This window comes from Cherax quadricarinatus, chromosome 21, assembly GCF_038502225.1.
Source record: "Cherax quadricarinatus isolate ZL_2023a chromosome 21, ASM3850222v1, whole genome shotgun sequence".
Lineage (NCBI taxonomy): Eukaryota > Metazoa > Arthropoda > Malacostraca > Decapoda > Parastacidae > Cherax > Cherax quadricarinatus.
In genome coordinates, this window is record NC_091312.1 from 24,792,882 (window position 1) to 24,937,060 (window position 144,179).

Consider the following 144,179-nt stretch of genomic DNA (forward strand, 5'->3'; position numbering starts at 1 on the left):
AAACAACAGGGCGATGGTGGACACACTGGCTGAGGTGGCAAGAAGAGCTCACTCGAGCAGAGCAAAGTTACTGGTAATGGGCGATATCAACCACAGGGAGATCGACTGGGAAAACCTGGAGCCACATGGGGGTCCCGAAACATGGAGAGCCAAGATGATCGATGTGGTATTTGAAAACCTCATGCATCAACATGTCAGGGACACTACCAGAGAGAGAGGGGAGGATGAGCCAGCAAGACTGGATCTTGTGTTCACCCTGAGCAGTTCGGACATTGAGGACATCACTTACGAGAGGCCCCTTGGAGCTAGCGATCACGTGGTTCTGAGTTTTGATTACATAGTAGAGTTACAAGTGGAGAAGGAAACAGGAACTAAATGGGAAAAGCCAAACTACAAAAGGGGGGACTACACAGGTATGAGGAACTTCCTGCAGGAGGTTCAGTGGGACAGAGACCTGGTAGGAAAATCAGTGAACAAGATGATGGAATATGTAGCAACAAAGTGCAAGGAGGCAGAGGAAAGGTTTGTTCCCAAGGGAAACAGAAATAATAGGAAGACCAAAGCGAGTCCTTGGTTTACCCGAAGGTGTAGGGAGGCAAAAACTAAGTGCACCAGAGAATGGAAAAGGTACAAGAGGCAAAGGACCCAGGAAAATAAGGAGATTAGTAGAAGAGCCAGAAACGAGTATGCACAGATAAGGAGGGAGGCCCAGCGACAGTACGAAAATGACATAGCATCGAAAGTCAAGTCTGACCCGAAACTGCTGTATAGCCACATTAGGAGGAAGACAACAGTCAAAGACCAGGTGATGAGGCTGAGGAAAGAAGGTGGAGAACTCACAAGAAACGATCAAGAGGTATGTGAGGAGCTCAACATGAGATTTAAGGAAGTATTTACAGTGGAGACAGGAAGGCCGCTCGGGGGACAGACCAGATGGGGACACCAGCAAGGAATATACCAACAAGTGTTGGATGACATACATACAGATAAGTAGGAGGTGAAGAAACTGCTAAGGGACATCGATACCTCAAAGGCAATGGGACCGGACAACATCTCCCCGTGGGTCCTTAGAGAGGGAGCGGATATGTTGTGTGTGCCACTTACCACAATCTTCAACACGTCCCTGGAAACTGGGCAACTACCTGAGGTATGGAAGACGGCAAATGTAGTTCCCGTTTTTAAAAAAGGAGACAGAAAAGAGGCACTAAACTATAGACCTGTGTCACTGACGTGTATAGTATGCAAAGTTATGGAGAAGATTATCAGGAGGAGAGTGGTGGAGCACCTGGAACGGAACAAGAGTATAAACGCCAACCAGCATGGATTCATGGAAGGAAAATCCTGAGTCACAAACCTTCTGGAGTTTTATGATAAAGTAACAGAAGTAAGACACGAGAGAGAGGGGTGGGTTGATTGCATCTTCTTGGACTGCAAGAAGGCCTTTGACACAATTCCTCACAAGAGATTAGTGCAGAAGCTAGAGGATCAGGCTCATATAACAGGAAGGGCACTGCAATGGATCAGAGAATACCTGACAGGGAGGCAACATCGAGTCATGGTACGTAATGATGTATCACAATGGGCACCTGTGACGAGCGAGGTCCCACAGGGGTCGGTCCTAGGTCCAGTGCTATTTCTGGTATATGTGAACGACATGATGGAAGGGTTAGACTCAGAAGTGTCTCTGTTCGCAGACGATGTGAAGTTAATGAGAATTAAATCAGATGAGGACCGGGCAGGACTTCAAAGAGACCTGGACAGACTGGACACCTGATCCAGCAACTGGCTTCTCGAATTTAATCCCGCCAAATGCAAAGTCATGAAGACAGGGAAAGGGCAAAGAAGACTGCAGACAGAGTATAGGCTAGGTGACCAAAGACTGAAAACCTCGCTCAAGGAGAAATATCTTGGAGTGAGTATAACACCGAGCATGTCTCCGGAAGCACACATCAACCAGGTAATTGCTGCAGCATATGGGCGCCTGGCAAACCTGAGAACAGCGTTCCGATACCTTAATAAGGAATCATTCAAGACACTGTACACCGTGTACGTCAGGCCAATACTGGAGTATGCAGCACCTGTTTGGAACCCGCACTTGATAAAGCACTTCAAGAAACTAGAGAAAGTGCAAAGGTTTGCGACGAGGTTAGTTCCAGAGCTAAGGGGAATGTCTTATGAAGAAAGGTTAAGTGAAATCGGCCTGACGACACTAGAGGACAGGAGGGTCAGGGGAGACATGATAACGACATATAAAATGCTGCGCGGAATAGACAAGGTGGACAAAGACAAGATGTTCCAGTGAGGGGACACAGAAACAAGGGGTCACAGTTGGAAGTTGAAGACACAGATGAGTCAGAGAGATATTAGGAAGTATTTCTTCAGTCATAGAGTTGTCAGGAAGTGGAATAGCCTAGAAAGTGATGTAGTGGAGGCAGGAACCATACATAGTTTTAAGACGAGGTATGATAAAGCTCATGGAGCGGGGAGAGGACCCAGTAGCAACCGGTGAAGAGGCGGGGCCAGGAGCTAGGACTCGACCCCTGCAACCACAAATAGGCGAATACAAATAGGTGAGTACACACACACACACACCGATCACAACTTAGAAACCTTTTCCACTAGCGGAAATCTTGCAAACACGACAATGGACAAGCTTTTTTTCCATTGCACTCACTGAATCCTGAAACATACCTAAATGCTAAACATCCACTGTGAAAAAATAGTGAAATTCTAAGCGCTTTCCTGGTTTCTCACATTATCAACGAATTTGATAATGTGAGAAATCTCGAAAGCGCATGGAATTTCACTATTTTTTTCACAATGTTTGTTTTGCTTATTGTGATATCACCTGTTTACTATGATCTTATTGCATACAAGAATGTGAATGACCACATACTTGCACAGGAATTCACGACTCACATCGGCCAAGACAACTACTATACTTACACCCTCCAAAAGTGGGATATTCTTGGCTGAGTATCGTTCCTTGTCCTTTTTAGGGTTGTGCAGCGTGTTTCTAGCAATTTTTAAAAACGTCAATAATGCCTGTTTTGGATACTTTACATTATCCAAAAAGAAGACAATTTCAAGACGGAGCTGAGATGTGCATTGAGTCCAGATATTCTGCCAATATTTTTGCAACTTGTCAGACAAAAGAATTGTCAAATTTCGCATTGTTCTTATTTATTAAATTTAAACAATTTGTTTCAGCTTTTGCTGTTGTAACTGAACAAAGAAAATATACAAATTTTAATTAAACTTGTTCAAAAAAGTTTATTAAATTTTTAATCTTCAATTGAGCAACCAAATTTCTAAAATTTTACATAATATAGCGAATTTCACTTCTCATTCCCCACATCTTTGGCTATATTTAAATAATAATTTGTTCGCCTATGATCTAGATGTCCATTTATGTGTACAAGTTTTCTTTAAAAAGTTTCAGTGCCTCTATAACAATGTCCCTCGAAAGTCAAACAGGTCACAACTATGGGAATAAATAGCTCTTGATAAACATTGACATTCTCAGGTCCGCTAAAAAGAAGTATGCCTGTGAAAAACAAAGATATGCATCAACAGTGACCATACTTACAAAGAAATCTATAGAAATGTATTATGCTAACAAGTTCACTCAAAACCATTCTCTAACATGCCATTATTATCTAAAATAAAGAAAAAAATATATAAACGAATATATGCATTTGTTATCAGACAAAATATTCGTACATCGTCAGTTTGGCTTTAGGCTAGGGAGAAGTACTAATGATGCTAGCATAATGATAATGAACTCTGTTTATTCAGCTCTAGAAAATAATAAATATCCACTGGGCCTTATTATTGATTTAAGAGAAACTTTTAGCATGCATATATATGTCGTGCCGAATAGGCAGAACTTGCGATCTTGGCTTAAACAGCAACGCTCATCTTGCCATATAGGACAAGCGAAAATTTGTGTATGCAATAATTTCGCCAAAATCATTTTGAACCTAACAAAAAAAATATATTTCACTGTGTTTGTTTAGTATTAAATTACTGTAAACAAATCTAAAATACATTTAGTTGGGTTAGGCTAAAATAAATTGTTCATGATATAACAAGGTTAGGTAAGTTTTCTAAGATTCTTTTGGAGCAAAATTAAAATTTTTTACATTAACATTAATGAAAAAAATATATATTTAAACGTATAAGAGAAAATTTTAGAAAGGACTTAATTATAAATGAGTTCTTGCTAATTGACCAGTTTTACATATTCGGCACGACACACACACACACACACACACATACATACATACATACATACATATATATATATATATATATATATATATATATATATATATATATATATATATATATATATATATATATATATATATATATATATATAAAAGTAGGTCTTAGTCAGGGATGTGTATTGTCACCAGGGTTGTTTAATATATTTATAGATGGGGTTGTAAAAGAAGTAAATGCTAGGGTGTTCGGGAGAGGGGTGGGGTTAAATTTTGGGGAAACAAATACAAAATGGGAATTGACACAGTTACTTTTTGCTGATGATACTGTGCTTATGGGAGATTCTAAAGAAAAATTGCAAAGGTTAGTGGATGAGTTTGGGAGTGTGTGTAAAGGTAGAAAGCTGAAAGTGAACATAGAAAAGAGTAAGGTGATGAGGGTATCAAATGATTTAGATAAAGAAAAACTGGATATCATATTGGGGAGGAGGAGTATGGAAGAAGTGAATGTTTTCAGATACTTGGCAGTTGACGTGTCGGCAGATGGATTTATGAAGGATGAGGTTAATCATAGAATTGATGAGGGAAAAAAAGGTGAGTGGTGCGTTGAGGTATATGTGGAGACAAAAAACGTTATCTATGGAGGGAATGTATGAAAGTATAGTAGTACTAACACTCTTATATGGGTGTGAAGCTTGGGTTGTGAATGCAGCAGCGAGGAGGCGGTTGGAGGCAGTGGAGATGTCCTGTCTAAGGGCAATGTGTGGTGTAAATATTATGCAGAAAGTTCGGAGTGTAGAAATTAGGAGAGGGTGTGGAGTTAATAAAAGTATTATTCAGAGGGCTGACGAGGGGTTGTTGAGAATGGATGAAAGTAGAATGACATGGAGAGCATATAAATCTCATCCCCTGCATGCAGGGGATGAGATTTATACGTTCATCCCCTGCATGCAGTGGATGAGATGAAAAGCTGTGAGCCTTCTCCCTGAAAGCTGGCTGCCTTGGATTAACGTCTAGCGCAAGCTGGACGCCAAGGTATTGTCCAGTGTGGTGAGAATGGTAAAGCACTGCGTACCTTGTTTCAAGGTTCGTAGGCTCGAGTCTCCTTCGGCCAGAGATCACTGTTTGCGTATATTTCGCCTGCTCTTGCGAATTCCTTGCATATATATATATATATATATATATATATATATATATATATATATATATATATATATATATATATATATATATATATATATATATATATATATATATATATATATATATATATATATATATATATATATATATATATATATATATATATATATATATAATATATATGTCGTGCCGAATATGTAAAACTGGTCAATTAGCAAGAACTCATTTAAAATTAAGTCCTTTCTGAAATTTTCTCTTATACGCTTAAAGATATATTTTTTTCATTAATGTTCATGTAAAATTTTTTAATTTTGCACCAAAAGAAACTTAGAAAACTTACCTAACCTTATTATAACAAGAGCAATTTATTTTAGCCTAACCCAACTAAATATATTTTAAATACGTTTACAGTAATTTAATACTAAACAAACACAATCAAATATATTTTTTTCGTTAGGTTCAGAATGATTTTGGCGAAATTATTGCATACACAAATTTTCACATGTCTTATATGGCAAGATGAGCGTTGCTATTTAAGCCAAGATCGCAAGTTCTGCCTATTCGGCACGATATATATATGTATGTATATATATATATATATATATATATATATATATATATATATATATATATATATATATATATATATATATATATATATATATATATATATATACACACGCGTATATAAGACAGGGCCACCTCTTGAAATTCTGAGAGGCTAAACTAGCTATACATGACAATGACCGTCGACAGTGTTCAGAGGCCGCCATGACAGCAGTGGCCAGCACCATCCCACAAAAATCCGGTTTCTATGGTATTTTTAAAGTTTTAGCAAAAATGTTTCATCAGTAAATGTTCTGAACTATGCATGTGAGTCTATCTACATTTAAACAATTTCATCCCCTACACACACACACGCACACACACACACAAAAAATTTGGTTGTCCAATATGTTTCTTATCGTATTTTTTTAAATAGTCGCGATGGATAAATTTGTACTTTAAGAACAGACATGAAACTTGAAAAAAGTGCAAGAAATTAAAAAAAAATAATGAAATTAGCGACATCTAGCGAGACATCCCTGAAATCCCATAGCACAATGTATCCATATTTTTTCAAGGTGCCTTGTTGTTGGTGGAGGTCGCTTCACTCAAGGAAGTGGAGCCATGAATATCACAATTATCGTATTTTTTAAACCTCAGGTATTTCATATTCATTGTTACTGCTCGTGGAGCAAAGATGTGATATATTATTTACAAGAGAGTGTATAAAGCAGACAGTATTATGGCAGACGCCTTCGATCAAGCAAATTATATGTACGTTCAATTAAGATATAGATTTGTAACATTGCACTCTTCCTCAACGTAATTAATTGAAATTGAGGTTGAAACACATAATTTATTAAATGATTATTACAAGTAAATCAGAATTATTAAAAATCATTTATGGGACTGAATAGATATACACAGCCTGTTTATTTTATTAACTTTCAAAATACGTACATCTCTTTACAAATGGGAAGAAAAGATGTGATCAGGATCTTGTAGCTTTATACAAAACGGGTTTTTATACACAAACTGTACATGGGATGATCACAAATTTCTCCCCCATAGTTATACACTATAAGATTATAAAATCACAAGTGTCTGTAAGCACTAGCCAAAATAACGAGGACAAAGGTAGCACCAACTGTATAAGGCTTTCTCCAAAGAAGCAGCTAATCTACAGGTTGCTTGTGCTTCACCCACAATGATTCACTGGGCCAGAGTCCTCTACCCGACGTAATGTCTAATTTTATCGATGTATATATGATTTACCGCAGGTATAGGAAAGTTTCCGGGCCTCCAAAACCAAACCTTCCCGGACCGTACTTAGTTTCCAGGTCATTTTCCTGCGTAAGATTCAAAAAACTTCCGAGACTCGGACGCCACTGTTCTCTATACAGTTACTGACCTGCTGATCAATTCGGTGTAAATCACTTGACGACAGCTCTCAAACTAGCTGACAAACAATAAATTATTGATTTTGGATTTTGATTTATTTCCCGAGAAGTGGATACAACCTAAAGATGGCTTTACTTCTCACTGATCAGTACTGCGGCCCCGAGTTTCAGATAGATGCATTTTGTTTTTCCTTAGCCTGAGGGAACTGATGCAGCAAACACACAGACTCTGAAGTACACAGAGGCCGAGGATCCTCCTTGTGGCTACAAAGTATTTACTGGGCATTATCATTATCCTTGAGAATATTAGGCCTCTGCTGCTCATTAATAATTCACAACCATGACACTGTTGACACTATACTAATCTGTGCAACACAAACACTGGAAGTAAAGATCAAAACTTTTTTTGATAATCAAATGTAAACTATGTTCCACAAATCTGATGTAAGACTATAATTTATCCCTCATTAAAAATGTTTTGAATAGGACCCGACTACTTAAAACTTAAGGTCATAAAATAACAATTATTCCAATAAAAACCGCTTAAATGTATCATAATAATACAACATATATTGTACTCATGTTTGCAGAATTGCAAAAGGCTGCAAACACAACTCTTAGGCTACCGCTATTTTTATAGTAATTTTATTTGAAAAACTCTAAATCCAGAAATGTCATAAGTAACTTTCCTGACAAGCAAAGTGAATAAAGAGCACAGACATATCAATGTTGTACACATCACGATTATACAATAGCCAAGTGGAACAATATGCTAACAATATGCTAACAACGTTGCTATCTTCACATCAGCCAATAATAAAAGAGAGCATTGGTACAATGCACGCCCTCGCCCCTTGACCTAATTTCCTAAAATTGACCCGGATCACTAGAATATGGGGAGTATGCCAGGTAATAATTCTAGTTTGGTCACCTGATGTTTCCAGAAACTATGGCCAATTGTGGAGCTAATGGGAAAGCTGATATTTTATAAAATGACTTCACGTCTGCAACAGTTGTTAAAAGATGATAGATCTGCCTGTGGATTAAGTTGTATCTCGCGTATATATTACCCCAGATCTTACCACAGTAGTATAGGAAGCGCAGTTTGTGAATAGGCGTGAGAGGCACACATCGATTAGTCATTGTCTGTTAGTAATGCATTTTAATTGGGGAATCCCAATTTTTTGTAGATGTCACATGCTGCAAGTACACGATATGTATCCTTAGTAGTATGTAAAAGTTGAGCAATCATGAGACAAGCTCGAAACCCAGTAGGACAGTGGTCTGAACATCTTACTAACACTGAATTGGTATAATTCCCACATACATAATCCAAGACAATTTGATCTTCACTGCTAACGTTTACTCGCAACCATTTCGTAGTTCTAGGGAAATTATCATTAAATTCAATCAAAATAATAGGTATGATTAAGTCTTAGAGATACAATGCAGTACAAGACAAATTACTCTACAAAGATATTAACTTCTCCCTGATGGGGTGCAGCACCGCCCATGTTGACTCACTGGGGCAGCATGCTCGCTGGTACGAGCAGGCAGGACTTACCCAGTGGGGGAGGCGGCTCACCAATAATTGTGGTGAAAGATATGTTTAATCGAGGGAACTGTGATGAGTCAGTATTTTGTGTTAGACTTTCTTAGGGTAAGGTTACGTCCGACCAGGAAGATTACAATTCATCCACTGAGCTGCTACAGCACAATGAGTTCCTATTTACTGTATTATAAATCATTTAGCAATACATTCAAAGTGCGTTGCACATTGCTGTCATAGATTCTAGAACCGGTTAGTACAGTACTCATGAAGATAAACCTGGTCAAGCTCTTGCTGCATGTTCAGTTCTTTGCAGCAAGCAATGTGTTCAAAGTAATATAAAACTTGCCTAAATCGCATAACTGACATTATTATTATTCATTTATCGTTCAAAGAAGGCCTCAAATGTTGGTTTATTTGCTCGCAAGGCAGCGTGTACAGTCTCTTATTAATTGGTCATTGGGAGTCACACTTTCACCACATTTTAAAAGTAAGACTCAAAATTTATTCAAGATTTTGGTATATGTGCTTCCCGAGTCACCAATGCAGGTGGACTATCCAGCTGCTCCTATCTGGGTGGAGGCTGGAGCCCATGGCCGGTGTCAGCCAGGGCGCGGGCCGCCAATTGTTCAATCTCCTGCAGCAGCTGTTCCGTCTCCATGTCAGTGTGATGCCAAGTCTCGTCATCCATGCCGCCCCTCAAGCTCAAGGTAGAGGCGCGGAAATCCCACTCGAGGCTGTTTGGAGTGGAGGAGCAGGACCGGGGCACCCAGCTACTTGATTCAGCTGTCTGTGATGCTTCCTCCTCCCCGAGGGAATCTCGGCTCTCCCGCGCCAGACCTGTTGCGAAGAAATATTAAATAATAAAAATAATAATAATAACAATAAAAAACATTATTTTTAGTAAACATGGGAAATGTTGCTAGCTCGACCGCTAGCGCACTCAGCTCACACACTGAGGTCCGGGGTTCGAATCTCCTCCGGTACGGCTGGAAAACATTAGGGACGTGTTTCCATAAGACACCTGCTGTCCCTGTCCCTGTTCACCCACCAGTTTAAAATAGGTACCTAGGTGTTAGTCGACTGGTGTGGGTCGCATCCTGGGACAAAACTGACCTAATTTGCCCGAAATGCTCAGCATAACAAGCGGCTTTCTATATAGTAGTATGTAATTGATGTCAACTAGGCCTGCATACCATGTACTTGTAGTAAATAAAGATATTATTATTATCATTATTATTATTATATTTTTTGAAAAGCATTGTCACACCGGCGAGGGAGAGAGACGTTGACAATATGGCGATGTAGTACTGGTTGTGCAATCATGTGTAATTGAGCGTCTACGATTCCAAAATAGTGTGGGGAGGCCTCACTAATGGATCAAGTCGTCTATAATCCTCGTGTATTGGAGTACTGATAAATTTGCCCTTGAACCAGTCACAATAAGACTGCATAAGGGATTTCAATGAGATGCGGCGTCATTACAGCACACCCAGGAACGTACGCCATTGTTACCAGCAACTAGACTACTGACTGGCCAGTTTAGATTCTATTTGTTAGATAATAATTTGTACAACTGATGAATGCGGTAGGAATGATAGAAATAATCATTATAAATAATGGTCCAACTATCCAATTCTAACACCAGTCTAGATTATATGTACGTAGAGTCCACAACTCTTTAATTTACCCGAGTTACTGGTTTGAGTAAATATTAATAATTTAATATTAGATCACGCTTGGTGTGATTGTGGTTGAGAAGTGAGCAACGAAGGAGTAGCAGTGCTGCGACCTACTGCTTTGGTGCAAAAGATGGCTCTGTGTTTCTGGTGGGTTTATTAATTGGGCATAATAATAGAACAACATACTGTGTATGAAGTATGAGATTTTGGCATCAATTATCATGTTAATATTAAAATCATCAATTATTATGGATTATTTTTGTTATTAATTATTTATTAAAGATTCGCCGGTATTCTCCCGGCCCGGGCCTTTTCCAAGTGGTGGCCCGGCCTTGGCTCCCTATCTAGGGAGTGTCTGAGACCTAAGTCTCCCATGAGAGGGGGCACAAGTACCCCCTCATCTTTGGGACCAATTGTACCCAGGCCCAGTTTCTCGTAAGGAGAAGCTAGGCCTCTCTGGTCTTCCATCCCCGCCCCAAGGAGGCTAATGGGAATGACAGTCTTGTGAGCTGCAAGCTCGGGCTCAGGCACATACCCTACCCTAGAAGGGCTGGGCATGGTGTCGATGATTATTTTTGCTATTTTATTGATCATGAGTAACTGCATATTTTATTAATATATTCCCTTGCCAATGCTTCATATAGTTACTTTGCAAATCTGAATGCGCTTGTTTCTAAAAAAAAAAAAACTGCTAAATTTAATTTTTTTTATAATTAAATTTTTATATTTAAAAATCAATGCTCAAATCCCTTCCTAGAAACACTTGCGTCCCTTAGCTAGGTTGTTACAATGTCCTCACTGACCAGCTTCTGGTTCCCACTCGAGGTCCAGAGAGTTGGTTGGGGGAGAGTCAGGCTCAGTGAGGGAGGGCAGGGAGCCAGGCACTCCGTGAACACCCCACCACCGGAGCTCCTCGCTGCTCACTGGCGCCACTCTGCAAACACAAATAAGCTGTTACACTGTAAACACAAATCTGAAACTGCAAGCACAAGTCTTACACTGTAAACACAAATATTACACATTAAACACAAATATTACACTATAAACACAAATTTGCTGTGATGTCGCCACAGCTCAGCTATTATTCAGTAAATACAGATCAGCGGTAGTTTGTTAAAAAACAGATCAACTGTTGTTCAGTAAACGCAACTCAGATATATTCCTTTTACCATTTAATGACACTCCCACACTTCCCACAAGCTCTTTAATACTTCATTGGAAAAGATTAATTTAAATATAACACAGCAAAAATGAAGATGTTAAGCATCTTCATAAAGTATACAAGCCCAAAGTGACTTTGGGCTTTGTATACTCTATTCCTTGTAAAAGCTGTGATAGCTTCTATCCTGGACAAACTGGGAAGTTACTAGAGTCCAGAGTTAACGTAAATATGGAGTAACTACTGGCCATGTAGCTAGTGATCTGTTTATTCATTTGAGGGATACTGCTCATCGTACAGATTAGATTAATTATAAACAATTCCCTGTATCTCTATTGTCCAATTAAATATTGTTGAATAATTTTTTATCAGCATGATGCAGAACACATTTAAAAGTTGAGTTCTGGTATCTATAAACTTGACAGTTTTAAAAGCAAGAACATAGCATATCCGCGAAGGGACTTATATATTGCTGACTGATAAGGTGGAGCAGTGGTAGACGGAGTCACCAGTGGAGAAGTTCACTAATGGAAGTAGGTCGTGCCTGTACGTTAAGCAAACTACGGAAAATTCACTGCATCAAGATCCCAAGATGTTGATGTGTCTGACAGAGCTGGAATAAATGTTTTAGAAACCTGGCAAACTGGTAAACAAGACACTTGTGCAGTACAAGATGGAGAAACGTTTCCAAATTAAAGACACCTAAATGCTGCACAAGTGCCTTATTTATCAACTTGTCAGTTTACTAAACCATTTATTTAAACTCTGTCAGACACTACAAGCTCTTGGGAACTTGATGCAGGGAAACCATACCACGGGCGGGATTTGAACCCGCGGTCAGAGAGTCTCAAAACTCCAGACCGTCGCGTTCAAATCCCGCCCGTGGTATGGTTTGTTTGCAATCGTGCCATTACGATTTCGTTAGTCTTGATGCAGGGAATTCTTCATAACTTGCCTAACCTATAGGCACGACCCTCTTCAACTAGTGTGTTTCTCCACTGGCGTCACCGCCTACCACTGATCCATCTCATCTCTCTGAAGTATATAAACTCCATCTCCGCGAATATGCAACACTTTAATCACGATTGATGCACCGAACACATCGACTCCAGGCTGAGGGACTAATTACCTCTCACTCCTCATCTTCCACCGTTTCTCTTTATTGGACTGAAGGAGCTACTGAATGGTGAAACGCTTCCAGAATCATGATACTCAAGTGTTGCACAAGTGTCTAATTTATCAGCTTCTCGGTTTACTATACCATTTATTCATAACGTCAACTTGCTCACACCTCAACAACATATCAAGCCACACCACTACTTGCCTCCATCATTCCGGTCTAAGACTCTCATATAAGCCAAATTTTATCATCTTATTGATCTCCCTCCAAAACTTTTTCTTATTCCTCAGTAAAATTTACTGACAGAGCCACACTTGTACTCAAACTGGCTCTTCTCAGTATTCCTTCACTACACTTTAAACCTCACATTTTCTCTCCATATACTCTGCCCTCCATACATCATTTCCACAGTGTAAACAACATGTTAATTTTATCTTCCTTACTGCCTTACCTTATCACTGCATCATTCCTCTTCCCACCTGCACCCACTTTCCTATACCCAAAAACTTATACTATGCATTCCAGCACCGCATTACGGGAAGACCCCTGGTTGTCTTCAAGAGGGAGCTGGACAGATACCTAAAGACGGTGCCAGATCAGCCGGGCTGTGGTTCGTAAGTTGGATTGCGTGCGGCCAGCAGTAACAGCCTCGTTGATCAGGCCCTGATCCACCGGGAGGCCTGGTCGTGGACCGGGCCGCGGGGGCGTTGATCCCCGGAATGCCCTCCAGGTAGACCGCATTCTTAAGTTTACGCTCATACTTCTTCCACCTTCCTCATTACTTGTACTATCTCTAGCCAACCTTTCTCCTAATGCTTGCTAATATCTTTCTCTGTCTCCTTCTTTAGCTCAATAACTTTCATTTTTTTTATCCACTTCTGTTGTCATTGTCCTTGTATTCCACCTACCTCTTACTCTCAATGTAGTTACAACTAAGTAATGATCTGCCATATCTGTCGTTCCTTTAACAATATGCACACCCATTAGTCTTCTCAACAACCTTCAAACTACTAAAACAGTCTATCAAACTACTGTCATAGTATCCTATGTCATATACTTGTTCATCCTCTTTATTCATGGAATAGGTATTACCTATTGCCAAACCTCTTTCTATACATATTTCAATTAAAGGTTTTCCAGTATCATTTACCTTCAGTACTTCGAAATCGCCTACTTACGCTGTCTACAACAGCCTCTCTTACTTTATCGTTTAGGTTACCCACAATATTCTCTACATAGTTGAAATCTAATGGCTATAATCATAACCATAATTTTTAAAGGGGTGGCATCAGTCAGATGACCAAAAGCTCCAGATGCGGGTCATCATATGACTAAGACCCGCGTCAGGAAACACTTGTCCTGTTCCTGGCAAACTTTACCTAACCTCTACATGGCTGAAAATTCCCTGAACATTCTCGTAACATCTCACTAAATATCCCTCGCCCTCTCTCTCTCTCTTCAACACTCCTCTCTCTCCTAAGGTGCATAAATGCTTACTGTAATCCACTTATCACTTCACACCTTCATTCTAATCTCCGTAATTCTTAAATTTAAACGTTTAATATCCTTTCTTTTCTTTCCGTAGCTGATCATTTAATATTATTACTGTTATTCCTTCTGTGGAAAATATTGTATATATTTTCCAGAAATACAGTAGTTATATCTAAATAGATGGCCATACTGTATTTAATAAAAATTGTTATAAAAAATGGGAAACTGCGCCTGCGCAGAGGAGACTCGCCATTGTTTTTTGAATTGAGTAACAAACGTTAGTGAATATTGGGAAAAATTTTCGTGCTCTACAGGTAAAATTGGGCTGACGCCTCTCAAATAGGATCCGAAATTGTTGGATGTGCATTCCTGCATAACTTGAGATATCAGGCGACTGGACAAGACAGCTCCAGGAACCTCAGATAAGTCTTTTAATGTTTAACTCTGACCAGTGTTATTTTCATGTATAGACAGTGAGGTTTTCTGAGTATGATACACCTTAATCTCCAGTCAAATTGGTGAGTGATATTAAGATATATTCTCCTTCTGTTACATAAATTGTATATATATATATATATATATATATATATATATATATATATATATATATATATATATATATAATCAATTATTAATTTTAATATACAGTCCACAAAGTTATATATTTACCAGAATTCCTGGTGATACATATTTCATTTGTAATTAATAGGTCTAGAGCAACTTGTGGATAAGACAGTTGTAGGTATCGAAGGGGGACATTTTTGTGACCTAGGTGTCCCAAATTCCTACTTGTCTATGTAACTGATAAATAATAATTATCTTTGTTATCATTTACTGTTATGTACATAATGAGTTACATTCAGATAAATGTAATTTTCCACATTTAATTTAACCATTGGTCCTTCTTGAACTGATAAATAATAATTATCTTTGTTATCATTTACTGTTATGTACATAATGAGTTACATTCAGATAAATGTAATTTTCCACATTTAATTTAACCATTGGTCCTTCTTGAACTGGAGGTAATTAGTGAAATCATTTAGTTAATTACTTAATAATTATATGTGAAATAACAGGAGGTGGATGTTAAGTTCACAAATTTACTTAATGTGTAGTGGATTATAATTATTACAATATTAATTTGGATAAGCCAAGACAAGTGTGACTAAAGATTATATTAATGTGTATAGTATTAAGTTTGCTATGCCAAATTCTCGCAAGGATTTATATTAATTTGTATAATATTAATTTTGATAAGCCAAGTCTGGCTAAAGGTTTGTATTAATGAACATCTAAAATTTATATTTTAATTTTCTTACATGTGTAATTACTAAGCTCAAGTGTAGCTAACTTTATTAATGTGTATTTAAAATTTATATTATAATTTTCTTACATGTGTAATTACTAAGCTCAAGTGTAGCTAACATTATTAATGTGTATTTAAAATTTATATTACAATTTTCTTACATGAAATTGCAAAGCTCAAGTGTAGCTAGGATTTATTCAAAGGTAAGTTGTACTATTTACCTTTATAAAGTGCATAATTTAGTACTTAACCAGTGTTATTAATTAAGTTGAATTTAATACATTGCATCATGGCTGAAAATGAGGAAATTAATATAGAAGACAAACATATGGAATATAGAGCAAAGAAAGCATCACTGCAAGCTAGAAAGGGTCATGTAACCAAGGCATATAATAAATGTTTAGAATTAATGAATCAAGAAACTGTGAATACTGATGATTTAAAATTGTATTTAGATGCTTTGGGGAATAGATATGATTCATACAAATTATATTACAACAAATATGAAGGAGATTTGTTAGTAAACTGTGTAGATGAGACTGAAGTAGATCTCATGATTAATCAGTATTATGAATTAAAGGAAAAGATTCTTTCTTGTAAAAGTCAGGCCTTGAATAAATTAAAATGTGTAAACCAGACAGTTAATCAGTCTGCTCCAACAAATAAGATGTCTATGCCAAAACTCCCAGAATTATGTTTACCTGTATTTAATCCTGGAGAAAATTGGGAGGAGTTTTGGTCAATTTTTAAAGCAGCTGTGCATGTCAGGAGTGACCTAGCCTGAGTAACTAAATTATTTTACCTCAAAGGACAGGTAAGAGGAGATGCTCACATACTCATACAAGCCTTTCCCAATGTAGATGACTCTTACAAGGAAGCAGTTGACTTGTTGAAGGTCACTTATGGTAATATAGAACAAAGTAGGTTGGATCTAATGAATATCATTGTTAATTTAAAATCTCCAGATCACACTTACAAAGGTTTACAGCAGTTTAGAGTTAAACTCTCAAAACTTTAAGTAATAAATATAATCTGAAGGAATCAGACTGGTTATTGAGTGCCATGGTACAAAATAAATTAAGCTGTAAAACACTTGAATGGCTCTCGAACAAGTATCACAAGGGTTATTTTGGTCTGGAGGAAATAAGACTAGGTCTACAAGAATTAATTGTGCAGTTGCAGACCAGCCAACTAACTCATTTTAAAGATGCAACACATAATAACTCTGAGGTATCTGTCAAGTTTCACAAAGGTAAAAATGATCACAATGTTAATAATCAAAATTCATTTCCTAAAAAGAGTTGCATAGGTGCATATCAAGTAGCAGGAATCAGAAATAATGATTCTCCACAAGGTAAGAAGAATAAGTACCCTCCTCAGGGTAGCCCAGTTAATAAGAAACCAGTCAAAGAAAAGAGAGATTGTCTTTTCTGCAAGGGTACTCATTTTTCTAAGAATTGCGATGCATACAATTCATGGAATGATCAAGTTGAAAGATTGGAGGAACTTGACAGATGTATCAGGTGATTAGGCAATCACAATGTAAAGGATTGTCATGCCAAATTAAACAACTGTTATCAATGTCACAAAGGAAGACACCATATAGTCATGTGTAAGGGTCTATATGACAATGTTGATAATAATGATAATGTTGACAATCCTGACACAACAGTAGCTAATGTAAAAATTGCTGCTAATGTTAATAATGATGGTTTTGCTGAAGTAGCCTTACCTGTGTTACAGGTAAAAATTGATGATAAAAGGCATAAAAAAATGTAAATGCATTATTGGACCTGGGATCCCAGCATACTTTCATAAAACGTAAATGTCTTGATGGTATGAAAGTACAGATGGGAGATCCCACAACTTTAAAATTATCTGCTTTTCTCTCGGATAAAAGGTCTCAATTGTATGACACTGTTTATGTAACTGTCAGGTTGGGCAATGAGAAAAAATGTGTTAATGCAGTAGTTGTAGATAAACTTCCAGAGAAAATATCTACAGTAGGACTTAGTAAAGCTACAGACTCTCACATAATGTAAATTTAGCACCTTCTGGTGTAAGTGATGATTCTGTAGGCCCAATAAATATTTTGATAGGTAGTGACTACTATGCCTCCTTTGTAAAGGGTATGGTAAAGAAATGTGGTGTCACCCTTTTGAAGACTGCAGGAGGCCATGTAATGTATGGTAGGATTCCTCGTAATAATAATTCATGACTAGAGGAAACTACAAATACCATAACTGTGTGTCTTACTCATGAAATCGTACCCCAGTATAATTCTTCCATAAAGGATGGTGTTGAGCCAGTGCATAAATTGTGGGAATTAGACAGCATTGGAATAAATGTAAATGAAGAAAGTCCAGACGATTCTTTTACCCAGGAACAGTACCTGAGAGATGTAAAATTTGAATCTGGACAATACTGGGTACGACTTCCGTGAAACTGAACCATCCAGAATTGCCCACTAATTACAGAATGGCATATGGACAGTTAAAGGCTCAGCTCCGCGAACTGAGTAAGACACCAGAATTGTTAACTGCCTATAATGATATAATTGCTGAGCAGTTAATTAATAAATTTATAGAAGAGGTACCTCCTGAGCAAGCCAAAATTTATGGTCACTATTTGCCACATCACGGAGTGAAGAAGGATTCTAAGACCACTCCTCTCAGGATTGTTTTTAATTGTAGTGCCAGGAGTAACAAAAATGTACCTAGTTTAAATGACTGTTTGATGACAGGTCCGTCGTTGACGGAAAAATTAGGAGATATCTTATTAAATTTCAGGATGAAGAATTATGCCTTTACGGCTGACATAAGTAAAGCTTTCCTAAGAGTGTGTTTACAAGAGGCTGACTGGGATTGTACCCGCTTCTTATGGCCTGAGAATCCTAGTGACCCACTTAGCCCTCTGAAAACCTTTCGCTTTAGGAGCGTATTATTTGGTGCTACATCCAGCCCGTTCCTACTTCAAGCGACGATAAATGCACACCTTAAACGTATGGGAAGTCCATTGAGTAAAGTAATGAGCAAACAATTTTATGTGGACAATTTCCTGGGTGTGACGTCAACTGAAGAGGAACTGTTAATGACTTATGGAGAGGCTAATAAAATAATGCAAAGTGCAAATATGCCTCTGAGGGAATGGAATAGTAATTCATCCAAATTAAAGGACAAAATAAGTAAAGATTTCCCTGGAGATGAAGTGTAAAAATGTAGTAATGTATTGGGTTTAACTTGGCATACTGAGAGAGATTTGTTAATGTTAAAACCCAATAATTACAGTATGCCCAATAAATTAACTAAGAGAGTTTTGCTTGCTGAAGTTTCCAAATGTTTTGATCCACTAGGTTTAGTGTTACCCCTTACTATAAGAGGGAAATCATTAATACAGGAAGCATGGAAACTTAAATGTGCTTGGGATTTAATTCTACCTGAGGAATTCATTAACAGATTCAAATTCAAATTCAAAGTTTATTCTCTATAAGGATTACAATGCTGAGTTTACAGAATTTGGTTATTGTGTGGTTTACATGTAGTAAAATAATGATTACAGAGTGTACCACTAGAACACCTAGCATGGCTAGGCATTTCGGGCAGACTTAGTTTAAATCTTAATTTTAAAATATTACAAATTATGAGGTAAGTTGGTATTATGGCTAAGTGACTAAATACTAGTTTGTGAGTTTAACAATGTGAATGCTTTTGTTTTGGCACAGTACATAGTTTCAGTATTGGAGTATCACAGGATTCATTATTTTAAGATTGAGATTAATATTTCTGTTTATGGTCAAATGGGTGAGTGAGTGTGTGTGAACCACAAGGTGGTATTCGTGTAGTTAGTTGACGGGGTGTATCAGGGAGATAAGATGTTTTCTAATGGTAATTTTGAAGGTGATGAATGTGTCTGCAGTTCTAGAGTTCTCAGGTAGGGTGTTCCAGATTTTAGGGCCTTTGACATACATTGAATTTTTGTAAACGTTTAGTCGGACACAGGGAATGTCGTAGAGATGTTTGTGTCTGGTGTTATGCCTGTGGGTTCTGTCACAACTATCAAGAAAGCGTTTTAGGTCAAGGTTGATATTGGAGTTTAAGGTCCTGTAGATGTAGATTGCACAGTAGTAAGTGTGGATGTACTGAAGAGGGAGTAAGTTTAGATCTATGAAGAGTGGGGGGGGTGTGTTGCCAGGGATGGGATTTAGTGATTATTCTTATGGCAGCTTTTTGTTGGGTTATTATTGGCCTTAGGTGTGTTGCAGTTGAACCCCAAGCACAAATAGCATAGGTGAGGTATGGATAAATAAGTGAATGGTATAGTGTGAGAAGGGCAGGCACGTAGTGTCGTATCTTGGAGAGGATCCCAACCGTTTTGGATACTTTTTTGGTTATGTGTTGGATATGGGTGCTGAAATTCAGGTTGTTGTCAAGGTATAGGCCTAGGAATTTGCCCTCATTATGTCTGGTAATTAGTGTTGTCGATCTTAATGTTAATTTGTGCATCTCCTGCTCCGCTACCAAACATAATATAGTAGGTTTTGTCAGTGTTAAGCGTAAGTTTATTGGCTGTCATCCAAGTCGATATTTTGATCAGCTCCTCGTTAACAATGGTGCTGAGGGTGGCAAGATTAGGGTGAGAGATGACATAAGTCGTGTCGTCAGCAAAGAGAATGGGTTTCAGGTGTTGGGATACGTTTGGAAGATCGTTGATGTATATGAGGAAGAGCAGGGGACCAAAGACACTTCCCTGCGGAACTCCAGTATCAAATGGCCGTGTTGTTGATGCTGTGTCTTTAATGGTGACATACTGATACCTATTAGTAAGGTAAGATTTGAAATAAGCAAGCGCATGGCCTCTTATACCGTAACGGTCAAGTTTGTGGAGTAGGATGTCATGGCCTATTGTGTCAAAAGCTTTTCTTAGGTCAATAAAAATTCCTAGTGGATATTCCTTATTTTCCAATGCTGTGTAAAGCAGATTTTTATGATTGCATCATTAGTGCTTTTATTTTTCCTGAATCCAAATTGGCAGGGGCTGAGTATGTTTTGTGCCGTTATAAATGAATATAGTCTCCTGTGCACGAGTTTCTCAAAGATTTTGGATAGCAATGGTAAGTTTGATATTGGCCTATAGTTGTTTAAGTCTGTAGGGTCACCACCTTTATGTATTGGTGTAACCCTTGCCATCTTGAGTAGTTTTGGGAAGGTGCTAGTTTCTAGTGACTTGTTAAAAAGTAATGAAATAGCATGCGAAAGGACATGGGCCGCTCGCTTGTACAGTAATGGTGGGACATGAGACAGATTCCCTGAGTTATTTTTAAGTGACTTTATAATCTCGGTGACTTCCGTGGGCTCAGTTGGTGCAAAATAGAAGGAATTTGGGAAATTCCCATCTAGGTAGTCCCCGGCATGGGCATTGGTATGTGGGATTTTATTGGCGAGATTAGATCCTATGGTTGAGAAGTCGTTTATCTTGTTAGCTGTGTCAGTGGGATGTAGTGGTGTTTCATTAGGTTTAGTTAGGACAATATTCTTGGTTTTTTTCAGTTTGTGGGTCCCTAGAATCTGAGAGAGTGTTTTCCAGGTCTTTTTTATATCTCCTCTAGTGTCTGTGAATCTACTGGAGTAGTATAGTTGTTTGGCTTTTTTTATTACTTTGGTGAGAACTGATGAATAGTGTTTAAGAATATCTTTGTGTATTAAGCCCTGTCTATATTGCTTTTCATATTGGTGTTTCTTGCCAATGGATTTCAGAATGGTGCTGGTTAGCCATGGGCAACCAAGCCATTTGTTTGTGATCTGTTTCGTTTTTATAGGACAATGTTTGTTGTATAGTCTAAGTAATTTGTTAAGAAAAATGTCTGTCCAGTCATCAATACCATTGGCCTTGGAGAATTCTGTAGGCCAGTCAACAGTCTCTAGGTCAGCTGTGAACTTCCTTATTGAGGCCTCATCATGGAGTCTAAATGAGACTTTGTTGTATTCAAGTGGTGGTTTACTAATGTTTGTCAGGAGGAAGGTAGGGTAGTGGTCTGTAGTGCTGTGATTATCCCTGATTTAAGGGGGGCTAGTATATTGGTCCATATGTGGTCTATTATGGTTGCACTTCTCTCAGTGAGCCTGGTTGGTTTAGTTATTGTTGGTATGAGAAGTGTGTTGTTCATATTGTTGATGAAATCAGTTACAGGCTGATCATCTTGTATGCCAAGGTTGATGTTGAGATGGGATGAATTAATTGGTGATTATGAAAAAATTCCAATGTTGGAGTTCCCACGCCAGGTGGCCAATCCAAATGGGAAAAATGTACTCCACATTTTTTGTGATGCTTCAAAATTGGCATATGGAGCAGTTGCTTACCTTCAATATAATAGTATTATTTCTCTTATGTCTAAGGCTAAAGTGTCTCCAATTAAATCACGTACCTTGCCTCAGTTGGAATTAGCAGCCATTTATGTAGGTGTCAAATTAGCTAATTATATAAGAAATAAGTTGCAGGAGATAAATATTAGCGACACTGTAATTTGGTCTGATAATGAGGTATCCTTACAATGGATTTGTAATGGAAACAGTAAAATTGCGTACGTACAAAACAGAGTCGCTGAAATTAATCAGATGCAAGAGAAGTATAATAGTTTGGGTCAGCATATGTTAACATTTAATCATATACCTGGTGAGGAAAATCCAGCTGATTTCTTGTCTTGAGGTTTACCTTATGCTAAATTTGTAAATGCTGTATCATGGTTTAAAGGACCGAGCTGGTTGGTAAATAAAGCTAATTGGCCTGTACAAAAGGCGTACATTGCTCCTGTTGAAATTACTGTGACCACCGTTCCAACAGTTTGTCCTTCTTTAGCCATTGATATAAATAGGTATTCTACTTTACCCAAACTAATCAATGTAACTAAGTTGGTGTTTAAATTTCTAAACAAGATGAATATCTCATATAAGTTTTCACATCCTCTTGAATATTGGATAAAGAGGGTACAAGAGGAAATCTATGGAAATGAGATTAAACTGATGATGGAAAGAAAAATTGTGAAAGATTCCATAATAGAAAAATTGGGGCTGTATTTAGAGAACAATGTAATTAGGTGCAGAGGTAGGTTACAAAATGCTGAATTGGATGATTATGCTAAACACCCTATCTTACTGCCCAAAACTCATCATCTAACAAATTTAATTGTTCTAAATGCCCATAAAAATGTAATGCATGGTGGGGTACAAGATACCTTAAATTGTATTAGGGAAACTTTCTGGATTCCACAAGGACAGCAAAGTGTAAAAAGGGTGATTAAATCTTGTGTAATATGTTGCAGTGTGGATGCCAGATCCTATATGTACCCAGATCCTTCACCATTGTCAAATGAGCAATTTGAGTCGTTTAGCAACGAACTCCGCCCGGCCGCAGTGTGGAAAATATGGTATATATTTTCCAGAAATACAGTATTGGGCCCCTACTTAAACAAGATGGGTCCTACACAGATGACAGCAAGGGAATGAGTGAGCTACTCAAGTCCCAATATGACTCAGTTTTTAGCAAGCCGCTAACCAGACTGAGAGTCGAAGATCAAAATGAATTTTTTATGAGAGAGCCACAGAATTTGGTTAACACAAGCCTATCTGATGTTATCCTGACGCCAAATGACTTCGAACAGGCGATAAATGACATGCCCATGCACTCTGCCCCAGGGCCAGACTCATGGAACTCCGTGTTCATCAAGAACTGCAAGAATCCCCTATCACGAGCCTTTACCATCCTATGGAGAGGGAGCATGGACACGGGGGTCGTCCCACAGTTACTAAAAACAACAGACATAGCCCCACTCCACAAAGGGGGCAGTAAAGCAACAGCAAAGAACTACAGACCAATAGCACTAACATCCCATATCATAAAAATCTTTGAAAGGGTCCTAAGAAGCAAGATCACCACCCATCTAGAAACTCATCAGTTACACAACCCAGGGCAACATGGGTTTAGAACAGGTCGCTCCTGTCTGTCTCAACTATTGGATCACTACGACAAGGTCCTAGATGCACTAGAAGACAAAAAGAATGCAGATGTAATATATATAGACTTTGCAAAAGCCTTCGACAAGTGTGACCATGGCGTAATAGCGCACAAAATGCGTGCTAAAGGAATAACAGGAAAAGTCGGTCGATGGATCTATAATTTCCTCACTAACAGAACACAGAGAGTAGTAGTCAACAGAGTTAAGTCCAAGGCAGCTACGGTGAAAAGCTCTGTTCCACAAGGCACAGTACTCGCTCCCATCTTGTTCCTCATCCTCATATCTGACATAGACAAGGATGTCAGCCACAGCACTGTGTCTTCCTTTGCAGATGACACCCGAATCTGCATGACAGTGTCTTCCATTGCAGACACTGCAAGGCTCCAGGCGGACATCAACCAAATCTTTCATTGGGCTCCAGAAAACAATATGAAGTTCAACGATGAGAAATTTCAATTACTCAGATATGGTAAACACGAGGAAATTAAATCTTCATCAGAGTACAAAACAAATTCTGGCCACAAAATAGAGCGAAACACCAACGTCAAAGACCTGGGAGTGATCATGTCGGAGGATCTCACCTTCAAGGACCATAACATTGTATCAATCGCATCTGCTAGAAAAATGACAGGATGGATAATGAGAACCTTCAAAACTAGGGAGGCCAAGCCCATGATGACACTCTTCAGGTCACTTGTTCTATCTAGGCTGGAATATTGCTGCACACTAACAGCACCTTTCAAGGCAGGTGAAATTGCTGACCTAGAAAATGTACAGAGAACCTTCACGGTGCGCATAACGGAGGTAAAACACCTCAATTACTGGGAGCGCTTGAGGTTCCTAAACCTGTATTCCCTGGAACGCAGGCGGGAGAGATACATGATTATATACACCTGGAAAATCCTAGAGGGACTAGTACCGAACTTGCACACGAAAATCACTCACTACGAAAGCAAAAGACTTGGCAGACGATGCAACATCCCCCCAATGAAAAGCAGGAGTGTCACTAGCACGTTAAGAGACCATACAATAAGTGTCAGGGGCCCGAGACTGTTCAACTGCCTCCCAGCATACATAAGGGGGATTACCAACAGACCCCTGGCAGTCTTCAAGCTAGCATTGGACAAGCACCTAAAGTCGGTTCCTGACCAGCCGGGCTGTGGCTCGTACGTTGGTTTGCGTGCAGCCAGCAGTAACAGCCTGGTTGATCAGGCTCTGATCCACCAGGAGGCCTGGTCACAGACCGGGCCGCGGGGGCGTTGACCCCCGGAACTCTCTCCAGGTAAACTCCAGGTAGTTATATGTAAATAGATGGCCATACTGTATTTAATAAAAATTTTTATAAAAAATGGGAAACTGCACCTGTGCAGAGGAGACTCGCCATTGTTTTTTGAATTGAGTAACAAACGTTAGTGAATATTGGGAAGAATTTTCGTGCTCTACAGGTAAAATTGGGCTGACACCTCTCAAATAGGAGCCGAAATTGTTGGATGTGCATTCCTGCATAACTTGAGATATCAGGCGACTGGACAAGACAGCTCCAGGAACCTCAGATAAGTCTGTTAATGTTTAACTCTGGCCAGTGTTATTTTCATGCATAGACAGTGAGGTTTTCTGAGTATGATACACCTTAATCTCCAGTCAAATTGGTGAGTGATATTAAGATATATTCTCCTTCTGTTATGTAAATTGTATATATATATATATATATATATATAATCAATTATTAATTTTAATATACAGTCCACAAAGTTATATATTTACCAGAATTCCTGGTGATACATATTTCATTTGTAATTAATAGGTCTAGAGCAACTTGTGGATAAGACAGTTGTAGGTATCGAAGGGGGACATTTTTGCGACCTAGGTGTCCCAAATTCCTACTTGTCTATGTAACTGATAAATAATAATTATCTTTGTTATCATTTACTGTTATGTACATAATGAGTTACATTCAGATAAATGTAATTTTCCACACCTTCCTTAGCTCTGGATCTCCAAAATACATTCGATTTAACTCTATTTACTCTTTCCCATCAACATTCCTCCATCTCTTTTAGCAATAAATGTCAATGCAATACCTAATATACAGCATTACCTCTGCGGTGTTATACTACTGATGGTCCAGCAATTACCAGGGCGAAATAAAAAAAAAAACTAAAATATTGAGTATAGAATATGGAAAAAGGGGTTGAGAATTAAATTCCAACACGAACATACTTAACTTCCTGGAAAAAATATAGTATAGGGTTTTGCCGCTGCCATGACAAGCACTGCTAGAATTTTTAGCTAGGTTTAGATGTACCTCTAGCTATGTTTAGCTCTACCTCTAGCTATGTTTTGCTCTACCTCTAGCTATGTTTGGCTCTACCTGTAGCTAGTTTTACGTCTTCCTCTGCCAGGTTTTTGTCTCTCAAATCAAGTATTTGTCCCTTGATAGGAGGAAAGGTTTGGTCTCCCCTCTAGTCAGGTTCTGGTGGTCTAACTAGAATTAGCTCTACCTCTAGTCATTTGATCCTCTCTGTGGCAAGACTTGGTTCTCCCTCTAGCCAGGCTTGATCCTCACTCTGGCTGTACTTGGCCCTATCTTAAACCAGACGCTGGTTTCTTTCTAGGCAAATTTTGATTATCCTTTAGTCACGCTTGGTTGTTCTCAGGCACGGGACAACATAATGTACAGTAATGACGACGATTAATTTCAATGTCTCCGGTTAGGCTGGTATGGGAATCGAGTTGAGATGTTAGTTGAGGAGGGGAGTGGGGGAGCGGGGTCGTGAGGCTGATGAGGGCAGGCGGTCGTGAAGTTGAGGAGAGGAGTGGATCGTGAAGCTGACGAGGAGGGGGGCGTGAGATTGTGAAATTTACAAAGTTTTAAGATCAAAAGGTCATGTAGTGCTAGAGGCTCACAGATACAACACACTACATTCACAGAACTCAAAACACGAATATACTAACACTACGAGTCCTTAGGACAAGAAAGAAAATATGTTTAAAAATGCGCTAGCCACTAAAAAGCTTGATAAAATCAACCGTATGAAAAGATTATCCTTTTGAAATGTCAGTGGTCTCTAAGGACACCTCAGTGGTTCTGAAACCCAGACCTAAACTGGTAAGGGCAGAACCTATAAAATATTATTTACATATGTATCACTATCAGCTGCATACGTAGATAAATGGATCAGAGAACCGACAAGTTGATAAATTAGACACATGTGCAATACTTGGGTATCTTTACTGAGGAAACGTTTTGCAACACAGTGGCTTCATCAGTTCAATACAAAAAAGAATGGTGAAGGTCAGAAAGAGTTTGAGGTAATCGGTCCCTCAACCTGGAATCGGTGTAATCAGTACATCAATAAAAACTTACGCTGTTTTCTGTTTTTCACCCAAGATGCGGTGCTGAAAGTTTGAAAGCAATCAGAAGAAGCTCTCTCTAGATACAGCATGGAAATCCTACAGAAAGGAAAACGAAAAAAAAAATCGAGAACCACTATAGGTATCCCTCTCGGTGATACTCATAGTACTGGATGGATTATTATTATTATAATCAAAAAGAAGCGCTAAGCCACAAGGGCTATACAGCATTACTGGATGGAGCAACCTTTCCATCACTAATGAGCCAAAAATTTATCTAACATTTTTGTCAATACCACAAAAATGTAGCCAGCCAGCTACCGGACTGTTTAAAGAATCACCATCTGCCAGGGTCAGTCACAGTAAACTAGGTGACTAACCAATGTCAACTGCGGCTATTGCTACACTCCATGTTCATGCAGAGATCAAGGCAAGTCGCTTTTGCTGAAGAATGAGGAGAGGGATAAGGTTCCTCGCTAATTCTTGACAAAAAAAAAAATATATAGCTAAAGAAAAATGTGAAATTTCCTTCAGAATGTAGCCTAAAGGTTTTTCCAATCCATCACAAAATTCCAGCGCTTTCAACAATACAAACAACAGTACCACTAGGTGCATAACTACTTAAGTTATAACTTTTCCATCCACACTTCTGATATCGGAATGATCCGTTCTTCTTCATCTGAGGCGAGAATCAACCATAACACTGAAACTCATATGAACGTGGGGATCAAAACAATGATCCCATTCATATTCTTGGGAAATAGCTATTCTGGCTGAAATAGGATGCTAGGCTCAGAGGGACGTTGCTAATTTCTGGGGGACGTATCTAGGCTCAAGAGGACTACTTACCTGACGGAGGGGTGGATGGTTGGCGGGTCACTGGTGTCTTGCTGCTCCAGGTGAGGTGTTAGCTCTACCTCATCGTCCGCCTGATGATGGAGAACTCACAGATTATTATTAGATGTAATTTTCTTAAGAGAAAGCGGTGACAGTAAGTTAAAGTTACTGGTGAGGGTGAGTCTGTCCTGTAGCCGGAAATGTTAAATGTAACATAATGAGGCAGCTTTGCAAAGTCAACATATCGTGAGACACTGATCAATTTACAAGCTGATACATCCACATTTTTTATGCTCCGTGACATATTTAAAAATAATAAAGCTCCAATAAACAGTGGCATAACTTAATAGGGATAAAATCATTCAGTAATCATGATTAACTTAGTCTAAAAAGCTATCACTAGCGGATATGTAGAAATTAACTAATTTATCTAAAAATATATATTTACATAAATATAAATTCTGAAATGACCGACTAAGGAGAGGCTAAGAGTAAAATCTAACTTCAAAAATCGTAAAATATATTTTGAAACAATTCAGAATTTAGATTGAACATTCCAACTAGAGGACAGCGTGACCTGTGGTACTGCATGAAGTACAAGCAAACGTGTGAGAAATATGCATACTTGACTAATATGGAGAACATTACCTAAATCTTAGGCGATAGATACAGAAAGACCCAAGGCTGCCGTGCAAGCAGGGTGTGTATACCTGGGGTGTGAGGTTGTAGTACTGTGCTTGGCAGGGTGGCAGCCCTACCAGGAGGGGTGAGTGAGGCGGTGAAGCTGGCAAAGGAGTGTTAGGTGCTGAGTCTGCCGGTAGGGGCGTGCTAGATCGTGAACTTGTTTGGAGATTTGGACTAGGTGATGACCCTGTCAGCAGAGGCGGGCTAGGTGATGACCCTGTCAGCAGAGGAGGGCTAGGTGATGACCCTGTCAGCAGAGGCGGGCTAGGTGATGACCCTGTCAGCAGAGGCGGGCTAGGTGATGACCCTGTCAGCAGAGGTAGATTAGGCAGTAGCGCTGTTAACAGAGGCAGGCTAGATGATGACCCTGTTATCTGAGGTGGGATAGGTGGTGACCCTTTCAGCTGTGGGACAGGTAGTGACCCTGTCAGCTGAGGTGGGCTAGGTGATGGCTCTGCCAGTTGAGGTGGTGACCCTGCCAGCAGGGGTGGAGGATCACTGGGTGGGAAGAGAAGAGGGCTAAAGGTGTACCCTGATGACAGAGTCACCCCGGGCGGTGTGAGTGACAGCAGAGGCACGTCCTCCTCACACAGTTGCTGGTGCTGAACTCCTGCAGGATCACCACCAGGCAACAGATCCTCGCTCATGCACAGAGATTCATCAGAGCTGATCAAGCAAAATGATATTACTCATTGGAAAGCCCTGGTAAACATTCTAAACGGCAAGTTTGCCAGAAAATACACACCTAAGATTAGGATACTAGCAGGTCAGTGGAGTCTTTAATTTGTAATCTTAATAATCTGGTTAAAATTTTGGGTCATTAAAATTATATCAATTTAGGAAATAAAATCAGAATGGCCGAAAAACATTGTTTTTAATGGTTGTTGCCGGTATCGTTTGCGATATAATTCAGCATATATAAATTTTATGTATGTAGCAATTTTTAAAGCAAGTTTAAAATCATAAATTAGTGAATCGTTCTCATATTGCATGTTCAGCTGTTTGGGAAGCAATTATCCTTCCTTAGTTGAAAAAAGTCTACATTTTTCTAAGATGGGCTTCTCATTTGCTCAAATTCCAGATAATTTACATGTATCGTGCTGGTTAAGCTTGCGTGCATCATTCAACACACATGCAAGAACTACTGTAGGTAAATTTTTGAAATTAATTATGTAAATAGTGAAGTATCTAGACGTTGCTGCAAGAGAGAATAAGATAAACCATACCACGGCCGGGATTGAACCCGCGGTCAGTCTCAAAACTCCAGACCGTCGCGTTAGCCACTGGACCAGCTAGCCACAATAAGATTCGTCCAACTAGGTATATTTCTACACCATAGGAAGGTTAGCATAGGCACCACTGTGACCACAAATGCAAGTTTTTACAGACGAATCTCCAGCTAGCGTGTCCGTGACGAACTCTAGCTCAAGTCCCCTCAATGCCGTCAACATGACTCACTGACTCTCTGACCGCGGGTTCAATCCCGCCCGTGGTATGGTTTGTTTGCAATCGTGTCATTACGATTTCGTGAGTCAGAATAAGATAAACATTAACTGAATTTTTCTAATATCTATCTATACATATATATATGTATATGTATAGATAGATGGATAGATATATAATGCGGTATTTAATCCAAATTAATTTAATAATAAAAATAAAAGATGAAAGAGCCTAGCATGTCCATTTTTTGGGGTCAGTAAAAACACTAAGTTATGCATGGAAACAGCAATGTTTTCTGCTATATAAAGACGAAGTGTCTTCTTAGGTACTTATCTTTATATATAAAAGAAGACAATTCTTTAGATGTAAAGTAAAAGGACACAAGTGCAACTAATGTCACATTAGTTGCACTTGTGTCCTTTTACTTTACATATTGTCGGTAATTCTTCCAACATATATACCATTATTTAGATAGCAGAGCACGTTGATGCCCTTGATGGATAACACAAGTGATTTCAAGAAGTGCCTTTATAGCCACTCATCTTCATGCACTATCTAGGGAGGTTCCTTGACACTGGTGAAGAGTTCTTTATCCAAGGAATTAGAGCTGCCCTTCCCTTCCTTGGATCAAACTTGACTTCATCCTATTCCCCAGGGGCCGTGTAATCCCTACAGCCTCTGTGCTTCCTCGTATATCTAATAATAACATAGACAATAACAGACAAACTTAACTTTGGCTCATGCACAAGAGTAATGAAGCGAACATCAAGAATATATACACTGTGAAGTAAGTATCTTAGTGTATACACAACGAGAGGTGTGTGTGTTTCTCGCAGTGTACATATATCGTGATATGTATCTGAGGGTATATAAAACGAGTTTACTTGATCTTTATATTAGGTCATAAAGTATTCCTGAATGGAAGTGTACATGTGAAATTCACCCTCATGTAGTCGATAGGTTTCAAACCTAATGAAGCAGATAACCAAGTGAATATCTAAATTTAAAACAAAATTGTAGAAAGAAAATTTAATATTATTTACTGAGTAAACTAAATCAGTGTATTTATATTTATTTTGAAAATTTTAATGTATACTGAATACACACATGTAAAACTTTGAGAATAAAGATGTAAATGTACGTGAATCTGAAATAGCCATAATGAATACTTGTATCTTTTTCGAGACGTGTAGAAGGCTCGAACTCTGTAAATATAATCGCAAGCCAGACAGGCAGCCTATCACTACATGATCATCTAATAATGAGTCTTGTAACATAAGCACAATCTGCGACTCATTGCAAGTTTTTGCATAAATCACTTCCCCTCCTCCCCCCCCTCTCTCAAACACGCACACACACACACACACACACACACACACACACACACACACACACACACACACCGTGAGAAAAGCTAGCGAAGTAGGCAGGAATAATAGAGAAGGCACTACAATGGATCGAGGAATACCTAACCAGAAGGAAACACCGAGTGACCGAGCTGTCGGAGTGGGTACTAGGAACGGTGCTATTTTTTTTTTTGTATACGTGAGCTACATTATGGAAGGGATACAGTCAGAAGTATTTCTGTTCTCAAATGAAGTAAAACTAATGAGTATAATACAGACAGGTGAAGACCAGGAAAGACTACAAATGGACCTGGACAGGCTGCAGGTCTGGTCTGACAAGTTTCTACTGGAATTTAAGTGTAAAGTTATGAAGTTTGGGGGAGGAAAAAGACTGCAGACGGAGCAAAGGCTGTAAACCTCCCTGATGGAGAAGGACCACAGGGTAAGTACTGTTACGAGCATATCGCTTTAAACAAACATCAACCGAACAGCTGCTGCGACAAATGCGCGTCTAACAATCGAAGACGAGATTTCAGAAATCTAAGCAAGGAGTCATTCACGACTCTGTATACGGTGTACGTTTGACTCATACTGGAGTACGCAGCACCAGTATGGAACCCACGCCTTGTCAAGCACGTCAAAAACTGGAGAAAATGCAGAGGTTTGCAAGGAGACTAGTCCAGGAGCCAAGTGGTATGTCCTGTGAAGGAAGATTAAGGGAACTAAGTCGATGACATTAGAGGAAAGAAATACTACAGGTGATATGATAATAACATACGCATTACTGACAGAAAGTGAGAAGGTGGACAGGGGTAGATTGTTCGAGAGACGGGAAACAAGAATACAAGGACACAGCTGGAAGTTGAGAACACAGATGAGTTGCAGGTATGTTAGGAAGTATTTCTTCAGCATTAGAGAAGTCAGGAAGTGGAACGACATGGAGAGCGGGGTGGTTGAGGCCGGATGTATGCATAGCTTTGAGAAGAGGTACGATAAGACACTAGAAGCCAGGAGAGCAAACCCAGTAGCAACCAACGAAGAGACGGGGTCAGATGAGATTCGGCCCCAGCAACCACATATAGATGAGTACATACACACATACAAACACACACACTCTGGAAAGTGATGTAGTGGAGGCAGGATCCATACATAGCTTCAAGAAGAAGTATGATAAAGCTCATGGAGCAGAGTGAGTGGACCTAGTAGCGACCCGTGAAGAGGCGGGACCAGGAGCTATGACTCGACCCCTGCAACCACAATTAGGTGAGTACACACACAATACGGATTCCATGCTGAGATAAGTGTCTAGCAAGAGAACGAACGTATTGCATGTTGAAGAAATTGAGTCACATAAAGAGGAGACGAGCGATTAGAGACTACGAAAATAACCTCCTCAGATTGGTAGCTGAGGCAGTTACTGCCTGGAGTTTCATGCTGGTAGCTGAGGCAAGCTACTGCCTGGAGCTTCATGCTGTTAGCTGAGACAAGTTACTGCCTGGAGCTTCATGCTGCTATCCTTTAGCTTCATGATGGTAGGTGAGACAAGCTACTGCCAGGAGCTTCATGCTGCTAGCTCAGGCAAGTTACTGCCCAGAGCTTCATGCTGGTAGCTGAGACAAGCTACTGCCTGGAGCTTCATGCTGGTAGCTGAGGCAAGCTACTGCTTGGGGCTTCATGCTGGTAGCTGTGTCAAGTTACTGCCTGGAGCTTCATGCTGGTAGCTGAGGTAAGCTATTGCATGGAGCTTCATGCTAGTAGCTGTGTCAAGTTACTGCCTGGAGCTTCATGCTGGTAGCTGTGCTAAGTTACTGTCTGGAGCTTCATGCTGGAAGCTATGTTAGGTTACTACCTGGAGCTTCATGCTGGTAGCTGAGGCAAGCTACTGCTTGGGGCTTCATGCTGGTAGCTGTGGCAAGCTACTACCTGGAGCTTCATGCTGGTAGCTGTGGCAAGCTACTGCCTGGAGCTTCATGCTGGTAACTGTGGCAAGCTACTGCCTGGAGCTTCATGCTGGTAGCTGTGGCAAGCTACTGCATGGAGCTTTATGCTGGTAGCTGAGGCAAGCTACTACCTAGAGCTTCATGCTCTTGGTAGTGAAGGCAGCCTGGTCCCCAAGATGAAGACATTTGTGGCGTTATTTTTTCATTATTATTATTATTATTATTATTATTATTATTATTATTATTATTATTATTATTGGGATACTTGACACAACTAGGTGCGCCAGTTTTTGTTTGAAAATGACTTTCTGTAGAGCATTTTTAAAAAGCTTCTTCCAGTTGGCTAAGTGGAGCCAATGGGTGGGTGAGTGGAAGTGACAGGCAGGTGGTGGGTCGGCTGAGAGGATGGGAAAGTGTGCAGGGGGAGGAGGAGGATGAGGAGAAAGAAGAGGCTGGGAGAGAGTAGGAGGTTGTGGAAGTATTACCTTTGGTCGGAGGCGAGCTAGAAGAGCGACGAATCTGCAGGTCCGTTGTGGCAGCAGCAGTGAGAAGGGTGGTGGGGAGTTAAGGTTAGTGTACAGGGCGTACTCACTGGCTAGCTGAGGTTAGTAGGGCAATGATCTAGTCCTAATTTGAGGGATGGCGTAAAGGCACTTTTTTTTAATTAGTCTTGGTTAGTGAGGTAGTGTACAATAACTCACTTTTTAATATTTGGTGGTTAGGATGCAATGTACAAAATGTTTACTAAGATCACTTAATTTAGGAAATGGGAATGTACAAGTTAGATTAACTGAGCCTAGTAACTACTTGGGGATGTAATGTACACAAGTAGTAGCAGGGAGCAAAGCGCTCATCACCCTGTACCCAAGCAAGTGTTCCGAAACCACGTACAGGAAGCTGCTCTAAGACACTATTGGGTCTTGTATCCGTTTTTTTTTTTTTTTTTTTAGAATAAGAAAGCAGGGACAGAATTTTGAAGTACTCTGGTCACAGACAGCTAAGTGTTACACTCCGGACTTGAGCTTCATCATACATCACCCACCACACACTGCTCAATTGGTATTAGATTTAAAAACCACCTGAGGCGGCAGACGGAGGGAGCTGACGATGATTACCACTCGGGTAATAGAGAGTTTACCTGGAGGAGCTCTTTATTCAGGGAACTAGGCTTGTCCTCCCTCTGCCTTGGACTGAACCTGAATGCCTCCCATTCCCCTGGCGCTGTGTGATCTCTACAGGTTAATGAAGCGCTTCCCCTTAAAGAAAATATAATGAAGGTGATGATTGCAGGACGGACTTTCGGAAGTTGATTACATGGTATAAACAAAACTAAAACACTCACACAGTTAATTAAACTAGAAACAGGAGACGAAGAAATATTAACTATACAGGAAGTATAAAAATTAGGTGAGGGAACATTAAATATACAGGAAGCTGAGTAGAGAAGAGAGGTGAGGGAACATAAATTAACTATATAGGAAGTGGAGAAAACAGCTGAAGGAATACTAATTATGCAGAAAGGTGAATAGGTAAGGTGAGAACATGAAAATAAATAGCTCTCTTCAGGTAAACACTCAATGGAAACGAGATATATATAGCCAGAAGTAAAATATAACATGAAATGCACTGGCAACGTCAATAATAAATAGTCTATGGAAAACATTTATAGAAAACGGCAGTGAGTGAGAGTGAAGGTGAGGAAGGTGGGGGAAGGATATTGTATACGTCTCGTCCCAGAATATAACAGCAGAGAATGACTCGTGGCCATACTGAGAGACGAAAATAAAGTTAAGCGTCTAAGAAACGACATGGGGCCGTATGTGGGGTCCTCTGACAGGATATTGGAGGAAGGCGAGGGGAAAACACGAAAGAGGGGAGGTTGCGAATAGGGAAACACCAACTTTAGAATAACATGGTCTTCTAGACCATGAAAGGCGGGTCTTATTTGCACCCATCCATGTTCACTAATATCTGCCTAACCTAGTGTTGTTTGGGTCCCCTGGCCACAGGCGACAGCTTGCTACGTATGTTGTGACAAACTTTGGCAACTGTCCATGGATGCGGCTTCAGATTGACTCCTGAATGGGGGGTGGCTGGGTCTTCGTAAACACTACTCCGGCTCAGATGGTCGTGGTTCATGGTACCTATGGCTCTCTTCTAGAAATTACATATATGTATTTAAATGTACTAGAAATTATCATGATGTATACAATGCAGACAAAGTTCCCAACCACCAGGAGAAAGAGAATAGAGAATAGAAAGGAACAGAAACAGTCTTTGTAGTCAGCTGTTTATAAATTGCAGTTTATTATTATTATTATTATTATTAGTAGTAGTAGTAGTAGTAGTAGTGGTAGTGGTGGTGGTGGTAGTAGTAATAGTAATAGAAGTAGTGGTATTTTCAAGGGGAAGCTGTAAACTAGCGCCTGGTGACTGGGAGATAATCAGGCTTGGCCTGAGAAAATGCGAGTAGCTCCAGTTCAATGGATCAAGAGCCGTTCACCAGCTTCAAGGCAAACCCCGGTACAGATAACAAAGGGCACAAGTACGTAGTGAAATTCATCGAGTGACAGTGAATCAGCGTTCATTTAGTCTTGAAGTCTTGTAGAAGTGTGTTATAAAACTTAAGTTATTCTTGATTCCTGCTGAGTGATATTCGTTAATAAGCTCCGAGCTTTATCGCGTTTGTTTTAATAAGTAATCAAACCCCTCATCTATAACGCTTTTTTGGGTATATAATAATAATCCTCACGTTACGCTATTTTCAAACTTTTCAGCAAATCTATTTTAATGACGTTATAAAACACTGTTATAAAATGTTATTGATGATACTTGGCATTTTTTCCTCATTCATTTACAACTCTAATGCTAAAATAATGCCTTAGCAATAGAGTTGAAAAATTTAAATTTAAACAATCTGAATTCATTGTTACTACTTACATTTTGTTATATTTTTAACTCCTTATGTCCTCCATATCTCTACATTTAAGGCATCTCTACACTTAAATCATGCCATATGTTATTCCGTTGTTTCAAGAGACTTAAACACTGTTACTTGTGGTCGAGATTACCACTCAGTTTTTTTTTTTTTTTTTATCAGAACGTATGTGTGGCCATTCTATGACATAGAGACCAGAAGGAGTGTAATAATCTAGATATGGTCTTTCTATTGCATGTCTTGATATAATGCCAAGCAATCAAGTAACTGGTGTTCTTCCTGGTAAATAAGCTGATCTACCAGCGAGTGTCGACCAACAAAGGTAAGATGTTGCTGGAGGCTCGGCGTCTCTTGCTCTTATATTTTGGGGAAGTAAGGCAAAAATCTCCCACTTTAATACCTTGTCTTCTTTATCAGGCTGATAGCTTGTTGATGGCTTTAGTTTCCTCTAGAGTGTTTGCGTTTCTTTTACAGTGACTGTAGGACATTTACTATAGACAGCCAACCTTTTCATTGTAGAGTTATATGTACTTCTCGCTGTTGTTAAAAGCTTCTTAACCATGTTATCGTTCCTTGTCGTTTCAGACTCTCTAAGTGCGTTATATGCGAAGCTGAACTTTGGCTTCCCTCACTCAGATAAGCTAGTGATGCTACAGAGTCATTTTACAGAATAAGGCTAATGAATAAGTGGAATTATCTAGGGATGATGAGGTAAAAGGTAAACTCCATGTATAGATTTTAAGGAAAATATTGTAAGAACGGTAGAAAATGGGAAGCAAATGCGCCAGCAGACTGAAGATGAAGAGAACTGACCTGTAATTTGATCACTTATCCCTGTGAGAGCACCTCTCCAAGGAAGGTTGTCTGTAATACCTCTACCGACAATGGAGGGACACGGTAAAAAGAGGAGATATGATCACGATTTGTAAAATACTTTGGGTTATCAACAGGGTGTACAAGAACATCTTTAGCATTAGAGGACTCAGAGACATTAGAAAGCAATTTCTCGACATAACGGTTGTCAAGGTCGTAGAACTAGCGAAGAAGCGATAAAGAAAAGGCTGATTCTAAGCACAAGGATATAAAACTTGAAATGGCAGATATAAACATCGTCAGCGGATCGGAAGTTAAGAAGCAGTACCAGAAACCAGAGCTCGACTAGTGAAAACTCTACTAGCTAATTATCCATCATACTACAGGAGCCAAGATGACTCACATCTGACAATATTTATGCTGAAAAAACAGTCATTATCTGTACACACACAGACATATACATGACCCACGTATCTTCAAGCCTGTCAGTCCCTCCAGTGAGGCTCCTTCATGATGGTGAGTATCAAGTGGTCCAAAGAATTGGTTTTATTCTCCCTATCCTTTCGATCGGACATGGTTGTGCCCTATTGGCAACTACTGAAGGTGCCAAAGTATTTATTAGAATTATAAATATCATGTTTGTTAAGACTCAGGTTAGTGCACTGAATTCAAAATCTTTTGACAGAAGTGGAAAATGTTCAGGTGTACTTTCAATAGTTTTTTATATCCGGAATCTAAACCTAGAGCGCCATAGATGGTAACACTGCAGGGAGGGTCTATGTGCGTGTTGGCTTCACTGTGTCACACTGCAGGGAGGGTGTATGTGTGTGTCGGTTTCACTGTCACACTACAGGGAGGGTCTATGTGCGTGTCGGCTTCACTGTGTCACACTGCAGGGAGGGTCTACGTGCGTGTCGGCTTCACTGTGTCACACTGCAGGGAGGGTCTATGTGCGTGTCGGCTTCACTGTGTCACACTGCAGGGAGGGTCTATGTGTGTGTCGGCTTCACTGTGTCACACTGCAGGGAGGGTCTATGTGTGTGTCGGCTTCACTGTGTCACACTGCAGGGAGGGTCTATGTGCGTGTCGGCTTCACTGTGTCACACTGCAGGGAGGGTCTATGTGTGTCGGCTTCACTGTGTCACACTGCATGGAGGGTCTATGTGTGTGTCGGCTTCACTGTGTCACACTGCACTGCAGTAATATCAAAGTATTAAAAGCTGTGTGTACTTCGAGTGAGCAAATAATAACAGTATATTTTAACTCCTGGCTGTCTCTAGCCTCGCCAGAGATTGTGTTTTTTATAGTTAGTTTACATCAGCTAAATGTTTTAGTATTATATCCTGAGGAGAGTGTGTTGGAAGAAAGGAGTGTGTTTGAGGAAGGAGTGTGAGAAGAAGGGAGTGTGTGGAAAGAGGGAAGAATGTGGGAGGATGGGAGCCTTTGTGGCAGGAAAAGAGTGAATAGACTTACCTTGCAGAGAGGCTGAGGGGTGAGCGTCGTGGCTGCGTCTGTAGGAGACACAAAGGAGTTTGCATATTAGTTGTATGACAAGGAGATGAGAGAGGCTATGTATGCATATATATATATATATATATATATATATATATATATATATATATATATATATATATATATATATATATATATATATATATATATATATATATATATGTCGTGCCGAATAGGCAGAACTTGCGATCTTGGCTTAAATAGCAACGCTCATCTTGCCATATAGGACAAGTGAAAATTTGTGTATGCAATAATTTCGCCGAAATCATTCTGAAGCTAACGAAAAAAATATATTTCACCGTGTTTGTTTGGTATTAAATTACTGTAAACAAATTTAAAATATATTTAGTTGGGTTAGACTAAAATAAATTGCTCTTGTTATAATAAGGTTAGGTAAGTTTTCTAAGTTCCTTTTGGTGCAAAATTATAAATTTTTACATCAACATTAATGAAAAAAATATTTTTTTAAACGTATAAGAGAAAATTTTAGAAAGGACTTAATTTTAAATGAGTTCTTGCTAATTGACCAGTTTTACATATTCGGCACGACATATATACACACACACACACACACACACACACACACACATATATATATATATATATATATATATATATATATATATATATATATATATATATATATATATATATATATATATGCAATAAGATCACAGTAAACAGGTGATTTTGAAATATGCAAAACAACCACTGTGAAATAATAGTGAAATTAAAAGCACTTTCGTGACTACTCACATTGTTAAGGAACTATGATAGTTCCTTGACAATGTGAGTAGTCACGAAAGCGCTTTTAATTTCACTATTCTTTCACAGTGGTTGTTTTGCATATATATATATATATATATATATATATATATATATATATATATATATATGCAATAAGATTATATATATATATATATATATATATATATATATATATATATATATATATATATATATATATATATATATATATGCAATAAGATTATATATATATATATATATATATATATATATATATATATATATATATATATATATATATATATATATATATATATATATATATATATATATATGCAATAAGATCACATAAACAGGTGATATCAGAATATGCAAAACAATCACTATGAAAGAATAGTGAAATTCCAAGCGCTTTCGTGACTTCTCACATTATCAAGGAACTATAAGAGCATTACATCAAAGGAAGGCATATAAAGCATATTTTAACCATCCAATTAATTTTCAAAAAGTTGAGAAAGTTGTATCAAGCAAGTCCATGGTCGACAGGAATATAATTGAATCATGTTTCATAAAAGCAGCTTTGAAGATAATATGAATATTTCCTTTGGTTTATATAAATTAGATTCATTTATAATTAATAAAATTTGGGAAGAATTTAATAATATATTGGACAAATAATAAATCTCGATTCTCGGGTAGAGTATTAGGGTTGGGTAAATATTTTGTTAGTGAGATGTCGTGAAGGACCTGCCTAGTTGGGTCAACACGCCTGTCGGGTGTCGTCGCACATCAGGTGTTGCTTTGTTGTGGGATGTGATGATGAGGTGTAGTCTCAACCCTTTATAAGTTTTCTTTGATGTTATGCTTTTATCGTTTCTTTGATAATGTGAGAAGTCACGAAAGCGCTTGGACTTTCACTATTCTTTCACAGTGGTTGCTTTGCACACACACACACACACACACACACACACACATATATATATATATATATATATATATATATATATATATATATATATATATATATATATATATATATATATATATATATAATATTGAAGGGAATAAAAATGAAATATGAAATATCGAAGCCGTTCACAAGATTTAAACTGAAATTTATTTAGCGTGATTTAACGGGAATAAAAATTTCAAACTATTTTACACATTAAAATGTCAAATCTGTTGCTCCTACACTGCTGAATTTCACTGTCCGTCGTCGTCACATTTTTTTGTCGCATCTTTTGAACGTTTGAAGCTCCGCCACTGAGGAAGTTATCCCAGCCAACCCGAAATCCATTGCATAATTAGTGTTTTTTTTTGTGCCTGCTATTTTACTCATGCACCTGCCCATGTATCCACATTATTTGTAAGACTCAGAGAAATGACACATTATCATTATAATTCCAAGATGTTGGGAAAAGGTACAACGACTTTAGTCATAGGGCACCGGAACATGCCGATTGTTCCAAGAATTTGGTCCTAATTACCGTACACAGGTGTCGAAAATTTGAAGCAAATTGGATGAGTCGTTCTCGAGCTATAAGCGAAATCAAATAAAAAAAGTTAGAGAAAAAATAAAAATACAATAACTAGGCAACCATTTAAAGTATCCCTTCAGGGATACCTGCTTCGTGATGAATGTTTTTCATCCCGCGTTTTTGGGTCACCCTGCGTAGGTGGGAAGCTGCTGATGTGCTAAATAACTTTCCTCCACAGGACATGTATCTGTTGAGAGCGGTAGCGTGTACCAGAATGGCAGGGGAGGGGAGCTGAGGAAGGATTATTATGCATTTATTTCTGAGCAACGGCTTTAGCCGAGGCAAAAAAGAGCTTTATTAATGAAAAGAAAAAGAAAAAGGCGAAGTAATTACAGGTCGCCTTCACCCCGTCATCTCTCCCTCTGAACACTGATATTATCAGTCTAATCAAAGCAACCTTGAAACCATTAATTTTAAATACGTCATAAATTTGTATACGTATGTTTTTTGAAGACGTTGTGACTGACTTTTATATATATATATATATATATATATATATATATATATATATATATATATATATATAATGTCGTGCCGAATATGTAAAACTGACAAATTAGCAAGAACTCATTTAAAATTAAGCCCTTTCTAAAATTTTCTCTTATATGTTTAAAGATATATATTTTTCATTAATGTTAATGTAAAAATTTATAATTTTGCACCAAAAGGAACTTAGAAAACTTACCTAACCTTATTATAACAAGAACAATTTATTTTAGCCTAACTCAACTAAATATATTTTAGATTTGTTTACAATAATTTAATACTAAACAAACACAGTTAAATATATTTTTTTCGTTAGGTTCAGAATGATTTTGGCGAAATTATTGCATACACAAATTTTCACTTGTCCTATATGGCAAGATGAGCGTTGCTGTTTAAGCCAAGATCGCAAGTTCTGCCCATTCGGCACGACATATATATATATATTATATATATATATATATATATATATATATATATATATATATATATATATATATATATATATATATTATTGTACCCACCTAACAAGTGGTATTGATCAATAACAAGACTGCAAAAACTCATGAGTTTTCGCCCACCATGAGGCAGGCCAAAGCAGCATGGGTTTGACTCCTTGACTAGTCACAGTGATGTTATATATATATATATATATATATATATATATATATATATATATATATATATATATATATATATATATATATATATATATATATATATATATATATATATGTCGTGCCGAATAGGCAGAACTTGCGATCTTGGCTTAAATAGCAATGCTCATCTTGCCATATAGGACAAGTGAAAATTTGTGTACGCAATAATTTCGCCAAAATCATTCTGAACCTAACGAAAAAAATATATTTCACTCTGTTTGTTTAGTATTAAATTATTGTAAACAAATCTAAAATATATTTAGTTGGGTTAGGCTAAAATAAACTGTTCTTGTTATAATAAGGTTAGGTAAGTTTTCTAAGATTCTTTTGGTGCAAAATTATAAATTTTTACATCAACATTAATGAAAAAAGTATATCTTTAAATGTATAAGAGAAAATTTCAGAAAGGACTTAATTTTAAATGAGTTCTTGCTAATTGACCAGTTTTACATATTCGGCACGACATATATATATATATATATATATATATATATATATATATATATATATATATATATATATATATATATATATATATATATATATATATATATATATATATATATATTAAATAGGGTTATGTCTTCGTGACTGAAAAAATATATTTTTCTATTAAACCATTCATAGTTTATGTAACTATGATTCTAATGTGTGGAAAAGTGTGCAGCGCCTCTCATGGTTCCCCGGTCGATGATTTCACCCCAAAATAGATTTAGCTACCCTCGCAAACATCCACACAAACAACCGTGATCTTTCTCGTTAATAAGCCACAGTCCCAGAGAATTTCACGCATATTTTTGCGTATCCTTTGAAGTTGAAATTGGAGTGCGTGCGTAGAACGTGACAGAAAAGGAAAACGACAGTCACAAATAGCATCATAATCAATATTGCTGAAAAAGGCGAAAATGTAGAAATGAGGAAAGACAAACTGACTTCAAACGAAGATAATGATCACAAATATATATTATGAGAGTATTATGTTTATATTAGGATATTATTAGCATTATATTGGAATGCATGACAAATATTACACGACCATAGAATGTAAGATTAAACATTATTAATGCAGTTGAAGAAATCCTTAACGAGTGTCCGAGTGAAAGTCTCCTCCTTCAGGCTGTCGGCTGGATGAGGCTACAAACACGCACTGGAAAATGGAGACAGGGAGACAAAGGCTATATGCCTAAGGCAAGGAAAGCGATCTAGAGATAAGCATACCATTAAGCATATCATCAGAGGCGACCATGAGTCGACCATCCACGGCAAACTTGAGACTGGCATTCAGGTACTTCAGAAAATATCTTTCAGGACCTTGACTATGAAGTTTGTATGACCTGCCATAGAGGACATAGCACCAGAATGGAGCCTCGCTTGACACAACATGATCCGCATCAAGAGAATATACAGTGATTCGGTATAAGTCTTGTTGAGAAGCTGAGAAGAATGACCTAGAGAAAAAGAGCAAAAAAATAAACATAACTACACTAGATGTGAATAAAATAATGGGGAATATGGTCACGAAGTATAGGATGCATGGGAAACTCGTTAAGGCAGAGACAGTCTTGAGAGGAAGGGACCGAGAACTATAAGACATTTATGGAAGCTTAGGTCGCAAGTGAGTCACAAAGTCGACTTCAACAAACAGAACCTCAGTATGAAGGTGATTAGGAAGAGGAACAAATGTGGATGAGTAACTGGCGGAACCAGATTTCATATAGTTTTGAAGAGCATGTTTGATATAGCCATTTAGGACAAAATTTTGTTGTAGCTCTTCGTGAGTAATTGGGGAAAGGGACCAAGAGTCAAGACTCGGGTACGTACATCTAGACGAATATACATAAGATATCATGAGAAAAAGTCGTGAAATCTCAATTTTGGAAAATATACATCGACAACTACGAAATATAAACTCCAAAAATGCAAATAATGTAACAATTTTAACAAAAATCCAAGACCACATTGAAAATCTTAAATTTGTTAATGTTTTACAATCTGTCAGTAAATTACACATAGGATCGAGCAGAGTTGGTTAATTATATAGAAGACCTATTTAATATATTAAAAGAAATATTACTGATAGTCAACTACTACTAAACAGAACTCACCGGGATGGATGACAAATGGCCACCCATTTTTTTTTTCAGACGTGATAAGCGAGCAACACCAATTGTGAACTTAATGTTTAACAGAATATAAGATTCATCAGTATAATTAACTACAAATTCTCGTATTAAAAGTGTTCATATTAAATTAGAGATAATGTATCTAGGAAAGTATGACGTAATTGAGGCTAAAATAAACACACGAATATAAACTAAATTAAAACAAAATTAAGGTATCTAAAATAGTATCTCAGAGAAATTCTATGGAATAAGAAATTGCGAACGAGTGACTGAAAAAAACGTAACAAGAAATGAAAGACTTAACAAGAGCTGATGCAAGTCATGACATTATTATTAACCAATTATTAACCAATACATGCAGATGCAAGCCCTAAAATTACAATAGAGAGAAAGACTCGCTATATCATAAGTTACAATTTTAAATAACTATCTGAAGGTAGGGTTCGAACCGATGGCAAGCCAGTCCTAAAACCAGCAGAACGGTGTGTTATCCACTGTACCATGCCGGCCTAATAAGACTCCTCTGACAAGGTATATCTTTATACACACTAGGAAGGTTAACACGAGCCCCACTCTGACCACAAGAGCAGGGTTTTATAGATGAATCTCGCACTAGCATGGCTGGGACAAGCTCCAGCTCAAGTCACATAAAAGCTGTTTTGAATGATACACGAAATCGTAATGGCTCGATTGTAAACATTGGACAACACACTGGCCCTCTATTTTACATAATGTTTTTAATTATTTTTTTTTTAATAAAAATTTTATGTCCAGTTTTTGTTCTGCATTTGTAGTAAGTAATTGATCCAGAAAATAACTCTAACATGTCCAGTGCCAGTTTTAAGAGAAATATTTTAAGATAAATATTTTTTGACCAATTTCTCATATTCTCAATATTAAAGTCACACCAGTTTCATGTGTTGTTTACAAATGTCATTCATATTTCGCAAGACTTAATTTCTGGAAGAAAAGAAAAGTATTGCTGAGAATGCACTCGCTGTCCTCGTGAAAAAAAAAAGTCATACAAACGTAAGTTTTCGATTTTTTTTTGAGTTTCGTTTCTCAGTTATTCTCTGTCTACAATCATATAAGAAAAAATACTTAACTGTTTACCTTTAAGAAACTCTAGTCTGAAACCGTTCGGGAAAACCGTCTTCAGAAATAAATATACCGTACTCCTTCCAAGAGAAAATTGTCGCCACAGAGTGTATCGTGGTTCTGCCCTTAGTAAAAAAAATCTTAATGTAGAAGTATGTTCATTAAGATTTTTTTTTCTATTAAGAAGTTTCTTATTTATGTAAAATCTTTGTGAAGAAATTTTTAAGGGCAGGATGAAGGCGCACTCACCATTCAAGAGAATTTTCAAAAAAGGTCTCGAAAAACGAGTATACGTTGGTGGGAACCCAGCGGATTCAGTTTTGGAGAACGTTTTCTCAAATGGTCTGGAAAAATGCTGGTGCTTAGGAAGGAGCTTGGCTCATTCATTTTTTTTTTGCGGGGGGGGGGGGGGGGGGGCCCCAGAATGATTACAGAAACTGTCTTGAAAAGTGGATTTCCTCTCGTCGTTCATGAAATTCTCCTCTTTGGAGGCAGTCTTGGAAAGTGGGTGTCCCTTGGTGGGAACATATAATAATTTTTGGAGACAGTGTTGCAAAACGTTCTCGGAAAGTGAGCTTGCTGAGGTAGGAGGAAGAATAATAGATTTTTGGAAATAGCATTTCTAACTGGTCTGGAAATTTGAGTGCCTTTTTGGAGGCCGTTTTCAAGAAATTTCTAATTTTCAAAATTGCTAATAATCCCTCTACCTTCTTTTTTTACATAATGTTTTTAATGAATTTTTCAATGAAAATTTTATATCCAGTTTTTGTTCTGCATTTGCAGTAATTGATCCAAAAAAATAAAAATATCATGTCCAGTGCCAGTTTTAAGAAAAATATTTTTGGGCCTCGCTAAATATTGACCAATTTCTGGCAGTCTCAGTATTACTCAAAGTCGCACCAAATATATATTTGAGATAATAAAAATGTAGAATTAAAAAAAGACGAGAAAATACAGATAATTTTCGAATATTCTGAATCTTTGTATTTTAACCTTTGTCTCATTATTGTCGAGTGCCTCTGTAGAAGCTGGCACTGCAGAAGCTGGCACTGCAGAAGCTGGAAATTTGGAAGCTGACACCATGGAAGCTGGCACTGTGGAAGCTGGCACCGTGGAAACTGGCACCGTGGAAGCTGGCACCGTGAAAGCTGGCACTGTGGAAGCTGCCACTGTAGAAGCTGGCACTGTGGAAGCTGCCACTGTGGAAGCTGGCACTATGGAAGCTGGCACTGTGGAATCTGGCACTATGGAAGCTGGCACTGTGAAAGCTGGCACTGTGGAAGCTGGCACTGTGAAAGCTAGCACTGTGGAAGCTGGCACTGTGGAAGCTGGCACTATGGAAGCTGGCACTGTGAAAGCAGGCATTGTGGAAGCTGGCACTCTTGAAGCTGGCACTGTGACATTCACATATTTTTTTTACCTTACAGCGAAGGCTACAAATCCTTTTTTTTAAGGAGGAAATTAATGGAATAAACAAATTTACCATGTTAACTGTCAATTTTATGAAAAATTTTTACCCCAAAATTCGTTAATATCTCACAAACGTCTGAGACTGAAGCCTCGTCCTCCGAAAAATTCAGAATTGTTTAAAATCACTCCAAGTGTATTATAGGACACAATAAGAACGTTATTATTATTATACAGTTGTGGGAAGAAGAGAAAAATACACGTAATTTTAGCAGGTTGTAGACTTTTCTTAACCTTTGTCTCGTAAATATCGGAGAGACATTATAAGAAGATATTGGCCATTTAAGAAACATTTATATTTTGTCAAGCCTAACTTTTAATGAAAGCTTTGTAAACAAAAATTTTCACTTTTTTGTTTTTGGGGGGAAGGTAATTTTCAGCAATGATTAGCCCAGAGATACATCACAAATGTATTCGTTAATACATCATAAATACCTTCCTCTAACACCTCACAAATGTTTTCCTTAATTTCTCACAGCTGTATTCCTTAACACCAAATAAATGTTTCTCTTAATATCACACAAATGTCTTCTATAATACCTCACAAATGTTTTAGATAATACATGACATGTATCTTCTATAATACCTTACAAATATCTTTTTCGATGGCGCGGCCTTCACTTGGTGAAGTACGAGAGGTACTGGAATGTGAAACATACGTAAAGCGCTCTTACTCTGCTGCATTTGTTTTTCCTTTGAGTTCGCTTTGCTCTCCTCTTAAAATGGGCAGGATTGAAACTCATGTTATGCCATTTCTAAAACCAGCAGACCATTGCTTCAGCAATTATACCTTGCTGGTTTAATAAGATGTCTGAACGTGACTTATACACCTAGTTAATGCACGATATACCTTAATGTAAAGAGACATAAACAGTTCTTCTCGGCACATATCCTGGATATGGACTTGCAAGTCTTCTGCTATCTTATCATGGAGTACATAATATAGACTAGGCAGGTTAGTAAGGAGCCAACTGTGACATAAGTTCACCATGAATTTCTCTCTATTTCCCTTCAAGTCTTCTCTCAAAATGTCACTTTAGGTTGTACTCCTTAAGTACCCATAAAGACTGCTGATACGACATGCAATCTTCTCTAAAACTAACTTGCAAATGGAAATGTTCACCCATTTCCTCCAGGAAAATCCTTTTGTGTTATATTCCCGCTGTGTGTGTTCAGCAGAAATTTATGGATATAGGAAAGTGGGTGCGGGGGAAAGGAACGATTGGTGGAATGATGAGGTAAAGAGAGTGGTGAGAGAAAAAGTTAGCATATGAGAGGCTTTTACAATGTATAATAATGATAATAATAATAATAATAATAATAATAATAATAATAATAATAATAATAATAATAATATAAAAATATATTTTTTTATATTTCTACAAATACATTATACATTATACAAGCAAGCATCGAACTTAAGCTAAAAGAATCCTTTAGGAGTCAGGAATCGCGGGAAGAACTAAAAGCCATAAATGAAATCGAAAGAAACCCAAAGTATTTATTCTCCTATGCCAAATCAAAATCGAGAACAACGTCCAGTATTGGGCCCCTACTTAAACAAGATGGGTCCTACACAGATGACAGCAAGGAAATGAGTGAGCTACTCAAGTCCCAATATGACTCAGTTTTTAGCAAGCCGCTAACCAGACTGAGAGTCGAAGATCAAAATGAATTTTTTATGAGAGAGCCACAAAATTTGATTAACACAAGCCTATCCGATGTTATCCTGACGCCAAATGACTTCGAACAGGCGATAAATGACATGCCCATGCACTCTGCCCCAGGGCCAGACTCATGGAACTCTGTGTTCATCAAGAACTGCAAGAAGCCCCTATCACGAGCCTTTTCCATCCTGTGGAGAGGGAGCATGGACACGGGGGTCGTCCCACAGTTACTAAAAACAACAGACATAGCCCCACTCCACAAAGGGGGCAGTAAAGCAACAGCAAAGAACTACAGACCAATAGCACTAACATCCCATATCATAAAAATCTTTGAAAGGGTCCTAAGAAGCAAGATCACCACCCATCTAGAAACCCATCAGTTACACAACCCAGGGCAACATGGGTTTAGAACAGGTCGCTCCTGTCTGTCTCAACTATTGGATCACTACGACAAGGTCCTAAATGCACTAGAAGACAAAAAGAATGCAGATGTAATATATACAGACTTTGCAAAAGCCTTCGACAAGTGTGACCATGGCGTAATAGCGCACAAAATGCGTGCTAAAGGAATAACAGGAAAAGTCGGTCGATGGATCTATTATTTCCTCACTAACAGAACACAGAGAGTAGTCGTCAACAGAGTAAAGTCCGAGGTAGCTACGGTGAAAAGCTCTGTTCCACAAGGCACAGTACTCGCTCCCATCTTGTTCCTCATCCTCATATCCGACATAGACAAGGATGTCAGCCACAGCACCGTGTCTTCCTTTGCAGATGACACCCGAATCTGCATGACAGTGTCTTCCATTGCAGACACTGCAAGGCTCCAGGCGGACATCAACCAAATCTTTCAGTGGGCTGCAGAAAACAATATGAAGTTCAACGATGAGAAATTTCAATTACTCAGATATGGTAAACATGAGGAAATTAAATCTTCATCAGAGTACAAAACAAATTCTGGCCACAAAATAGAGCGAAACACCAACGTCAAAGACCTGGGAGTGATCATGTCGGAGGATCTCACCTTCAAGGACCATAACATTGTATCAATCGCATCTGCTAGAAAAATGACAGGATGGATAATGAGAACCTTCAAAACTAGGGAGGCCAAGCCCATGATGACACTCTTCAGGTCACTTGTTCTATCTAGGCTGGAATATTGCTGCACACTAACAGCACCTTTCAAGGCAGGTGAAATTGCCGACCTAGAAAATGTACAGAGAACTTTCACGGCGCGCATAACGGAGATAAAACACCTCAATTACTGGGAGCGCTTGAGGTTCCTAAACTTGTATTCCCTGGAACGCAGGAGGGAGAGATACATGATTATATACACCTGGAAAATCCTAGAGGGACTAGTACCGAACTTGCACACGAAAATCACTCACTACGAAAGCAAAAGACTTGGCAGACGATGCACCATCCCCCCAATGAAAAGCAGGGGTGTCACTAGCACGTTAAGAGACCATACAATAAGTGTAAGGGGCCCGAGACTGTTCAACTGCCTCCCAGCACACATAAGGGGGATTACCAACAGACCCCTGGCAGTCTTCAAGCTGGCACTGGACAAGCACCTAAAGTCAGTTCCGGATCAGCCCGGCTGTGGCTCGTACGTTGGTTTGCGTGCAGCCAGCAGCAACAGCCTGGTTGATCAGGCTCTGATCCACCAGGAGGCCTGGTCACAGACCGGGCCGCGGGGGCGTTGACCCCCGGAACTCTCTCCAGGTAAACTCCAGGTACTCCAGGTAAGTGACATCATTGAGATGCTATACAGAAACCCTTGGTTATGCAGAGCATTTCGTTCAACCTGGGTTAATCTTGTTCCCAGGATGGGACCCACAACAGTGGGTTAACACCCAGGTACCTGTTTACTGCTAGGCGAACAGGGGCAGCAGGTATAAGGAAATATGCACAACGTTGTACCCATGCCGAGGATCGATCCCGGACTCTCAGTGGTTGAACTGAGGACTCTATAAGACATTATAAGATTAGAACCAGCACACTCAGCAGTACTTTGATGCAGAGTGCTTTATCTGTTTCCTTTATTACTAGTTGCACGTCTTTCTAAGACAGCAAGTGTGTGTGGTATTATCCTCGTGTGCCACACACATTTAAAATAGATCAAAGGTGTGCAATACCGACAAGTTGATGAATCAGACACATGTGCAACACCTGCGTCTGTGCAACACCTGCATCACGCCAAGTCTTCCAGCTCCAACATAAACATCTCAGTTCTCATAGCCCTGTATAAGACTGGTAAAGTCCCTGGTGGACGAAATGTCTTTCAATAAAGATACCCTGGTATCTTGAGCTGCTTGAGTTGCACGTTCATCATATGTGGCAGTGTTCCAGCAACCTGCTCGCTTGATGGCGTAGTGTTTCTCCTCGTGGACCGGTAAAACGATGACATTATACTATAATATACTGTAAAAATGTTGAAATTCTGGCCTTATGTAATATACATTCTGATATTCACCCGCACTATTCTGTAAAACAATGACATTTGCTTTAATATATTTGATTTTCAAAGTTCAGAACATGTAAATTTAAAATATCGTTTTTATTTGTATATTAGTCATGGAAATCAACATTTTTTTAAGGTTAACAGGTCAGAATATCAAAATTTTGTGGTATATAATAATTTAATATTAATATTAATAAGATGATTTTTACAAATAATTCAAGTCGCTGCTATATAGAAAGCCCCTTGTTATGCACAGTATTTCTGGCAAATGAGGAGAAAGAGAGAGAGCAGCGGAGCGTCTTGGACTAGCATGAATAAGGGTGATGGCTGGCGCCACTAGTAAGTGGTTTAAGTTACCAAACTCTCTCTAGTCCATAAAGAATCATTCAATGATCCTGATTGATAACGTCCCTCCAGTCTTCCCGATATATACTAATTTCAGTTTTTTAAGGGGTGGACTGGTAAGCCAGCGGAAGGCCTCGGTCAGATGACCAAAAGCTCCAGTGGCGGATCATCATATGACAAAGACCCGCGTCAGGACACACTTGTCCTGTTTCCTGGAAAACCTTAGCTAACCTAACCTTCCCGATGAATCCCTGACTGCAGTCTTTACATGATATACGATAAACTACTGATGTAAACACCATGCAAAAACAGACATACAGGAAGACCTTCATCAACCAGGATCACTGAACACAAGACGGAGATTTGTTACGACAAGAGAGTTTACCCTTTGGGCAGCTGCTGCCATCACACACAAACCATAATGCGGCTACAAACGAATTTATAATACGATCAGCTCTCATAGCCACTACAGCTGATCATGACAACACAGAGGCCATGGAAACCTGATGTTATTTCAAAATTCGCACCAAACCTAATTCAGAAGGCCATTATTGGAAGGTGGAGTTTAGTTCCAGTTACCCGCTTTCTGACCTGATGCTCCTCACTCACCTGCTTCCTCACCTGACGCTCTCACTCGCACACCTGACAGCCACATCTTCTCTATACAAACATGTTCCCATCCCATTTTTTTTTTTTTTGGATCTGCTGAAGAGGACTCCAGTTGGGGTCGGAACATACAGACCGACTTCATTTTTCTGTGTTTTTTGTCTCCATGTTCATTACACTTACACTGGCTAATTATATACAGTATGTGTATGCATATGTACGTATATATATATATATATATATATATATATATATATATATATATATATATATATATATATATATATATATATATATATATATATATATATATATATAAACTGTATTAAGACAATCATTTGACCATACTTGGTGAGAAATTAATTCCGGTAGAGTTTACTGACAAAAATGTAAGTGTAGAGAGTGGAGAAGTATGAGGCAGCTGTGTCCAGCCCTGGCAATAGTCTTAAAAAAGTTCCAACCATAACTCATCTTCTCTTCTCCTCACTTCCTCTCACTCTCCTAGAGTTTTTCTTTCCTCTTCATTAAGTGAGGCGCAAGCGCAAGCGCAAGCGAATGAGAGGGAAAGAGAGAAAGAGAGAGAGAGAGAGAGAGAGAGAGAGAGAGAGAGAGAGAGAGAGAGAGAGAGAGAGAGAGAGAGAGAGAGAGAGAGAGAGAGAGAGTAGAGAAAGGCTTGTGAGATGAACAAAACTAGGAAAAGAAACCACACATCTGCACCCAGGTAGACAAACAACACAGCCACTGCGAGAGCGACAGTTTCTCTCCTAACTACCTGCAGTTAGTGCTGAGTGTCTCCTTTACAGTAGAGCCAGGCCTTGATCCACCCCGTCTTCCAGTTACACCTCCAGTCACACCTCCAGTCACACTTCCAGTCACACCGTTTACTTTCCTTCCTATCGTCTTTTATTTCTTCCCATAATAGTACGGAAATTTAATGTATTAGCGTAGGTCAGGTTAGTATAGGTTAATGCGTATCAACCTGTATTTAACGCCAATTAACTTGCTTATTTTAATAGGGTCAATTTCCAATGAGCCAGGAGTTGTAATTCCTGACTGATAATGTTAGCAACCAGAGGGGCCTGGTCAGGGTCCAGACCACGGGGGGCCTGGTCAGGAACCAGACCACGGGGGAGGCGATGACCCCTCACAATCTACAACAGGTTTATAGCAGCTAATTATGATTTAACAATAACGGGTGCTTATGTCTGGCAACGGCAGACATATCGTAGTACCTTAGAACGTTCGTATTCCTACGAATTGTACTTCAATTAGAGGATGGGGTCCTAAATCATAGATTTTATTTTGCATTAATAATATATTCCAATCAACTGTTGTTTTTATTTATTATTTATTGTATTTTTATTTGTTTACTTTGTGTATTTAGTTGTATATGGGATTTTCATTAACGCGTAAATAATGCTGGGCGGTGTCGTCTGCAGCGGCAGATATTCGTTGGTGTGTTTACATCAAGTGGTGTATAACTAAGTATATATACGCTGAGGGCTTAAATTAATTCCTGTTTTAGAGATTAAAGTATTCTTGAGTGGTGGTGCCGTGGCACTGAGAAACTGTGATGCCATAATTAATTTCGCCACAGTGCACAGATGTTATACAGTCTTAATGACCCTTGTGCAGTCGACTCAGTTTAAACATAAGAAAATAACAAGATGATGGTAATGATGATGGTGTGTGTGTGTGTGTGAGGGGCCAAGTGTTGGTTCAGCTGCACTTACTTTGTTATGGTTGCTGGGACTGGCTCCTAGCTACTAACTCAGCCTCTTTATCGCTGTCGACCTATTTTACAGACTCCGAGCCTCTTGGGAAGGAGTTCCTGAAGAGCACCGAACTGAACAAACCTTCTAAGTGCTAAACCATCGCTTAGCACCCTCGGGGACACTCCCACACGCGTGATCATCATATCAACCAGTGAAAAAGAAAATAGTGAAGTTCCAAGCGTATTTCTGATTTCTCACATTATCAAGGAATAACAAAAATAATAGAACAACTCTTGTAAATCTTATGTTGACCTATTGTTTTTGATATTCTTTAATAAGAGAAATCACGAAAACTATTGGAATTTCACTATTTTTTTCGCTGTGGCTATTTTGCATTTTGTGATATCATCTGTTTAATGTAATCTTATTGCATATATACAGACAGTTGGTTTCCGCCTTGTTTGCAGGTCTCTCTGCCCTTGTTACTATATCTATTACTGATTATTATTAGTATTGCAATCCTATTTGACCCATCTACTGCATGGGTGAAAGCGATATAGATGGTAGCAATTAATACTTTTTTGGTTTCCATCGATTTTGTCTTTCTTACCTCAGAGTTTGTGTAATCATCAATATTTGTCACCTTCCCTTCACATTATCGAGTTTCTTGTCAAGAACACTTAGCTGGTTTTTGTATATTTTGTCTTTACTAATGCTTTTATGTTTGGTTCTTTGAATTTTAAGTTTTGTTATACCTTCAACCTTGTAAATTATCCATAGGGGGGTAGAAAAGACAGTGGAATGGGAATTGGTGGAGTACATGTGAGAGATGTAGTTTGGGTGGAGTAGCTGGGGATAATTGGAGGTTGATAGGTGGTTTGAGCGAGGTAGGAGGACGATGTACTGGATAAAGTAGCTGTTCGGGTGGTGGATGGATTGTGAATAATGGATGGTTTGTCTGTAGGGAGCTGGTAGAGGTTGTGATGGCTTTTGTGTGTGTTGGAGGACTGGTTGGGGTGACCGTAGCTTGTGTTTGTAGACTAGGGGCATGTATGTGGGATGGGGAGCAACTGATGGTTTGAGTGGGCAGGTAATAAGTGGCTTTAGGTATGGTTGAGGGTAACTGGGGGTCTACCTGGAGGCTGTTCCTGGGGGTCAACGCCTCTGCGGTCCGGTCCTTGACCAGGCCTCCCGGTGGATCAGGGCCTGATCAACCAGGTTGTTACTGCTGTGAATCAGATGGTCTTGGCTGTTGGCTCATGTAGGTGAGTGCTTAGCTATCTGCGGAGGATGGTTTGGATGCGAGGTTTTAAAAGACATAATTGGATACATAAGAAATACCACTACCCTCCTATTCAATATGTTATTTACACAGTGAGAACAAAAGCTATATTTTCCCTTTTTATTCGAACACACAGAATGCGTTTCCCATATCAAATGGAGGTTCATATCATGTGTATTGGAAGGGGGTTAGTTGTGTGGGTGAATTTCTTCAGTGGGCAAACAATTTATTCCACGTATAGAGTCTGTTTCCATCACGTCAACACCTGGGTCCCAGGACATTCCATCATTCGCAAAGCTTAAACTAGAAACATGCTTCCTAATATACCCGTGACTCATTTGTGTCTTCAATTTCATCCTAAGTCCTATTATTTTTATTTTATTTTTATCTAAACAATCTATTCTTGTCTATCTTGTTAATGGCCTTGAGTACCAGGCACATCGTGATCATGTCTATGATCATTCGCTCTTCCAAAGACATGAGGTTCAGTTCTTTTAGCTTATCCTCAGAGCTTATATCCCATAGCTGTGACACCAGTCTGGAGGTAAATCACTGAGCTTTTCTGGGTTTCTTTATGTACCTGACCAGACACTGGCTCTTAACCAGTGCTATATTCTCAAGGAACAGGCTGGCATAAATGGTCCACAACGTCGCGAATGATTTCATTTTTAGATTCCTGAAGACAGTTCTTATATATGTTAGTAGTCCATTCGCCGTGTTTATGTGCGCCTCGGGAGAGAAATGATATGTGATCCATCAGTATATCCACGTGTGTGTGTGTGTGTGTGTGTGTGTGTGTGTGTGTGTGTGTGTGTGTGTGTGTGTGTGTGTGTGTGTGTGTGTTTGTGTTTGTGTGTTTGTGTGTGCCTGTGGACTTACAGTGGAACAATCAGACTGTTTCTTGCTTGAAACAACTGCCAAATAATAATACTGCATGGTAAGAACTATTTGGCGTCTGTGAATGGAAGAATCAAAAGTATACTGAAGGGAAGAAGTGTTGGGGAGGGATGAAAAGGAGTGGGAGTGAAGAAAGTAGGAGTGTGGAAGTGTGAGGAGTGTTGGAGGTAACCGTGGGGGTGAGGTTAGAGGTGATGTAAATAGGGACAGAGTTTACCTCTCGTAAAATTTTATCAAGTTCACAAGTAAAGCGACTTTCATTCAAACTCACGAGCTAATATACATAAAAAACGAATTTCCAGGGAAAATGGAGAGGCTTATTCCCAGAGTTTTGGCGCGCCCTTTAAAATATCAGCTGATAACTTTGGTAGGAATCTTAAATTTGATAGAAGGCGGGGCGGCCGAGGCCCGCATTGCCTTCACCTAACTTTCATTTTAACCCAGTGAGGGAAGCCAAGCTACTGGGGCTACCTGAGTCATACTGGATCAATACGTAAACGCTCGTATACAACGACTAATTAATAGATACAAAGGCGTACATCAGACGGTAATGAAAGAAAAACATCTGAAACTCTACACACAGAGAGCGAAACGTTGTCACACTAACATCTTGCTTCACTCCTGTCTTTTCTTCACGACTTTTCCCTATTGTTTTACACTCTCAGCTGATCCCGAAATTTCTATTTTTTTTTTAATGGCATCTAAGTGTGTTTGTCATTTGTCTATTATTTTAAGGATATTAAAAAAAATCCGCCTTTCTTCCCCCGCAATTATTTTTTCCTAAAGGAAAACCGTAACACTGAACTTTCTCTTGGTTCTCTCGGACGTAATTTTTTTTTAAATGAAATTTAACGCCCCTGGAAATAGCGGATTTATTTTTCTTTAGGTTATGAAAAAATGTGGTTTTTTCCGTGTATTAGTTTACCATCTTAAGTATTTAGAGCTCACGGAAAACGTGAGGTTTTTTTACTATCAGTTAATTGACTTAGAACAGGCTTGTCAAAATTCACAGGAATAATTAAGCTTCTGTTCCACCTCGGGTGATGTATGACCCCAAAGGGTTTAATGCTTCTGAATAATAATAATAATAATAATAATAATAATAATAATAATAATAATAATAATAATAATAATTTTATTATTATTACGATTATTATTATTGTTATTATTATTTACTATTATAATTATTATTATGTCGAGGAACATTAATCACCGCTTAAAAACCTTTTGGAGCTGTCCTAACTATAACAATGGATCTTTATTACTGACCTACCACCATACAGTCACTTTTTCTCTCCACCTAACTGCACATGTCGAGCGAAGGACTCAACTCACACGACCTGTCCGTCTCCGAAGTGGAACTGTCCAGTCCGCTTCGTGGGAGAAACGCTCTAGGAAATCACAACATTTATCATTATCATGACTCACGAAATCGTGATGACACGATTGAAAACAAACCATACCACGGGCGGGGACAGAACCCGCGGGTTCTATCCCCGCCCGCGGTATGGTTTATCATTATCAGTCGTCACTCACGGCTACGAGGCTATGGAAATAAATGGTATAAAATACCGACACAATGGAAATATAAACACAAATGCAGTATAATGTGATCCTTTATTGACAACGTTTCACCCACACAGTGGGCTTTTTCAAGTCACACACGGATCTAGGTAGATCCGTGTGTGACTTGAAAAAGCCCACTGTGTGGGTGAAACGTTGTCAATAAAGGATCACATTATACTGCATTTGTGTTTATATTTCCACTACGAGGCTATCAAGATGGGAGTCTAGAACAGGGTTACTTAACCATTTTATGATTACAGACCCCAAATGGATTACCGAAACATGTTCCCATGCGTCCTTCAACGAACCGTGGAAATCACTACCTATTAGGTACCAGTATGACTTCAAAAAAGTCAATAGCTTGGTTTTACTTTACATATGGATAGCTAACAACAGAATACCTGTTAGTTTATTCTACTCTACCAACAACTTTTTTAAAAACTATTCAGAGATCAAGTTCCACACCCCCAATATTTGGTTTCCACACCCCTCATCATTCGGTTCCCATACCCCCATTATTTGTTTCCCATACCCCCTATGGGGTATGGATCTCCCCTGTTAAAAAACCCTGCAGTCTAGCAGGTTGACCTGAATTGCCCAACTGCTGTGGTAACAATATTGCTAGTCTCTTTGAACGGGTGCTGGATATCTTCTTTCTGGCAATACTAAATGTAGTACCTTGATGGAAGTCTGTAAGTCATTTAACCTGTGCCAGCGTTCCACGAGGAAGCGTTCCTTAATAATGGTTATAGAGTACCTGCGCTAAAGATCTCCAGTACTTCACTTTGTCCCTGAAGCCGATGGCGATGCAGGTGAGTGCATCGCCAAGGGAAAAAAAGACATCCCTTCCCCCCGCAAACAATTGTAGATTACATTTGTAATTGAGAAAAATATTAATGAAGATAATCACCGGAAAGAATGACATTATTACTGGAGCCTGAGCGAGATTAATGGGAATAAAATAAGTCTTCAGGGACGTTGTTGATACACTGAGGTTGAAATTTGGCTCCACAATGTCTGCGAAGCCATTGGTGAAACTTGCAGACATATATAGCCAAGAAATTTAGTGCTAAGACACGTCTCGCACGTGTTTGGCAGCAGTGATAGCAAAACTTTACACGAAGAACAAGTTTCCTCCCAACTTGAGTATGAATCACAATCTTGGATGGTCTGCTCCACATACCATCTCTAGAAGACCGTGGAAGACGACTCATCTCAAGCCCTGACCCAGCTCGAAGGGGCCTGTCATTTCAAGAGTCTTTAATTATAGATATATGTTTTTCTTGTCCATACTGTGGTGCAGAAGGTCAACAGTTTCAATGTAACCAATCTGGCCTACATAATTCATCAAGAAAAAGCAGTAAGTGTATTTTAACGAACGAGGAGAGACCTAGCTGTTACTCTACACATAGCCTGGATATCATAATTCCACCAGCAATCATTCATCTTTCGACTGACTAGCATGAGCAACTTCCTCTCACAACAAATCATTGAGTAAACATGTAAGCAAATAAAAGCTAGGTCTTCCAACTGGCTCTACCCCATACTGTATGTTGTTTAATGTTGATTACACTATACAACTATAAATGAACACTGCTTAAAAAACACTGCTAAGTGTAGAGTTTAAGTGAGCTGGCGTAGGATGACAGCATTCAGCAGCAGCAGCAGCAGCACCAGTAGAGGCACCAGCAACAGCAGCAGCAGCAGCACTAGCAGAAGCACCACCAGCACAGCCTTTACCCCACCACCATAACAGCCAGCACCACCACCACTATCACCACCAAGAGAAGCACCACCACCACTATCACCACCAAGAGAAGCACCACCACCACTACACGCAGGGCAAGTAATACTCAACTAAGTTTTCTAATTATTCCTCGACTTTATATTTCTTAGTCAGTTCCTTGGAAATGTCTTACTGATGTACTATCATCCTCACACTGCTAGTGATGTACCATCCTCACACTGCTAGTGATGTACCATCCTCACACTGCTAGTGATGTACCATCCTCACACTGCTAGTGATGTACCATCCTCACACTGCTAGTGATGTACCATCCTCACACTGTTAGTGATGTACCATCCTCACACTGCTAGTGATGTACCATCCTCACACTGCTAGTGATGTACAATGCTCATACTGCTAGTGATGTACCATCCTCACACTAGTGATGTACCATCCTCACACTGCTAGTGATGTACCATCCTCACACTGCTAGTGATGTACCATCCTCACACTAGTGATGTACCATCCTAACACTGCTAGTGATGTACCATCTTCACACTGCTAGTGATATACCATCCTCACACTGCTAGTGATGTACCATGCTCACACTGCTAGTGATGTACCATCCTCACACTAGTGATGTACCAACCTCACACTGCTAGAGGTGTACCATCCTCACACTGCTACTGATGTACCATCCTCACACTAGTGATGTACCATTCTCACACTGAAAGTGATGTACCATCCTCACACTGCTAGTGATGTACCATCCTTCCACTGCTAGTGATGTACCATCCTCACAATGCTAGCGATGTACCATCCTCACACTAGTGATGTACTAATCTCACACTGCTAGTGATGTACCATCCTCACACTGCTAGTGATGTACCATCCTCACACTAGTGATGTACCATCCTCACACTAGTGATGCACCATCCTCACACTGCTAGTGGTGTACCATCCTCACACTGCTAGTGATGTATCATCCTCACACTGCTAGTGATGTACCATCCTCTCACTAGTGATGTACCATCCTCACACTGCTAGTGATGTACCATCCTCACACTGCTAGTGATGTACCATCCTCACACTGCTAGTGATGTACCATCCTCACACTGCTAGTGATGTATCATCCTCACACTGCTAGTGATGTACCATCCTTACACTGCTAGTGATGTACCATCCTCACGCTGCTAGTGATGTACCATCCTCACACTAGTGATGTACCATCCTCACACTAGTGATGTACCATCCTCACACTGCTAGTAATGTACCATCCTCACATTGCTAGTGATGTACCATCCTCACACTAGTGATGTACCATCCTCACACTGCTAGTGATGTACTATCCTCACACTGCTAGTGATGTACCATCCTCACACTGCTAGTGATGTACCATCCTCACACTAGTGATGTACCAGCCTCAGACTAGTGATGTACCATCCTCACACTGCTAGTGATGTACCATCCTCACACTAGTGATTTACTATCCTCACACTGCTAGTGATGTACCATCCTCTGCTAGTGATGTACCATCCTCACACTAGTGATGTACCATCCTCACACTATTGATGCACCATCCTCACACTGCTAGTGATGTACCATATTCACACTGCTAGTGATGTACCATCCTCACACTGCTAGTGATGTACCATAATCTCAATAGTGATGTACCATCCTCACACTGCTAGTGATGTACCATCCTCACACTGCTAGTGATGTACCATCCTCACACTAGTGATGTACCATCCTCACACTAGTGATGCACCATCCTCACACTGCTAGTGATGTACGATCCTCACACTGCTAGTGATGTACGATCCTCACACTGCTAGTGATGTACCATCCTCACACTGCTAGTGATGTACCATCCTCTCACTAGTGATGCACCATCCTCACACTGCTAGTGATGTACCATCCTCACACTGCTAGTGATGTACCATCCTCACACTGCTAGTGATGTACCATCCTCACACTGCTAGTGATGTACCATCCTCACACTGCTAGTGATGTACCATCCTCACACTGCTAGTGATGTACCATCCTCACACTAGTGATGTACCATCCTCACACTATTGATGCACCATCCCCACACTGCTAGTGATGTACCATCCTCACACTGCTAGTGATGTACCATCCTCACACTGCTAGTGATGTACCATCCTCTCACTAGTGATGTACCATCCTCACACTGCTAGTGATGTACCATCCTCACACTAGTGATGTACCATCCTCACACTGCTAGTGATGTACCACCCTCACACTGCTAGTGATGTACCATCCTCACACTAGTGATGCACCATCCTCACATTGCTAGTGATGTACCATCCTCACACCGCTAGTGATGTACCATCCACACACTGCAACTGATGTACCATCCTCACACTAGTGATGTATCATCCTCACATCAGTGATGTACCATCCTCACACCACTAGTGATATACCATACTCACACTAGTGATGTACCATCATCACACTAGTGATGTACCATCCTCACACTAGTGATGTACCATCCTCACACAAGTGATGTACCATCCTCACACTGCTAGTGATGTACCATCCTCACACTAGTGATGTACCATCCTCACACTTAGTGATGTACCATCTTCACACCGCTAGTGATGTACCATCCTCACACTAGTGATGTACCATCCTCACACTGCTAGTGATGTACCATCCTCACACTAGTGATGTACCATCCTCACATTGCTAGTGATGTACCATCCTCACACTGCTAGTGATGTACCATCCTCACACAGCTAGTGATGTACCATCCTCACACTAGTGATGTACCATCCTCACACTAGTGATGCAGCATCCTCACACTAGTGATGTACCATCCTCACACTGCTAGCGATGTACCATCCTCACACTAGTGATGTACCATCCTCACACTGCTAGTGATGTACCATCCTCACACTAGTGATGTACCATCCTCACACTGCTAGTGATGTACCATCCTCACACTGCTAGTGATGTAGCATCCTCACACTAGTGATGCACCATCCTCACATTGCTAGTGATGTACCATCTTCACACTAGTGATGTACCATCCTCACACTGCTAGTGATGTACCAACCTCACACTAGTGATGTACCATCCTCACACTGCTAGTGATGTACCATCCTCACACTGCTAGTGATGTAGCATCCTCACACTAGTGATGCACCATCCTCACATTGCTAGTGATGTACCATCCTCACACCGCTAGTGATGTACCATACACACACTGCAACTGATGTACCATCCTCACACTAGTGATGTATCATCCTCACACCAGTGATGTACCATCCTCACACCACTAGTGATATATCATCCTCACACTAGTGATGTACCATCCTCACACTGCTAGTGATGTACCATCCTCACACTGCTATTGATGTACCATCCTCACACTAGCGATGTACCATCCTCACACCAGTGATGTACCATCCTCACACCACTAGTGATATACCATCCTCACACTAGTGATGCATCATCCTCACACTAGTGATGTACCATCCTCACACTAGTGATGCACCATCCTCAAACTAGTGATGTACCATCCTCGCACCACTAGTGATGTACCATCCTCACACTAGTGATGTACCATCCTCACACTAGTGATGTACCATCCTCACACTAGTGATGTACCATCCTCACACTGCTAGTGATGTACCATCCTCACACTAGTGATGTACCATCTTCCCACTGCTAGTGATGTACCATCATCACACTAATGATGTACCATCCTCACACTAGTGATGTACCATCTTCACAATGCTAGTGATGTACCATCACACTGCTAGTGATGTACCATCCTCACACTAGTGATGTACCATCTTCACACTGCTAGTGATGTACCATCATCACACTAGTGATGTTCCATCATCACACTAGTGATGTACCATCCTCACACTAGTGATGTACCATCCTCACACTAGTGATATATCATCCTCACACTGCTAGTGATGTACCATGCTCACACTAGTGATGTACCATCCTCACACTAGTGATGTACCATCCTCAAAAAGCTAGTGATGTACCATCTTCACACTAGTGATGTACCATCCTCATACTAGTGATGTACCATCCTCACACTAGTGATGTACCATCCTCACACTAGTGATGTACCATCCTCACACCACTAGTGATGTACCATCCTCACACTAGTGATGTACCATCCTCACACTAGTGATGTACCATCCTCACAGTAGTGATGTACCATCCTCACACTAGTGATGTATCATCCTCACACTGCTAGTTATGTACTATCATCCTCACTTTGCTAGTGATGTACCATCATCACATCGCTAGTGATGTACCATGCTCACACTAGTGATGTACCATCCTCACACTAGTGATGTACCATCCTCAAACCGCTAGTGATGTACCATCCTCACACTAGTGATGTACCATTCTCACACTAGTGATGTACCATCCTCACACTAGTGATGTACCATCCTCACAATAGTGATGTACCATCCTCACACTAGTGATGTACCATCCTCATACTAGTGATGTACCATCCTCACACTAGTGATATACCATCCTCACACTGCTAGTGATGTACTATCATCCTCACACTGCTAGTGATGTACCATCATCACATCACTAGTGATGTACCATGCTCACACTAGTGATGTACCATCCTCACTCTAGTGATGTACCATCCTCACACCGCTAGTGATGTACCACCCTCACACTAGTGATGTACCATCCTCACACTAGTGATGCACCATCCTCACACTAGTGATGTAACATCCTCACATCACTAGTGATGTACCATCCTGACACTAGTGATGTACCATCCTGACACTAGTGATGTACCATCCTCACAATAGTGATGTACCATCCTCACACTGGTGATGTACCATCCTCACACTAGTGATGTACCATCCTCACACTAGTGATGTACCATCTTCACACCACTAGTGATGTACCATCCTCACACTACTAGTGATGTACCATCCTCACACTAGTGATGCACCATCCTCAAACTAGTGATGTACCATCCTCGCACCACTAGTGATGTACCATCCTCACACTAGTGATGTACCATCCTCACACTAGTGATGTACCATCCTCACACTAGTGATGTACCATCCTCACACTGCTAGTGATGTACCATCCTCACACTAGTGATGTACCATCTTCCCACTGCTAGTGATGTACCATCATCACACTAATGATGTACCATCCTCACACTAGTGATGTACCATCTTCACAATGCTAGTGATGTACCATCACACTGCTAGTGATGTACCATCCTCACACTAGTGATGTACCATCTTCACACTGCTAGTGATGTACCATCATCACACTAGTGATGTTCCATCATCACACTAGTGATGTACCATCCTCACACTAGTGATGTACCATCCTCACACTAGTGATATATCATCCTCACACTGCTAGTGATGTACCATGCTCACACTAGTGATGTACCATCCTCACACTAGTGATGTACCATCCTCAAAAAGCTAGTGATGTACCATCTTCACACTAGTGATGTACCATCCTCATACTAGTGATGTACCATCCTCACACTAGTGATGTACCATCCTCACACTAGTGATGTACCATCCTCACACCACTAGTGATGTACCATCCTCACACTAGTGATGTACCATCCTCACACTAGTGATGTACCATCCTCACAGTAGTGATGTACCATCCTCACACTAGTGATGTATCATCCTCACACTGCTAGTTATGTACTATCATCCTCACTTTGCTAGTGATGTACCATCATCACATCGCTAGTGATGTACCATGCTCACACTAGTGATGTACCATCCTCACACTAGTGATGTACCATCCTCAAACCGCTAGTGATGTACCATCCTCACATTAGTGATGTACCATTCTCACACTAGTGATGTACCATCCTCACACTAGTGATGTACCATCCTCACAATAGTGATGTACCATCATCACACTAGTGATGTACCATCCTCATACTAGTGATGTACCATCCTCACACTAGTGATATACCATCCTCACACTGCTAGTGATGTACTATCATCCTCACACTGCTAGTGATGTACCATCATCACATCACTAGTGATGTACCATGCTCACACTAGTGATGTACCATCCTCACTCTAGTGATGTACCATCCTCACACCGCTAGTGATGTACCACCCTCACACTAGTGATGTACCATCCTCACACTAGTGATGCACCATCCTCACACTAGTGATGTAACATCCTCACATCACTAGTGATGTACCATCCTGACACTAGTGATGTACCATCCTGACACTAGTGATGTACCATCCTCACAATAGTGATGTACCATCCTCACACTGGTGATGTACCATCCTCACACTAGTGATGTACCATCCTCACACTAGTGATGTACCATCTTCACACCACTAGTGATGTACCATCCTCACACTACTAGTGATGTACCATCCTCACGCTTGTGATGTACCATCCTCACACCATTATTGATGTACCATCCTCACACTAGTGATGTACCATCCTCACACCGCTAGTGATGTACCATGATCACACTAGTGATGTACCATCCTCACACTAGTGATGTACCATACTCACACAGCTAGTGATGCACCATCCTCACACTAGTAATGCACTATCCTCAAACTAGTGATGTACCATCCTCACATTAGTGATGTACCATCCTCACACCACTAGTGATGTACCATCCTCACACCACAAGTGATGTACCATCCTCACACCGCTAGAGATGTACCATCCTTACACTAGTGATGTACCATCCTCACACCGCTAGATATCTACCATCCTTACACTAGTGATGTACCATCCTCACACTAGTGACGTACCAACCTCACAATAGTGATGTAACATCCTCACACTAGTGGTTTACCATCCTCACACTAGTGATGTACCATCCTCACAATATTGATGTACCATCTGCACAATAGTGATGTACCATCCTTTCACTAGTGATGTACCAACCTCACACCAGTGATATACCATTTTCAAACTAGTGATGTACTATCCTCACACTAGTGATGTACCCTCACACTAGTGAGGGTACATCACTAGTGTGAGGGTACATCACTAGTGTGAGGGTACATCACTAGTGTGAGGGTACATCACTAGTGTGAGGGTACATCACTAGTGTGAGGGTACATCACTAGTGTGAGGGTACATCACTAGTGTGAGGGTACATCACTAGTGTGAGGGTACATCACTAGTGTGAGGGTACATCACTAGTGTGAGGGTACATCACTAGTGTGAGGGTACATCACTAGTGTGAGGGTACATCACTAGTGTGAGGGTACATCACTAGTGTGAGGGTACATCACTAGTGTGAGGGTACATCACTAGTGAGGGTACATCACTAGTGTGAGGGTACATCACTAGTGTGAGGGTACATCACTAGTGTGAGGGTACATCACTAGTGTGAGGGTACATCACTAGTGTGAGGGTACATCACTAGTGTGAGGGTACATCACTAGTGTGAGGGTACATCACTAGTGTGAGGGTACATCACTAGTGTGAGGGTACATCACTAGTGTGAGAATACGTCACTAGTGTGAGGGTACATCACTAGTGTGAGGGTACATCACTAGTGTGAGGGTACATCACTAGTGTGAGGGTACATCACTAGTGAGGGTACATCACTAGTGTGAGGGTACATCACTAGTGAGGGTACATCACTAGTGTGAGGGTACATCACTAGTGTGAGGGTACATCACTAGTGTGAGGGTACATCACTAGTGTGAGGGTACATCACTAGTGTGAGGGTACATCACTAGTGTGAGGGTACATCACTAGTGTGAGGGTACATCACTAGTGTGAGGGTACATCACTAGTGTGAGGGTACATCACTAGTGTGAGGGTACATCACTAGTGTGAGGGTACATCACTAGTGTGAGGGTACATCACTAGTGTGAGGGTACATCACTAGTGTGAGGGTACATCACTAGTGTGAGGGTACATCACTAGTGTGAGGGGACGAACGCTGTGAAATGGGGTTACTCAGTGACCACTTAAACATTCCTTTTATGCGCGTAGTTAATCATCGTTTCGTTTACTGCAAAAACACGTCTTTTATTGACCGATTTTTCCCACTAACATTAAAAAAATGTGCAAGACAAATCGTGAAAGTTATTAACGTGAAAATAGACTTTCACGAATTGTTCAGGACATCGACCATTTTATTGTCCAAATTCTGATTGAAATTTAATGCCCCTGTGGCCCCGGCTGCCCGGCGGCTCACCTGGGTCCTACTGCCTATTTCACTCAACATTAAAAAAATCAACAAAAGGCGGACACAAAACGAATTTCTTCTTTCTTGGTCGTCTCTCAGTGCCGCTTTTATCCCAAGATGGCATAAAAACTCGCCCTAAAAACTAGAAGTGGAGTGCTTTTTTATATCTTTATATATATATATATATATATATATATATATATATATATATATATATATATATATATATATATATATATATATATATATATATATATATATATATATATATATATATCTGATTTTACGTTGAGTGAATTAGTGTAACGTAAGAAAGCTACGTCACAAGTATGGGTCTCTATGACGTACAATAGAGAAGAAACGACGAGTCGTAAGACAACCTTTTCATGGAACAAAGTTTCTGTGAATGCTATATAACCCCAGTAGTTTAGCGCTTAGTTTTGATTATAATAATAATTCTCGCTATCAAGTCAAGAATTGAAAAAAAATAATCCAAATTGGGCAAAACGTTGTCCTGGCACTGCTGCTCTGCAACAGTGCCAGGACAGTTAGAGGAACACGTAAATCAGAAGATCAAACAACTCTCGTGTTGCATTAATATGCTAATGAAAAACAATAAATACAGAGAACCCTACATCACAATGGTGAGGGGGAGAACTTTTCGATTATTTTGATTTAGCAAAACCAATAGGAAGTGATGAAGAAGGGAAGGACAGGAGACTCAACTCCCCCCTCCCCCTCACCCGCGGCCTTCAGACGGTCAGGACACAGTGCAGGTCGGGACAGTGTGCAGGTCGGGACACAGTAGAGGTCGGGACAGTGTGGAGGTCAGGACACAGTGGAGGTGGGGACAGTGTGCAGGTCGGGACACAGTAGAGGTCGAGACAGTGTGGAGGTCAGGACACAGTGGAGGGAGGGAGGGTGTGTAGGTCGGGCCACAGTAGAGGTCGGGACACAGTAGAGGTCGAGACAGTGTGGAGGTCAGGACACAGTGGAGGGAGGGAGGGAGGGAGGGTGTGTAGGTCGGGCCACAGTAGAGGTCGGGACACAGTAGAGGTCGGGACACAGTGGAGGTCGGGACACAGTAAAGGTCGGGACAGTGTGGAGGTCGGGACAGAGTGGAGGTCAGGACGCAGTAGAGGTCGGGACACAGTAGAGGTCGGGACAGTGGAGGTCGGGACAGTGTGGAGGTCGGGACACAGTGGAGTCAGGACACGGTAGAGGTCGGGACAGTGTGGAGGTCGGGACACAGTAGAGGTCGGGACACAGTAGAGGTCGGGACACGGTAGAGGTCGGGACACAGTAGAGGTCGGGACAGTGTGGAGGTCGGGACACAGTAGAGGTCGGGATAGAGTAGAGGTCGGGACAGTGTGGAGGTCGGGACAGTGTGGAGGTCGGGACACAGTAGAGGTCGGGACACAGTATAGTTCGGGACACAGTATAGGTCGGGACACAGTAGAGGTCGGGACACAGTAGAGGTCGGGGCACAGTGGAGGGAGGGACAGTGTGGAAGTCGGGACACAGTAGAGGTCGAGACAGTGTGGAGGTCAGGACACAGTGGAGGGAGGGAGGGAGGGAGGGAGGGAGGGAGGGTGTGTAGGTCGGGCCACAGTAGAGGTCGGGACACAGTAGAGGTCGGGACACAGTGGAGGTCGGGACACAGTAAAGGTCGGGACACAGTAGAGGTCGGGACAGTATGGAGGTCGGGATACAGTGGAGGTCAGGACACGGTAGAGGTCGGGACACAGTAGAGGTCGGGACACAGTAGATGTTGGGACAGTGTGGAGGTCGGGACAGAGTGGAGGTCAGGACACAGTAGAGGTCGGGACACAGTAGAGGTCGGGACACAGTAGAGGTCGGGACAGTGTGGAGGTTGGGACAGTGTGGAGGTCGGGACACAGTGGAGGTCAGGACACGGTAGAGGTCGGGACAGTGTGGAGGTCGGGACACAGTAGAGGTCGGGACACAGTAGAGGTCGCGACACGGTAAAGGTCGGGACGCAGTAGAGGTTGGGACAGTGTGGAGGTCGGGACACAGTAGATGTCGGGACACAGTAGAGGTCGGGACACAGTAGAGGTCGGGACACAGTAGAGGTCGGGACACAGTAGAGGTCGGGACACAGGAGGTGGAGTCAGGCAGCTCTGGCGACCTCTGCCTCGCTCTCCTCACAGATATGGTCTGGATAAAATCTATACTCCAGGGAAGGAAATGAGGCGGTGAGGAGAAAGATAAGAGACAGAGCAGGAGGAGAGGCAGTAAAGAACGTAAAGTAAAAAAAAAAACACGTATAAAAATATATTAGTACACGATGAACGAAGAAAAAATTAAGAAAAGGAAGAGAAGGAGAAAGACAGGGAAAAAAATCTATACGAAATATAGGGAGATATAAAAAAAAATGTCAGAATCATCTGGCATAACAAGTATGAGTAAATGTTAAAAGTACAGAACTTACCTCTTCGTCAATAAACTCAAGCTGCTTGCAAAGAAAAACATCAATGTGAACTTATTATAGCCAGCTTTAAAGATGACTTTATAGAAAATTAATAATAATAATAATAATAATAAAAATAATAATAATAATAACAATAATCCCAACTTTCATTGTGCTGTATGTATGTACTCACCTAATTGTGGTTGCAGGAGCCGAGACTCAGCTCCTGGCCCCGCCTCTTCACTGATCGCTATTAGGTCCTCTCCCTCTCTGCTTCCTGAGCTTTATCATACCTCTTCTTAAAAGTATGTATGGTTCCTGCCTCCACTACCTCACTTGCTAGGCTATTCCACTTCCTGACGACTATATGACTGAAGAAATACTTCCTAAGTCCCTGTGACTCGTCTGAGTCTTCAGCTTCCAGTTGTGACCCCTTGTTTCTGTGTCCCCTCTCTGGAACATCCTATCTCTGTCCACCTTGTCTATTCCCCGCAGTATCTTGTATGTCGTTATTATGTCTCCCCTGACCCTTCAGTCCTCCAGTGTCGTCAGTTCGATTTATGTCAACCTTTCCTCGTACGACATTCCCCTGAGCTTTGGGACTAGCCTTGTTGCAAACCTTTGTACTTTCTCTAACTTCTTGACGTGCTTGACCAGGTGTGGGTTCCAGACTGGTGCTGCATACTCCAGTATGGGCCTAACATACACAGTGTACAGTGTCTTGAACGATTCCTTATTAAGGTATCGGAACGCTATTCTCAGGTTTGCCAGGCGCCCGTATGCTGCAGCAGTTATTTGGTTGATGTGTGCCTCCGGTGAGGTCTTTCTCCCTGAGTGAGGTCTGTAGTCTTTGTCCACCTAGCCTATACTCTGCAGTCTTCTTTGCCCCTCCCCAATCTTCTTGACTTTGCATTTGGCAGGGTTGAATTCGAGAAGCCAGTTTCTAGACCACATGTCCAGCCTGTCCAGGTCTCTTTGCAGTCCTGCCTCATCCTCATCCGATTTAATCCTTCTCATCAGCTTCACATCATCTGCAAATAGGGACACTTCAGAGTCTATTCCTTCCATCATGTCGTTCGTAGATATAAAAAATAGCACTGGTCCTAGAACTGACCCCTGTGGGACCCCGCTCGTCACAGGCGCCCACTGTGATACCTCTTCACGTACCATGACTCGTTGTTGCCTCCCTGTCAGGTATTCCCTGATCCATTGCAGTGCCCTCCCTGTTATATGCGCCTGATCCTCCAGCTTCTGCACTAATCTCTTGTGGGGAACTGTGTCAAAGGCCTTCCTGCAGTCTAGGAAAATGCAATCAACCCACCCCTCTCTCTCGTGTCTTACTTCTGTTACCTTGTCATAAAACTCCAGAAGGTTTGTGACACAGGATCTGCCTTCCATGAACCCATGCTGGTTTTCATTTATAATCTTGTTCCGTTCCAGGTGTTCGACCACTCTCCTCCTGATAATCTTCTCCATGACTTTGCACACAATACATGTCAGAGACACAGGTCTGTAGTTTAGTGCCTCATTTCTGTTTCCTTTCTTAAATATGGGGACTACATTTGCTGTCTTCCATTTCTCAGGTAGTTGCCCAGTTTCAAGGGATGTGTTGAAGATTGTGGTTAAGGGCACGGACAGTATCTCTTAGCTTCCAGTCTATATTTTCTTGTCCCAGCGCAGAGCATTTGAAACAATTTGTTTCTGTCCATTCTATCGAAATCTCTGACTATCTTATTCCACTGGTTCTTCTCTCTTCTAAAGTTATCACTTTCAATGTTTTAATCCTTTCGTACCTCAGTTCTCTCAGTTCTGGAGCCAGTCTTGTTGCAAACACCTTTTCTTTCTTACGTTTTTGAAAGCGCTGTATATTAAAAAATAGGTATGACATACATCAGAAGCCTCAGTAAGGAATCCTTCACGAAATTTCTGAAGGTAATTCTAAGATATGTTAACCTTACATACGCTGTTGACAGTGAAGATTTAAATACACGTGTCTTAATCTTCAAATTGTCAGTATTTCATACCATTTTGAACAATACTGTCGGACACTACAATACAGCGGTAGACCTGGAGGGTGTTTAGGGGGTCAACGCCCCCGCGGCTCGGTCTATGACCAGGCCTCTTGGTACAGAGAACATCTTTCATTTTTCATATCGTATCTACTAGTTATGAGTAAGAAGGGTTGGATTCCAGATGAACCTGCCTTCTTACTTAAGAACATAAGAACACTGCAGAAGGCCTACTGGCCCATGCGAGTCAGGTCCAAGTCTCCTACCGGCTTAAGTCAATAACCCAAGTCAGGTTAGGTCACATCCCATCTCCTACAACGTCTTCGAGATCTTGCACCTCACCTTCGACAATATTTAAGAGTCTGTTCTCATGCTTTGGCTTCATATCGTTCCAGACCATGGAGCTGAGCTCTCCTCCAGGCTCAGGGACTGATCACCTCAAATACTTTTTCTCCAAGGTTGATGGACTGATTACAACGTCTTTATTTCATTACTACTGATCCCTCTGTATTTGACTAAAGAACCATACTATGTAAGCAGAACATTTCCTAAAGATGCCCAACTGTTGCACATGTGTCTTAATGTTCTCAGTCATCTCGTATCATGTCACCGTCATCAAGTCTTCTCAGTCTTCTCATTGGTTTCACTTCATCAGCAAACATAAACTTGGCAGATTATTTACACATTTTAATATATGGGTCGTTGGGGGACCCCGATGGTTATTCTCATTGACTCTGATGCTTCACACTCCAGTGTCTCTCTCTTTCTGTCTCTCTCTCTCTCTCTCTCTCTGTCTTCCTCGAGATATAAAACTGATCCAGTGGAAGGGTTTTCCTTGCAGCCTTGACTGCTCTCTCATTTTGTGAGTTAATCTCCGGTGTGTGTGTGTGTGTGTGTGTGTGTGTGTGTGTGTGTGTGTGTGTGTGTGTGTGTGTGTGTGTGTGTGTGTGTGTGTGTGTGTGTGTGTGGGTGTGTGTATGTGTGCGTGTGTGTGTGCGCGCGCGCACTATGATTGACCATGCAGGGGTAACCAACAAATATTCACTAACATAATAATCAGTGAATCGGCCAGTGTGATAATAAAAAAAAAATAATAATTTATTCATCACAAACTCGAAATGAATATTTAATATTGTATAATTTCATAGTGGTTAACAACAACAATATTATTATTATTATTATTGTTGTTATTATTATTATTATTATTATTATTATTATTATTATTATTATTAGTAGTAGTAGTAGTAATGTTGATAATAATAATAATGTGGTTGTTAAGTTTCCGTAATATCATATAGCTTATAGTACTATATTATCAACACCTGCACACGACCACTCAGCCTCACACTACTCAACACCTGCACACGACCACTCAGCCTCACACTACTCAACACCTGCACACGACCACTCAGCTTCACACTACTCAACACCTGCACACGACCACTCAGCCTCACACTACTCAACACCTGCACACGACCACTCAGCCTCACATTACTCAACACCTGCACACGACCACTCAGCCTCACACTACTCAACACCTGCACACGACCACTCAGCCTCACACTACTCAACACCTGCACACGACCACTCAGCTTCACACTACTCAACACCTGCACACGACCACTCAGCCTCACACTACTCAACACCTGCACACGACCACTCAGCCTCACACTACTCAACACCTGCACACGACCACTCAGCCTCACACTACTCAACACCTGCACACGACCACTCAGCCTCACACTGCTCAACACCTGCACACGACCACTCAGCCTCACACTACTCAACACCTGCACACGACCACTCAGCCTCACACTACTCAACACCTGCACACGACCACTCAGCCACACTACTCACACTGCACACGACCACTCAGCCTCACACTACTCAACACCTGCACACGACCACTCAGCCTCACACTACTCAACACCTGCACACGACCACTCAGCCTCACACTACTCAACACCTGCACACGACCACTCAGCTTCACACTACTCAACACCTGCACACGACCACTCAGCCTCACACTACTCAACACCTGCACACGACCACTCAGCCTCACACTACTCAACACCTGCACACGACCACTCAGCCTCACACTACTCAACACCTGCACACGACCACTCAGCCTCACACTACTCAACACCTGCACACGACCACTCAGCCTCACACTACTCAACACCTGCACACGACCACTCAGCCTCACACTACTCAACACCTGCACACGACCACTCAGCTTCACACTACTCAACACCTGCACACGACCACTCAGCCTCACACTACTCAACACCTGCACACGACCACTCAGCCTCACACTACTCAACACCTGCACACGACCACTCAGCCTCACACTACTCAACACCTGCACACGACCACTCAGCTTCACACTACTCAACACCTGCACACGACCACTCAGCCTCACACTACTCAACACCTGCACACGACCACTCAGCCTCACACTGCTCAACACCTGCACACGACCACTCAGCCTCACACTACTCAACACCTGCACACGACCACTCAGCTTCACACTACTCAACACCTGCACACGACCACTCAGCCTCACACTACTCAACACCTGCACACGACCACTCAGCCTCACACTACTCAACACCTGCACACGACCACTCAGCTTCACACTACTCAACACCTGCACACGACCACTCAGCCTCACACTACTCAACACCTGCACACGACCACTCAGCTTCACACTACTCAACACTTGCACACGACCACTCAGCTTCACACTACTCAACACCTGCACACGACCACTCAGCTTCACACTACTCAACACCTGCACACGACCACTCAGCCTCACACTACTCAACACCTGCACACGACCACTCAGCCTCACACTACTCAACACCTGCACACGACCACTCAGCCTCACACTACTCAACACCTGCACACGACCACTCAGCTTCACACTACTCAACACCTGCACACGACCACTCAGCCTCACACTACTCAACACCTGCACACGACCACTCAGCCTCACACTACTCAACACCTGCACACGACCACTCAGCCTCACACTACTCAACACCTGCACACGACCACTCAGCCTCACACTACTCAACACCTGCACACGACCACTCAGCCTCACACTACTCAACACCTGCACACGACCACTCAGCCTCACACTGCTCAACACCTGCACACGACCACTCAGCTTCACACTACTCAACACCTGCACACGACCACTCAGCCTCACACTACTCAACACCTGTACACGACCACTCAGCTTCACACTACTCAACACCTGCACACGACCACTCAGCCTCACACTACTCAGCACCTGCACACGACCACTCAGCTTCACACTACTCAACACCTGCACACGACCACTCAGCCTCACACTACTCAACACCTGCACACGACCACTCAGCCTCACACTACTCAACACCTGCACACGACCACTCAGCTTCACACTACTCAACACCTGCACACGACCACTCAGCCTCACACTACTCAACACCTGCACACGACCACTCAGCTTCACACTACTCAACACCTGCACACGACCACTCAGCCTCACACTACTCAACACCTGCACACGACCACTCAGCTTCACACTACTCAACACCTGCACACGACCACTCAGCCTCACACTACTCAACACCTGCACACGACCACTCAGCCTCACACTACTCAACACCTGCACACGACCACTCAGCCTCACACTACTCAACACCTGCACACGACCACTCAGCCTCACACTACTCAACACCTGCACACGACCACTCAGCCTCACATTACTCAACACCTGCACACGACCACTCAGCCTAACACTACTCATCTCAACACCTGCACACGACCACTCAGCCTCACATTACTTAACACCTGCACACGACCACTCAGCCTAACACTACTCATCTCAACACCTGCACACGACCACTCAGCCTCACATTACTCAACACCTGCACACGACCACTCAGCCTCACACTACTCATCTCAACACCTGCACACGACCACTCAGCCTCACATTACTCAACACCTGCACATGATCACTCAGCCTCACACTACTCATCTCAACACCTGCACACGACCACTCAGCCTCACACTACTCATGTCAACACCTGCACACAACCATCCAGCCTCACAGTACTCATCTCAACACCTGCACATGACCATCCAACCTCACCTCAACATTGTATCCCGACCATTCAACTTCACGTCTCTCACTTCAACACCTGTAGATGTACCCTAGACATGTGTGCCCTGATCAACTCACCTGTACAGTCTCGTCGTGTCTGAGGTAGCGGCTTCTCACAGGTTGGTATCTGAAATACAGCGTCAAGAAATCAGTGAACGACCCTTTGTGATACAACTGACTGAATTTAATGGACGAACCTGTGGTGATGGAAAAGTTACATAGGCATATAATGGGCCCAGGAGCTAGGTCTCAACGTGCAATTAAACTAAGTTATAATGGTGATGGAAAAGTTGCATAGGCATATAATGGGCCCAGGAGATAAGCCTCAACGTGCAATTAAACTAAGTTGTAATGGTGACGGAAAAGTTGCATAGGCATATAATGGGCCCAGGAGCTAGGCCTTAACGTGCAATTAAACTAAGTTATAATGGTGATGGAAAAGCTGGATAGGGATATAATGGGCCCAGGAGCTAGGCCTCAACGTACCTTTAATTAAGTTATAATGTCTGGTGCTTGGCTGGAATTGTGAGTAAATAATTCAGGCCAAACTACATAGATGAATTATTTAAATAAAATTATTCAAGGCAAAGCATGTGAGTATTTATTTACGTAAAATTATTTGCTGAAATTAAGTAAATTTAAATAAATCAGCTCAATAATCAAGGGGAATTATTTTTTTCAACATTTCAAGACAAGTTTGTGAAAGAATAATTTCTGAAGTCTAATAAATAATTCCCATGAAAATTAAATATATATATATATATATATATATATATATATATATATATATATATATATATATATATATATATATATATATATATATATATATATATATATATATATATATGTATATATAACTTTCGTGGGTATATACAGAGAAAGATTGCGGTCAGCAGGATTCTAAGCCACTGCAGGAAGACTGGCAGTAGTATTATGTAGCAAGAAGAACCATTAAAGAATGTTATGTAAGAATATGACGAACATGTATAATACATCACAAGAGAGCGAGAATGAATCAATTGATGTCGATCTCTCTGTCTCTGGTACACACGTGTTCCGTACAAGTGTTCCGTACAAGAGTTCCGTGCGAGTGTTTCGTACACGTGTTTCGTACAAGTGTTCTGTACAAGTGATCAAGAAAACACATACATCGTAGAGGCAACTTTTGTTAGAATCAAGTTTCGCTCTGAGTAGAACTTTATCAAAAAATGATAAATTTCTACAGAGAGCGAAACATTGTCCTAACAACAGCCGGCTCATCGACGTTTCTCTCTTCACGTTTGTCAGGAGTGCGCTATCTGGTTCCAGTCTGTTGGAGTTCTTGGCACAGTGTTGCTATCAGCCAGCACACAACAGACTTACGGTGAGGAATGCAGACAATATTGTGAAGAGAAAAAATACAAAGGCAAGCTTTTATTGTCGACATCGCCTTGCCCGGGACGAGCTTTTTCATGTTAAATGAGAGGAACACTAGAATGACAGCGTATACATCACGACATTGCCGTGAAGAGAAAGACAGTGGAACTGGATATGCTGGACGAGAGGTAACAGGGACTCTTATGTTGATGTTGCAGGATTGCAAAGCACTTTGTTTATTGAACACTTTCAACAGTTGATGTTATCAGCTTGCTTTCATTTCCATCTCGCTGCTACCATGGCTAATAACATGGCAAACGAAACAAGTGAAAAATGATTTTTCCCTCCCCGCGATTAGTTCCAGGTCATGGTTGTATTTTGCAATAAGTTTAGACCAAACGGGAAATATTTCCATCATTTATGACGAAAGAGATGCTGGGTTTTTAATTAGGAGAGAACTCCGTGAGAAGAATGGTGCACCTGGAGCAGAGAGACTCCAGCTTCCAGGAACACCAGCCTTACTGACTCGTTAAGGTAAACAGTGCCAGGAGGGCCACTCTGGAGGCTAAAGTGAGGAAAGAGGGCTTAGCCTTTTTTAGTATCATGGTGAATAGTGTGGCACATACCTTCGTGCACCTTTCAACCGACTCGACAAAGCCCGTTCCGGAAACGAGCAAATGATAACCCAATATTGCTGTATGCAGTTAATAAAAAAATAAAGATGTTGAAACTGGGTTGTTTGAATGTGTTTGGATGTAATATGAATGTTAAGAAAGAGCTAAGTGTTAGTATTACAAAGATATTAATAGAATCTTCCTAACATTTAGAGAAGCATAGTTAGAACAGGGCAAGAGGTGAAAGGAAGATTCTGAATATGAAGTAATACGGAATTGTATTAAGTGCAGCTGAGATAATAAGACCTAAAGAAATAGTGGTGATATAAACAGACACTTGTAGAAAGAAAGAAACGGGGTATAAATACGTATTTAAATTAAAGGAATGCTTAGTTTAGAATAAAAGTAAGACGTGAGAAGTGGGTTATGATAAGTGTGTATATGTATGGAAATGATAGGAGAGCAGAGACGACAGAGAAATTTCGAATAGGTGTTAAACGAATGTTCATGAAATATTGAAGCATATTAGAAAATTCGTTTTATATTCAAAGTACACCATACAAAACCACTTTCCCGCCCTAGGCACGGCTGGTCATTGCTTGCCAGGAGGTGAACCATCGTAGTACGAGTTAGTTAACTAGGTGCTGGAGCTGTCTGACACTGCAGAGTGAGGCTACCTCAAGCCTAGGAATAGCCAAACCATCAGACCCTCACCTACCTCGGGATGGCTCGCGCCATACCAGATCCGTCTTTCCGTATGGATGTGTTATAGTTATAGCAATGAATGTTTTCATATTCACTCTCCAAACTCTAATATCGTTTATTTGGCCTCTGAACATGTATATATTGTATATAATAGTATAAACGATCGGGTGGTGGGAATATATGTTAAACCAAAACTTATCTTCCTGTGTAAACTGCATTCCCCATCTTCGATTGCCATTTGACTGCGCTATAAGTTGGTACATAACACGACGCGGTGATGCAGACCCACTCATGATAGGAAGACCTTTGGTGGTGTATATATTTCAGAGACTGATGTATGTGGTAGCTAAAGTCAGAGTACGAGGGAGGTACAGTAAAGTACATGGAAAAATGGTGTCAGTGGATAAAAGAGAAGCACAGGTGAATGAATTAATGAAAAAAAAAACATGGTTAGTGAGAGATGTGAGCAACTGTTGCAAGAAAAGCTAAGCGGAGCGACAGAAATTAATGAGGGGAATAAAGAGGAATGGTATCGATTTAAAAATGCAGTGCTCGAGTATGCAGGGGAAGTTTGTGGTTACAGAAGAGCGGGTGCAGGAGGGAAGAGGAAGCATTGCTAGACTGATAATTTAAAAATAGAACTATAAAGAAAAAAGCTACCATATAAAAGTTTTATAATGTAAAAGGGATATATTAAAGGCAGAGTATATGGAGAAGCGAGGTCAAGGGAAGGGTGAAGTGCGAAAGTAAAACAAATGAAAGAATGCGTAAATCACCGTAAAAATTTTGTGGAGAATTAAGTTTTTGTAGAGAAATAAATTAGGGAAGGAAGTCTATGGATCATGTAATCCTGTCAATAGTGCAAAGTGGAAAGTACACGTATTAGAAACAGAGATAAAATTCTGAGGAATTTTTAAATGTAGACGATTAAGGGTAGTAGCAGATGTCATGCGTGCTAAGAGACAAAGGGGGAGGAACTGGGCGAGTCCTACACGCTGAAAGGAACTGAGAATATAACAATGACATGATATATTTTCCTGAATGTACCGATGAAGGTAGAGACGTCACCTCACAAGTGACGCAAAAAAAAAAAAATAGTTCATTCTTACAACGAAAAAAAAAGATAAGAAAATAAAAGTTATATGAAAATAACTCTGTAGGATGTCTATCATCGGACTAATGGATAAGAGGACAAAATTGTAGAGGAGGAAGAAAAGTGAGGGAGAGGATGCGTGGATCAAAAGTGCCCCTTAAAACATATAAATTAGGCCTAACAGAAAAGACGGGGGAGCGCCCGGTTTCAATTACGTGTTGAAAACTGTCTTACGAGAGGGATCAGTGTGGCTGGTGTGTCAGGTGCATGAGATAAGTTATGCGTTTTTATTAGCTGTATAAATTTTTTCAGTCTATTATTATTATTGTAGTGTTGATATTTTTTGTTAAGTTTCATCACGTAATTCATAGAGAGAGAGAGAGAGAGAGAGAGAGAGAGAGAGAGAGAGAGAGAGAGAGAGAGAGAGAGAGAGAGAGAGAGAGAGAGAGAGAGAGAGAGAGAGAGAGAGAGGGCGTTTATACCACAGTACTACCTGCCACCATCATAGTGAAGGAAGTAAAGTTTTGTATGCATACCGGCACTGCTCCATGAATACCTGCTTCCTTTACCACTCTAAATAAACACGAGAGAACGCCAGAAGACGCATAACAACACACTTTTACACGTCAGAACGAGTCACAAAATGACATTTGTTTTCCGTGTTCCCATAAGACGATTACGTACGTCTAAACATGTCCACACAACACGTCCATGAACATCCTGGCTACCTATAACACGTACAAACACAAGACAACACATCAAGACACGTGACAACACATACAGACACATGACAACATATACAGACACATGGCAACATATACAGACACATGACAACATATACAGACACATGACAACACATACAGACACATGACAACACATACAGACAAGACAACACATCCAGACACATGACAATACATCCAGACACATGACAACACATACAGACACATGACAATGCAGACACATGACAACACATACAGACACATGACAACACATACAGACAAGACAACACATCCAGACACATGACAATACATCCAGACACATGACAATACATCCAGACACATGACAACACATACAGACACATGACAACACATCAAGACACGTGACAACACATACAGACACATGACAACACATAGAGACACATGGCAATACATCCAGACACATGACAACACATACAGACACATGACAATACATCCAGACACATGACAACACATACAGACACAAGACAACACATCAAGACACGTGACAACACATATAGACACATGACAACATATACAGACACATGACAACACATACAGACAAGACAACACATACAGACACATGACAACACATATAGGCACATGACAATATATACAGACACATGACAACACATAGAGACATATGACAACACATACAGACAAGACAACACATCCAAACACATGGCAATACATCCAGACACATGACAACACATACAGACACATGACAATACATCCAGACACATGACAACACATACAGACACATGACAACACATACAGACACATGACAACACATACAGACACATGACAACACATACAGACATAAAACAATATATCCATACAAAAGAATACGTTCTTACAAGAAACAATACGTTCAGATAAAAATACGTCCAGACAAGAAATACGTCTAGAAAAGAAACAATATATCCAGACACAGACACGAAACAGTATGTCCAGACAATTAACAATACGTCCAGACACGAAATAATACGTCCAGACAATTAACAATGCATCCAGACACGTAACAATTCGTCCAGATATGAATCAATACGTCCAGAAATGAAATACATATAGACACGAAACAATATGGTCATATACGAAACAATACATCTAAACACAAAACGATACGTTCAGACATTAATTAAGCAACAAGTTCAGATATGAAATACGTCCAGACACAATACAACACATCCAGGCACAAAAAACACGTACAGCACAGGACAAAGCAGATCCAAACACAAGAACACGGTCAAACACCAACTAAACCACAACACACTGTCAAACAAACTCCCTTCAAAGATATACTGAAAATATGGGTTTCACTTGTTTACAAACAAACCTCAATAATGAAGAACTGAGCCAGAATCCACGCAAGCAAACCTTATCCTTGCATGAGAGAGAGAGAGAGAGAGAGAGAGAGAGAGAGAGAGAGAGAGAGAGAGAGAGAGAGAGAGAGAGATAGATAGAGAGAGAGAGAGAGAGAGAGAGAGAGAGAGAGAGAGAGAGAGAGAGAGAGAGAGACAGACAGACAGACAGACAGACAGAGATGGTGGGGGGGGGGGGAGGATGGAAGGAAGTTTAAAGGGAAAACTGTAACTCCAGCTCACAAAAGGAAGAGTCGAGTCATGACCAAGAATTCTCTCACTGAGTGACATGAGTGAAACTGGTCGTCAGCTGTTGTTGTTGTTGGCTCAGTAATATCACAACAATAACAGGCTGCTCCTGCTATCTCTCGTATTATTTTTATTGTCAGTATTGTTCCAGAAAAAGGGTGAATGTGCAAGCTGACCTGCTGAACCTTGCCACAACTTACCTTCAGTTACTGACTTCTAAGGTGAGTACAAATAGGAAGCGCGCCTATCTCGCGCTCAGAGGACGGAGGATCGAGCCTCCACCATGTCTTGTGGTGAATGACCCACATGGGTTTAGTGCTTAACATGAATTATTTGCTTTAATTTGAGCTTTAGTCACTGCATGAATCCAAAATTATTTGTATAATTACAATGATCATTGCGAGTGGCACTTTATCGAATGTGGCACTATGCTCTTTTGGCATGATTCTCAGCAGCGGGAATCTCTGGCTACTTTACCTGACGTCTTTGGGTTATCCTGGGTAATTTACACGTATGTTACTATGTGTGATAATTGTACCTATGTGTACCTGTGCTTAATTAAAGGAACACTCTTAGCTGAGCTGGTAATAGTACGGAATACACACTGGACGTCACTCAGGTGGCGGAACACCACAAGGAAATGAGCTTCCAGGTGAGTGTTATTTCAGCTGCATTCTTCATTTCATTACTCAGTCACATATATATGTTGACATTTGTACTCTTACACAACAAATATGGCACGGTAAACCTGCAACACAACGACGTGGGCAGCAACACCAAGCCTGCAACACAGCCCTATGAGCAACAACACCAAGCCTGCAATACAGCACTATGAGCAACAACACCAAGCCTGCAATACAGCAATCTGAGAATCAATACGAAACCTGCAACACAACAACATGATCAGCAACATAGCAGCCAGAGGAGCAACATCAAGCTTGCAACACAGCACCATGAGCAGCAACACCAAGCCTGCAACACAGCAACCTGAGCAGCAACACTAAGCCTGCAACACGGCAACCTGAGCAGCAACACGAAGCTTGCAACATAACAACATGAGGAGCAACACCAAACCTGAAACACAACAAACTTAGCTGCAACACCAAGCCTGTAACACAGCAATGTGAGCAGCAACACCGCTATGACCAGCAAAACCAAGCCTGGATCACAATAAAAAAGCAGTAACATTAAGTTTGTAACACTCGGCAACACCAAGTCTACAACACAGCAACATCAAGCCTGCAACACACAGCAAAACCAAGCCTGTAACACACAGCAACACCAACCCCCAAACACACAGCAATACAAAGCCTGAAACGCAGTAACACTAAGCCCGCACCACAACAGTATCAAGCCTGCAACAAAGCAATACGAAGTCTGCAACACAGCAATACCAAGCCTGCAACACAGCAACACCAAGCCTGCAATGCAAGGCTGCTGTTTACAAAAATCATTCATTTACATTCACCACATCTACTGCGAAAAGAGGCTCCTCGCAGCACACACACAACCCTCTAGTTTCTAACAACCTAGACAATATAATGCACTTAAACAAGTTGCCCCAGAGAGAGAGAGAGAGAGAGAGAGAGAGAGAGAGAGAGAGAGAGAGAGAGAGAGAGAGAGAGAGAGAGAGAGAGAGAGAGAGAGAGAGAGAGAGAGAGAGCACATAACTGGAAATAATTTAGTGAAACAAGACTGTATACTGTAATGTTGTTCCCAGTGGACTGCCGGTGTGCTGGCCTGGACCTCGGGGGAGAGCAGATTGTGCTTTAAAACTGTTATCACCTGCACCTCGGCTCTACCAAGCCTTCAGTTAAAGCACGCGTGAACACACATCACAGCTAGTATAGAGCCCGGGAAGCACGTCAACCCTGTGACGTCGTCAGCCTGTGCCAGGAGGGCGAGTCTCAGAATGTCCTTCAGGAAAATGGATAAAGAATCCATTAGGATTCTGCACATATGTCAGGTCCGTTACAGAATACTCAGCTTCCACCTGATGCAATACTTTCAGAAGCATGAATAAGTGCAAAAGTTTACAACGAGGTTGGATTTAGGGTGTAAACTTTAAGGAGGATAATGGAACTGGACCTGATGAACCTGGAATTGAGAAGAATTGGGCAAGAGATGACTACTACGTACATGAAACTCAGAGGAATTAAAAGGACAGACAGAAACAACGCATTTGAAGTGCAAGACCAAAAATAAGTAATAATAATAATAATAATAATAATAATAATAATAATATCTTTATTTACTACAGGTACATGTACAAAGTATACAGACCATAGCTGACATCAATGACATATTACTATATAGAAAGCCACTTGTTATGCAGAGCATTTCGGGCATATTAGGTCAGTTTTGTCCCAGGATGCGACCCACACCAGTCGACTAACACCCAGGTACCCATTATACTGATGGTGAACATGGACAACCGGTGTAAGGAAACACGTCCTATGTTTCCACCCCTTCGCTGGGAATCGAACCCAGACCCTCACCATGTCAAGCGAGAGCTTTTGCCACCAGGCCACGCGTCACCGTGGAGATGGAGGGTAAACATACAGTGAATCACAGGGATGTTAGGAAGTACATTTTCACTCTCAATATTGTGGAGAAGTAGATTTAAGTGGATGTGCAAGTAGCTGAGGCACATTCCTTACATGGTTTTAGGAATAGGTATGATAAGACTAAAGAAACCAGAAGCTTAAAAAATTGAAGACAAAACCAAAACTGGACCTCACCTCCTCAAGGGAGGTTCCCGAATGCCACTGAGGGGCTCTTGATGCAAGGAGCTGAATCTGTCCTCCCCTTCCTTGGATCAAACCTTCCAGCATACAGTAATAACTGAGCTTCAGCACACACACACACACACACACATGTGTACCCCTATGTATGTGTACCCCTAACAACAATATTCAATACATCTATCGAAACAGGGAGATTGCCTGAGGCATGGAAGACAGCAAATGCAGTCCCAATCTTTAAAAAAGGAGACAGACATGAAGCACTAAACTACAGACCAGTGTCACTGACATGTACAGTATGCAAAATCATGGAGAAGATTATCAGGAGAAGAGTGGTGGAACACCTAGAAAGGAATGATCTCATCAGCAGCAGCCAACATGGTTTCAGGGACAGGAAATCCTGTGTCACAAACCTACTGGAGTTGTATGACATGGTGACAGCAGTAAGACAAGAGAGAGAGGGGTGGGTGGATTGCATATTCTTGGACTACAAGAAGGCGTTTGGCACAGTTCAACACAAGAGATTAGTGCAAAAACTGGAGGACCAAGCAGGGATAACAGGGAAGGCACTACAATGGATCAGGGAATATTTGTCAGGAAGACAGCAGCGAGTCATGGTACGTGGCGAGGTGTCAGAGTGGGCACCTGTGACCAGCGGGGTCCCACAGGGGTCAGTCCTAGGACCAGTGCTGTTTCTGGTATTTGTGAACGACATGACGGAAGGAATAGACTCTGAGGTGTCCCTGTTTGCAGATGACGTGAAGTTGATGAGAAGAATTCACTCGATCGAAGACCAGGCAGAACTACAAAGGGATCTGGACAGGCTGCAGACCTGGTCCAGCAATTGGTTCCTGGAGTTCAATCCCACCAAGTGCAAAGTCATGAAGATTGGGGAAGGGCAAAAAAGACCGCAGACGGAGTACAGTCTAGGGGGCCAGAGACTACAAACCTCACTCAAGGAAAAAGATCTTGGGGTGAGCATAACACCAGGCACATCTCCTGAAGCGCACATCAACCAAATAACGGCTGCAGCATATGGGCGCCTAGCAAACCTCAGAACAGCATTCCGACATCTTAATAAGGAATCGTTCAGGACCCTGTACACCGTGTACGTTAGGCCCATATTGGAGTATGCGGCACCAATTTGGAACCCACACCTAGCCAAGCACGTAAAGAAACTAGAGAAAGTGCAAAGGTTTGCAAGAAGACTAGTCCCAGAGCTAAGAGGTATGTCCTACGAGGAGAGGGTAAGGGAAATCAACTTGACGACACTGGAGGACAGGAGAGATAGGGGGGACATGATAACGACATACATAATACTGAGAGGAATTGACAAAGTGGACAAAGACAGGATGTTCCAGAGATTGGACACAGTAACAAGGGGACACAGTTGGAAGTTGAAGACACAGATGAATCACAGGGATGTTAGGAAGTATTTCTTCAGTCACAGAGTAGTCAGTAAGTGGAATAGTTTGGGAAGCGATGTAGTGGAGGCAGGATCCATACATAGCTTTAAGCAGAGGTATGATAAAGCTCACGGTTCAGGGAGAGTGACCTAGTAGCGATCAGTGAAGAGGCGGGGCCAGGAGCTCGGACTCGACCCCTGCAACCTCAACTAGGCGAGTATAACTAGGTGAGTACGTACACACACACACACACACACTAGGTGAGTACACATAAAAGCAACAGGGCCTGAGTATATATCTTCATGGGTGCTTAAAGAAGGGACAGGAACAGTTAATGAACGGAACTGCCGAATAGTAGAAAAAACTGCAAGGGTGATTCATATATGTATGCCGTGGTACAAACACGAAGCCTTAACTAACGCATACTCGTATGAGACCTGGTCACAGACCGGGCCACGGGGGCGTTGACACCCCTCTCCCTCTCCAGGTATACTCTCCAAGGTTCAGGAGCTTCCTGAAGTTAGTACCCCTTCTCCATGTAGCACTGCGTGACCCTAAAGTACTATAACCCCTGACCACACTGGTGCTCCTAAAGAGACCCCTCTACAAAATTCGCTATGCCCTCACGACGGGCACAGGGGAGGAACAGCATGAGTGGAATGGATATTAGCAACAAAGCAGGGGGAAATCCAGGGAAACATGCCCCTGGGTGGCCCTCATACAAACTTCGGACATCGAACTTTTCACAGTTCGAACACCACTTAGGAACCAATTCCGACACCGGGGTCCCACTGTAATATTATTGTTATTACTATTATTTAATTGACCTGTGTGATGCTATTTCAACCACTATTTAACGTCATCTTGCGAGTCAAATCATAATCTTGAGGTTGTACCAATATCATTAATTATTCTTATAAAATGATAATTGTTTTCTAATTCTTCCACGTGTTGTTTCATTACCCCCACTAACCTGCCTTTTCTTCTCTGCATATTTTGCTTTCTTTATATCATTTTTAAATCGTAAACAGTTTTCATATAATAACTCTTTTCTTCCTCATCCTTTCTCTTCATTATTCCACCAGTCGCTCCTCTTCCCTCCTGCACCTACCCTCTTATAACCACACTCTGACATTACATTCTTAGATTCACACTATACCTCCTGAGTTTCTTCATCACTTTCTCTCATTCTAACTTGCTTTTTCATATATTTTTTAATATCCCTTTAAATTTATTCACTTTCACCTCTTTTTCAATTAACCACTGTCAATATATGCCTTAAATTCCACCTTTATCTTATTATTATTATTATTATTATTATTATTCTGGTTATCAGCAAACAATGATCTTACATATCTATCGTCTTTCGAAAACCATACACGTTTACAACCAAAATTCAACACAATTCAAAACTCGTCTAAATAGCCACTAAAAATCATGTTCAAACAGCCAACTCCTCCTCGTCCCCCATACTTGATTTAGGATTCTGTCAGGCTCTTATGAAAGCAATCAGGGATTTTTTTTTGTTTCATGTCACGTTAAAGTCTCTACATCACTGTGTTCATTAGCGATTTAGAATTTAAAGTATATGCTGATTTTATGTATGTGCGAATGTGTGTGTGTGTGTGTGTGTGTGTGTGTGTGTGTGTGTGTGTGTGTGTGTGTGTGTGTGTGTGTGTGTGTGTATGTGTATGTGTGTGTGTGTTTGTTTGTGTGTGTGTGTGTGTGTGTGTGTGTGTGTGTGTGTGTGTGTGTGTGTGTGTGTGTGTGTGTGTGTGTGTGTGTGTGTGTGTGGAAACGTTATATTTCGTTCATGTAGACCTTTTTTTTTAATTGGGACTCCCCGGTTATATGAGCGACTTGTGGATATTGTTTCGCTCGTATAATCTGCTTTAAAAGCTTCGTACCGACTATGCTCTGAAGAAGTCTGTCGCGTTTAAAGAAGTGATAATTTTAGGACTCCTGACTTAGCAGTCTATAATTAGAATTTTTCTGTTTTCGAGATCATGTTAATTTAGTAAGAGAAGACGAGAACAGAGGAATGAATGGCTTCTGTTGTCCCTTTGTCTAGATACAGTTGTAATGTTACCTTTCAGTTTCACGTTGAAAATGCTCTCTGCTTTAAACGGTAGCTGCACCCTGTTGTAAACAGTTGGGGTAACTTGTAAACAGTAGCTGCACCCTGTTATAAACAGTTGGGGTACCTTGTAAACAGTAGCTGCACCCTGTTGTAAACAGTTGGAGTACCTTGTAAACAGTAGCTGCACCCTGTTGTAAACAGTTGGAGTACCTTGTAAACATCTGTGGTATATTGTAAACAATGGTAGAATTACCGACAATATGTTAAGTAAAAGGTCACAAATGTAACTAATGTGACATTTTATTGTGGCAACGTTTCGCTCTCCAGGAGCTTTATCAAGCCGTTACAAACAATACACGAACACAGAGGGTATATATAGGCTCAGAGTGAGGTGTAATACTATTGGTAGTAGTAATAATAATATTAGTTGTACTAGTAGTACAAATACAATAATATTATTACTAGTATTACACCTCTGAGCCTATATATACCCTCTGTGTTCGTGTATTGTTTGTAACGGCTTGATAAAGTTCCTGGAGAGCGAAACGTTGCCACAATAAAATGTCACATTAGTTGCACTTGTGTCCTTTTACTTAACATAATATACTGTAAACAGTTGCGGCACCCTGTTGTAAACAGTTGTGGTACCTTGCTGTAAACACTTGTGTCACATAATGTATTTGCAAACATAGTGTTGTGGTCCATAATTAGTAGTATTTAGAGTGGACGAAACATTTTCCGATTGAAAAAAATAAACATTGAAACGATTGAAAATGTCATAATGGTGAAAAAATGTAACGACGCGAAAAAAATATAAATTGTGGTTAAAAAAGGTCATAACGAATAAAAATGTCATAAATGGCGGGGGAAAAAAGGTTATAACTGGAAAAAAGTCATAAATGGTGGAAAAAAGCCAGTGAGACTATTTACTACTTGCTAAACGAGTACTTCCCCACATTTTTAATATGCTAATTAATCTAGCTGCAGTTTATCAAAGTCATGTGTTACCTCTGTGAACCTTTTATGCTGGCACTCACAGGATGAGCTGCGGGCACACAATTAACTATTTTTGGAGAATAAAAAAAAGGCCCTATGCCGTGGCTGGAATTCACACAAAAAAAAAAAAGCGCACTTAAGAGAGGCACATTATGACGACGTTTAGCTCCGTCTTGGACCACTGTAATGTCACTACTATTGTGATCTGACAATGGTACAAGAACGACCGAAAGTTTTTGGTGAATTAGCTATCGTTCACAGGATGAGCTGGAGGTACACGATAAGCCAGCAGCTCAGGCAGCAAAACTAATGGTATAACATACGATTAAGCCAGTCAAGGAGGCTTATTTGGGTTATCCTTGCTTACTAGCCCTTTACGTTAAACCCAACAAAATCATATATTATTATTATTATTATTATTATTATTATTATTATTGTTATGTAAGTCAAAGTACTAAGACGTAAGAGCAATTGAATGCCTTGATATGGGGCGTAAACAGGTTTGATCCGAAAAAAGGGAGGTTGGTTTAAATACTTCAGACTGAAACAATCGCAAACAAGCTATCAATAATGCAAAGCAACCAACCAAAGGGGGGAAGAAGGATGTTGCTCTAGGCCTTTCACTTTGCAATTCCAATGCTTCTTCAAGACTGAGCACTGCAATGAGACAAATGAAATGCAGAAGAGGCCTCGCTAAACTAGATAACAGTCCAAGTCGGACCGAAACCTCGTCATAATTTTCAGTCTGCTATTTACAGATTATCTGTGTATCGTAATATTTACCTTTCTGTGCACAGAACGAGAGTACATTTGCTTAAGTATTATCGTGGGTAGATTAGCATAATAGGGTTAAGTCCTATTCCCTCACTACACGAGGGTCATTAAGAATGCATGTAACGTGTACACCACTTAGGATACTCCAATTCCTAACATGCGGGTTATATATACTGAGATGTACCGCATACCCTTCCAAGAGTATATACACTGATCCTCTCAGTGCATACACATCAAAGATATATTCTCTTCAGAATGTATACATAGTGAATACTAACAATATGTGAGTGAACTGTTGGTATCAAAGTCTTATTAAGAAATTGTCAGCCTTACACCGTGTACCATTGCTGAGTATCAGTGATCAATCAACCACTGGTGTACCATTGCTGAGTATCAGTGATCAATCAACCACTGGTGTACCATTGCTGAGTATCAGTGATCAATCAACCACTGGTGTACCATTGCTGAGTATCAGTGATCAATCAATCACTGGTGTACCATTGCTGAGTATTAGTGATCAATCAACCACTGGTGTACCAGTGCTGAGTATTAGTGATCAATCAACCACTGGTGTACCATTGCTGAGTATTAGTGATCAATCAACCACTGGTGTACCATTGCTGAGTATTAGTGATCAATCGACCGCTGGTGTACCAGGGCTTAGTATGAGCGATCAATCAACCACTGGAGTACCAGTGCTGGGTATCAGTGAACAAACAATCATTAGTGTACCAGTGCTAGGCAGTTATTAATCTACAACAGGCCTACCGTTGCTGGATATCATCATTAATCCATCACTGGCATACCAGTGCTGTTTCCAACATGTTACTACAACAAGGGTTTATACTTCAATATTATATGCTACATGGCAGTTGACTGAATAACAGTGAATGTGTTTCCTCTTTCTTTGGTCACCCTGCCTCTGTGGGAGACGGCCGGTGTGTTACAGACAAAAAAAAAAACAGCAGATATTAACAAGGTGCCAGTCTGGCGCTCATTACCTTAAATCAATCAATACTGAATATCCTCTATGTTAATGCAAAGTAAATTCAGTTTGTGCAACAGACTCTTGATTGCAATTATACACATTAAGCAAAATATATAAGTGCAGTAACTTGTTAATGAATACTTATGCTTCTTTTTTTACGCGTTATCGAATTAATAATTATCTGTTGTTGAAAGATGAACCTATCTGCAGTGCTAGATACTCGACAGATATTTGAAAGTCAGTGTCTATGTCATTTCTAAAAGAAATGAAAGACCTGTTGGGAGAATGCAAAAATAATAATCTTAGTTCTGATTAATGGTAGTAGGCTACACGACAGTTATCAAGGTCACGATTCACAGACACTAACATAAATGATATCGGAATCCCTGAGGAAGGGATTAAAGTGAAATGTTATAGCATATGCAGTGAGAGATGCGCACTTGTTAGTGTATATAAACTGTTTAAATGAGTATATATACCGAGAGGTATATATACTCAAAAGAGATGTGCGCTGCCTAATGATTACATTAGTTTTAAGGCATATTTAGTTTTCAGTGGTTAAATAATATTGCTGTTAGATATGGAATGTTTGATACCGGTCTACTGTTTGGTACAATAGCTCCAGTACTGAATAACTGCTTCTAAATTTTGCCTTCGTGCTAGTAAGGTCAACACAAACACACGCACGCACACACACGCACACGCACGCACACACACGAAGAAAAACTTTTTCGTGGACAATGTTCCTAGAAACACTTAACAGTGTGGCAGCATCCACACTGCCTCTTCCACTGCTGCCAGCTGGTTCACGAGCTGACAGCGTGATGTCGCCTTTTGGAGTGAAACATCGTGCCCGTTTTTCTACTATTATGACGTGTCAACTATCTGGGCTGACATGTACTGTCTCTATGGCGGTACCTTCACTCACAGGACGAATGGCACTGCCGTATAAATTCGCTCCTCTCTGGAAAACTAATCTTAAAAACTCTACTGATAGGTGAGACTCCAGACGCATACGACACATTTTTGCTATTGACCTGAACTCTGCCTCCAGTTACCGTGAAAAATACAAGGTTCTCACTATGTTAACTTTTATTATGCATGTTCTGTATGCATAGTTCTATACCAAATAAATCATCACTGAACAAGCCAGGCACCACGGGGCTCTATATATGCGAGTTTTCAGTCTCGCAAATGGACGCACGATATATCTCAAAAAAAAGGTACTTTTTCTTGCAACACTGACAAAGTTACGAAGTCTAGTAGGAAATATAGTGAGTCTGAGGAGAGTATTGTGAGAATGTCATGAAGCAACTGTGTTGTAGGTGACCGAGGGGGCGTGTGGCGCCTGCCTCACCTGGGATCGGCGATCAGGGGCCAGCAGCGGGCTATGCAGGCGCCCATTGTGCTTCCTGCGGGCGTGGGCGTGACGACCGCGTCTCAGAGCCTATAGGGGTCCACATAGGCCTCCAGGTGTGCTAAGGAAGAGGTCATGGAGGGAGAAATACGGTGGAGCGCGGCGGTGTCCGCCATGCCGGGCCAGCTCGGCTGCTCCACCAACACGTAATCAATAGTGGTGTCCGAGTCAGCCCACACTGGCGGCCGCTGACGGGCTACTGACTCATCGCAGCGGCTAGTCACGGCATCGGGGGCTCGACAGCAGTGGTCAGCAGGCTGCACGCTGCTCACCACCTGCCTGATCCCCCAAGATCTTCCCGCTAGTCACTACAATCTACACTCTGCTACTGTAGCAAATATACTCTCCAGTTTCGCACGCCAGGCTTATCAGCTGATATCAGTATAACAGCAACACGTGGTAGGTAGAGAGCTCCTACAAGGCAGCCACGCGCTCACACACTTAAGATACTTTAAAGTAACATCTCCAGCGTGTCCGCCACCAAGTGCGCATCTGTGGTCCTCATTCATAAGTTACCTCGCTGGGTAACGAGTCAGTCATGCGTTCTCTTCTGGACACAGAAGGCGAGTCCTGAGGTATATTTAATAGACGGAGAAATGATAAACATTATAAAACTTACGTGAAATCAACGGAATCATCAGCATTATATATATATATATATATATATATATATATATATATATATATATATATATATATATATATATATATATATATATATATATATATATATATAGGGAGGTACCATCTCTAGAACTGTTATAGGGACCCTCATCCTCAGAGAAAAGAATAAACTTGCTTCAGGGAAACTCAAGGTTCTCCCTGAAGCTGTTTGAGAATTTTCTCCTACCACCCCTATATTTTATATATATATTTTATTTAAAGACAAAATACATTGACAAAACATTCACAAAAATACGATAGAAAGTAAAACAACATAGGTAACTCAGAGCTACATCTCGAATACTTCGTCCAGCTCCCTGGCGGTGGGCTGCGTGCCCAGAAAGCTGCAGGCATTTCCTCTCTGGATCGCAACACTGAGTCTCTGAAAGAGGAAGCTGGTCGCCCTGTGGTCCTTGGTTTCTATGATGAGCTTTTCACCCAGCTCTTTGAGGAACTTTAGAGCACACTTGCCCCATGCTCCAAGGGTCTCCGACCCTATTGGGATGAAATTATAGCAAGGGGGAAGGTCTTCATATTTGCGGATCTTCTGGGTCTCCCTGTGGCTGGCAGCTCCACCCCCTTCCACTACGGAGTATGGCAAGTTGGTGTCTGCCAATGTGGCGGCACATGTGTAGTCCCAGGCAATCTGCTTTCCATCCTTCCAAGGTAGCATAGTGGCTCCATCAGGACGCTTTAGACTTCCGTCAGACCTCTGCACTTGGGGTTCCCGTTGAGCTGGGCAACGGGCTGTGGCGAGGCTTCTCTTTATGATGTCATTGACCTCCTCATGCCTGGCATACTTCCCTTCTGCTGTGTGACACACGAGACCATGAAGTCCGAATTGATCAGCTGTCGCCCTGTGGTCCTTGGTTTCTATGATGAGCTTTTCACCCAGCTCTTTGAGGAACTTTAGAGCACACTTGCCCCATGCTCCAAGGGTCTCCGACCCTATTGGGATGAAATTATAGCAAGGGGGAAGGTCTTCATATTTGCGGATCTTCTGGGTCTCCCTGTGGCTGGCAGCTCCACCCCCTTCCACTACGGAGTATGGCAAGTTGGTATCTGCCAATGTGGCGGCACATGTGTAGTCCCAGGCAATCTGCTTTCCATCCTTCCAAGGTAGCATAGTGGCTCCATCAGGACGCTTTAGACTTCCGTCAGACCTCTGCACTTGGGGTTCCCGTTGAGCTGGGCAACGGGCTGTGGCGAGGCTTCTCTTTATGATGTCATTGACCTCCTCATGCCTGGCATACTTCCCTTCTGCTGTGTGACACACGAGACCATGAAGTCCGAATTGATCAGCTGTCGCCCTGCCGCAAATACACCTATGTTCGGTGAGGATGGGGGCGGCTAGGCGAAGAGCAACACCAATCTGAATGGCCTGTGGGTCTAGTCGAGTGCCCAAGGAGGAATTGGGAACAGCTAACAGGAAATCTCCTGAGTGTGGTGCCTTCACTGCCAGGAGACGAGCTTTGTCCTTTCCTGAGGCGTTGGAGAGCATTGTGTTGGCGATTTTTTCCATGATCGGTTTGTCCCAGTGGGACTGTTTGTGTTCTTTGGGAGGAGCTGGTCTACTGGAGGAATCTGTAAGGGTGTCCCACCGAATCGCTGCTTCAGTAAACCTGGGGTCTTGAGCTCCTACCACGTCTCTCAAGCGTTCGGGAACAATCTTCTTGACTAATGCACTGGAAGCCAAACACAAAGACAGAAAAGCAGGTAAAGCAACATGCGTTGCTTTGCGCACCCCTATACCTCCCAGTCGTACTGGGAGGGTTGCCTGATCCCATTGCTGATCCTCTAGTGACAGGTTCAGTGCCTTCTTAAGGGTTGACCTCAGGTGTGCATCATATTCGTCGAGTGTTGGGTTGTCAAAAGAGGGTGCACACCTCAGGAAGTAAGTGAGTCTTGGAATAGTAAGGCACCTTGTGAGGAGATACAGAGCATCATGGGCATCAAGATTGCTTATTCTCTCCTCCATTCTCATCAGGTCATTCAATTTGTCCTTGAGGACTGTGTCGATGGCCTGGTGACCCAGCGGTGCTCCCAAGAGGGTACTGTTGGACGGAGTGGTAGTAGAGACTTCTGGGAGGATTCTTCGCACAGCATTGATTATTTCCTGGTTTGCTGTGATGATTTCACATTTGGAGGGATTGAGGATGAGTCCCAAGTCTTCTCCCTGTGTTTTCACCAGTTGTAGGTCCCCTACCAGGGACTCTTCAGTACATTCCAAAGTGCCATCATCCAGGTACCAGATGTTGAGCTCGCTGCGTAGGCTGGAAGTTAGTTCTCTTCCTGCTAAGCAGAAGAGAAGTGGAGCTAGTGGGTCACCCTGCTGAACACCTTCTGATGAGAGAATTTCATGTTCTCCAAACAAAAGAATTGAGGGTTTGCTGTAGCCGGCTGAAATGAAGGGAAAAAGACTGGGGAAGCGATCCCGAAAAGCTGGCAAGACAGCATCTCTCTTTACCATATTAAAGGCATTTCTAAAATCAAGTTTGACTACGGCCTTGTCTTCTGGTAGGTCCCTGATGTAGGCCCTTGATTGTAGGCCCTGATTGTAGGCCATATATACATATATATATATATATATATATATATATATATATATATATATATATATATATATATATATATATATATATATATATATATATATATATATATATATATATATATATATATATATATATATATATATGTCGTGCCGAATATGTAAAACTGGTCAATTAGCAAGAACTCATTTAAAATTAAGTCCTTTCTGAAAATTTCTCTTATACGTTTAAAGTTACAGTGGAACCTCAAATATCGAACTTTCTTTGGTCCAGAAGGCTGTTTGAGTGCCTTTACCGAATGAATTTATTCCCATGAGGAATAATGTAAATTAGGTTAGTCCATTTCAGACCCTCAAAAATACACTTACAAAAGCACTTACAAAAATACACTTACATAATTGGTTGTAGATTGAAACACTTATGCAGCATATGGGAATCTTTATTCAGGAAACGTTTCGCCACACAGTGGCTTCATCAGTCCAATACAAAGAGGAAGGCGTAAGGAGAGGAGGAGAATGAGGTAATCAGTCCCTCAACCTGGAGTCGATGTGTTCAGTCCATCAATCTTGTAAAATGTACAGTATAGGGCCGTAGACGTGGCTTATATACTGTAGTGAGGTGACGTAAAGCAGATGGAGGCGGGGTCATAGTGGTACCATCCACTAGTCGAAGTAGGTCTTCGTCCAAAGGTTGAACAAGTGTTGAAGAATTCTTTGTAACAAGATCCCATGATGCTGCAGTGTCTGACAGTTGTGATGAATGGTTTGAAAAACCGACAAGTTGAAGATTGAAACACTTATGCAGCATATGGGAATCTTTATTCAGGAAACGTTTCGCCACACAGTGGCTTCATCAGTCCAATACAAAGAGGAAGGCGTAAGGAGAGGAGGAGAATGAGGTAATCAGTCCCTCAACCTGGAGTCGATGTGTTCAGTCCATCAATCTTGTAGAATGTACAGTATAGGGCCGTAGACGTGGCTTATATACTGTAGTGAGGTGACGTAAAGCAGATGGAGGCGGGGTCATAGTGGTACCATCCACTAGTCGAAGTAGGTCTTCGTCCAAAGGTTGAACAAGTGTTGAAGAATTCTTTGTAACAAGATCCCATGATGCTGCAGTGTCTGACAGTTGTGATGAATGGTTTGAAAAACCGACAAGTTGAAGATTGAAACACTTATGCAGCATATGGGAATCTTTATTCAGGAAACGTTTCGCCACACAGTGGCTTCATCAGTCCAATACAAAGAGGAAGGCGTAAGGAGAGGAGGAGAATGAGGTAATCAGTCCCTCAACCTGGAGTCGATGTGTTCAGTCCATCAATCTTGTAGAATGTACAGTATAGGGCCGTAGACGTGGCTTATATACTGTAGTGAGGTGACGTAAAGCAGATGGAGGCGGGGTCATAGTGGTACCATCCACTAGTCGAAGTAGGTCTTCGTCCAAAGGTTGAACAAGTGTTGAAGAATTCTTTGTAACAAGATCCCATGATGCTGCAGTGTCTGACAGTTGTGATGAATGGTTTGAAAAACCGACAAGTTGAAGATTGAAACACTTATGCAGCATATGGGAATCTTTATTCAGGAAACGTTTCGCCACACAGTGGCTTCATCAGTCCAATACAAAGAGGAAGGCGTAAGGAGAGGAGGAGAATGAGGTAATCAGTCCCTCAACCTGGAGTCGATGTGTTCAGTCCATCAATCTTGTAGAATGTACAGTATAGGGCCGTAGACGTGGCTTATATACTGTAGTGAGGTGACGTAAAGCAGATGGAGGCGGGGTCATAGTGGTACCATCCACTAGTCGAAGTAGGTCTTCGTCCAAAGGTTGAACAAGTGTTGAAGAATTCTTTGTAACAAGATCCCATGATGCTGCAGTGTCTGACAGTTGTGATGAATGGTTTGAAAAACCGACAAGTTGAAGATTGAAACACTTATGCAGCATATGGGAATCTTTATTCAGGAAACGTTTCGCCACACAGTGGCTTCATCAGTCCAATACAAAGAGGAAGGCGTAAGGAGAGGAGGAGAATGAGGTAATCAGTCCCTCAACCTGGAGTCGATGTGTTCAGTCCATCAATCTTGTAGAATGTACAGTATAGGGCCGTAGACGTGGCTTATATACTGTAGTGAGGTGACGTAAAGCTGCTTTACGTCACCTCACTACAGTATATAAGCCACGTCTACGGCCCTATACTGTACATTCTACAAGATTGATGGACTGAACACATCGACTCCAGGTTGAGGGACTGATTACCTCATTCTCCTCCTCTCCTTACGCCTTCCTCTTTGTATTGGACTGATGAAGCCACTGTGTGGCGAAACGTTTCCTGAATAAAGATTCCCATATGCTGCATAAGTGTTTCAATCTTCAACTTGTCGGTTTTTCAAACCATTCATCACATAATTGGTTGTGTTGGGAGCAGTTCGACTTTTGGGGTTCCACTGTATATTTTTTTCATTAATGTTAATGTAAAAAAATTTAATTTTGCACCAAAAGCATCTTAGAAAACTTACCTAACCTTATTATAACAAGAACAATTTATTTTAGCCTAACCCAACTAAGTATATTGTAAACAAATCTAAAATATATTTAGTTGGGTTAGGCTAAAATAAATTGCGCTTGTTATAATAAGGTTAGGTAAGTTTTCTAAGTTCCTTCTGGTGCAAAATTAAATATTTTTACATTAACATTAATGAAAAAAATATATCTTTAAACGTATAAGAGAAAATTTTAGAAAGGACTTAATTTTAAATGAGTTCTTGCTAATTGACCAGTTTTACATATTCGGCACGACATATATATATATATATATATATATATATATATATATATATATATATATATATATATATATATATATATATATATATATATATATATATATATATATATATATGTATATATATTGCAAACAAGCAATCAACAATGCACAGCATCGACTAGAAGATTCTGCAATTGTAAGCACTTCTTCAGAATCAATGCAATGAAAAGAATGGAATTCAAGAGAGCACAAGCAGGTGTCCTAAGGCAGTATAGCAAGGATAGACCAAAGCCAGCAGCTGGAGACCCCAGCCAGCTGTGTTTTAAGTGCCAGATGTCAAGGGAAGCGTTTTAAGAATTAAATGATAGCTAAGCTCATAAGCTCATACATAAGCCTCAGCAATACATAACCTGCCAGTAATCATCAAATGTCCCGTTGATGTGTTCACACATTCAGAACACATGCTAAACAAACATTTTTCCAAATTTTTTCATGTCCTGGTTAATCCAGCTTAAAATTCATTAAACTGAAAAGGGAAGTGCTGCCTAACATAACATTTAGGAGGCCTCGGATTTGCTTTTGATTGGTCAGTTAATTTTTTTGAAGGTTTGTCAATTTTTTGAAGAAACATTAAATAAAGGTTCGACTTTCTCTTTCAGATTGTTGGAATTGAGACCACTGTTAATTATAACTAATTTCATCTTCCTTTGTTGTATGTTACATATCGTCAATATTTTCACATCAGTGATATTAATTTTATAGGTCTGTGTACTGGGCCGAAATACCATGTTATTAATATTACTAGTATTTACCGAGTATCTGTCATGATAAATTCGTCTTTTAAACTCACTTGTTTCCCAGTATAACACTTTGGAATTCTATACAAACCAGTATTTATATGGGCAGCTTCTGAAAATCTTATTTTCCCAGGTGTCTTAATGGTATTCGATCTTTTGAAAGCTTTGCTCACTTTTGCAGACTAATTGTCGTCCCAGTGAGGAAGTAAAATGTAAATTTTAAATTTCAAATTTTTATTCTCTTCATCCCCCCAAAATTTACCTCTTTTCAAAAAAGGAGCGATTTTTTAAATTATTAGTATAAACATAGCTTAGAAAATGTACTATAAATATACTCATCCTACTGTACCATGAACAACGAATCGTATATTCGATATATTGTAGCAGAGTGACACTGATATCTTATCATTAAACTCTGAGAAACAACCAGTACTTGGGGTCACAAACATATGTTAAATTTATTATGCATGTAATAGATTTTAATCGTATTAAATGATTATTTTCGTATATTATAGAAAAGATTTCTAAAAAAAAGTTGGAATTTTATATACTTTACCTGACTTATTTTCTACTGTAACTAGAGTTACTGGACACACACACACACACACACACACACACACACACACACACACACACACACACACACACACACACACACACACACACACACACACACACACACACACACACACACACACACACACACACACACACACACACACACACACACACACACACACACACACACACACACACACACACACACACACATACACACACACATACACATACACATACACACACACATTAATATATATATATAGATATATATATATATATATATATATATATATATATATATATATATATATATGTATATATACATATATATATATTTATTATTATTATCACACTGGCCGATTCCCACCAAGGCAGGGTGGCCCGAAAAAGAAAAACTTTCACCATCATTCACTCCATCACTGTCTTGCCAGAAGGGTGCTTTACACTACACTTTTTAAACTGCAACATTAACACCCCTCCTTCAGAGTGCAGGCACTGTACTTCCCATCTCCAGGACTCAAGTCCGGCCTGCCGGTTTCCCTGAATCCCTTCATAAATGTTACTTTGCTCACACTCCAACAGCACGTCAAGTATTAAAAACCATTTGTCTCCATTCACTCCTATCAAACACGCTCACGCATGCCTGCTGGAAGTCCAAGCCCCTCGCACACAAAACCTCCTTTACCCCCTCCCTCCAACCCTTCCTAGGCCGACCCCTACCCCGCCTTCCTTCCACTACAGACTGATACACTCTTGAAGTCATTCTGTTTCGCTCCATTCTCTCTACATGTCCGAACCACCTCAACAACCCTTCCTCAGCCCTCTGGACAACAGTTTTGGTAATCCCGCACCTCCTCCTAACTTCCAAACTACGAATTCTCTGCATTATATTCACACCACACATTGCCCTCAGACACGACATCTCCACTGCCTCCAGCCTTCTCCTCGCTGCAACATTCATCACCCACGCTTCACACCCATATAAGAGCGTTGGTAAAACTATACTCTCATACATTCCCCTCTTTGCCTCCAAGGACAAAGTTCTTTGTCTCCACAGACTCCTAAGTGCACCACTCACTCTTTTTCCCTCATCAATTCTATGATTCACCTCATCTTTCATAGACCCATCCGCTGACACGTCCACTCCCAAATATCTGAATACGTTCACCTCCTCCATACTCTCTCCCTCCAATCTGATATTCAATCTTTCATCACCTAATCTTTTTGTTATCCTCATAACCTTACTCTTTCCTGTATTCACCTTTAATTTTCTTCTTTTGCACACCCTACCAAATTCATCCACCAATCTCTGCAACTTCTCTTCAGAATCTCCCAAGAGCACAGTGTCATCAGCAAAGAGCAGCTGTGACAACTCCCACTTTGTGTGTGATTCTTTATCTTTTAACTCCACGCCTCTTGCCAAGACCCTCGCATTTACTTCTCTTACAACCCCATCTAGAAATATATTAAACAACCACGGTGACATCACACATCCTTGTCTAAGGCCTACTTTTACTGGGAAATAATTTCCCTCTTTCCTACATACTCTAACTTGAGCCTCACTATCCTCGTAAAAACTCTTCACTGCTTTCAGTAACCTACCTCCTACACCATACACTTGCAACATCTGCCACATTGCCCCCCTATCCACCCTGTCATACGCCTTTTCCAAATCCATAAATGCCACAAAGACCTCTTTAGCCTTATCTAAATACTGTTCACTTATATGTTTCACTGTAAACACCTGGTCCACACACCCCCTACCTTTCCTAAAGCCTCCTTGTTCATCTGCTATCCTATTCTCCGTCTTACTCTTAATTCTTTCAATTGTAACTCTACCATACACTTTACCAGGTACACTCAACAGACTTATCCCCCTATAATTTTTGCACTCTCTTTTGTCCCCTTTGCCTTTATACAAAGGAACTATGCATGCTCTCTGCCAATCCCTAGGTACCTTACCCTCTTCCATACATTTATTAAATAATTGCACCAACCACTCCAAAACTATATCCCCACCTGCTTTTAACATTTCTATCTTTATCCCATCAATCCCGGCTGCCTTACCCCCTTTCATTTTACCTACTGCCTCACGAACTTCCCCCACACTCACAACTGGCTCTTCCTCACTCCTACAAGATGTTATTCCTCCTTGCCCTATACACGAAATCACAGCTTCCCTATCTTCATCAACATTTAACAATTCCTCAAAATATTCCCTCCATCTTCCCAATACCTCTAACTCTCCATTTAATAACTCTCCTCTCCTATTTTTAACTGACAAATCCATTTGTTCTCTAGGCTTTCTTAACTTGTTAATCTCACTCCAAAACTTTTTCTTATTTTCAACAAAATTTGTTGATAACATCTCACCCACTCTCTCATTTGCTCTCTTTTTACATTGCTTCACCACTCTCTTAACTTCTCTCTTTTTCTCCATATACTCTTCCCTCCTTGCATCACTTCTACTTTGTAAAAACTTCTCATATGCTAACTTTTTCTCCCTTACTACTCTCTTTACATCATCATTCCACCAATCGCTCCTCTTCCCTCCTGCACCCACTTTCCTGTAACCACAAACTTCTGCTGAACACTCTAACACTACATTTTTAAACCTACCCCATACCTCTTCGACCCCATTGCCTATGCTCTCATTAGCCCATCTATCCTCCAATAGCTGTTTATATCTTACCCTAACTGCCTCCTCTTTTAGTTTATAAACCTTCACCTCTCTCTTCCCTGATGCTTCTATTCTCCTTGTATCCCATCTACCTTTTACTCTCAGTGTAGCTACAACTAGAAAGTGATCTGATATATCTGTGGCCCCTCTATAAACATGTACATCCTGAAGTCTACTCAACAGTCTTTTATCTACCAATACATAATCCAACAAACTACTGTCATTTCGCCCTACATCATATCGTGTATACTTATTTATCCTCTTTTTCTTAAAATATGTATTACCTATAACTAAACCCCTTTCTATACGAAGTTCAATCAAAGGGCTCCCATTATCATTTACACCTGGCACCCCAAACTTACCTACCACACCCTCTCTAAAAGTTTCTCCTACTTTAGCATTCAAGTCCCCTACCACAATTACTCTCTCACTTGGTTCAAAGGCTCCTATACATTCACTTAACATCTCCCAAAATCTCTCTCTCTCCTCTGCATTCCTCTCTTCTCCAGGTGCATACACGCTTATTATGACCCACTTCTCGCATCCAACCTTTACTTTAATCCACATAATTCTTGAATTTACACATTCATATTCTCTTTTCTCCTTCCATAACTGATCATTTAACATTACTGCTACCCCTTCCTTTGCTCTAACTCTCTCAGATACTCCAGATTTAATCCCATTTATTTCCCCCCACTGAAACTCTCCTACCCCCTTCAGCTTTGTTTCGCTTAGGGCCAGGACATCCAACTTCTTTTCATTCATAACATCAGCAATCATCTGTTTCTTGTCATCCGCACTACATCCACGCACATTTAAGCAACCCAGTTTTATAAAGTTTTTCTTCTTCTCTTTTTTAGTAATTGTATATATATATGTATATATATATGTATATATATATGTATATATATATGTATATATATATGTATATATATATAAATATGTGTGTGTAGTGCCGAATACGTAAAACTGGTCAATTAACAAGAACTCATTTAAAATTAAGTCCTTTCTGAAATTTTCTCTAATACCTTCGAAGATATATTTTTTTCATTAATGTTAATGTAAATTTTTTTAATTTTGAACCAAAAGAATCTTAGAAAACTTACCTAACCTTATTATAACAAGAGCAATTTATTTTAGCCTAACCCAACTAAATATATTTTAAATACGTTTACAGTAATTTAGTACTAAACAAACAATCAAATATATTTTTTTCGTTAGGTTCGGAATGATTTTGGCGAAATTATTGCATACACAAATTTTCACTTGTCCCATATGGCATGATGAGCGTTGCTATTTAAGCCAAGATCGCAAGTTCTGCCTATTCGGCACGACATATATATATATATATATATATATATATATATATATATATATATATATATATATATATATATATATATATATATATATATATATATATATATTTTTTTATTATCACACAGGCCGATTCACACCAAGACAGGGTGGCCCGAAAAAGAAAAACTTTCACCATCATTCACTCCATCACTGTCTTGCCAGAAGGGTGCTTTACACTACAGTTTTTAAACTGCAACATTAACACCCCTCCTTCAGAGTGCAGGCACTGTACTTCCCATCTCCAGGACTCAAGTCCGGCCTGCCGGTTTCCCTGAATCCCTTCATAAATGTTACTTTGCTCACACTCCAACAGCACGTCAAGTATTAAAAACCATTTGTCTCCATTCACTCCTATCAAACACGCTCACGCATGCCTGCTGGAAGTCCAAGCCCCTCGCACACAAAACCTCCTTTACCCCCTCCCTCCAACCCTTCCTAGGCCGACCCCTACCCCGCCTTCCTTCCACTACAGACTGATACACTCTTGAAGTCATTCTGTTTCGCTCCATTCTCTCTACATGTCCGAACCACCTCAACAACCCTTCCTCAGCCCTCTGGACAACAGTTTTGGTAATCCCGCACCTCCTCCTAACTTCCAAACTACGAATTCTCTGCATTATATTCACACCACACATTGCCCTCAGACATGACATCTCCACTGCCTCCAGCCTTCTCCTCGCTGCAACATTCATCACCCACGCTTCACACCCATATAAGAGCGTTGGTAAAACTATACTCTCATACATTCCCCTCTTTGCCTCCAAGGACAAAGTTCTTTGTCTCCACAGACTCCTAAGTGCACCACTCACTCTTTTTCCCTCATCAATTCTATGATTCACCTCATCTTTCATAGACCCATCCGCTGACACGTCCACTCCCAAATATCTGAATACGTTCACCTCCTCCATACTCTCTCCCTCCAATCTGATATTCAATCTTTCATCACCTAATCTTTTTGTTATCCTCATAACCTTACTCTTTCCTGTATTCACCTTTAATTTTCTTCTTTTGCACACCCTACCAAATTCATCCACCAATCTCTGCAACTTCTCTTCAGAATCTCCCAAGAGCACAGTGTCATCGGCAAAGAGCAGCTGTGACAACTCCCACTTTGTGTGTGATTCTTTATCTTTTAACTCCACGCCTCTTGCCAAGACCCTCGCATTTACTTCTCTTACAACCCCATCTATAAATATATTAAACAACCACGGTGACATCACACATCCTTGTCTAAGGCCTACTTTTACTGGGAAAAAATTTCCCTCTTTCCTACATACTCTAACTTGAGCCTCACTATCCTCGTAAAAACTCTTCACTGCTTTCAGTAACCTACCTCCTACACCATACACTTGCAACATCTGCCACATTGCCCCCCTATCCACCCTGTCATACGCCTTTTCCAAATCCATAAATGCCACAAATATATATATATATATATATATATATATATATATATATATATATATATATATATATATATATATATACTCATACACACATTATGGAAAATAACTGAAACATTATGTCAAAAAAAGACAGCAGGAAATTCATTATTCAAGAAGATCCAAAATAATAATTTAATCTTTCTCAAATGGCAACTAATCTGATGATAACGTTAACATTCATTTATTAGAGTTTTAATTGAATTTGGAATTACTAAGGATAACAACCTGGCGAGTTTGTTTAAATTTACTATTGTATTACGCTTATTTTCAGTATGCACGTATTTGAATATATAGTAGTATGGTAGACAGCAACCACCCAGGAAGGTACTACCGTCCTGCCAAGTGAGTGTAAGACAAAAGCCTATATTGTTTTATATGATGGTAGGATTACTGGTGTCTTTTTTTCTGTCTCATAAACATGCAAGATTTCAGGTAGGTCTTGCTACTTCTACTTACGCTTAGGTCACACTACACATGCATGTACAAGCATATATACACACACCCCTCTGGGTTTTCTTCTATTTTCTTACTAGTTCTTGTTCTTGTTTATTTCCTCTTATCTCCATGGGTAAGTGGAACAGAATTCTTCCTCCGTAAGCCATGCGACTGTTGTTTATTACAACTTAATTTGAGCTCATAGATGATGTGGCATTGAGGAGAAGGGTAAGAATATCTACTGGTGAAGTTCCTGGGCCGAGGGAAGGAGTTCAGGTGGGTTGCAGTTGGTGGCCTCTGAAGGAATATGATATAGTAAGTATTTCTGCCTGGTCAGCCCCATCAGTAGACTGTCAGTATGCACGACTCTTATATTTAGAACACTCTTACATACAGAACATTTAGAACACTTACATACGGAACATTTAGAACACTTACATACGGAACATTTAGAACATTCTTACATGTAGAACAGTAAGAACACTCTTACATACAGAACATTAACAATATATAACTGACATTAACTGAAAAACTGGTTAAATAAAATGAGCGGATATTTATTCACCACAAACATTTAAACATTAATGGAAGGAAATAACAATAAAATTCCTGACTAGAAATGTAATAAAAGTCAGCAGAAAAGAAATGAGAGAGAGAGAGAGAGAGAGAGAGAGAGAGAGAGAGAGAGAGAGAGAGAGGTAGAGATGAGGGTTGTGGTGCGTGTGGAAATACACGATACCTTTCAGGTGTTTCTGCTATTTTCTCGCAGTGTTTTTTTTTTTCCAGTTGATGGAAAGCTCTCTGAAAAGGACAGCGTTGATGAGGCGTAACTGGATAATTGAGGTGAGTTGTTGAGCACTGCGTCATGGTGGTCATCAAGACAGTGCTGAGCACTGCGTCATGGTGGTCATCAAGACAGTGCTGAGCACTGCGTCATGGTGGTCATCAAGACAGTGCTGAGCACTGCGTCATGGTGGTCATCAGACACCGGTCACTTTCCATAATTTTAAAAGTCCTTCGACTCTGTCAGGGTGATCTCTGGTCACGAAAAAAATTACCTTTGGTGTCAAACAGTGATCTCTGACACAAAGATCTTCAGTCAAAAACAACGATCTCTGGTCACAAATAATTCTCTTCGGTCACACATAATGATCTTATACGAAGTTATATAGTAGAAGAAGTGGTTGTTTCCTGTCTGTCGAGCCACGAGAATTAATGTCGTATCCTGTGTTTCGTCAGGGCACATACAGCAAGTGTCAAAAGTTGCAGTTTTCTTGCAGTTTTGGAATTTATTTCTCTCGTGTTGCCCATGATGGCAATACACAAATAATCGTATGGCAGTTTTATATTATGCCGCTGTGGGAAATCCAAATTGGTTTTGTTTAGTAAAATGTTAAGTTCATCGACTGCAAATGAATAAGTTAGGTTGTGCTGAAAATGGTATAAAATACCGACAAGCTGAGGATTAAGACACGTGCAGCAATTGGGTATCTTTATTGATAAAATGTTTTGCTTGCACAGTAGGCTTCTTCAGTCGAATACAGAGGAGTTAGCAGAAAAGCATTAGAGATACAAAGACGATGTAATCAGTCCATCACCTTTGAAGACGAAGTTCTGAGGTGGTCAGTCCCACACCCTGGAGAAGAGTTCTCCATAGTTTGGAATAATGTTTCAGACTACGGGAAGATCATATATACACACTGGTGCATATCTACTCAACGAGGAATATTTAAATTTGAAAATCACATTTTCGAGAATACTCCATATCAATAGATCTATACAAGGTCCTCCCGTCAGCATTCTGACCCAGAATTACTGAACAAGAAATAACCAACAATATTTATTGAAAACTACTAAAAAATGAAGTTCTTAAGACGTATCATACTTTTTCGTTTTTAACGACATAAATATCTGAAGGACGAGACAGCTACATGTTTTGAACTGTTCTTATGAATATAATTATAATAATAAACATCCCAAGACCTGAGTGAATTAAGAATATATTTGTTGTTAATCTCGTCTCGAGCTTGACAGTGTGTCAACAAGACCATCTCATATACTCATCAAGTGATGGTTATTATGACTGGCAAGTGATCGGGACAAGCTTTGCAAGCTTTGTCTGCGTGTGAAGAAACCGTAGATCACCTTGACACATGAGACCACGAACACTCTTCCAGCTCTTGGAAAATCATTCTAGCGTGACACGGGATTCTCTAGGCTTCCTCTCATGTAAGATCAAGTCAATTTTTTCGTCTAATATGAGAAGAGAAACTAGGTTACTTTAATCTTTCAAAATGTGGATTAATATAATCTCTCATTATATATACACTGAAAAATGTATACCAGTCGGTAAATATACACTGAGTTATACTCAAAGACGCTAATATAAACTGACCGCCACACAGTAGTATCTTCGGATCACCACCACACAGTAGTGTACTAGGATCACCACCACACAGTAGTGTGCTGGGATCACCACCACACAGTAGTGTGCTGGGATCACCACCACACAATAGTGTCCTGGGATCACCACCACACAGTAGTGTACTGAGATCACCACACCAGTAGTGTGCTGGGATCATCACCACACAGTAGTGTGCTGGGATCACCACCACACAGTAGTATCTTGGAATCACCACCACACAGTAGTGTCTTGGGATCACCACCACACAGTAGCGTGCTGGGATCACCACCACACAGCAGCGTGTTGGGATCACCACCACACAGTAGTGTGCTGGGATCACCACCACACAGTAGCGTGCTGGGATCACCACCACACAGTAGTGTGCTGGGATCAGCACCACACAGTAGTGTGCTGGGATCACCACCACACAGTAGTGTGCTGGGATCACCACCACACAGTAGTGAGCTGGGATCATCACCACACAGTAGTGTCCTGGGATCACCACCACACAGTAGTGTACTGGGATCACCACCACACAGTAGTGTGCTGCGATCATCACCACACAGTAGTGTGCTGGGATCACCACCACACAGTAGTGTGCTGGGATCACCACCGCACAGTAGTGTGCTGGGATCATCACCACACAGTAGTGTCCTGGGGTCACCACCACACAGTAGTATCATGGGATCACCACACAGTAGTGTCCCTGGATCACCACACAGTAGTGTCCCTGGATCACCACACAATAGAGTCCCTGGATCACCACACAGTAGTGTCCCTGGGTCACCACACAGTAGTGTCCCTGGATTACCACACAGTAGTGTCCCTGGGTCACCACATAGTAGTGTCCTGGGATCACCACACAGTAGTGTCCCTGAATCACAACACAGTTGTGTCCCTGAATCACCACACAGTAGTGTCCCTGGATCACCACACAGTAGTGTCCCTGGATCACCACACAGTAGTATCCTGGGATCACCACACAGTAGTGTCCCTGGATCACCACACGGTAGTGTTCCTGGATTACCACACAGTAGTGTCCCTGGATCACCACACAGTAGTGTCCTGGGATCACCACACAGTTACGTCCCTGGATCACCACACAGTAGTGTCCTTGGATCACCACACAGTAGTTTCCCTGGATCACCATACAATAGTGTCCCTGGATCACCACAGAGTAGTGTCCTGGGATCACCACACAGTAGTGTCCCTGGATCGCCACACAGTAGTGTCCCTGGATCACCACACAATAGTGTCCGTGGATCACCACACAGTAGTGTCCCTGGATCATCACACAGTAGTGTCCCTGGATCACCACACAGTAGTGTCCCTGGATCACCACAGAGTAGTGCCCCTGGATCACCACACTATAATGTCCCTGGATCACCACACAGTAGTGTCCCTGGATCACCACAGAGTAGTGTCCCTGGATCACCACACAATAGTGTCCCTGGATCACCACACAATAGTGTCCCTGGATCACCACACAGTAGTGTCCCTGGATCACCACACAGTAGTGTCCCTGGATCACCACACAGTAGTGTCCCTGGATCACCACACAGTAGTGTCCCTGGATCACCACACAGTAGTGTCCCAGGATCACCACATAGTAGTGTCCCTGGATCACCACACATTAGTGTCCTTGGATCACCACACAGTAGTGTCCCTGGATCATCACACAGTAGTGTCCCTGAATCACCACACAGTAGTGTCCCTGGATCACCACAGAGTAGTGTTCCTGGATCACCACAGAGTAGTGTCCCTGGATCACCACACAATAGTGTCCCTGGATCACCACACAGTAGTGTCCCAGGATCACCACATAGTAGTGTCCCTGGATCACCACACATTAGTGTCCTTGGATAACCACACAGTAGTGTCCCTGGATCACCGCACAGTAGTGTCCCTGGATCACCACACAGTAGTGTTCCTGGATCACCACACAGTAGTGTCCCTGGATCACCACACAGTAGTGTCCCTGGATCACCACAAAGTAGTGTCCCTGGATCACCACACAGTAGTGTCCCTGGATCACCACACAGTAGTGTCCCTGGATTACCACACAGTAGTGTCCCTGGATCACCACAAAGTAGTGTCCCTGGATCACCACACAGTAGTGTCCCTGGATCACCACACAGTAGTGTCCCTGGATCACCACACAGTAGTGTCCCTGGATTACCACACAGTAGTGTCCTGGGATCACCACACAGTTGTGTCCCTGGATCACCACACAGTAGTGTCCCTGGATCACCACACAGTAGTGTCCCTGGGTCACCACATAGTAGTGTCCTGGGATCACCACACAGTAGTGTCCCTGAATCACAACACAGTTGTGTCCCTGAATCACCACACAGTAGTGTCCCTGGATCACCACACAGTAGTGTCCCTGGATCACCACACAGTAGTATCCTGGGATCACCACACAGTAGTGTCCCTGGATCACCACACGGTAGTGTTCCTGGATTACCACACAGTAGTGTCCCTGGATCACCACACAGTAGTGTCCTGGGATCACCACACAATTACGTCCCTGGATCACCACACAGTAGTGTCCTTGGATCACCACACAGTAGTTTCCCTGGATCACCATACAATAGTGTCCCTGGATCACCACAGAGTAGTGTCCTGGGATCACCACACAGTAGTGTCCCTGGATCGCCACACAGTAGTGTCCCTGGATCACCACACAATAGTGTCCGTGGATCACCACACAGTAGTGTCCCTGGATCATCACACAGTAGTGTCCCTGGATCACCACACAGTAGTGTCCCTGGATCACCACAGAGTAGTGCCCCTGGATCACCACACTATAATGTCCCTGGATCACCACACAGTAGTGTCCCTGGATCACCACAGAGTAGTGTCCCTGGATCACCACACAATAGTGTCCCTGGATCACCACACAATAGTGTCCCTGGATCACCACACAGTAGTGTCCCTGGATCACCACACAGTAGTGTCCCTGGATCACCACACAGTAGTGTCCCTGGATCACCACACAGTAGTGTCCCTGGATCACCACACAGTAGTGTCCCAGGATCACCACATAGTAGTGTCCCTGGATCACCACACATTAGTGTCCTTGGATCACCACACAGTAGTGTCCCTGGATCATCACACAGTAGTGTCCCTGAATCACCACACAGTAGTGTCCCTGGATCACCACAGAGTAGTGTTCCTGGATCACCACAGAGTAGTGTCCCTGGATCACCACACAATAGTGTCCCTGGATCACCACACAGTAGTGTCCCTGGATCACCACACAGTAGTGTCCCTGGATCACCACACAGTAGTGTCCCTGGATCACCACACAGTAGTGTCCCTGGATCACCACACAGTAGTGTCCCAGGATCACCACATAGTAGTGTCCCTGGATCACCACACATTAGTGTCCTTGGATAACCACTCAGTAGTGTCCCTGGATCACCGCACAGTAGTGTCCCTGGATCACCACACAGTAGTGTTCCTGGATCACCACACAGTAGTGTCCCTGGATCACCACACAGTAGTGTCCCTGGATCACCACAAAGTAGTGTCCCTGGATCACCACACAGTAGTGTCCCTGGATCACCACACAGTAGTGTCCCTGGATCACCACACAGTAGTGTCCCTGGATCACCACAAAGTAGTGTCCCTGGATCACCACACAGTAGTGTCCCTGGATCACCACACAGTAGTGTCCCTGGATCACCACACAGTAGTGTCCCTGGATCACCACACAGTAGTGTCCCTGGATCACCACACAGTAGTGTCCCTGGATCACCACAAAGTAGTGTCCCTGGATCACCACACAGTAGTGTCCCTGGATCACCACGCAGTAGTGTCCCTGGATCACCACACAGTAGTGTCTCTGGATCACCACACAGTAGTGTCCCTGGATCACCACACAGTAGTGTCCCTGGATCACCACACAGTAGTGTCCCTGGATCACCACAAAGTAGTGTCCCTGGATCACCACACAGTAGTTTCCCTGGATCACCACACAGTGGATCACCACAAAGTAGTGTCCCTGGATCACCACACAGTAGTTTCCCTGGATCACCACACAGTAGTGTCCCCTGGATCACCACACAGTAGTGTCCCTGGATCACCACACAGTAGTGTCCCTGGATCACCACACAGTAGTGTCCCTGGATCACCACACAGTAGTGTCCCTGGATCACCACAAAGTAGTGTCCCTGGATCACCACACAGTAGTGTCTCTGGATCACCACACAGTAGTGTCCCTGGATCACCACACAGTAGTGTCCCTGGATCACCACACAGTAGTGTCCCTGGATCACTACAAAGTAGTGTCCCTGGATCACCACACAGTAGTGTCCCTGGATCACCACACAGTAGTGTCCCCTGGATCACCACACAGTAGTGTCCCTGGATCACCACACAGTAGTGTCCCTGGATCACCACAAAGTAGTGTCCCTGGATCACCACACAGTAGTGTCCCTGGATCACCACACAGTAGTGTCCCTGGATCACCACACAGTAGTGTCCCTGGATCACCACACAGTAGTGTCCCTGGATCACCACACAGTAGTGTCCCTGGATCACCACACAGTAGTGTCCCCTGGATCACCACACAGTAGTGTCCCTGGATCACCACACAGTAGTGTCCCTGGATCACCACAAAGTAGTGTCCCTGGATCACCACACAGTAGTGTCCCTGGATCAACACACAGTAGTGTCCCTGGATCACCACACAGTAGTGTCCCCTGGATCACCACACAGTAGTGTCCCTGGATCACCACACAGTAGTGTCCCTGGATCACCACAAAGTAGTGTCCCTGGATCACCACACAGTAGTGTCCCTGGATCACCACACAGTAGTGTCCCTGGATCACCACACAGTAGTGTCCCTGGATCACCACATAGTAGTGTCCCTGGATCACCACATAGTAGTGTCCCTGGATCACCACATAGTAGTGTCCCTGGATCACCACACAGTAGTGTCCCTGGATCACCACATAGTAGTGTCCCTGGATCACCACATAGTAGTGTCCCTGGATCACCACACAATAGTGTCCCTGGATCACCACACAGTAGTGTCCCTGGATCACCACACAGTCCCTGGATCACCACACATTAGTGTCCCTGGATCACCACAAAGTAGTGTCCCTGGATCACCACACAGTAGTGTCCCTGGATCACCACACAGTAGTGTCCCTGGATCACCACACAGTAGTGTCCCTGGATCACCACACAGTAATGTCCCTGGATCACCACACAGTAGTGTCCCTGCATCACCACACAGTAGTGTCCCTGGATCACCACACAGTAGTGTCCCTGGATCACCACACAGTAGTGTCCATGGATCACCACACAGTAGTGTCCCTGGATCACCACATAGTAGTGTCCCTGGATCACCACACAGTAGTGTCCCTGGATCACCACACAGTAGTGTCCCTGGATCACCACACAGTAGTGTCCCTGGATCACCACACAGTAGTGTCCCTGGATCACCACACAGTAGTGTCCCTGGATCACCACATAGTAGTGTCCCTGGATCACCACAAAGTAGTGTCCCTGGATCACCACACAGTAGTGTCCCTGGATCACCACACAGTAGTGTCCCTGGATCACCACACAGTAGTGTCCCTGGATCACCACACAGTAGTGTCCCTGGATCACCACACAGTAGTGTCCCTGGATCACCACACAGTAGTGTCCCTGGATCACCACACAGTAGTGTCCCTGGATCACCACACAGTAGTTAAGACACAATACTCTGTGTTGACAACTCACTAACACATCTAAGTCAATATTTATTTCACAATCTGTACTTTGTTTACATTCACATTTTCATCGCTTCTTATTTTTGTATATTTAAAAAGAGGTTAATAAATTTTTTATCGTACTGTTATCATTTTTATATAAAAAAAATATTTTTTGAGAAAAAAATGATGGGAATATTTTTTAATATTAGGAAACAAATGCTTTTGTCTATACACCATTGAAGTTACTGGCTATGATCTGTTCTCCATCCTCAGCTTATTTCAAAGCCCAGCCCAACGTAAGATATACTATCTGAGGTATACTGTCTGAGGTATACTATCTGAAGTATATTTTTTTTTTTATATTTTATTTCAAACTCAGGTACAAAATATATGGGTACATAATCAATATGTAACAAGATAGAGGCAGTGAACAATAATCAACTGTGACTACACAGTACTGAAGAAGCACATATATAATGACAGAACTGGCTGCTGCACTCAAATCAAACACCGCTTGTACGTACTGTGCTTCACATGAACACCGCTTGTACGTACTGTGCTTCACATGATAAGGTGGTCATACATACATATACATACATATATATACATATACACACACACGCATATATACATATATATATATATATATATATATATATATATATATATATATATATATATATATATATACATATACATACGTATACACATACATACACATACACATATACATACATATACACATACACACACATACATACATATACAACCCACCCAGTAAAGCTTACACTCCCCCCCCCCCCATGAAAACGTGCCACTTTCACCTTAGATACACAGTGACAAATCTCTTATACATACACATTTGTAAAAGCTTTAAAAACTTCAATGACAATATATATATATAAACACAATCCAGCCAGCTAAACGGCTGACACTATAATACAAGGAATGTCTGAACCTGATGGCTCACCTCCACCGTAGAACACAATCCACCCTCCCCTCATATACCCTATGGTAATAATTAATATCGTGCACACTTCAACCCCCCCCCCCCATGCCTAGTAACTGTGTCTGCCATCACCCCTCATAACCACCAACAGTCCTTGATAGTAATTAGCGTCTTATAATATATCACCCTAAAAACACGCTACACACATAAACCTACCACAATAATAAATAAATTTACACATTATTCCCTCCAGCAGACAGATTATTTACACTGTCGGAGATAATCTATACATCACATCCTACAGAGAATGGACAACATTAGACATCTAAAATAATATGACATGTGTATCACATGACCTGCTATTGCAGAGATTACTTACACTCCTACCCCCCCCCCCCAAGTGAAAAACTGACCAGTTTCACCTGGCTATACACAAGATCAAAAACTCATTCACTTGAACATATATAATGAAAATGTGAAAAAACATCTGTAACAATATATAAGCAAAAACACCCCAGGCAAGATCTTACATTATATTCAATACCAAAACGTTCCAATAGTTAAAAAACAGGTATGAAAACTCATTATTATGACAAGTTACATTGCTCATATATAGGTAGACATGTATAATTACAGGTTAAAATATGCTTATATACTAACATGCTTTTGTACATCCTTACAAAACATGAAGGAATCCTTAGATAAATTATAATCATCGGTGTTCACAATAACACCAAGACATTACATTGAATACCACATTGAATATCACCTCAACATCCTTCCTCACACAATTCCACACACACTCACACAATTCCACACACACACTCACACAATCGACCTCTGCAACACCCCCCCCCCTGGGAAGGCCAGCCCGTTCATTCCCCTGACCGCTTATAAAGACCATAAATCCCTCAAAAGAAAGTCCCTGTAGCCCTCCGAGAAATCCCTCTCCCACCTTCTACCATATATTTCCCTGTTGCGACACTTTGTTCTATAAAAGGATGCTGCTATGGCCATCCTACATTCCTCCGCCCCTTTGTCTCTCATTGCCCATGATATATACACAAAATCAACCATTAAGTAAGCCACAGCCCTTTGAACCTTTACCCCAACCCCACCTACATCTAAACTAAGAGCTCTCAAAACCGACAACCCTTTCCCCCCCACATACCGGATTACTTTCCCTAACCATTCCCGCACAATCCCTAGGCTTTCACAAAAATAAACTACATGAAAGGCTGATTCATCTACCCCACAAACCTGACACATCCCACCCTCCCTTATTCGCCTATTTCGTAAAACAATCCCAGACGGCAATATTCCGTGAAGAAACCTATACATTACCTCCCTCACGCGTGGCCGGATGCGTAACCCTTTTAATCGGCCCCAAATGTCTTCCCATGCGTACATCGGGTACACTCCTTCCGTTGCCACTACCACCCTAGGCCATATCTTCCTCTCCATGGACCCTACCCGCATGTTTCTCGGCTCTCTGACCATCATCAATAGACGCAACAACTCCTCACCATCTCTCAAATCTTGTCCCTTCCACCATCTCCGAAGATCTCCCTGCAGCATCCCCAACCCTCCACTCCCTTCCCCCCGAGCCCTTAGCAACCCATGTTTCACATATACACACTTCAACCTTCTTTCCAAATGAATTAACCCCAGCCCTCCCAAGGCCACCGGAAGTGTTACCACCTCTCTTTTCAACCAATCGCATCCTGAACCCCAGATAAAACGGAAAACTCTGCTCAACAATCTCCGGACATCCCCATACACCAAAGGGTACAAAGCTGCCACATGCCATATTTTACTGTACAAAAGCACATTGACCACAATGACCCTCTGGTGTAGCGTAAGATGTGTCGGCCTCAATCCTGACAATCTTCCCAATACCCTATCTACCACACCCTTTGAATTATTCTCCCTCGCCATCTGAGCATTACCCATATACACAACTCCACAAATTTTCACCCGGTCCACGACACTCCACCTCACCCCCCCCACCCCCGCCCTCCTGCCCATCCCATTCACCCAATATCATGAGCTTTGATTTATGCACATTCACTGCCATACCTGTTGCCATCCCAAAAACATCTATAACTCTCTCCAGACCCTCCAATCCCTCCCTCCCACTCACTAGGACAGTTGTGTCATCAACGTAACCTATGATACTGGGACTCCCACCTCGTATATCCTCCCTTACCCCCTCCTGTATGCACATTTCCACTGCCCTATAAAACGGATTCTGTAAACATGCAAATAATATTTGTGACAACGGGCAACCTTGCCTCAATCCCCTGCCCATTTTCACATGCAACCCCACCCTCCCATTTATCTGTACACACATCCCAGCTCCCCGATATAAAGTACGTGCCCAATTCACAATGTCCTCCCCGAACCCTTGCCACTCCATGATTCTCCACAGAGCCTCCCTCTCGACACTGTCATATGCCGTTCTCCAATCCAACGCCAATACCCCACGTTCCCCCTCTTGTGGACCCTCAATAAACCTTCTAATAACCCCATGCCCCTCATACATTGATCTCCCCGGAATCCCATATTGACCCCTCACTATTACCTTTCCAATGACCTTTTTTATACGATTTCCCAAAATTTTTGCAAAAAGTTTGTAGTCTGCACACATGAGTGATATCATCCGGTAATCTCTCACTGTGCACTGACTTTCACCCTTTGGCACCAAAACTACTAGTGCTGTCGCCTGCAAAGGTCCCAACGCACCCCTCTCTTTTATGATATTAAATAATTGCACCAAAAAATCTTTTAATACTCCCCAATGCTGTATGTAAAACTCCGCAGGCAGCCCATCTATCCCCGGTGCCTTACCCCTGCTCATACTCATTAAAGCCGTCCACACCTCGTCCTCCACAATAGGCCCCTGTAACTGTTCCCTGTCGTCCCTGTCCAGCACACTCCGCACCCATCCCCCTGTCTCTCTTAAAGCCCCCTCTCTCACACCCACACTCCTCATATGTGCACTAAGCCAAGAATCAACATACCCTCCCATCCCCTCCGTTGTCACCAAGTCTTGTCCCTCCCTATACCCCTCGATGTCCTCAAGAACTCTCAAACCCACCATTTCCATTGCAACGCGCCGGCGCCCCTGCCCTCGCAGGACACACGCCGATGGTCTATCACCCCACATGACCTCCTCCAACCCCCCTAAAACCCTTGCCGCATCAAACCTCTCATTTTGCACTTCCATTAGGCGTTCCTTCACTCCTTGTATGTCAGCCACAGGGGCTCCCATCCCCCCCCTTCCTCTCTCATAATACTCCCTTAACTGCCCCTCAAGATACCTAATAAGCCCATAAGCCAACTGATTCTCGTGCCTTCCCTGTCGGACATAGAACTCTCGAATCCTCGTCTTCGCCGTCACATCCCACCATCTCAACACATCCCCATTGACTTCCATCCCTTCCCATAAGCCTTTCCACCATTGTGCAAATAGGACCCTCCCCTCAACATCTTGAAGCAACCGAACATTCAATTTCCAATAACTCTTATACCTGTTCGGCCGACCCTCCCATCCCAAATCCACCAAAACACCTCTATGATCAGAAAAAAAGACATCCAAAACCCTTACACTCCGCACCACAGCTTTCCTTGTCACGTATATCCTGTCCAGCCGTGCAGCATACCCCTGCCTCACAAAGGTGTGCTGCACCTCCCACGCCACCCCCCCCTCTACATCCACCAACCCCACCCCTGTTAACAGGTCCCTCAGAACGCCAGAACAATATCCTGCTCCCCTAGGTTCCACATCCTTGCGGCGTATAACGCAATTCCAGTCCCCTCCCACCACAGCTAATGCTGGAAGCGACCTTAAGTGATACACCAACACTTCACGTACAAACTCATTCTTCACTCGACTGTCCCCCTCCGCCGGACCATAAACACACACAAAAGACATCTTATCTCTTCCCCATGTCCCATCCACTCTTATAACCCTCCCCTCACCCCCCTCCTCACAATGATGTACAGTAAACGGGCTAGCCTCCCTCACCAAAATAGCCACTCCTCCTTTCAATCTCGTTGAGTGTGCCGCATATACAGTATACCCCTCAATCATCAACATACAACCCGGCTTGTGGTTGTGCTCTTGCACAAACACTACATCTACACCATACCTAATGAGCATCTCATGAAACCATTCACACTTCCTAGAATTTTTCAGACCATTAACATTTATAGAGAGACTCTTGAATTTGTCAATGGAGGTTTTCCTTTACGTATTGCACCACCTTTATCCCCCTTTCCCTTTATACGCCCTTGATCTTCAATCACCATTCTGTGATCTGCTTTCACATGCCCCTTGCCCCTGGACCCCCCAGGTCCATGCTCAACCACTTCAGCCCAAACCTTTTTGCCCGAACGCTGTGCCGGAGTGAGCACATCCACATCGTCCACGTCCGAGGGCACTGCCGCTCTCTTCCGCGACACTCGAGCCTTTCTTCCCGCCTCCACCTGGAAGCCATCCCCGTGCACTTCCGCCACCACTGTGCCAATTTGCAACCCAGCCTCAACCTGGGTCTCTGACATGCCTCCCCCCCTCTCACCACCTGGAACCCCAGCAGCATCCAGGGCACCCACAAGCCCCTCAACTGTGACCTCTCCTGGGGTCCCTAACAGGTCCTGGAGGACTGAATCAATGGTAGCCTCCACGGCCCTGTCCTCACCCAGTGACACCACATCTTTGGTCGCCGGTGCCTGCCCGGTAGTGCATGTCTCTCTCGGAAGAGTTACACACTCTTCCTCCCTCAAGGCCTCCTCGACCTCCACACTCCAAGCCTTGTTCAAGGAAACCGACTCAGGTCGTGCCAAATCCAACGTCCCAAGGTCCTCTGATGCCTCCTTATGCTGCTCCTTCGCCTGTGTACCCTGTTGCTTAACACACTGCGCAGCAATGTGATCATATGCACCACATAATCGACAGGTACGTTGTTGCCCTGCGTAAGTCACCATTACCTAAGTCCTGAAGTCTTCTAGGAAAATATAGGAAGGAATAGGATGCCTCAATGTCATTTTTAAGGAAAAACTTCCTTCAGGCATCCCAGAATATGATCCTTCCTTCCATTTCCCCAATGTCGCCATATGAACAGTCCCAAACTTCTCGAAGACGGCACGTAGGTCTGCCTCATTAGCCTCAAAGGGTACATTTTTTATCTTCACCCACGTATAATGGCGGGACACATCATGTAGCCTTACCGTCACTGCAGGATTCACTGGTACACAAAGATCTTGGAACCTGGCGACTATGTCCTCATATACACTTGCATTGAGAAATTTCACAAAAATTCTATATGCCCCGTTCAAGGCTACACCATACAGCTCTTCGTTGGCAATGCCGTATGTGTCCCTGATGATGGCAGGTAATAAAACTTGAGCTGAGTGGGCATGCACAGCCCCACGCACCACTTCAATGCCGACAGTGTTTACCCTTCTTCTTGCCGGCTGCGCCATTTTGAGAAAACCCCTCTGAAGTATATTATGCCCACCCCTAGGATACAACCCACAACAGCCGATTATCACCCATTACGTCTTTACTGCTAAGTGAACAGGGGCTGCACATTTAAGGAAACCTGCCCATTGTCTCCAACTATCCCAGGATTCATGCCGAGTCCTTGGGATGTGAGCTGAAGGTCCTACCAAACAATGTGACCAGCGTTTAAAACTAATCGACTACACTAGGGTCATTCAACCAGCAATCCACCTAGTTAGGAACATTATAAATACTTTGTTAACTAATGGATATTACTGTAATGGGTATTACTGCAATAGGTATTACCTAAATTACGCAGACTACACAAACATCTGCGATCTTGAAGACTCCAAGAAAAGTATATAGAACTAAGAATGTAAAGTGTTCTATTTATGAAAATCCTTCATGGAAGGGAACCTTGACGCTGGTAGCGAACTTTGTATTGGACAGCCTCGCACTGACTCTCCAATACAACGCTGACGTTGACAACATATTACCAGCGTTCAACGGTGTGGAAGGAGCACAGTGGAAAGGAGCAATTATATTATTGTCCTCTTACCCCCTATTAAATTCATGCAGTTTTAGTTAATGTATAGATATTCCTTTGTCCAATATATAAATGTCCTCTGAACTAAATTGTGGACACCGACACTTACGTGAAGCACTAAATTCATGAGGGTCATTTAGCGCAGGGAATGATGAAGGATCGACCCTCCGTCAGCTAATAGCGAGAGTAATTCGCTGTTATTCAGTTTACACTTACTATCTGGATTATGGTGAGTAATGAACTCGACTGTAAAGCCGTTCGAGTAGTGACCCCTGACCGGAAATGCATAATCGATATACTGTGTTCCTCAAACCTGTTTCATTGGTATCCAATATCTCATAAGCCCAGCCCTATCTACCTCAAAACATGCAAAAGTACAAGTTTTCAGTGCAGTTAAATCTGACGCCAATATGAAAAGACATTTTCAGGTTATCACATAGAAACCAATATCCCGTTTTCTTCAGTGAAATGAGAAATTGTCACCAATAAAGCCGAAAACTAATATGAATCTTTTACTACATAAGACACATCATCTTTTAAATTTTAAAGCCAATCACGACAGGCATTTTCTAGTTATTGGACAAAGACCAATTTCCCAAATTACACCAGCACTCTAAGTTTAAAACTTCTGAGAACCTGCATTATCAAGTTATCAGCCTTGAAGGTTTGAAGCCAGTCGGATGAAGCATTCACAAAATATCACATGGAAACCAGCATTTCAAGTTTCCCATTTTATTCGGTAAAATTCACAACTTGACAACACTGTAGAACAAAATCAATTGAAATTTTTATCTAAGTAGGGAATGTCAGTGTATAAGATTTGAAGGCAATCAGAAGAGGCATTTTCCAGCTGTTCCATGGAGATCAATTTGTTTAATTAAATCGGCAAATTAGATCTTGTACAACCCAAAATTAGTGTAAAACTGTCTCTCAGAAACATGAACCAGCACTAAAAGTTGAAGCCGACCAGAAGAAACAGTCCCTAGTTATCACTCGAAACCCAGCAATTCCAATTTTGTCAACAGTGTTAGTAAACTAGCCTATTATCACCACAAAAAATCTAAACACAAGAGGTACAATCCTCTTCATATGATGCATCATCCATTACAGCTTAAACTTGTATTAAAGGGAATAATCAGGATATTTCACGGAAGAAATTATAAAATATTTTAGAAACAATATTGGCAAATTGACACCTACACACCAGTTATTGAACGGAATCCAATGACACCAAGATTTTTAATTCTGTTTGTATATTGGCAAATTTATACTTACACAGCCTAAGCTTATAGGGTGTCATCCTACTTCTATAATCCATCAGCATTAAACGTTTGATGTCGATATGAAGACACATTCTCCAGTTATTGAATGGAAATCAGTGTCACAATTTGCTTAGTGAAATTAGGAAACTGGGACTTGCGCACCTCGATAACAACGCGAACCATTCGTTAAGTAAATGTTTGAAGCTGACCAAATCAGACCTTCAGTTATCCCAGGCAACCAAACAATTTCAAGTTTTGTAATTCTCAGTATAGTGACAAGTGTTAACCTCGCACACTCCAGTGTTTAGAAGGACAGTATGTGAAGACAGTGTGCGAGCGCCACTGTGTGAGGAACAGTGTGTGTCGGAATATTTTTCTAATATTAGGAAACCAGGAAACTTCTGCATCGTTGAGAAATGATATGGTGATGCTGATAAGATGTGGAAAAAGACACTCATGTACAGTTCAGAACATTTATTAAAGGAAACGTTTTGCCACGAGTAGCTTCTTCAGTCCTAATACAGAGAAAACTAAGTGGCAAGAATCAGGTGGAGTGTCGCGTGGGTAGTAGTAATAGTGGTGGTGGTAGTAGAAGTAGTGATAGTAACTGTGGTGAAACGGGTTGGGTTAGAGAAGGACGTGTTAACATCACGTTGCAAGGGTCTCCAGAATGGATAATATCCTGTTGATTAGCCATTTGGAGATAGTGTAACTACCAGACTTTTGATGGATAGTGTTACTGACAGAAATTTGGGCAGTTTCTATGCACTTTCTCCTCCGTAAATCGTCTTTTTAAATCACTAATTTAGCCTCACTGAATTTCATGAGGTGTCCAACATCGTCCCTAAGTTACGCGCGTTTTTACGGCCATCATTGCTGCAAGCGTTTTTGTGTTCTCTGATCCTAATGTCCAAAGATCTGGCTGTTTTCCCTACATATACTTTGTCCCATCCCCCACATGGTATAATGTACACTCCACTAGTACCAAAGTCATTCTTGGGTTTTTGTACCAAGTTTTTAGTAGTAGTTGATGAGCAGGTGGATAATTTAGCTAGTTTTCTGTCAAAATGTGTTGAAACGTTAGTCGTAACGTCGCTGACCGGTAAAACGATGTAACTTGGAGGCTTCTCTTCATCTTGATTGATGCTGGTCTTGTTGAGGATTCGTGTCGCAGGTTTCCCGCAGTCACGTACGAAGTGTAGAGGATAGTGTAGTGAACTAAAAGAATGAGTGATGTATGTGCATTCTTCCTCAGTGTGAATTATTTATCATTTGATCCTACAAATGGTAACCAGAAAGCACTACAGCAGCCACCTTATCAATTCATTTTTGGTCACTGAAAATCTTAGTGATGAATTTGCACGGACCAAAAAAATGAATTCTTTAGATGGAAAAACAGAGGTTTAGATGTTTTAATATTGTAAAAATATTAATATTAGAAGTAAAATTATAACTAAAAGCAATATATACATCCATTTATTGTGGCGGCTGTTATGGATTTCTGAGAATTCTGCAAAATTCTCAATGCTTTCACGGTGACATTCATGAGATCCCTAATGGTAACAGTCTTGAGGAAAAATAAAATGGACTAGCGACAATAACAGGTTCACCCCTTGGCTGTTAGACTAAATGCACCAGCGAACCGCTTATTGAACTCGCTTTTCCACTGATGTCCACGACAGTGAACAAGTGTATGAACAAGGTAGCACGACTAATGTTCAATATACATAGTAAATAATAGAACAGACAGAGCTAGGCGACGTCAGGTCATTTTGGCTGTCTGTCCATTTTCTAACATGTTAAGTGCTTGCTCACCATTAAGGGAAAGCTTGTCTACGAGTCCGGTGATTAACGAACGGAGGTTGGAGCCTCCACTAGTGTGCCGAAAGACCCACACCTGCTAAATGCTCTATGTAAATATATAATAACAATTACCCACAATCAGAAGCACAGTTTGTGTTGCAAGTGTTCACAAAGTGTGTACAGCTCACCCATTAGCACTTAAGATACTGTTCATTCACTAACAGAAACGAATTGTTCTTCTACGACTTGTAGCAAAGTGTTTATCAAAAAAAGTAACTTCACAAAACAAAATTAATAATATCTCTCCACTCTAAACACTCGTGTCCAATGTGCTCTTTAGATTTTTTCTTGAATGTGTACAAGAGAACACCTCCGGTCAGTGAGAAATATATTCAACGACTTTCACAGTGTAGCATCATTTGTATACCCCTTGACATGTTCAACCATTGTTCAAAATTAAGTTTCCCTCTAGCAGTTGCTTATAACCATATCCTTTCTCAGCTTGTTGATCATTATTTGCTAACAGCTGTTCTTTGGTTGACTGTTCGTTGTTATGTTTAAGGCATAACAACTCCTTAAATAACCGTTCATCACTGTTCGTCGTCAACTCTTGCTCCAGTTGTATTCCATCACCGTTAGATACAAAATTTTCTTCTTCAATATCGGGAAAGACAAGACGTGCGTCACTGCTGCTGGCCCGGAAAAAGTTCTCCCTCCTCCTCTGAGTGTCACTGTCGCGGCTTCCACGGTTTAAGGGACTTCCCTGATTCATAGGATCTACATCGCTCTTGGAACGTTCCTTGTTCTTAGAATTCAACTGACCCCTGCCACCTTCCTCGGCCCTGTGATTGAATTGATCTCTGTTTCTTCCCTCGAGAGCCCCGCCGCTCTCGATTTGACTTGGATTTCCACTGGTCTTGATGTCACTTTTTATAGCGGGATCCAGCTGACACTCCCCGGGTCCCTCACTGCTCAAAACCCCCAGCTCCTCCCTATCATAGGTAGCCTGCGTGGGGCTGTCGATTTCTTTGGCTTCACTCGTGTTCACCAGTTGCTGGCTGGATAGTGTGTCTGGGTTCTGACTGGCGATTTGTCTGTGCCTGGTTGGCTCCTGCGAGGAAAACGAGCTGGATGTGTGCTTAGAGGCGTTCATATTTCCTGAAGACACACGAGAGAGGGAGAGGGAGGACTGAGGTGATAGTGGGTTACGGGAAAGAGAATTGGAGGTCTGACGAGAGACCGAGCTGGAGGTCTGGTGAGTGAGAGAATTGGAGGTCTGGCGGGAGACAGAGGTAGAGGTCCTCTTGGAGGCTGGGTTGCGAGAGAGTAAGCTGGAGGCGGTGGCCCTGATGCGCCCGGAGGTCTGCTCTGTTGACAGTAATGGCACACGTCACTCGCTATACCGCTCCACTGAGCTACAAACACATCACCAACACATAAGACAAATACAGAATTTTAAGTGGCGGATCATTAACAAACAGTAATGAATTAGACATATTTTCTCTATGTGCCCGGCAAGACATCTCAGTGGTTTGGAGCGTCAAATGCAACGTCACCTTCCTGTGGCAACAATAACATTAAAAAAATAAGCACAACGTACACTATAACCAGAGGGTTATAACATCAATGTGAAAATATTTTATCTGCATGAGAGTTACCATTGAAAGATTAATACAATGCAAAATACATCATAACAATTGACTTGTTAGACAACACAAAGTACGTCATAACAGCTGACTTGTTAAGCAACACAAAGTACATTATGGCAGTTGACTTGAACAGGTGTTTCCTGACGCGGGTCTTAGTCATATAATGACCAGCAGCTGGAGCTTTTGAACCACAGATCACACACCTTTTTTATTTTATTTTTTTTTTTGGTTCACTCGGACTCAGATGAAGTTTTGAAACTTTAAAGACAGGTATTTAACACCCGAGAACTATTCAACATATTTATATAATTAATAAATGAATAAACTTAAACATATGAAACGTATTTATGGATTATCAAGATCGTAGTGTGTAGAGACATGTGAAGTTTGTTACATCTTGAGGGCCAAACAAATGTGATTCATCTTGAGGGCCAAACAAATGTGATTCATCTTGAGGGCCAAACAAATGTGATTCATCTTGAGGGCCAAACAAATGTGATTCATCTTGAGGGCCAAACAAATGTGATTCATCTTGAGGGCCACACAAATGTGATTCATCTTGAGGGCCACACAAATGTGATTCATCTTGAGGGCCACACAAATGTGATTCATCTTGAGGGCCACACAAATGTGATTCATCTTGAGGGCCACACAAATGTGATTCATCTTGAGGGCCACACAAATGTGATTCATCTTGAGGGCCACACAAATGTGATTCATCTTGAGGGCCACACAAATGTGATTCATCTTGAGGGCCACACAAATGTGACTCATCTTGAGGGCCACGCATATCTGACTCATCTTGAGGGGTCACACAAATCTGATTCATCTTGAGGGCCACACAAATGTGATTCATCTTGAGGGCCACTTAAATGTGACTCATCTTGAGGGCCACACAAATGTGATTCATCTTGAGGGCCACTTAAATGTGACTCATCTTGAGGGCCACACAAATTCAATGCAAGGACAGTATATGGCAGTAGGGCCGCAGGCTAGTCACCGCTGCACTACGATCTTTATATGTACAATTTCAAGCTAAATGATTTAATAAATCAATACTGAATTAAGTTACCTGATTCTTATAATAAATCAATTCAACAGTACAAGGCGGAACTTTCTCTATAAAACCTAAAAGACGATCATCCATATAGACATAATATCATCAGAACGCAACACACATCAGTTTATGCCACAGCAGAAAGCAAAGCATCACTGGACAGAATATTTATCTATTATCCCTTAATAAGTATAGAAAAAACATATGCTGTTAGGTAACTACCAGACCACACTGTTACGACTTTTGTTCTCACCATCATAAGGACTGTGTCAGCTATGACATTTTGTAACAGATAGACAAGCACATAGACGTTTGCACACTCTATAACACTGTCAACAGATGGTACTTGAGTAATTACTCTGCCACCATTCAGAAAATCTATATTGTCTGTGACGCAGTTGCACTGATTAACATCTACCACTGAAGTGTTAGAAACTAACGGGGAATTTATTAATATTGAAACATTACTGCAAATAAAACATGTCTAAATAATAATGATGATAATAAATATAATAATGTTAGTATGACTTTATTCCCAAAAAAGAGAAAGAAAGAGAGAGAGAAGAAAAGCATTATTATATCTGGTAGAGATCATATTATGTACAACGTTTTGGGGTAAAGGATAAAACTTATTTATAAATATCTTTCCAGTTTGAATGTAGGATCATGAAGACTAATAAGCTGAGGTATTATACAGGAAAGCTTGAAATGTGAATTAATATGTATTGTTATTTTAATTAGGTTGAAACGGTTTTACATAGTAGGTTTTTTGCAGTTTAAACATGAGTTACCTCATATCAAGCTTCATGGGTTACCTCATAGTAAGCTTCATGGGTTACCTCATATCAAGCTTCATGAATTACCTCATATCAAGCTTCATGGGTTACCTCATATCAAGCTTCATGGGGTAACCTCATATCAAGCTTCATGGGTTACCTCATAGTAAGCTTCATGGGTTACCTCATAGTAAACTTCATGGGTTACCTCATATCAAGTTTCATGGGTTACCTCATAGTAAACTTCATGGGTTACCTCATATCAAGCTTCATGGGTTACCTCATAGCAAGCTTCATGGGTTAACTCATATCAAGCTTCATAGGTTACCTCATATCAAGCTTCATGGGTTACCTAATATCAAGCTTCATGGATTACCTCATATCAAGCTTCATGGATTACCTCATACCAAGCTTCATGGATTACCTCATATCAAGCTTCATGGGTTACCTCATATCAAGCTTCATGGATTACCTCATATCAAGCTTCATGGGTTACCTCATATCAAGCTTCATGGGTTACCTCATGTCAAGCTTCATGGGTTACCTCATATCAAGCTTCACGGATTATCTCATATCAAGCTTCATGGGTTACCTCATATCAAGCTTCATGGGTTACCTCATATCAAGCTTCATGGGTTACCTCATATCAAGCTTTGCGGATTACCTCATATCAAGCTTCATGGGTTACCTCATATCAAGCTTTATGGGTTACCTCATATCAAGCATCATGAGTTACCTCATATCAAGCTTCATGGGTTACCTCATATCAAGTTTCATGGGTTACCTCATAGTAAACTTCATGGGTTACCTCATATCAAGCTTCATGGGTTACCTCATAGCAAGCTTCATGGGTTAACTCATATCAAGCTTCATAGGTTACCTCATATCAAGCTTCATGGGTTACCTAATATCAAGCTTCATGGATTACCTCATATCAAGCTTCATGGATTACCTCATACCAAGCTTCATGGATTACCTCATATCAAGCTTCATGGGTTACCTCATATCAAGCTTCATGGATTACCTCATATCAAGCTTCATGGGTTACCTCATATCAAGCTTCATGGGTTACCTCATGTCAAGCTTCATGGGTTACCTCATATCAAGCTTCACGGATTATCTCATATCAAGCTTCATGGGTTACCTCATATCAAGCTTCATGGGTTACCTCATATCAAGCTTCATGGGTTACCTCATATCAAGCTTTGCGGATTACCTCATATCAAGCTTCATGGGTTACCTCATATCAAGCTTTATGGGTTACCTCATATCAAGCATCATGAGTTACCTCATATCAAGCTTCATGGGTTACCTCATATCAAGTTTCATGGGTTACCTCATATCAAGTTTCATGGGTTACCTCATATCAAGCTTCATGGGTTACCTCATATCAAGTTTCATGGGTTACCTCATATCAAGCTTCATGGGTTACCTCATATCAAGCTTCATGGGTTACCTCATATCAAGCTTCATGGGTTACCTCATGTCAAGTTTCATGGGTTATCTCATATCAAGCTTCATGGGTTACCTCATATCAAGCTTCATGGGTTACCTCATATCAAGCTTCATGGGTTACCTCATATCAAGTTTCATGGGTTACCTCATGTCAAGCTTCATGGATTACCTCATATCAAGTTTCATGGGTTACCTCATATCAAGTTTCATGGGTTACCTCATATCAAGCTTCATGGGTTACCTCATATCAAGCTTCATGGGTTACCTCATATCAAGCTTCATGGGTTACCTCATGTCAAGCTTCATGGGTTATTTCATATCAAGTTTCATGGGCTACCTCATATCAAGTTTCATGGGTTACCTCATATCAAGCTTCATGGGTTACCTCATATCAAGCTTCATGGGTTACCTCATATCAAGCTTCATGGGTTACCTCATATCAAGCTTCATGGGTTACCTCATATCAAGCTTCATGGGTTACCTCATATCAAGCTTCATGGGTTACCTCATATCAAGCTTCATGGGTTACCTCATATCAAGCTTCATGAGTTACCTCATAGTAAGTTTCATGGGTTACCTCATATCAAGCTTCATGGGTTACCTCATATCAAGCTTCATGGGTTACCTCATATCAAGCTTCATGGGTTACCTCATATCAAGCTTCATGGGTTACCTCATATCAAGCTTCATGGGTTACCTCATATCAAGCTTCATGGGTTACCTCATATCAAGCTTCATGGGTTACCTCATAGTAAGTTTCATGGGTTACCTCATATCAAGCTTCATGGGTTACCTCATATCAAGCTTCATGGGTTACCTCATATCAAGCTTCATGAGTTACCCCATAGTAAGTTTCATGGGTTACCTCATATCAAGCTTCATGGGTTACCTCATATCAAGCTTCATGGGTTACTTCATATCAAGCTTCATGGGTTACCTCATATCAAGCTTCATGGGTTACCTCATATCAAGCTTCATGGGTTACCTCATATCAAGCTTCATGAGTTACCTCATAGTAAGTTTCATGGGTTACCTCATATCAAGCTTCATGGGTTACCTCATATCAAGCTTCATGGGTTACCTCATATCAAGCTTCATGGGTTACCTCATATCAAGCTTCATGGGTTACCTCATATCAAGCTTCATGGGTTACCTCATATCAAGCTTCATGAGTTACCTCATAGTAAGTTTCATGGTTTACCTCATATCAAGCTTCATGAGTTACCTCATAGTAAGTTTCATGGGTTACCTCACAGCAAGCTTTATGGAATGGCACAATAATTTAGGAATGGCACAATAATTTAGGAATGGCACAATAATTTAGAGATGGACAATGGATAATCACCTTATAATCAGTAAATACAAAAATAAGAATATTACAAAGGTAAGTCATACTTAAAGATGAACCGAGAATAAAATAGAGTGGATCCATAAAGCAATATAAATAAGTCAATTCTGTTAGTAAATACCATTATAAAAAATAAGATTAATTTTAATTTACACAAGATTAATGGGAATGATGAAACTATTTTTTTTTTTAATTTCAAAATATTGAGCTGAGGTTTCAAGTTTGAGGAGGCAGTTATTAGAATGGAATTCAAATACATATCAAATAAATTTGTGCAATACTTGGACTTGACATTCCTCATTTTTGAAAATGTTTGATGACAAGGTTAGTGATTATTATTATAATCAAAAAGAAGCGCTAAGCCACAAGGGCTATACAGCATCAAGGTTAGTGAGCTGAGGTGTCTTCGGATAAGGTCAGCTTTTGCTAGCAAACAATTATACTGCTTAAGAGACGTCATTACTAAGAAAAGTTAGGTTATTGTTAGATTGAGGTAAATTAGGCACTGTCATTTTATTGATTTACTAAGATTAATTTGGCAAAACTGAGTAACATTAAGAGGTGCACAATATGAAGTAAATATAGTATTAACATCATCAAGAAGAGAACAGAAGTTCTGAGGCTTCGCTGTGGATAAAGAGAGAGAGTCGTCCTGTACAGAGTTGTAAGGTCGTGAGATGTACACAGTAGAGGGTAGGCACTGGTATGCACGAAGGCTCGCACTGGACACTGGTGGTGACGTCAGGTAGTCACGTTAGAACACTTCACTACACAACGTGGGGAGTGGGTAGCAAGAGGTAATCACACTGGAACACATCGGAATGGTGGTGAAGTGTACATAAAGGCACGTCGCTATAAACTGCTGGTGACAGAAGATGGACATATTAGAACCCCTCATTACACGATAGTGGTAGCAGGAAGTACAACACAGCACGTCACTGCACAGTGGTGATGACAGGAAGTACAACGTCACAGCACATCACTACACAGTGGTAGTGGCAGGAAGGACATCACAGCACGTCACTACACAGTGGGGATGGCAGAAAGTATAACATCACAGTTTGTTACTACACAGTGGTGGAAGCACGTCACTACACATTGGTGGTGGAAGGAAGTATAGCATCACATCTGATCACTACACGATAGTCTCAGACGACACAGGGTCATACGTGTACACGGAGTCATCCTTATCTGTTCCTGAGGGGAAAGGGAAGGCGGGTAAAAGCTCCGACTCAAAGGAAGGTCAGTGGAAAAAGCTAGCTGGCCAGGCTGCTGAGCCAGGTCCCCGCTATGAGAGTTACCTACCTTGACGTAGGTAACATTTTGTTTTGCTATAATAGTAAGCAACCCGTCCTAACACAAACTTCAATTTCTCCCAAACGATTTTAAGTAAACTTTTCGCTTTACATCATTCAAAACAGGTTTGGTTAGGTTAAAGACTGCCGTCTATAAGGAAATTTTTAACTGTTTATGACATACTTTAAGGCCAATAAATATAATTAAACTGTGAGTAGAAAAAGAAGATTCACTTAGTACTCGTTAAAATCGTAATCCAAGCAATCATGATTTTATTCCAGTGTCACAGTAACACATCTGATGGTCTTAGCCACTGTGGTATACTAACGTTGAATATGAGGCTAGACTACAGTAAGTGGTACGCGAGTATCTTAAAACGAAAGGAGTGAGTAAGAAGAGGTGGAAGTGTTGGAGAGAATGTTTCTAGACTGTTGAATGTGGATGATGAAATGAAGGCAGAAATTTCGTGATTGGGACATATAAGAATAAGTAAAGAGCGAGGAGTGAAAAAGATAGTTGAAAGCGAAAAAAAATCCAGGCGAGGTGGGGAGAGATTAAGAGTGAAGTGCTGAACGCAAGTGAGGGATAAAGTGCTGGAATGATTGGTGTGTTTATTCAGTGTGTGTGTGTGTGTGTGTGTGTGTGTGTGTGTGTGTACTCAAGTAATTGTACTCACCTAATTGTGGTTGCAGGGGTCGAGACTCAGCTCCTGGCCCCGCCTCTTCACCGACCGCTACTAGGTCCTCTCTCCCCCTGCTCCATGAGCTTTATCATACCTCGTCTTAAACCTATGTATAGTTCCTGCCTCCACTACATCGCTTGCCAGACTATTCCACTTCCTAACTACTCTATGACTGAAGAAATACTTCCTAACATCCCTTTGACTCATCTGAGTCTTCAGCTTCCAATTGTGACCCCTTGTTTCTGTGTCCCATCTCTGGAACATCCTGTCTCTGTCCACCTTGTCTATTCCACGCAGTATTTTGTATGTCGTTATCATGTCTCCCCTGACCCTCCTGTCCTCCAGTGTTGTCAGACCGATTTCCCTTAACCTTTCTTCATAGGACATTCCCCTTAGCTCTGGAACTAGCCTTGTTGCAAACCTTTGCACTTTCTCTAATTTCTTGACGTGTTTGACCAGGTGTGGGTTCCAAACTGGTGCTGCGTACTCCAGTATGGGCCTGACGTACACAGTGTATAAAGTCTTGAACGATTCCTTACTGAGGTACCGGAACGCTATTCTCAGGTTTGCCAAGCGCGCATATGCCGCATCAGTTATCTGGTTAATGTGTGCTTTTGGCGATGTACTCGGTATTATACTCACTCCTAGGTCTTTCTCCTTGAGTGAGGTTTGCAGCCTTTGGCCTCCTAGCCTATACTCTGTCTGCAGTCTTCTTTGCCCTCCTCCTATCTTCATGACTTTGCATTTGGCGGGGTTAAATTCTAGGAGCCAGTTCTGGACCACACATCCAGCCTGTCCAGGTCTCTTTGTAGACCTGTCTGGTCCTGTGTGTGTGTGTGTGTGGGTGTGTGTGTGTGTGTGTGTGTGTGTGTGTGTGTGTGTGTGTGTGTGTGTGTGTGTGTGTGTGATAGAAGAAAGTTTGCCCAGGTATTAGCAGACAGCATGTATAATTCCTTTGTTTAATGACAGAAAAAACAAGAAAATATACGTAATATTTGAGATTAACCATGTTCAGAATGTCAGGTAAAGTGTATTGTCGAATTATATTTAGAATAGTGATTAGGACAAAGATGTATGATTGCCAAAGAGCAGAGAGCCTTCAGAAGGCATGTTGGTGCTTCGCGCACTGAAGAACGTAAGTGAACGTATTCTCTTAAAAAAAAAGGGAGAGGAGTTGTCTGTTACATTAATGAACTTGAAAACAAAGAGATACTTTAATGTTTATAGACGAGGTTGTAAGAGAAGTGAATGTTAGTATGCTAATTAATGTCTGATATTAAACAAAAAGGAATATGATATAAGTAGAGAATTGACATAGATAATGTTTGTAGGTATTAGAAGTCTATTACGACTCACGAAATCGTAATGACACGATTGCAAACAAACCATACCCCGGCCGGGATTGAACCCGCGGTCAGAGAGTCTCAAAACTCCAGACCGTCGCGTTAGCCACTAGACCAGCTAGCCACAATAAGATTCGTCCAACTAGGTATATTTCTACACCATAGGAAGGTTAGCACAGGCACCACTGTGACCACAAATGTAAGTTTTTACAGACGAATCTCCAGCTAGCGTGGCCGTGACGAACTCTAGTTGGTCTAGTGGCTAACGCGACGGTCTGGAGTTTTGAGACTCTCTGACCGCGGGTTCAATCCAGGCCGGGGTATGGTTTTTTAAGGCTATTACGAGATTTAGAAGAGATGTTGCAGGGGATGGTGAGAGAGTTTGGAAGTGTGTGTAAAATAAAGAAAATGAAAGTAAACCCGAATGAGAGGAAGATGATCATTACATGTATAAGTAATGAAACATTGGAATGCATTTAGATGAATAAAGCACAAGTGCAACACACGGGAATGTTTTCGTATCTGTGACTCCGTCTGCAACTGCTTAACGTTACGATCCTCGTCCATCTACTTTAGATTTGTCATTACTGAGGGACAGAACAATGATCAAGGTTCAGGGACTGATCATTTCAAGTTATACTTTTCACGTCTTCCACAATTTATACTCTGCATTAAATTCCCGCTGCGCATTAGACACCCAAATGTTGCTTATGTCTTAATCATCTACAAGTATAGTACTTGTCGCTTTTTGAATGCCATTAATATTGGAATGTATTTAGATAACTGGAAGATGGGCTTGTGAAGGATGATGTACATTATAGTTTAAAGATGAAGGACAAGCGAGTATTGAGAAACCTGTGAAAAGAAAGGAATTTGCAACTAGAAATAAAAAAAAAGTGAAAGGAGCATCGTGTAGTATTTCCGACGCTTTTAAATGGATAAAAGTCACGACCATTAAATTTGCAACTAGGAGGAGGCTGAAGACACCGGAAACACCGCGTTCAATATTAGGCAGAAAGGGAACGTGAAAAACTGATGTCACAAAGGTTAGGTATGAAAACAATAATTCGAAGAGAGGAATATATGTTGTTGAGAGGGTTTGACTGCAGTAAGATTAGCTTAAGATAAGTTGATTGAGAGGTTGGATGGAAGGTGAAAGGAATAACCGAGGTAAAGGTAAAATGAGGAGTATTGGGAGGCTTGGACTTGCACATCCAGCAGGTATATGTGAGTATTTTAGGTCGGAGTGATGACAAATAGTTTTCTGGGATTTGATGTGCTGTTGGAGTGGAATCAGGTTTTTAAGTCGAGAGGGAATGATGCAATAAATAAAATGAATGGATAATTTTTCACCCTTATAAAACACGTGTTGACTGACTAAACTACACTAAATGGCATATAATACGTAGCAGTGTTAAGAACATCATTACTGAGCAAATAATTCTATCATTATTAAGACTGAATTTGATTTTAAGTTCTCAGTTCGATATAATTATCAATAAAATGAACTGAAGTTCCAATCTTTCTTTGGTCTGAGGGAATGTTATGAGCGAGGGAGGGTGAGGGAGGGTGAGGGAGGCACCTCACACAGGAGGGTGAGGGAGGCACCTCACACAGGAGGGTGAGGGAGGCACCTCACACAGGAGGGTGAGGGAGGCACCTCACACAGGAGGGTGAGGGAGGCACCTCACACAGGAGGGTGAGGGAGGCACCTCACACAGGAGGGTGAGGGAGGCACCTCACACAGGAGGGTGAGGGAGGCACCTCACACAGGAGGGTGAGGGAGGCACCTCACACAGGAGGGTGAGGGAGGCACCTCACACAGGAGGGTGAGGGAGGCACCTCACACAGGAGGGTGAGGGAGGCACCTCACACAGGAGGGTGAGGGAGGCACCTCACACAGGAGGGTGAGGGAGGCACCTCACACAGGAAGGTGAGGGAGGCACCTCACACAGGAGGGTGAGGGAGGCACCTCACACAGGAGGGTGAGGGAGGCACCTCACACAGGAGGGTGAGGGAGGCACCTCACACAGGAGGGTGAGGGAGGCACCTCACACAGGAGGGTGAGGGAGGCACCTCACACAGGAGGGTGAGGGAGGCAACTCACACAGGAGGGTGAGGGAGGCACCTCACACAGGAGGGTGAGGGAGGCACCTCACACAGGAGGGTGAGGGAGGCACTTCACACAGGAGGGTGAGGGAGGCACCTCACACAGGAGGGTGAGGGAGGCACCTCACACAGGAGGGTGAGGTAGGCACCTCACACAGGAAGGTGAGGGAGGCACCTCACACAGGAGGGTGAGGGAGGCACCTCACACAGGAGGGTGAGGGAGGCACCTCACACAGGAGGGTGAGGGAGGCACCTCACACAGGAGGGTTAGAGAGACACCTAACACAGGAGGGTGAGGGAGGCACCTCACACAGCAAGGTTAGGGAGGCACCTAACACAGGAGGGGTGGGAGGCACCTCACACAGAAGAGTGAGGGAGGCACCTCAAACAGGAGAGTGAGGGAGACACCTCACACAGGAGAGTGAGGGAGACACCTCAAACAGGAGAGTGAGGGAGGCACCTCAAACAGGAGAGTGAGGGAGACACCTCAAACAGGAGAGTGAGGGAGGCGGCTCACACAGGAGGGGTGGGGAGGCACCTCACACAGGAGAGTGAGGGAGGCACCTCAAACAGGAGAGTGAGGGAAACATCTCAAACAGGAGAGTGAGGGAGACACATCAAACAGGAGAGTGAGGGAGGCGCCTCACACAGGAAGGGGTGGGGAGGCACCTCACACAGGAGGGGATGGGGAGGAAGGGTAACATCACATATCATAGTGTCTCAGGAAGCACTCAGAGGGCCGGGAACCACGACAGTCGTGCAGAGAGACGTCGACCACACCTGAGGCTCTGCGGCGACGACCCAGGATCTTCTTGAAGCCCAGTCTGAAGTTGTCACTGAAGCCACCGTAGAGCAGAGGGTTGAGGGCCGAGTTAGAGTAGCCGAGGAAGTAAGCCCAGAAGAGCGCTGGCTCGAACCACCACGGCAGCTATAGGACACAAGTACATAATGAGTAAGAATCATGCGAGAATTTGAGTTTTTTTATCTATTTTAAAGACCATGGGTAAAAACACCACATTAGGCCAATATTTTACTTGGAACAAACGTGCATGAAGTCGATGAAAGAAGCACCAGAGTATCAGGTGATATACATCATCGCAGCGAGGGAGAGGGGCAGGTGTAGGAGAATTAAGTGGACGAGTGTTAAGTGAGGTTCCTGATTAACTTAAGCTGCTAAAATATTATTTTGTCATGCGGTAATGAATCTTCCTTGTTTAATTTCTCTCTCTTCCGCTGATATATTACCTGGAGAGGGTTTCGGGGGTCAACGCTCCCGCAGCCTGTGACCAGGCCTCGTGGTGAACCAGGGCCTGATCAACCAGGTTGTTACCGTCAGGCGCACGGAAACCGACATACGAACCACAGCCCGGCTGGGCAGGTACTGACTAGGTGCCTGTCCAGCGCCTTCTTGAAGACAGCCATATGTTGGTGCTCTTTTCAAAGAGACATGATCAAGATCTATACTTCTGGAAAATTGTCTGTGAGAAAGGCTTGATCTTGAGATATATATATATATATATATATATATATGCAAAACAACCACTCTGAAAGAATAGAGAAATTCCAAGCGCTTTCGTGACTACTCACATTATCAAGGAACTATGAAAGTAAAGCATCCAAGGAAGGTATATAAGGGGGTCTGGCCAACACCTCACTATCAGATCCCACAACGGTTAAACACCTGACGCGCGCCGACCCAACTGGACAGGTCCTTTGCACAACTCACCAACAAACTATTCTACCCAAGAAAATTTCTCTATTCTTTCAGAGAGGTTGTTTGGCATATTCTGAAATCACCTGTTTACTGTGATCTTATTGCATATATATATATATATATATATATATATATATATATATATATATATATATATATATATATATATATATATATATATATATATATATATATATATATATATATATATGAAGAATATTGAAGAGGCTTTTATATTATTCGTTTAGCTCTCATGGATTTAGATGCGAATCCTAAATAAATGACCAGAGCCTTTTTTCAAAATCTCGAAGCCATCTTCGGAAACACTAAATATTTTAGTAAATAGAAAAAAAATCTTGAAGCATTTTAATAACATAAAAATATTCACTTGGCCTTTCACGAAAAGATCTTAAATCTGACTCGAGAAATCATAACACATAAACATCTCAGGGGGCGGAAAGGACTCGACCAGTGATGACAAGGTGGTCCTAAAATCTGCACTGGTCCCTTGAATATATAATGTTTGATTAAGGTATAGCATATAGTTAAAGACTAACGTTTTTTTCGTGAAAATACCCAAGGGGTGAAATGAAAAATGATTACAATATTCTGTATTGTCCAATTGCGAGAGATCCTCTGTTCTGCTCTGTTATATATAATCTCTGAATAGCTGCTTCTTCTACCCACCTCTTCCTAGCTTGTTCTAGTTTCAGAGTGTTAACTGCTGTTTCGTTCTGGTCCAGTGTGAGACAGTGTAGGTTCCCAGGAGTAGCACAGTCATTTTTGGTAATGGGTTTCGAAGATCATGTGTAACGTAGTTATGACTTACGAACTCTTAATAAAGCTATTGCAAATAAATCACATAACGGATAGGGGTCGATTTCACGGCAGACTTGGAAGTTTTAGGACGCGTCTACCATAGGTTTGATCCTCCTGTTCTGTAATCTGCTCATAACTTGTGTCTAGATCTATGGAAGTTGACAGTGATGTCTTTGATACTGTTAAGTTTCAGTGATGTTTAATCGACGAACATCTAATATAAACGACCAGATTTTGAATATAAACTTTGTGAATTAGATTTTCTTCCTAAATTAACTTTTTATTTATACATATGTAAACTGGTGGTGCTAGTGAATTATATTTTATTTAATAATTAATATTTTTTGTGAAGTGGGAATCAGACAGCTCCTATTGACGAGACATAAAAAAATTACCAGAGATGTTTATTGAACTAAGAAATACAGCCTGACTTTTTAACTTTATTAAAAAACCGGCAACTCTTTACCTGATGTTGGTAAAATATCCCGAGTACTGGGTAGCGCTGAGTACTGATTAGTGCTAAGTATTGTGTAGAGCACAGTGCCTGGTACTGTAATGTTGTGTAGAGCACAGTACCTAGCAGTACAGTATTATGTAGAGCAGAGTACATGGTACTGTAATGTTGTGTAGGGCACAATACCTGGCACTACAGTACTGTGTAGAGCACAGTACCTGACACTACAGTACTGTGTAGAGCACAGCACCTGATACTACAGTACTGTGTAGAGCACAGTACCTGGCACTACAGTACTGTGTACAGCACAGTACCTGACACTACAGTACTGTGTAGAGCACAGCACCTGACACTACAGTACTGTGTAGAGCACAGCACCTGACACTACAGTACTGTGTAGAGCACAGTACCTGGCACTACAGTACTGTGTAGAGCACAGTACCTGACACTACAGTACTGTGTAGAGCACAGTACCTGACACTACAGTACTGTGTAGAGCACAGTACCTGGCACTACAGTACTGTGTAGAGCACAGTACCTGGCACTACAGTACTGTGTAGAGCACAGTACCTGACACTACAGTACTGTGTAGAGCACAGTACCTGACACTACAGTACTGTGTAGAGCACAGTACCTGACACTACAGTACTGTGTAGAGCACAGTACCTGACACTACAGTACTGTGTAGAGCACAGTACCTGGCACTACAGTACTGTGTAGAGCACAGTACCTGACACTACAGTACTGTGTAGAGCACAGTACCTGACACTACAGTACTGTGTAGAGCACAGTACCTGGCACTACAGTACTGTGTAAAGCACAGTACCTGACACTACAGTACTGTGTAGAGCACAGTACCTGACACTACAGTACTGTGTAGAGCACAGTACCTGGCACTACAGTACTGTGTAGAGCACAGCACCTGACACTAAAGTACTGTGTAGAGCACAGTACCTGACACTACAGTACTGTGTAGAGCACAGTACCTGGCACTACAGTACTGTGTAGAGCACAGTACCTGACACTACAGTACTGTGTAGAGCACAGTACCTGGCACTACAGTACTGTGTAGAGCACAGTACCTGACACTACAGTACTGTGTAGAGCACAGTACCTGACACTACAGTACTGTGTAGAGCACAGTACCTGACACTACAGTACTGTGTAGAGCACAGCACCTGACACTACAGTACTGTGTAGAGCACAGTACCTGGCACTACAATACTGTGTAGAGCACAGCACCTGACACTACAGTACTGTGTAGAGCACAGCACCTGACACTACAGTACTGTGTAGAGCACAGTACCTGACACTACAGTACTGTGTAGAGCACAGTACCTGACACTACAGTACTGTGTAGAGCACAGTACATGGTACTATAATGTTATGTAGAGCACAGTACCTGGCACTACAGTACTGTGTAGAGCACAGTACCTGGCACTACAGTACTGTGTAGAGCACAGCACCTGACACTACAGTACTGTGTAGAGCACAGTACCTGACACTACAGTACTGTGTAGAGCACAGTACCTGGCACTACAGTACTGTGTAGAGCACAGTACCTGACACTACAGTACTGTGTAGAGCACAGTACCTGGCACTACAGTACTGTGTAGAGCACAGTACCTGACACTACAGTACTGTGTAGAGCACAGTACCTGAGACTACAGTACTGTGTAGAGCACAGTACCGGGCGCCACACAGTACTGTGCAGAGCACAGTGCCGAGCGCCACACAGTACTGTGTAGAGCACAGTACCAGGCGCTACACAGTACTGTGCAGTGCACGGTACCAGGCGCCACACAGTACTGTGTAGAGGACAGTACCAGGCGCCACACAGTACTGTGTAGAGCACAGTACCAGGCGCCACACAGTACTGTGTAGAGCACAGTACCAGGCGCCACACAGTACTGTGTAGAGCACAGTACCGGGCGCCACACAGTACTGTGTAGAGCACAGTACCAGGCGCCACACAGTACTGTGTAGAGCACAGTACCAGGCGCCACACAGTACTGTGTAGAGCACAGTACCGGGCGCCACACAGTACTGTGTAGAGCACAGTACCGGGCGCCACACAGTACTGTGTAGAACACAGTACCAGGCGCCGCAGAGTACTGTGTAGAGCACAGTACCAGGCGCCACACAGTACTGTGTAGAGCACAGTACCGGGCGCCACACAGTACTGTGTAGAGCACAGTACCAGGCGCCACACAGTACTGTGTAGAGCACAGTACCGTGCGCCACACAGTACTGTGTAGAGCACAGTACCAGGCGCCACACAATACTGTATAGAGCACAGTACCAGGCGCCACACAGTACTGTGTAGAGCACAGTACCGGGCGCCACACAGTACTGTGTAGAGCACAGTACCAGGCGCCACACAGTACTGTATAGAGCACAGTACCAGGCGCCACACAGTACTGTGTAGAGCACAGTACCAGGCGCCACACAGTACTGTGTAGAGCACAGTACCAGGCGCCACACAGTACTGTGTAGAGCACAGTACCAGGCGCCACACAGTACTGTGTAGAGAATTCCACCTACCATATAATCCACTGAGAGGTCGTAAATAATGAGAGCGTGCAGGGGTGTCCAACAGACGCTGAAGGCCAGGAGAACCATGGCTGTCATCTTCACGATCTGACCACAACCAGAAATTAACATATATTTCAAACATTATATTAAGAAATAACGTTTGTAGAATAAGAAAAAGAAATTTTAGTTAATCGTTATTTCTGAAACATGTTAAATATAACTTTGCTTTAAATCATATGTAAAAATTTGGTTAATATTTCTTAAATTTTTTTTTATTTCTTTGATTACTGTGAAAGGAGATAATGACTCATGTTGTATAATGGTGAGTGAAATTCAGTTCTTATGGTCTATTGGTCTCTCAAACCTAATTTAATAATATTAAAAATTTGTGTATGTATTATTGGCGTGTATGATGATTATATATATATATATATATATATATATATATATATATAATGAAAGAGAGAGACTACCATCTGTCAGAGGCCAAGTGTTGATAGACACTTGAACTGTTTTATGTTAGAAGAATGTGTGTGTATGTGTGAGCTGACCTTGCGTCTGGCTCTGGCGTGAGGTTCAGGTGTGATGGAGGTACCAGAGGCTGCATCACTGGGCCCTCTCCTGGCACACCACAGATGATAGATGATCAGAGTGTAAGCCAGGCCCATCACCACCCCCGGCACGAAGAACAACGTCGCCAGGAGCTGACACCAGCACAGTTGCAAGACAAGTAGTACAACTACCCACTAAGAATATGTGCAACTCAATGAAATTAAAAAAAATATTCTTAGTGACAGATATTCCTATAGTGAGCAATAAATTCATATATAAACATTGCATACCTTATGACTGGTGTTTTCTGTTTTATTCATGTATCTATATCAATGTGTATAATCCAGATTTTAATATTGCGGAGGGAAAAATAAGAATATGATATATTATGATTATTTAAAATAACAAAAAAAATAAAAAAAATAACTGATCAGAAGACAAAATAATTATTTCAAAGAAACAAACTTAGTGAATTATGAAGATGAAGTGGAAAAATAAAATATCAAATTCTAAAGCATGGCAATAATGTTAAGACTCAAGAGATTAAGGAAACAACTCGAGTGAGAGAAGATGGCAACACAAAACTCTACTGAGCCTGTTGCGAATTATTAAGTGTGTGTGTGTGTGTGTGTGTGTGTATATATATATATATATATATATATATATATATATAGAAATATATATATAGATATATATATATATATATATATAATCAAGCACGCATGTACCACAGACGACGACTCAAGAGTTAGAACAACATAAAATTTACACGCTCAACCAACTTGGTAATTACAGTTTGGTAATTACACACTGAGGGAGGGAAGGGGGGCGGCAAGACAAAGAGATGAGTAACACCCTTACTAGCATCTTTGTACCCACTCCACCACTCACCATCTACCACTATTCTTGTGCCCACTCCACCGCTCTTACCATCTACCACTATATCTTTGTGCCCACTCCACCACTCTTACCATCTACCACTATCCTTATGCCCACCCCACCGTTTACAATCTACTACCTTCCTTATACCCTCTCCACCACATCATATCACGTTCTCCATTTATCACCACGACTAGTTTCCACTACGCTTCACTTCCAGCCCTTCCCACTATCTACACTTTTTCCAGTTACACTCAAATTATCCCTCATCTTCTTCCTCAAACTCACAACACATACATTCTCCAACCACAAACTATAACCGAGCAACTACTTTCCGTAACCACATAGTCCAATGATTCACCCCTCGCTCATTACATCCTCTCCCACTACATAATACCAGAGATGCCCTTCAGCTATACATTCCAGTAGGAGAGACACCTGAGCCCTTTCAAACTTCCTGGACAAACTTCTTGATACTTCTTGAAAATAAAGAGTATTGTGTGAAAATTTAGAGAAACCATTAACCTCTTTAACAGATACTGCAGAGGCTACACATCAGAGTCAGTAGAAACAAGAGAATCTAAGGTAATAATAACATTTAATGTATAAAATTGAAAGAATGACGGCCAGGAAAGGAATATGTATTGAAAGTAGCAATAAAGAATAAATACAACCATTGATAACGAGAATTTTGATTAAAAATTAAAATGAAATATGAACAGGAATCACAAATAGTATCAAAACTATGAAGACAAAACCTAATGGTGGTATTAATCAGAAACTTCATGAAATAACATGTTCAGGGTTTTGAGGAGAGGACGTCTCAAGAAAGACTGAGTCTAGTCTTCGTACTCAGTAAAGTAGATAGGCAAAAAAATTGAATATGAGAAATCACTTCGATCCAGCGACCACAAGGCTCTGAGTTTTGACCACCTGGTGGAGGCGGAGGATGGAGAGAAGTGAGACCAGCGGGTTGTAAGCAAAATAACTATATGAGAAGTAATCACGAAAGGATGAGAGTTCCTGAATAAAGTATAGAGGGAAAGAAGAATGTAAAGTAAAACAAAACACGGGACGAAGAAGAGGTACTGAAGACACGCAAGCACAACACAGACAACTTCACATTAACAAGGACGAATGTGAGAGAGACAATGGTTTACAAAGAAGTGTAATAAGGCAAAGGTTCAGAAATCGACACGTACAAAAAAGTAGAATGTTAGAAAACTTGTTACTAGGCTGAGCTACGGTCACTTATATAAGGATAAAAAAAAGAATCATATAGACAGTTATTAATGTTCATACTAGCCGATGCCAAAACATAATAAAAGTGATACCAACAGCCACACAGGATGGAACAAAACAATAATGCACCAGTAAACTGACATAGAAGGGTCAGGGAAGAATGCACAAAACTGAACGGAAAGCTCGAAGATGTTTTTCATTAAGGAATCAGAGAAAAACCCAAAAAAAGAAAGAGAAAAGGGATAAGTAATAAATAGTAAAGCAAAATAAAATGACAAAGAAATAAATTAAACATGTAAGAAAATAATATAAGAGAGGCACTGGGACCAGACAGAACACGACTCTGGGCAGTGCCAGCAGGACTAAATAAAATGTGCATCCCATGGTGAGGATTTACAGCAAGTCAATAGAAACAGGACAACTGACAGAGAAAAGGCAGACGAGATCCCAAAATACTAAAAGCAAACAGACAGAGAGTAATCAGTAGGATAATCAGATTTGTTGCGAGGAGGAGGAAGAGGGTATCTCTAATTACGTGAAACAAGGCCCCTTCACCAGCTTCAAGGCACCCCCTTGAAGCGAACAATGTAAATGTATACCGGATTTACCTGATTTTAATGTACACCTAATTACCTTAAATCCTACGATAC

At 41.4% G+C, this 144,179-nt stretch overlaps 2 protein-coding genes across 7 annotated transcripts in view; both read right to left on the reverse strand.

The window, feature by feature from the left end:
* Positions 1 to 6,837: 6,837 nt before the first annotated feature.
* LOC128689103 (uncharacterized) lies at positions 6,838 to 92,506 on the reverse strand. Of its 4 annotated transcripts, none has more exons than XM_053777218.2 (8): positions 92,125 to 92,506; positions 75,743 to 75,791; positions 69,521 to 69,541; positions 38,462 to 38,499; positions 28,535 to 29,174; positions 27,837 to 27,916; positions 11,350 to 11,480; positions 6,838 to 9,704 (listed from the first exon to the last, which is right to left on the reverse strand). In XM_053777218.2, the coding sequence occupies exons 1-8, from the start codon at positions 92,169 to 92,171 to the stop codon at positions 9,433 to 9,435; spliced, it is 1,278 nt and encodes a 425-aa protein (XP_053633193.1). In that variant the 5' UTR covers positions 92,172 to 92,506; the 3' UTR covers positions 6,838 to 9,432. The 4 variants fall into 4 exon arrangements, with proteins under 4 accessions (XP_053633193.1, XP_053633195.1, XP_053633194.1 ...); XM_053777220.2 differs by lacking the exon at positions 69,521 to 69,541 and adding an exon at positions 43,146 to 43,375 and having other exon boundaries at positions 92,125 to 92,505; XM_053777219.2 differs by lacking the exon at positions 69,521 to 69,541 and having other exon boundaries at positions 92,125 to 92,504.
* Positions 92,507 to 122,205: 29,699 nt separating this feature from the next.
* LOC128689104 (allatostatin-A receptor-like) overlaps positions 122,206 to 144,179 on the reverse strand; it is a 50,629-nt gene continuing 28,655 nt past the window's right edge. For 2 of the 3 annotated variants that reach the window (XM_053777224.2, XM_053777222.2), the window contains exons 6-9: positions 141,408 to 141,560; positions 140,866 to 140,961; positions 136,115 to 136,262; positions 122,206 to 124,987 (exon numbers count right to left, since the gene is read on the reverse strand). In XM_053777224.2, coding sequence (XP_053633199.2) covers positions 124,059 to 124,987; positions 136,115 to 136,262; positions 140,866 to 140,961; positions 141,408 to 141,560 — 1,326 coding nt within the window. In that variant the 3' untranslated portion in view covers positions 122,206 to 124,058. Of the gene's footprint in view, positions 124,988 to 129,751; positions 131,102 to 136,114; positions 136,263 to 140,865; positions 140,962 to 141,407; positions 141,561 to 144,179 lie in introns of those variants that run through there. The other variant, XM_070087326.1, reaches the window with a different exon arrangement.

Excerpts from the sequence above, each read along its gene's own strand:
- LOC128689103 (XM_053777218.2), bottom strand. The coding sequence starts at position 92,171 with ATGGGCGCCTGCATAGCCCGCTGCTGGCCCCTGATCGCCGATCCCAG. Across the intron at positions 69,542-75,742 it reads GACACGACGAGACTGTACAG|CTTGAGTTTATTGACGAAGA; the intron begins GTGAGTTGATCA and ends CTTTGCAAGCAG. Across the intron at positions 9,705-11,349 it reads CGAGTGGGAACCAGAAGCTG|GTCTGGCGCGGGAGAGCCGA; the intron begins GTCAGTGAGGAC and ends TCTTCGCAACAG.